The 122,666-nt window shown below is 45.4% G+C and overlaps 2 protein-coding genes across 3 annotated transcripts; one reads left to right on the top strand and one right to left on the bottom strand.

The window, feature by feature from the left end:
• Window positions 1-9,893: 9,893 nt before the first annotated feature.
• Window positions 9,894-40,442, top strand: LOC137327468 (interferon-induced GTP-binding protein Mx3-like). 2 transcript variants are annotated; one of them, XM_067993319.1, is made up of 13 exons: window positions 9,894-10,001; window positions 11,612-11,804; window positions 12,694-12,831; window positions 15,558-15,712; window positions 16,737-16,875; window positions 22,474-22,672; window positions 25,285-25,363; window positions 27,134-27,256; window positions 28,758-28,902; window positions 29,972-30,130; window positions 32,042-32,118; window positions 32,774-32,998; window positions 38,871-40,442. In XM_067993319.1, the coding sequence occupies exons 2-13, from the start codon at window positions 11,615-11,617 to the stop codon at window positions 39,093-39,095; spliced, it is 1,854 nt and encodes a 617-aa protein (XP_067849420.1). In that variant the 5' UTR covers window positions 9,894-10,001; window positions 11,612-11,614; the 3' UTR covers window positions 39,096-40,442. The 2 variants fall into 2 exon arrangements, with proteins under 2 accessions (XP_067849420.1, XP_067849421.1); XM_067993320.1 differs by lacking the exon at window positions 9,894-10,001 and adding an exon at window positions 10,078-10,154.
• Window positions 40,443-43,526: 3,084 nt separating this feature from the next.
• On the bottom strand, window positions 43,527-103,602 carry LOC137327014 (interferon-induced GTP-binding protein Mx3-like). Its single transcript, XM_067992393.1, has 13 exons — window positions 103,541-103,602; window positions 87,169-87,374; window positions 80,797-80,934; window positions 75,703-75,854; window positions 70,286-70,424; window positions 67,503-67,701; window positions 64,663-64,741; window positions 63,652-63,774; window positions 57,761-57,905; window positions 52,514-52,672; window positions 50,249-50,325; window positions 45,720-45,941; window positions 43,527-43,769 (listed from the first exon to the last, which is right to left on the bottom strand). Exons 2-13 carry the CDS (start codon window positions 87,353-87,355, stop codon window positions 43,527-43,529), a joined length of 1,863 nt encoding a protein of 620 aa, XP_067848494.1. The 5' UTR covers window positions 87,356-87,374; window positions 103,541-103,602.
• Window positions 103,603-122,666: the final 19,064 nt, after the last annotated feature.

Genomic DNA, 122,666 nt, shown 5'->3' with positions numbered 1-122,666 from the left:
GGTACTTACCTTTGCTTCCGGCTTTCGCGTTGGAAAGCTGCGCAGCGGGCGGACTGCGCATAGGCTGTCAGCTGGAGGAGCCCTATTTAAAGGGGCAGTCCTCCACTGACTGATGCTGCAGAAAATAGACAAAATTACAGAATGGAGCAGCCCAGGGGGAAGGCTGCTCCCAGGTTTAATGATGCCTCACTCCAGGTCTTATTGGATGGGGTGAGGAGGAGGGGGAGGACAGAGATCTTCTCCCCGGTGTGTGGGAGGAAGTGGCCTGCCTCTGCCACCAAGAAGGCCTGGCTCGAGGTGGCAGAGGAGGTCACCAGCACCACCAACATATCGCGCACCTGCATACAGTGCAGGAGGCGCTGCAATGACATAAGTAGGTCAGCCGAAGTGAGTACACTTGCTCATTCCCCTACACTCCGTCTGCCACATCACCGCCCCCACCCCACATCTCCTTCTGCACTGCCAACACTACTCTGTCACATCACCCCTCACACCCACTCAAACCTCATCCTCATCTTACCTGCACTTACTCACCTCGCCAGTACTCATCCCGCCACTACCACTCAACCCAATCCTCATACAATCTCATGGCTCTATCTCATACTCACCATCTCATGCATCTCTTTCACAGTCAGCCTCACTCAACCTGCCACTACCTGTGCTGCAGCCACAGGGCATGCATCACATATGTGCAGTAGGCAGCGTAAGGCAAACGTGTCGTGAGCATGATGGGGATGCACAAGGGTGTTTGAGGGTTTGTCATGGTTTTTACTTATATTTAATTTCTGACCAACTCACATTACATATTATATTGGCGTCACTACTGCCACGTCTTTGCGAATCTTGTCTGGTTTGTGCAATAATGCCCTCTCCTGAGGATCACTATGAAGACCCACAACTGATGCCACCCATTGTGTCACTGCAGAGTGGGTGTAGGTGTATTTGCAGGGCTCTTTTGTGCAGACGACTGAGAGACGTCGGCGATGTCCCCGGTGGCACCCTGGAAGGATGCGGAGGAGAAGTTGTTGAGGGCAGTGGTGACTTTGACAGCGACAGGTAAGAAGATGGTGCTCGGGCCAGCCAGGAGCAGCTCGGCATGAAGGAGGCTGCAGATGTCCACGACTACATGTCGAGTGACTCTGAGCCTCCGTGTGCACTGCTGCTCAGAGAGGTCCAGGAAGCTGAGCCTCGGTCTGTGGACCCTGTGGCGAGGGTAGTGCCCTCTGCGACACATCTCTCTCTGCGGTTGCCCTCCCTCCTGCTGTGCAGGTGGATGTGTCACAGCACTGTGTTGTGGAGCTCCACGTGTCAGAGGTGAACGGCGTGGCCCGCGAGGCTGGTGATGCTGTTCGTCCTCCGAGGAGGTCATGACCGCAGCTACGGCGGCCCCCATCCGGAAGATATACGTTTGAGGGGGTCCACAAGGTAGGTACATGTGTCTGGACTCCGGGGTAAGTGTGCAAGTTCGTGAATTTTATTGTTAGGAGGAGGGTGGTGGAGGGCAAACTTTGTCCAAAGTGACAGAGTGGCCTCCTGAAATGAGTGAGGGTCTCCCCCCCCAACCTGTCAAATGGACCTTTGCAGCTGCCACAGGCTGATGGCTGCAACACGTCCATTTCAAATGGGAGTGTTTCCCCCAGTACGGGAAACAGTCCCAGTTGACTTGAAAATCCCACCCCTCCTAAAATATCAGGTCAATCAGGTCTGCAAACGACCTGAAGTACCTACTTAATTAGTTTAAGTGGCATCCCGCCGGCTTTAATTGCCAGCGGGAGTCCCACATGCGGGGGCTGTGCGCGCATGTCAGCGCGTCACTGGGGAACCCGGAAGTGGGCGGGTTGGAGCCGGGCTCCGGACCTGCCCCAGGAATCCCCGATTTTCGGAGCCCCCCCGCCACGAACGCACCCGCTCGGGGGTGCAAAAATCGAGCCCGTTGTGTTTCTTTTATCATTTGGTGCTAATTTATCAGAAACCCTAACAATATAAGAGCACACTACTGAAAATTCATCCAGTATTACCGGTAATGTTACTGATTTTAAAGATCTTTTTGAAACATCCATCTGGAGAATTGGAAATATTTTCCCTTACTTTCTCTTGGAGTTGCTATTGTTTTTCCCCACACCGAAATCAGTCAGTGGGCAGAATAGGAAAGGTTCTTGAGTTTAGCTAATGATTAAAATGCACTGAAAACCTTGATAAACCCAATAATTAAAACCTGAACAGCATGAGATACTGAAGTAAGTGGAAAAGTAAGACAACTTTCACTTTAAAATAAGACCGTTAAGGTGTCCTTCATGACGTCGTTACCTCCCTCACGACCTTCAGAAACCCCCTCAAGGATCTCCTCTTTTGTAAGTGCTTTTTTCCCTTCTGACCGACCCTTTATTTCCCCTCTCCGCTCCATGTCCACTCGCTATCCACAGCACTGTAAATTGCTCTTTTATATATAATCAGCACTGTAGCAATGCAAGTTACTGCCATTCCCTACCCCAACAGAACAGAGGCCAAATGGAGCAGGAATTATATTCGGAGTGAAAGAAGACTTGAATGCTGTGGAAGGGCAGACGGAGCAAAGGCGGGTAAATGGAGTTGAGGTGCCGATCATTCATAATCTAATAGAATGGTGGGACAAGCTTGAGGGGATGAATGGCCAAATCCTGTTCCTATGTACTGTGTGCAGCATTAGGTTCCAAACTATAGAAAGGATATTGAGGCTATAGAGAGGGTACAATGCAGATTCACTGGGATTACATAGAAAAAAAAACATAGAAAATAGGAGCAGGAGTAGGCCATTTGGCCCTTTGGGCCTGCTCCGCCATTCAAAATGATCATGGCTGATCATCTAACTCAGTTCCCCGTTCCCGCTTTTTCCCCATATCCCTTGATCCCTTTAGCATTAAGAAATATATCTATCTCCTTCTTGAATACATCTAATGACTTGGCCTCCACTGCCTTCTGTGGTAGAAAATTCCACAGGTTCACCACCCTCTGAGTGAAGAAATTTCTCCTCATCTCGGTTCTAAATGGCATACCCTGTATCCTAAGACAGCGACCCCTGGTTCTGGACTCCCCAGCCATCGGGAACATCCTCCCTGCATCCAGTCTGTCTAGTCCTGTTAGAATTTTATATGTTTCAATGAGATCACCTCTCATTCTTCTAAACTCTAGTGAATATAGACCTAGTCGACCCAATCTCTCCTCATACGTCAGTCCTGCCATCCCAGGAATCAGTCTGGTAAACCTTCATTGCACTCCCTCCATGGCAAGGGCATCCTTCCTCAGATAAGGAGACCGAAACTGCACACAATACTCCAGATGTTGTCTCACCAAGGCCCTGTATAACTGCAGTAAGACACCCCTGCTCTTGTACTCAAATCCTCTTGCAATGAAGGCCAACATACCATTCACCTTCTTAACTGCTTGCTGCACCTGAATGCTTGCTTTCAGCGATTGGTGTACAAGGACACCCAGGTCTCGTTGCACCTCCCCTTTTCCCAATCCATCACCATTCAGATAATAATCTGCCTTTCTGTTTTTACAACCAAAGTGGATAACCTCACATTTATCCACATTATACTGCATCTGCTATGTTCTTGCCCACTCACCCAACTTGTCTAAATCACATTGGAGCCTCTTTGCATCCTCCTCACAGCTCACATTCCACCCCAGCTTTGTGTCATCTGCAAACTTGTAAATGTTGCATTTAGTTCCCTCATCCAAATCATTGATATATATTGTGAATAGCTGGGGCCCAAGCACTGATCCCTGTGGTACCCCACGAGTCACTGCCTGCCACCCGGAAAAAGACCCGTTTATTCCTACTCTCTGTTTCCTGTCTGTCAACCAATTCTCAATCCATGCCAGTATATTCCCCCCAATCCCATGTGCTTTAATTTTGCACATTAACCTCTTGTGTGGGACCTTATCAAAAGCCTTCTGAAAATCCAAATACACTACATCCACTGGTTCTCCCCTATCTATTCTACTAGTTACATCCTCAAAAAACTCCAGTAGATTTGTTAAGCATGATTTCCCTTTCATCAACCCATGCTTACTTTGTTCAATCCCGTTATTGCCTTCCAAGTGTTCTGTTATCACATCTTTTATAACAGACTCTAGTATTTTCCCCACTACTGATGTTAGGCTAACTGGTCTGTAATTCTCTGTTTTTGCTCTCCCTCCTTTTTAAAATAGTGGGGTTACATTTGCCACCCTCCAATCTATAGGAACTGTTCCAGAGTCTATAGAATTTTGGAAGATGATCACCAATGCATCCACTATTTCCAGGGCCACTTCCTTTAATACTCTGGGATGTAGATTATCAGGCCCTGGGGATTTGTCAGCCTTTCGCCCCATTAATTTCCCTAGCACTTTTTTTTACTAATACTGGTTTCCTTCAGTTCCTCCCTCTCACTAGACCCTTGGTTCCCTAACATTTCTGGGAGATTATTTGTGCCCTCCTTTGTGAAGACAGAACCAAAGTATGTGTTTAATTGTTCTTCCATTTCTTTGTTGCCCATTATAATTTCCCCCATTTCTGACTGTAAGGGACCTATGTTTGTCTTCACTAATCTTTTTCTCTTGACATATTTATAGAAGCTTTTACAGTCAGTTTTTATGTTCCCTGCTAGTTTATTCTCATACTCTATTTTTCCCCTCTTAATCAATCTCTTTGTCCTCCTTTGCTGAATTCTGAACTGCTCCAAATCCTCAGGCTTGCCGCTTTTTCTGGCAATTTTATATGTCTCCTCTTTGGATCTAATACTATCCCTAATTTCTTTTGTAAGCCACGGTTGAGCCACCTTTCCTGTTTTATTTTTGCGCCAGACAGGAATGAATAATTGTTGTAATTCCTGCACACATTCTTTAAATATTTGGCACTGCCTATCCACCGTCATCCCTTTTAGTAAAGTTCCCCAATCTATCATAGCCAACTCGCACCTCATACTTTTGCAATTTCCTTTATTTAGATTCGGATTCAACTACTTCACTCTCCATCTTAATGAGGAATTCTATCATGTTATGGTCGCTCTTCCCTAAGGGACCCCGAACAACAAGATTGTTAATTAATCCTTTCTCATTGCACAATACCCATTCTAGGATCGCCTGTTCTCCAGTTGGTTCCTCAACGTAATGGTCTAGAAAACCATCATGTACACACTCCAGGAATTCCTCCCCCACAGTATTATTGCTAATTTGGTTTGACCAATCTATATGTAAATTAAAGTCACCCATGATTATAGTTGTACCCTTCTTGCATACGTCTCTAATTTCCTGTTTAATGCCCTCCCCTTCATCTCCACTACTGTTTGGGGGCCTATAGACAACCCCCACCAACGTTTTCTGCCCCTTGGTGTTTCTTAGCTCCACCCATACAGATTCCACATCATGATTTTCTGAGCCAATATCCTTCCTCACTATTGCATTGATTTCCTCCTTTATTATTATCAACTCTACCCCAACTCCTTTCCCTTTCTGCCTGTCCTTCCTAAATATTGAATACCTCTGGATGTTCAGTTCCCATCCTTGGTCACCCTGCAGCCATGTCTCCGTAATCGCAACTATATCATAACCATTAATATCTATCTGCGCTGTTAATTCATTTAGCTTATTGCGAATACTCTGCGCATTAAGACACAATGCCTTTTTACTTGTCTTTTTAAGATTGCTAGTCACCTTAGTTTTATTTTGCATTGTTTGTTTTTTGCCCTTGTTTTCTCTGTCTTCCACTATTGCTTCTTCCCTTTCTGTCTTTTGTTTCTATCCTTGTTTCCCCCTCCTCTGTCTCCCTGCTCAGGTTCCCATCCCCCTGCCATTCTAGTTTAAACCTTCCCCAACAGCACTAGCAAACACCCCCGCGAGGACATCGGTCCCGGTCCTGCTCGGGTGTAACCCGTCCCGCTTGTACAGGTCCCACCTTCCCCAGAACCGGTCCCAATGTCCCAGGAATCTAAATCCCTCCCTCCTACACCATACCTGCAGCCATGTAGTCATCTGGTCTATTCTCCTGTTCCTATACTCACTAGCAAGTGGCACTGGTGGTAATCCTGAGATCACTACCTTTGAGGTCCTGCTTCTTAATTTATCTCCTAACTCCTTAAATTCACCTTGAGGACCTCATCCCTTTTTTTTAACCTATGTCGTTGTTACCGATATGGACCACGACTACTGGCTGTTCACCCTCCCCCTCCAGAATGCCCTGCAGCCGTTCCGTGACATCCTTGACCCTAGCACCAGGGAGGCAACATACCATCCTGGAGTCACGTTTGCGGCCGCAGAAATGCCTATCTGTTCCCCTTACAATTGAATCCCCTATCACAATAGCCCTGCCACTCTTATTCCTCCCCTCCTGTGCAGCAGAGCCCCCCGAGGTGCCACGAACTTGGCTCTTGCTGCTTTCCCCTGATAAGCCATCTCCCCCAACAGTATCCAAAGCATTATATCTGTTTGAGAGGGAGATGGCCCCAGGGGACTCCTGCTCTACCTGCCTAGTCCTTTTACTCTGCCTGGCGGTCATCCATTTCCTTTCTGCCTGTGTGATCTTTACCTGCGGTGTGACCACCTCACTGGACGTGCTATCCACGATAATCTCAGCATCGCGGATGCTCCAAATTGAATCCACCCGCAGCTCCAGCTCCGAAATGCGGTTAGCCAGTAGCTGCAGCTGGACACACTTCCTGCACACATGGTCGCCAGGGACACCTGTAGTGTCCATGACGTCCCACATAGTGCAGGAGGAGCATATCATGGATGTGAGCTCTACTGCCATGACTTGCCTTAGATTTACACTGCGTTCACCTCTCAGACTCTCTTCCCGCTCCCGGGACTCTCCTTTTACACTGCGCTCACCTCTCAGAACTCTCCTCCCGCTCTCGGGACTCTCCATTTACACTGCACTCACCTCTCGGACTCTCCTCCCGCTCTCGGTCTCTCCTTTTACACTGCGCTCACCTCTCGGACTCTCCTTATATACTGCACTCACCTCTCGGACTCTCCTTTCACACTGCGCTCACCTCTTGGACTCTCCTTCCGCTCTCGGACTCTCCTCTCGCTCTATATAGAGAATTAACTTGCTCTACATAGAGAATTAAATAAAATTTACAGCACAAAAACAAGCCATTCGGCCCAACTGGTCCTTGCCGGTGTTTATGCTCCACACGAGCCTCCTCCCACCCTTCTTTATCTAACCCTATCAGCATAACCTTCTATTCATTTCTCCCTCAGGTGTATACCTGCTGTCTGGTGTGAGGAATTACAAATATGAAGAAAGATTTAATAGATTGGATTTTTTTTTCAACAGAACAATGCAGATTATGCGGAAATACAATAGGAATGTTTAAAACTATGAAACAATGGGTCCGGGTAAATAGGAGAGGACTTTGTTCAGTAGTTGAGGGGTCAAGAACGTAGGGCCAAAGATACAAGATAAAATGTAGGAGATTTAGAACAGAGGACAGGAGAAACTTCTTTACACAGAGAATCCTGAGGCTGTGGAATTTACTTCCAGAGTTAATGGTTGAGGCACTAACTAGGTCAAATATTTAAAATTAAAGTGGATAGGTGGATGACAGAAAATGATGTGAAGGGATATGAAAACAGGGCAGGTGAATGTGATTGGGACTCTTTGCTCGCGTAGAACATAAAGGTCGAATGGTCCGTTTCCATTTTCTAACCTTTATGGATTTCTGCACTGCCCCAGCTGAGATCAACCAACTCAGCACAGACCAAAGATTGAGCTTAGCAACGTTGTGGTCCATATCACCCAGCACCAAACCAGGCAGCATGCACTTACCCACTAACACTGTGGAGAAGTTATGCCTTCTCAATATGTAACCTTCAACTTGAGGAAAGCACTTGTCAAAACAGATAGAGAGAAAAAAAGGACGACACGTTTAAGAGAAGCACTGGAACATTTCAAGATACAAATCATTACATTATGTGTTTACCAACAGAGCAAATAGTCAACAAAATTATAGTTGAATAAAGAGCTGCATACCTGTGTGTACCACTGGACGGGTGCCTGATCGGTCTGGGTAGGGAATAACAAGCTAACACTGAGCTAATTACGTCTGTCTTGTTTGTCTCCACCCATTCAAAGCATTACCAACTAATTTGTGTAAGTTTCCATTCCATTAAAGGGACACAGCCATCATTTGAAAATAACTGGCAAACATTTTTTTTCATTTATTCCTGAATACTTTTCATGATGCACAGATCAAGAAAGATTTATATTGTGCCTTTCACAACCTCAGGACATCCCAAAGCACTTCACAGCCAATGAGGTACTTTTAAAGTGTAGTCACTGTTAATAAGAACATAAGAACATAAGAAATAGGAGCAGGAGTAGGCCAATCGGCCCCTCGAGCCTGCTCCGCCATTCAATAAGATCATGGCTGATCTGATCCTAACCTCAAATCTAAATTCATGTCCAATTTCCTGCCCGCTCCCCGTAACCCCTAATTCCCTTTACTTCTAGGAAACTGTCTATTTCTGTTTTAAATTTATTTAATGATGTAGCTTCCACAGCTTCCTGGGGCAGCAAATTCCACAGACCTACTACCCTCTGAGTGAAGAAGTTTCTCCTCATCTCAGTTTTGAAAGAGCAGCCCCTTATTCTAAGATTATGCCCCCTAGTTCTAGTTTCACCCATCCTTGGCAACATCCTTACCACATCCACCCGATCAAGCCCCTTCACAATCTTATATGTTTCAATAAGATCGCCTCTCATAAATTGTATTCTCATTCATACTGTTGTAATGTAGGAAACGCAGCAGCTAATTTGCGCACAGCAAGGTCCCACAAACAGCAGTGAGATAAATGACCAGATCATCTGCTTTTTTTTAGGCGTTGGTTAAGGGATAAATGTTGGCCAGGACATGGGGGAGAACTCCCCTGTTCTTCTTCGAAATAGTGCAGTGGGATCTTTTACGTCCACCTGAGAGGGCAGACGGGGCTTCGGTTTAACGGAAATCCATCATTGCTTCACGCGCACCTCAGATCGTCGCGACACAAATGACGTACAGCTGCACACAACACGCAGACACCTCTGTGGTATCTCTGCGTGTTGTGCCTATACTTACACATTATCCTCACGGTGGGGCGAATTGCTTTGGTTACTGTGCATAGCACCTTCATAACTATGTTCATGAAGATTTCCTCTGGTTGGTGTTCCTAGCAATATCGTAAACCCGTTCAAGAACACAAGGAGACCCAAGCAATTCATCCTCTCCCATTTAACGTGCAGACACAGTGGGGGTAATTTTGACTTTGGACAATAGCGTAAAATGGGCGGAATTGATTCAGCTGTCAGTTATGCATCTCTCCTTGACTTCAATGGAAATGAAAATCAGGAGAGATGTATAACCGACAGCTGAATTGGTATCACCCGCTTTACACTATCGCCCAAACTCAAAATTAACCCCAGTACTTTAAAATTTTCCTCAAGTTAACGTAGAATCATACAGCACATAAGGAGGCCATTCAGCCCATCCTGCTCCTGCTGGCTCTTTGAAATGAGCTATCCAATTAGTCCCATTCCTCCAATCTTTCCCAACATACCCCTTATATTATTATTCTTCAATCATTAGCACCTTGATCTTTTTTTATCTGCTGAAATGCTATTTGGTTTTCAAAAGATTAAATTCTAATAACAGCTTGCATTTACTGCATTCATCTTTTCATTGCAGCAAACCATTGCAGTTCGATCTGATTGCTTCTCTTTCTGTCTTTGAATACTGGTTTCACGTTTGCTTTCGGAAGACGATTTGAAGGGGGCCATTAACCCTTTGTGGGTCGGATCACACCACAGAGGGTCAGCCGGGGAAATCGGAACTTACTGGGAAACGAAACTACACCGACAAGAAAGGGGTCATGTGATTTCGAGGAAGTGAAAAAGAAAACCGAAACCTAAGAGGGAAGAGAATAGAAAAGCCATTCTCAGAGGAGCTGTTAAATCAGTGCTTGTTTATCTGTTGAGGTCAGAGTGCTGCATCTTGCGTAAGGTAAGTATATAAAGGCATTACTCACTCCTGTTATTTCTGATTGCTCTTTTGTAAGGCCGATTTCCTTCCCCTCGGTCTCTTCTGCCATTCCGATAGAATTATATATCTCAGGACATAGAGGAGGAGCTGGCCGGGAGAGCCAAGCCCTGGAAGGTACCTCAGCCACCGCCAGATGAACGAAACCCTGTCCGTTGTTACAGAAGTTCGAATCCTCTCTAGATTTTAAAAAATACTTATTATTTTCCTTAAACCTATGACTATAACTGAGTTGTGATTATAATATATAGAACTTGGCTTTCATTTTGTAGTGGTAATAATTAGCACATCTCACTTTGAATGGAGGTGATAATGTTGGATATCCTCCAAGTTCTCTGTGTTTATTGTGATTACCCTATTTGCACAATTCAGATGTGTTTCGGATTATATATTTTTTGCTCTCTCTTTGATGTGGGATTGAAAATAATTGTTTTCATATACAAAGTTTGCAAAGACATTACTCTGTCTTCTAATTTAGTGGAGGTGTTAAACCATGTAAATACCAATCATGTTTTATTACGTGTTCACACGACATTTAAAATAGATGGGCTGAGGTCTGTGTTAATTACTGGGTGCAGGAATGTGTTCAGCCTTCAGCTGGTAATATTGCCAATAGTCATTTCTAAATTCATGTTGGCTTCAAGCAGGGAGCTGTTACTCGATCAGCTTCTTCATATTAAAATGTGCTCCACAGAAAACCAGGAAAGTGATCTGAATTGTAAGGCGCCTCCCTTTTCTCAAATCGGAAAATGTTATCGCCGTCTTTTTCCCTGTAACCACCATGTCCTGGCAACCAAATACTAAAATGCCCTTCTTGTCCCATTTGGCACTCTCCCACATTCCCCAGGTGCTTCTCCCTGCCACCCTGATGTGCCCTCTCACGCCCCTCCGATGCTGCTACCTATCATCTCCTTCCCTGATGCCCTCCTTGCTGCCAGTTGTGGCTCTTGCCTGACGACCGTTGCTTCACAGAAGGAGTGGATCATCTAGCCCAGCACTGTGGGCGGAAATTCCTGACCTAGTAACGCCTTTTGCCAGAGCAGGAATTCCTATTATGAGATCAGGAGTTTTTGCTTGCGGCAATCGGCAAGGAGTCCATTCCTGTAACAAAGCAACTGCATCAGGTAGGAGCTCATCTCTTTAACCTATCCATTTGCTCCTGACCCAACTCTACAACCATGCCTCTAGCAACTCCAACCCAAGGATGTACTGGGGTCGCCAACTCCGAGTTGGAGGTATTCCTGGTGGTTTCATCACATGACCTCCCGCATCATACCCGTTTTTTCCCCAATTTTTAGTATTTTTACAACAAAAAAATGAAAGTGTTCAAAGACACTGAATAAACTTTTATTTATTGCCCCTATGATTTTTCTGCCTGGTCGATCGCAACAGTGTCCAGGAGATTTGTGGAGACTCCAGACAATCCTGGAGGGTTGGCAACCCTACTATGGACCCAAGTCCCTCACCACTTTAGATCGATGTCACAGGAGATTGACTGATAGGTTTTGCAAATAATAACTCAAGATATTAAAAAACAATCACTGTATTACCAGACTTTCCTTTTGTTTTCTCAGGCCATGGATGCTGCGCTGTACAATCACTATGAAGAGAAGGTGCGCCCTTGCATTGATCTCATTGACTCGCTGAGAGCATTGGGTGTGGACCAGGACCTGTCTCTTCCGGCCATCGCTGTGATTGGAGACCAGAGCTCTGGGAAAAGCAGTGTCCTTGAGGCTCTGTCGGGGGTTGCACTTCCCAGGGGCAGCGGTAAGAAAGTTCCCAGTACCGACACTCGACACTCCTTTCTAACTCCTTTCTCCCCCTATTTACCCCACCCCCACTATTGCCTCCTTGGGCCAGTGAGCCTCCTTCCGTACAAGTCCAGTCCGATATTGTCGTCGTGGACTTGTTGAATTCCATGAACGCTCACAGATTTTGATCCTTTGCATCAGAAATGAGGCATTGCAGGAAACCTTTGCTTCTTAAAAGGAGCAGATGTTGGGGTCTGGTGGCAAGGAGGAATAGACACTGGCCTTTTCATCTCTGTGGCTTGGGTTCAAATCTAAGCCAGGTTGATGGTATGAAAATCATGCTGGAATGGTCCTCTATTACCCTGAGTTTGAACGGCCTCAATCCAGCTTCTCATGGGCAAAGGCCCACAGATCAAAAACTGCCATGAGTTGGCAACCTCACTCAAGAGATTGCAAAGTAGCTGGAGTGGGAAATAGGAAAAGTAACGCAGTAAGAGGTGGCCTTCTGTGGATGGGGGTGAGGCATCTTTATTAGAGGGGAGTAAGGTTTTAGCTGGTCACCTAAACTGTGCTATGTCTGACCCTGACCTGGGAGTGTTTGACGCTGACACAGGGAACGTGGAAAGTGTTGCTTATCCCATCGCTAACATATCCCACCTTTAATGAGCACAAAATTCACCAGGAAATGCTTTCTAAAGGTAAATTAAAAAAATTAGGTCAGCGATTTCAGTGGGAGCTGTAATGTTGGTTAGTGAGTGTCTATTCCATTCTAGCAGAGGATGTGGGATCTGCCTGACCTACCGCTAACTCCTCTTTAAAGCCTCGAATCGCCACCACCCACCCTCCTTGCCCAATTCTGCTTTTACCATTGAAAGATTGACAGCCATCACCTCCTTATTTGGCAGGTATTGTGACAAGATGTCCTCTGGAACTGAAGCTGAAAAAAGCCAAAAAGGAAAAAATATGGAAGGGACGAATCAGTTACAAGAATTACATGAAAGAACTGTCTGACCCGTCTGAAGTGGATAAAGAGATTGTGAAAGGTGCTGATTTCATTGCCCTAGAGGCCTGGTATTATCTGCATGCCATGTTTTGGGTTGGATGATGGTGAAGTACTTCTGACTTGTTATTTTTTTTAATATGCCGCTACTCATTCTTGTCCGATTTATTTTTCCTCATCGATTTTTCTCTCCACCCCTCTACTCTTGAAGGCGTTGACTCCTTGCTGAGTTACGGTTGCATGGACACGGGGTGCCTTCTGGTACCTCACCCCGTGGTAGCCTTGATAGCAAGTGTTGACAGGCCACTCGACTGCAGGGGCATCACAGCCAAGCCCAATCCTGTTCTAATTTGACGTTCACATTTCCACCAGCCTTCAGAAGTGAGAACTTGGTTGGCTTGTGGCACCCACCATCCCCCCCGCCCCCCCCAACCTTGGGTGGCCAATTTTCTCTGCCCCACCCCTGAAAGTTAGGACTCATGCTGGGGTCTGGTTCCATAGGTACTGGTAATCCTCTGGCACTTTGCTCAAATGATAAACTCACACATTAGTACTAAGACACATGGGGAGGGGGGAAATTGGATAGGGGCCGTTTTTGGGTGTAGGTAGCGTGATGCGCTATTACACCACGTCCAATGACCCCTGCGCAGGCAGGACGCAAGTTTCAGCTCACGTGAGGACTCACCTGCAATCAGCGTTCCATTCCAGGCCTTGCACGTGGAATCAATGCAATTCACACTTTCCACCACCAGGGGGAGCCCCATCTCTTAAAGGGAGGATGTTTCTTAGAAATCTCTTAAAGGTAGCTGGTACCTGTTATTTGCTAAAAATAACAGTCTACTGTCTGCACAGAGTCTGAATGGAGATCAAACATCGCACACGTAAAACGCAGATGCAGGTCCCATCCCTATGTTTACTCACTGATGAATTATATTAAAACATTGAATTGCACTACTAAATCCCACATCCTCCAATCTGCACGCCAGACCTCACCAGTCTGCCAATCTGAGTTTGTACCGGGCCTGCGAGAGTGCATGCACCAAGGTTCTCTGCTGATGCACTAGAGACCTTGGTGCAAGAGGTGGACAGAAGGAGGAACATCCTATATCCGAGAGAGGGGGGGGGGGGGGCGGCAAGATATATCCAAAAGGCAGTGGGAGGCAGCGGGGGACGAAGTCAATGCCAGGCGCACAGCATCATGAACATGGATGCAGTGCAGGAAGAAGTTCAATGCTTTGACATGAGTGGGCAAGGTGAGTGAGGTCAACTGTCAAGTGGTGCCTCATATCAACTGCTCAACGCACTACACCGCCCATCCCCCACATACCAACAAACTCTTTCCATCAGTACTCAACTCTTCCAACCAAATGCATCCTCTCCCCCTTACACATTATCACTGTTGCAAGGCGCCCACCCACAACTCACAAGCCACACACAGGCAGCTATTCAACCATAACAGGCACAACACCCAGACACACGTCCCGCTTTCTTGCAGGAGAAGGTGGCGCATATCAAGAGGCAGCAAGTGGCAGTGGCATTTAGCCCTTCGAGCCTGTTCCACCATTCAACGAGATCATGGTGGACCTGTGACCTAACTCCATATACCCGCCTTAGCCCCATATCCCTTAATACCCTTGGTTCACACAAATCTATTAATCTCAGATTTAACATTCACAATTGAGCTAGTATCAACTGCCGTTTGCAGAAGAACGTTCCAAATGTCTCCCACCCTTTGCGTGTAGAAGCATTTCCTAACTTCACTCCTGCACGTCCTGGCTCTAAATGTTAGGCTATGTCCCCACGTCCTAGTATTGAAGTCTAGGAGACCTCCAAAAACAGTTGTAAATGTCTGTGCAGCCAGAAGCGATAATCCAGCCACTAACCTGTGAAACCTGCATGGTCCCTTTAAATAGAGCTGGTGGGGGTTCCTCCAGGCACTCTAAGACACGTTCAGATGGTCGGGGTTAAGACTGTGTGTTGAGTTGAGCGTTAAGTCCCAAAATGGTGTCTATCACTTTAAATCAGCGTTGCACATTGATTGAAGCCATTTTCTCCCTACTTTACATGATTCCAGCGTTCGTTATCTGCGCCTGCGCTAACTCCTATACCAAGATGGTGTCCGGCACATCTTGGCCCACAAAACAAACGGCCCAATTTAGCGCCCATGGTGTTTAGGAAGGGCAGAGAAAGAAAATGCAGCATGCGGTGGGTGGGGGGGGGGGGGGGGGTAATATTTTGACTTGGGCGGGGACGCAAAACGGGCGGTGTCCCATCTGCCACCCGTTATACATCCCGCCCAATATATTAAGTTCCATTGAAGTCAGAGGGTTTTAGAAGCGATTCCGCCTGTTTTTGTGTCCTCGTCCAAGTCAAATTGCATTCCCTTTGGGGTTTCCCCGGAGGGTGACCGAGTCACCACAGTAAGCCTCTTCCATACCGACCCAGCCACTTGCAGAAGTCTCGAGCGCCGATCACTTATGTATCCTCTCGGGGTACACGACAGCGGCAGATCTGAAGAGGGGGGATAAACAATCAGTGTCTTATACCTGTGTGCTCTGCGGTTCTGTGAGTTTATTTTCAGGATTTCTTTCAGGAATTGTGCAGTGTGATTGATAATTGGGGTAGATCTTGACCTTGTGCGATCTCTCTCGAAGTCAACGGAAATAAAAATTGGGAGAGGTGTAAAACGGCCTGCCGTCTTGCTCCCGCCCGTTTTCCACTATCGCACAAAGTCCAGATCCACCCCATTGAGTTTGGTTTGGTTTACAGCTCAGAACACCATGGCTGGAAAGGACCTTGGAATCAGCTCTGAGCTGATCAGTCTGGAAGTGGAGTCGAGCAATGCCCCCGACCTAACATTAATTGACCTGCCAGGAATTGCAAGAGTTGCAGTTGGTAACCAGCCACAGGATATTGGAGAGCAGGTAATGTAGAATACATCAGTTGGGCTGGCAAACGATCAAAGCCATAATCACAGACACAAAATAATCTTTGAGCACCCAGCTGGCTACCTGAAAACTTTAGTTAGGAAAAAGTAGAAAATAAACCCAAAGAGACAGTCTCTCTCACTCCTGGCCATGGTTCTTCCTCCTCTCTAATCCCTCCTTCTTCTCTCTTGCTTCTGGTTCACCTGTGTGTCTCATTTTTGGTCCCTCTTGTTTGTCTCACTCCCACCCCTCCCTCACTCTTTGTCCCTCTTGTCTGCCTCACTCTTTGTCCCTCTTGTCTGCCTCACTCTTTGTCCCTCTTGTCCGCCTCACTCTTTGTCCCTCTTGTCCGCCTCACTCTTTGTCCCTCTTGTCCGCCTCACTCCTACATCTTTCCCTTGCTTCTTTTTTCTCATGCTTTTCTCACTTCTTGCTCCTGCTCTCCTAAACCTGACCCTGTCTTCTCTTGTGTCCAGCCCTTTCTTGCTCACTCCTAGTTCCAATTTGAAGATCTTGATTACATTTGAGTTCCACTTTTTTCCACAGTGTCAGCCTTGGCTCAGTGGTAGCACTCTTACCTCTGAGTCGGAAGGTTGTGGTTTCAAGTCTTACTCCAGAGACTTGAGCACATAATCCAGCCTGACACTTCAGCGCAGTACTGAGGGAGTGCTGCACTGTTGGAGTTGCTGTCTTTTGAATGAGGTGTTAAACCGAGGCCCCATCTGCCCTCAGATGGATGTAAAAGATCCCATGGCACTATTTTGAAGAAGAGCAGGGGTGCTCTCCCCGGTGTCTTGGCGAACACCTAAAAAAAACAGATTATGTGGTCATTTCTGTTCGTGAGACCTTCCTGTGTGCAAATTGGCTGCTGCATTTCCTACATCACAACAGTGATTACACTTCAAAAGTACTCAGTTGAATGTAATGTGCTTTGGGATGTTGTGAGGTGGTGAAAGGTGCTGGACAAATGCAGGTCTTTTTTTTTTCTTCAATGAATTGATTTTCTTCACAATTCATTCAGATCAAGGAGCTGATCGGTACCTACATTAGAGAAGATAAGACCATTAATCTTGTTGTCATCCCATGTAACGTTGACATAGCGACCACAGAGGCCTTGAAAATGGCTCAGGAAGCAGACCCTTCAGGAGGGAGAACAGTTGGTAAGAAGAAAGCTTCTCACTTCTTTCGGAGGTTTGTTGTGGTAAAAATGCACAAGGCTGATTATTCCGACTATAAATATAAAAATGTATAGAAAATTAGCCTATGCTGCGACCTAAAGGGGTGATAATATTCTTCCCCTTCGCTGCCCTGCTCCATTAGGTTTGTCACCTCTTTGCTCTGGACTTTGGCAGCTGAGTTTTGAGTGGGCTGAGTTTCTAAAATGTAAATCAATACCAAAAGGTTGTTTTTTTTTCAAATTGAAGTTCTTTTTTTGTCTCAGGATGTGGAGGTGTTGGTTAAAGTGTTGAAGATTTTAAAATTCATTTTCATCAGCAGCAAAAACAAACAACAAATCTCAGCCCATGAACTCACTCCCACTCTCACCCCCATCCTGATCTCTGCCCAGTTTCAGACTTTGCAAAAAAGGGCAACTCTGCTTCATCGTCTGTGGTAAAAGTGGCACCAAGTTTCCAGAACTCTACCCGCCCGACTCATTGACATGTTTTATGATGCCCTTCTCTGCATAACTCCTTCCGGTCCGAGTGGTCTGGAAGGTAGCAAATATAACCCCGCTATTCAAGAAGGAAAGGAGGGAGAGAGAAAACAGGGAACTACAGGCCAGTTAACCTGACATCGGTCGTCGGGGAAAATGCTGGAATCCATTATTAAGGAAGTGGTAACAGGGTACTTAGAAAATCATAATATGATTAGGCAGAGTCAACATGGTTTTATGAAAGGGAAATCGTGTTTGACAAATTTATTAGAGTTTTTTGAGGATGTAACTAGCAGGGTAGAAAAAGGGGAACCAGTGGATGTAGTATATTTGAATTTTCAAAAGGCATTCGATAAGGTGCCACATAAAAGGTTGTTACACAAGGTAAGGGCTCACGGGGTTGGGGGTAATATATTAGCATGGATAGAGGATTGGTTAAAGGACAGAAAACAGAGAGTAGGGATAAACAGGTCATTCTCAGGTTGGCAGGCTGTAACTAGTGGGGTGCCGCAAGGATCTGTGCTTGGGCCTCAGCTATTTATAATCTATATTAATGATTTAGATGAAGGGACCGAGTATAATGTATCCCAGTTTGCTGATAATACAAAGCTAGAGAGAGTAAGCTGTGAGGAGGACACAAAGAGTCTGCAAAGGGACATAGACACGTTAAGTGAGTGGGCAAGAAGGTGGCAGATGGAGCATATTGTGGGGAAATGTGAGGTTATTCACTTTGGTAAGAAGAATAGAAAAACAGAATATTTTTTAAACGGTGAGAAACTATTAAATGTTGGTGCACAGAGAGACTTGGGTATCCTCGTACAAGAAACATAAAAAGTTAGTTTGCAGGTGCAGCAGGCAATTAGAAGGAAAATGGTATGTTGGCCTTTATTGCAAGGGGGTTGGAGTACAAGAGTAAGGAAGTCTTGCTGCAATTGTACAGGGCTTTAGTGAGACCTCACCTGGAGTACTGTGTACAGATTTGGTCTCCTTATCTAAGGAAGGATACACTTGCTTTGGAGGCAGTGCAATGAAGGTTCACTAGATTGATTCCTGGGATGAGAGGGTTGTCCTATGAGGAGAGGTTGAGTAGAATGGGCCTATTCTCTCTGGAGTTTATAAGAATGAGAGGTGATCTCATTGAAACATATGAGGTTATTAAGGGGCTTGACAGGGTAGATGCTGAGAGATTGTTTCCCCTGGCTAGAGAGTCTAGAACTAGGGGGCATAGTCACAGGATAAGGGGTCAGCTGTTCGAGACTGAGATGAGGAGGAATTTCTTTACGCAGAAGGTTGTGAATCTTTGGAATTCTCTACCCCAGAGGGCTGTGGATGCTGAGTCATTGAATATATTCAAGGCTGAGATCGATAGACTTTTGGACTCTAAGGGAATCAAGGGATATGGAGATCGGGCGGGAAAGTGGAGTTGAGGTCAAAGATCAGCCATGAGATCTGATTGAATGGCGGAGCAGGCTCGAGGGGCCGTATGGCCAACTCCTGCTCCTATTTCTTATGTTCTTATAATTCTCTCTGCTTAACATTGGTTATGGCTCCATCACTAACAGAGAATTTGGCTGCAGGGTGGAGGGAGGGGGGAGAAAGGAGGCGAGCATACAGACGTAAGTGCTGAGATGAGCTCAGGAACTCCGTTGCTGACCTGGCTAAAGTTCATGGGGTCAGAGGGAGGTCCCTGTTTTACATTGCAGTGGTCAGTGCCCACAGACTGGGTGGGGCGGGAGGAGCTAAGGCATCTGCCAGCTAAAGCGGCTGGCATGTTTGGCTGAAGACCGACCTGCTGTGGGGAGGGAGAAGGTCCCTTCTTGAAAACTATTTGCCAACTTTCCCCGATTGGCCCCCCCTTTCCCCCTTTTGTAGGGGGGCTGCGTGTAAAAACAATTTCAAACAAAGATCCAAGGTCCTCTTTGTCCAGCCACACTCGTAGCCTGGATCCCCAGGTGGGCCCCACTTCCAACATTCAACGGCATTGTATGGCTTGCCTCACCAGGCCTGCCAGCTGCCGATTCTGCCCCTGCCAACTGAGTAGTTGGGGAATCAGGAACACCGACATTCGGAATCTCCACCTCCCACATCTGCCCTTTCTTATGCCACTGCCTTGTAAGGGGTAGGTGGAGGCCTGTATCCAATGTATCTGTGTCCTGTCCTAAATTCCTATGGATATTTGACGCCTTGAAATATTGCACATTTCCTATGACATATATTACTCCGGTTCCTTCGTTATCGCAGGATCAAAATCCTGGAACTCCCTACCCAACAGCATTGTCCGAGTACCTTTAACACATGGACTGCTGCGGTTCAAGAAGAAGGCCCATCACCACCTTCCCAAGGGCAACTAGGGATAGGCATTAAATGCTGGCCTTGCCAGCGATGCCCATATGCTACGAATGAACAAAAAAAAAATCCAACTTTGCTTATGGCTCCCTCTTTAATAGATAAACCATCCAGAACATTCTCTGGAGCATTCTCTGATGTTATGCAAGTTGTTTGTTTATTCCTCTCTCTTAAGGGAGCTCTTGAGCCCCTCTGTTCATCGAATCTAATGGTTTTGGAAACATTCACCCATATTTCTTCCATAGATATCTGTATTAGGGCAATCTAATTAAAAAAACAAGTTATTTAATAGCATGTACCATGTTTATCACAGCAGTGAATTAGCGATTAGACTTCTGCAGAAATAACGGGCCAAATCTTGGTGGAGTGGGGCATCCCTCAGCGTGCGCCTTTCATAGAAGTTTACAACATGGAAACAGGCCCTTCGGCCCAACATGTCCATGTCGCCCAGTTTATACTACTAAGCTAGTCCCAATTGCCTGCACTTGGCCCATATCCCTCTATACGCATCTTACCCATGTAACTGTCCAAATGCTTTTGAAAAGACAAAATTGTACCCGCCTCTACTACTGCCTCTGGCAGCTCGTTCCAGACACTCACCACCCTTTGAGTGAAAAAATTGCCCCTCTGGACCCTTTTGTATCTCTCCCCTCTCACCTTAAATCTATGCCCCCTCGTTATAGACTCCCCTACCTTTGGGAAAAGATTTTGACTATCTACCTGATCTATGCCCCTCATTATTTTATAGACTTCTATAAGATCACCCCTAAACCTCCTACTCTCCAGGGAAAAAAGTCTCAGTTTATCCAACCTCTCCCTATAAGTCAAACCATCAAGTCCCGGTAGCATCCTAGTAAATCTTTTCTGCACTCTTTCTAGTTTAATAATATCCTTTCTATAATAGGGTGACCAGAACTGTACACAGTATTCCAAGTGTGGCCTTCAGCATGAATATAATTTGCGCCGTAACTCGCTTAGAGCGCGAGCTGCTAACAGCGTGGCGAGGGCAACGGGACCAACAGTCTATCTCCTTAACCAATGAGATTTAAAGATTGAGAAAGAAACAGAGGAACGATGGGGAAGAAAAACGGGTGAATTAGAGTCAAATCAGGTACAGAAAGAGAAATAAAGAGAGGGAAAGAAAGGTTGGATTAAGAGAGCGAGATTAAGAAAAAAAAATGAGAAATTTGAAATTTTTAAAAAGAATTTACTACCTGCAAGAACGAGACTCAACACTTTAAATTGTTTTCTTTCTGGGCCGGAGAGGTTGCATTAAAAATGATCACGTCGTTAAGAAGGTACCTGCACTGTTAATAATGAGACCTCACTTTCTGCGGCGAAAGTATGTGTGAAGCAAACAGCAGAGCGGCGTAAATCGACCAGCAAGTTCTGTAGATTTGCACGTCACGGTCTATCTCTTAACCCCCTGAACTTGCTGGCCAATTTGCGCATTAATAACAGAGTGCGTTGTGAATTCACGTTATGTTTCCAGGAAGATTTGGCTTGTTAAGTCAATCACTAGTTTAACATAAATACAGTGTGGGCCAGTTGAGTGCAACACTGTCTTCTTAACTCTGGGGCCTGGATTTGAATCCAGCCCAGACTGAATGGATGAAAGTCATCTTTCCTTGTGCAGGCTGTAAGGAGGATGCAGTTTAAAGATTAAAAAAAAAATATTCCTTTTCTTCATGGGTGGAGGTCACGACCCCAGCTTGGATTCTCCGATGGGCCCCAATTCTGCTGATCAGGGGCACGATATGCCTGGCCTCACCTGGCACGCTGTCAACGATGAAACGTCGGGTACCTCCGAGGGCAGGGAAAGCGGGCACCCTCCAACATATGGAGTCCCCACCACCTCCCACCTGACCTCACACCCTCTTGTGTAGGTGGACCTTGTTAGGGGGCAGGCAGAAGCTTCTCCCCCGGCGGGCCATCCAGGAAACTATGGGGGAAGGCCGGGATCTGGCGTAACCAGGTGCCGCCTAAGTTGCTGTCCTTCTGCCACGTTCCTGCTGGAGTCCGCCAGGAGGGTCCTGGATTTTTGGGCCCAATAGCCTGGAAATGAAACTGCGGCGGCTTAATGCACTGGCATGAAATCACTTTGTCTGCTGTTCTGACAGAAGCACCATCCCATATAAAATAAACAGGAACACCTCAGTTTAAATGGCGGACAGAGTCATTTCACAAAGATGTAAAATTGCGATTGCTAGGCTGCACTGATGGTTTACAACACACAGCCTTCACATTTATTACTCAACGCTAGTTGCCCTTGAGAAGGTGGTGGTAGGCCGCCTTCTTGAACCACTGCAGTCCTTGAGGTGAAAGTACTCCCACAATGCTGTTAGGTAGGGAGTTCCAGGATTTTGGCCCAGTGACAATGAAGGAACGGCCGATATATTTCCAAGACAGGATGGTGTGACTTGGAGGGAAGCTTGGACGTGATGGTGTTCCCATGCGCCTGCTGTCCTTATCATTCCAGGTGTATTTGACCCACGTTTTACCTGACCTAATAATATTTGATATGACACTGGATCCCCATTGTAGAAAAGAATTCCATTTCCCAACTGAAAAAATGAGATTACGTGGAATATTAATGAGTATGGAGAGCACGCAAGAGAGTGAGATTTGACCAGGTGGCCTCATGTAGAGTCAAAACACCTGCACAGACTTGTTGGGCCAAATGGCCTGTTTCTGCACTGTGACCTGTGACTACTGTCTATTACTAAAGCTTTCCCATCATTGACGTTTGAATATGCAGGTATATTAACGAAGCCAGACTTGGTTGACAAGGGGACAGAAGATACCATCCTTAAAATCATGAGGAATGAGGTTGTTGCTTTGAGTAAAGGTTACATGGTTGTTAAGTGCCGTGGACAGCAAGACATTAATGAACAATTGACCTTGGCTGAGGCATTGGAGAGGGAAAAAGCTTTTTTCAAACAGAATGAGCATTTCAGGTAAGGCTTTAGCAGGCCAATCAAAATTGGAACTTTGGTTATTTTGTTGACCTGCGTTTCTCCTCTGTAGTATTTCCTGTTTATGACCATATATGAAAACGTACCATGGCAAGGTATGAAGGCAAGAGTATAAGACTATGGGCCCTTGGAAACCGGGCGGGGGGGGGCAGTTCATACGAGGGCAGTCACACCCCTCTAATCCTGCTGCCTTCCCGTCATGTCCTGAAGTTAACCAGCTCTTTTGAGCAGGCGAGTGGGACTCCCACGGGAAAGCAGTGGGGTCCTCTTTAAATATGCAGATCGGGGCCCGATGACATCGTCAGGATCCGATCGGCAATGTTAGTTGAGCGGGAGGGGGAAAGGGGGGAGCAGTGACGGCCTCCTCATCAGGCCTGACCTGCTGGGACGTGGATCGTTGGCCGGAAGAGGCCGCACAAGGAAGGCCCCAACCCTCCCCTGATTGTGCCCCACGCTATGGCCACCTGCTACCGATTTTACGCTCCCGCTCGCCAGCCAGTTAGTGGATCTGGCCGGGCTCGGGCAGCTCAGAGGGAAGATTTATGGTAATGAGGCCCGACCATCAAGATCGGCTGGGCCTCCATGTCCCTGGTCTCCCTGGGTTTGCCGCCCGCTTCAGGATTCATGCATGCCATACCCACCCCTCCCCCCTCAATTCAAAATCCTACGTGTGAAATGAGAAAAGGTCCATCAACTTATGTAGCCCACTGCTTCTACAGACCAGGAGCAAACTACCCTTACCAGGCGTGATGCAACACCGGCAAAGTGGGATTCCACGTCATAGGGAATGCCACTCTCTCCTGACTTGGTCGCCTAGTTTTGGATAGGCAGAGGCTCCACCCACAACAGACCATCCAGGAGACTCCCAGCGAGGGTCCCACCACCTTTTATGATTAATTTTTACTAAATGTAATAAATAAATGCAAGGTGTCTTCAATATTTAATCAGCCCTGTAGCAACTTGTAGTGCCTTTTCGATTCTTGTCACGTGAGGCAGCCATTTTGTAATCTCCTAGGAGACAACAGGAGCCCCACGTACCAGTTAGCCATTTTCCTTCCTTCATTCAACTGTGACTCATTTTCACAATAAGACACTTTTTTTACTCCGAAACTTGGATTGTCGCTGCACAATGGCAAACATGTATGAGTGACACTTGACATTTTGTTTTTCAAAATTCGGCAGATTCCAGCCTTCCCTCCCAAATACTTTGAAAAGGTTTCTGATGCACTTAAATGCCTGGTCGCTGTTGGGTGATGTCACGCTAAACATTGATTCCGATCAATTAGTAAAAACTCATTAGCATTTTTCATCTCTTTTTCGAGGACCTCACCCCAATGGCCACTTTTTTATACGAGCTGAGGGAATGAGTGTCAGGGGGCTGTTTGACTAGATTGATCCTGTGGCATAAAATTTCAGAGCTGGGCTCACTTTCTGTGCCACGGTGAGATTCGTCCGTGTTGCGGACCTTGGTTCCAGATCTGGCTGCGGCAGTGAACAGATCTCCTTCGAAGCTTCATGACTGAAGTGGGATCTTACCCCCACCCCCACCTGCCATGAGATGGAGGGATTCAGATTTATTAGAAATGCACTGTGGATAGGTGGGCTGGATGGACTGAAGGTCTTCTCTTTCCTGAAACTGTTACTATGTAGAGCTCCTGGGAAAGATCTCGGAAAGTGGGCCTGGGTCTGTAGATCCTGCTGGATGGGTAGTGCTGGTATGGTCTGGCTGTCCTCTGGTGCTCCCTGTTCAATCTGGCTTCCCTCACGGCCTCCTGCAGCACCTCTTCCTCCAGATCATGGGAAGTAGGATTCTCATTGGGACGCCCATTATGCAGCTCTCAGCGCTCAGTAATTTTCTTGAAATGGAATACTTACCAAAGGTAATGTAGAATGTATGGGAAGGCTTCCTGAGTATAAAAGTGAAAAACCTTTTTTGCAATATGTGCAGTGAACCCCAAGATCTGGCCAACAGTTTCCACAATCAATCTAAGTTAAGCAGTGTCCCTCTAACTAAGTACTTTGGCCTTGATGAACAGGTCCTGGTCATCTGCGCTCTTTAAACAGCGATGCACGTTCTCGAGGGTTGAGAAGGTGGAAATCGCATTGGGGGTGACATCACCCCACCTTAACTCACGACATTCGCACCTGGCCGCCACTGTGAGGGCGGGTACTTTGTCAGCCTGCCCTGTAGCTGAACAGAATTTCTGCTGCGTGCTTCTCCAGCAGAACCCTGACGGAAATCGGCCCCGTCAGAAATTCCTGGCACTGCAAAGATGCAAATCTTAATCTACGCCCTTCCCAAAACCCAGGAATTTTGGGGCCCGTGTCTTTAGCCATGATTTGAACTCCGGGCGAGCGTGGGGCTGGTGTGACAGAGGGTCAAACTCTTCCCGGCTCGCCGGCGTGAGGCGTGGCCCATTTTAACTCCCGGGCCTCATAACACCCGATTTTCCTTCCATTTAAATTACAGGCATGGGCTCCCACCAGCCTATTATTCTGCTGTTCACTGGGCCCGGGCGATCTCTCCCCTGAAGAGTCATAAGAATCTATAGTGTGATGTTGATGTGATATGTGCTTTTTTTTTTGTCACTTAGGACCCTCTTGGAAGAAAAAATGGCAACAATTCAGTGCGTGGCTGCCAGACTGACCACGGAACTTGTCGGTCAGATCCGGGTCAGTGACCACTCCCTCTTACAGAATGAGGACCTTTACTTTTGCAGGCACTGATGGTGACTGCAGAACCCAGTGTAATAGAAACACAGAGAAAAGCCAGTGCTAGCTCCACAGCAGAACGATCTTCTCTAATCCTACTTCCCTGCTCCTTCCTTCTTCCCTTTGATATTTTTCTTCATCCACTATTTATCTAATTCCGTATTGCTTATTGTTATTGACCACACTTCAGTCACCAACAGCAATCCATGTTCTAATTAGCATTGTTACGTAGAATTACGTAGAATTTTACAGAACAGAAACAGGCCATTCGGCCCCACAGGTCTATGCCGGTGTTTATGCTCCACATGAGCCTCCTCCCACCTTATTTCATCTAACCCTTCTATTCCTTTCTCCCTCGTGTGTTTATCTAGCTTCCCCTTAAATGCATCTATGCTAGTTGCCTTAACTACTCCTTGTGGTAGCGAGTTCCACATTCTAACCACTGTCTGGGTAAAGAAATTTCTCCTGAATTCCTTATTGGATTTATTAGTGACTGTCTTGCATTGATGGCTCCTAGTTTTGGACTCCCCCACAAGTGGAAACATCTTCTCTACATCTACCCTATCAAACCCTTTAATAATTTTAAAGACCTCTATCAGGCCACCCCTCAATCTTCTCTTTTCTAGAGAAGAGAGCCCCAGCCTGTTCAGTGTTTCCTGATAGTTGTATCCTCTCATTCTAAGTGAAGAAATTCTTTATAACTTCTCTCCCACTAGTACTAATCCTCTGCTTGTCAGGTTTTCTCCGTTGATAGCGCACTCACGTCTGAACCAAAGGGTTGTGGCTTCAAGTCCCACTTTAGGTCTTGGGCACATAATCTAGGTTGACAGGTTAGTGCAGTACTAAGGGAGTGCCGCATTGTCTGAGGTGCCATCTTTCAGATAAGATGTTAAACCAAGACCTGTCTGCCGGCTCAGATGGATACAAGAGATCCCGAGGCACTATTTGAAGAAGAGCAAGAGAGTTCCTCTGGTGTTCTCATTCAGCAACACAAAGGTGCAGGATGAGGAACTCCATTTAGTTCATCTTAACTTATCGATCTAAATGGATAGATCCCTCCATAACATATAGAGTAGTAGAATTGAACTGAAGAAAAATCCAGCTGCATCTAAGTCCAAAGTTTTAATAAAATCTGATAACTTAAAGAGGTTCAATTATCTCGTAAGACTAAAACTATAAGCACATGCCTAGTCCCAGGGTATATATTGTGGCAGGAGCTATGAAGTCAGTGGGAATTTTAGTACCGATGAGGTTGTTCAATGAGGCAGCATACAGCTCTGTACCATTATCTGGTAGGACGACATGTTTGCATTAGTAAGTCCTCTCTTTGTAGGTTGGGCAGGGAGTTGTATCGGCATCTCCCATTAGTCAGCTCAAGCGTGCCATTGGGACCAGGTTGTTTGGCCTAAGGAGGGGAAGGAAATAAGATATATTTTAGAAATAGCGGTGAGGGAGGAGCACAACAGAGTTTTTCAAATATTTCAAATATCCGAACCAATTGGCCACTCCCTCGTCAGGAATATGAAAGAACTGTTAAGGCTCAGGGCATTGACGTCATTTCTTTCCTGAAACAAGGTGAAGTGTCAAGACTGGTAGTTGAAGATGTCAAAAGGGTGAAAAGTTAGAGGAAATAGAAGCAGTTTCTCAATTGGGAGAGAAAAGTATCTCTGCCTGTTTAATGCCCTCTGTTTGCTTAAAGTAACATGCTTTCAATTCCTTTTCTCTTTAAAGAAAACCCTGCCAACTATTGAAAATGAGGTTCGGTGCAAAATTGCTGAAACTGGTAGGGAACTGGAGATGCTGGGATCGGAAGTACCAGCTGATGACGAGGATAAAATTCCTTTCCTCATTGATGTAAGTGCAAGAGCGAGCTCATGAAGGGTTCTTTCTAAAAGGAGGTTTGGCTTCATAACAAAAAGTTTGGGGAAATCTTGGATTGATAGATGTCAGTTTAACTACAGACTCTTCCCTTCACTGTCAATGTTTCAATTAAGCAATCATTGAAAGTTAGTTCTCAAGAGGTGTTCAAAATCATGAAGGGTTTTGATAGAATAAATGAGGAGAAACTGTTTCCAGTGGCAGAAGGGTCGGTAACCAGAGGACACAGATTTAAGGTGATCGGCAAAAGAGCCAGAGGCGACATGAGGAAACATTTTTTCATGTAGCGAGTTGTAATGATCTGGAATGCACTGCCTGAAAGGGTGGTGGAAGCAAATTGAATTGTAATTTTCAAAAGGGAATTTGCAAATACTTGAAGGGAAAAAATTTACAAGGTTAAGGGGAAAAAGCAGAGGAATGGGACTAATTGGATAGCTCTCTCAAAGAGCTGGCACAGGCATAATAGGACGAATGGCCTTCTATGCTGTACCTACGATACTATGATGAGATGGAGTTTGTACAGAATTTTTAATCATAATAAATCCTCTTTTATTTGATACTGGATTGTTGGGAACTATAACAACAATATAACAAACCTTCTTTAGTATGGGGAAGGAGATGTTGGTAATTCTAATAGCGATGATACCACACATAAGTGACAAACTTTTATGTTTTGACACAATTGATAACCTGTAGTGGATGAATGTTTAATGCAACCGTATGGCATTTTAAAAATTTGTTCATGGGATGTGGGCGTCGCTGCCGAGGCCGGCATTTATTGCCCATCCCTAATTGCCCTTGAGAAGGTGGTGGTGAGCCGCCTTCTTGAACCGCAGCAGTCTGTGTGGTGAAGGTTCTCCCACAGTGCTGTTAGGAAGGGAGTTCCAGGATTTTGACTCATCGACGATGAAGGAACGGCGATATATTTCCAAGTCAGAATGGTGTGTGACTTGGAGGGGAACGTGCAGGTGGTGTTGTTCCCATGTACCTGCTGCCCTTGTCCTTCTAGGTGGTAGAGGTCGCGGGTTTGGGAGGTGCTGTCGAAGAAGCCTTGGCGAGTTGCTGCAGTGCATCCTGTGGATGGTACACACTGCAGCCACAGTGCGCCGGTGGTGAAGGGAGTGAATGTTTAGAGTGGTAGATGGGGTGTCAATCAAGCGGGCTGCTTTGTCCTGGATGGTGTCGAGCTTGTTGAGTGTTGTTGGAGCTGCACTCATCCAGGCAAATGGAGAGTATTCCATCACACTCCTGACTTCCTTGTAGATGTGACTATACCTGCTGACACTGGCTGCCTGCACTGGGATATTGTTACTTTCCCCAGAGCTAACAATCTCCATTTTGTCAAGCAGAGAAATATCACCAATTATATTTTTAAAAATCAATGTGTAGAAACGGGAAGTGAAAGATGCTGGCTTGGGTTTAATGGTCACGATACAGTTAAAGACTAACTGAAATGTTATTTTTGCACTAACTCCAGAAAATTAGAGCCTACACTGATGACATCTTCAGTTTAACATCTGGAGAATATTCAAGGGAGTACGATGATGATTTGAAATTATATACAGTGGTGCGAAAGAGTTTTGGGAAGTGGCATGGCCTCCTTGATGAAGATGAGTCCGAGTGTAAGTATTCCAGTTGGTATGGCGAAGACAGCATTAGCATTGTGATTGGGCACTAAGCTTCATCAAGTGAATGAATGCGGTTTATGAAAGATCTTGCATTTATATACTGCCTATCATGTCTTCAGGACTTCTCAAAGTGCTTCATAACCAATGAATTACTTTCGAGGTGTAGGAAAACAATGTGGCCAATTTGTGTTCAACAAGGTCCCACCGACAGCAATGAGATGAATGACCAGATACTCTTCTTTGGTGCTGTTGGTTGACGGATCATCGTTGGCTAGGTCACCAGGAGAACGCTCTGCTTTTCTTCAAATAGCACCATGGGATCTTTTGCTTCCACCTGAGCCAGCAGACGGGACCTCGCTTTAACGTTGCGTCTGAAGGACGCCACCTCTTGACAGTGCAACACTCCCTCAGTACTGCACTGGCGAGTTAGCCTAGATTATGTGCTCAACTCTCAGGAGTAGAGTTTGAGCCCACAACCTTCTGGGTCAGAGGCAAGAGTGCTCCCACTGAGCCAAACTGATGGTTGAAATACTCTGGCCTTTCGTGCATCGTCCTTCCTTTCACCCCACCATCAGTGGCAGTGCCTTCCGACGCCTCAGCCCTTTCTGTGGAGCTCCCTTCAGCTCTTCGCTTATCTCTCCACCTTTTAAAAACCTTCTTGAACCCATCTCTTTGACCAAGCCTTCAGTTACCATGCCTCACCCTCCTCTCTGACTCGGCATCTAATCCCCTCTCTATTCCCATTTGCGAAGCACATGGGATTTTTTTTTTACCTTCAATAAATGCAAGTTGTTGTTGTTATGAGTGAGGAACCAATTTGCTACTGATGAATCTAAAAATATTAGAGCCGAATTTACTGGCCTCCCTCCCCTGAGGAGCACCCATTTTCCTTGGAGCAAAGGTCAGAAAAAAGGAACAGAGGCCTGGCTCACTGTACCTTTAAATAAATAACTTAAACTGCACTGGAAAAAGATAGTATGAAAAACACAAAATGGATCACTGGACTTTGAAATGCAGGCCCACTAGTAAGAATGGTTTTGATCTTTAATTTTTTTTTTTGCAGTCAAAGATATAATGAGAGATAAAGTGTCGGAGTACACTGAGAAATCCCGCGGGAGAGAATTACCTGGATTCACCAATTACAGAATCTTTGAGTCACTAGCCAAGAAACAGATCGTGAATTTGGAGCCTCCATGCCACACAATGTTGAAAGAGATAGCAGGTAACATGTACAATCTACGCTGCACTCTACATCATTAAAAAAACTGCACAATAAAGGAAAAGGAAAGGACTTGCATTTATATAGCGCCTTTCACGACCTCAGGACATTCCAAAGTGCTTCACGACCAATTAAGTACTTTTTGAAGTGTAGTCACTGTTGCAATGTCGGGACATGCAGCAGCCAATTTGCGCACAGTAAGCTCCTACAAACAGCAATGAGATAAATGACCAGATCGTCTGTTCTAGTGATGTTGGTTGGCCAGGAAGCTATGGAGAAGTCCCCTGCTCGTCTTCAAATAGTGCCGTGGGATCTTTTCCGTCCACCTGAGAGGGCAGACAGGGCCTCGGTTTAACGTGTCATCCGAAAGACGGCACGTCTGACAGTGCAGCACTCCCTCAGTACTGCACTGCAGTGTCAGCCTAGATTTTGTGCTCAAGTATCTGGAGTGGGACTTGAACCCACGACCTTCTGACTTGGAGCCGAGAATGGTACCACTGAGCCACAGCGATGAAAATGAGTCTTAGCAAGGGACTGAAAAAGTAGAGGTTATTGTGATTTCTGATCATTCATTGAAAGTTTCTGGCCAATGTGAAGCTGTTATCAAGAAGGCTAGTTAAATAATGGGATTCATCTTGAGCCATTTTGGCTACAGTTCAAACTAAGTTATTTTCACCTTAAATAGAGCATTGGTGGAACCAAGGCGGGTAGATAAAATACAGATCAGCCATGATCTAATTGAATGGCAGAACAGGCTCGAGGGGCTGAATGGCCTACTCCTGTTCCCATGTTCCAGAGTTTGGAGTACCGTCTTTTAAAAGGAGAGTGATCTGGTGGAGAGGGTTTGGACGGAGTTCAGAAGAATGACATTAATCATTCTTGATCTTCGGGTAAGCAATGAAGGGAGCCTCTTTTTGGAGATGGGGAGATGATACAGGACTTCAAAGTACTGAGAGGAATGGATAGCGTAGGTTTAGACCAGCTGTTTAATCCGGGCTGAGAGTGCAGAATTAGAGGAGTGTAATAGTCAATCTTTGAGGAAGATTGAATTTAGAAGGATTTGTTTTAAAATGATAGAGATTTGATAGGGCAGATATAGAGAAAGTATTTCCTCTGATGGGGGAATCCAGAACAAGGGGCACAATCTTAAATTTAGAACTAGACCATTCAGGAGTGAAATCAGGAAGCATTTTTTCACACAAGGGGTATTTGAAATCTGGTAACTCTCTCCCCTAAAAGGCTGTGGATGCTGGGTCAATTGAAATTTTCAGCATCAATAGATTTTTGTTGGGTAAGGGTATCAAGGGATATGGATCACAGGTGGGTAAGTGGAGTTGAGGTAGAGATCAGCCATGATCTAATTGAATGGCGGAACAGGCTCGAGTGGCTGGCCTGTTCCTGTTCCTGTGTTTTGGCAGAATTGTGGGAATGTAGTTTATCGCATTGAAGATTGTCACCTTTAGAAAGGAGTTGGGTAAATATCTGGTTAGGAACAACTGGATTGATGGTTATAACAATAATTACAGCTGGAGATTGGAATCTCTGGAATGTGATGGTTACTGAGCCTCTGCGTCCATGGAAACGGTTTGGCAAGAAAGGGAACTAGTTAAGCACAAATAGTGTTCAGATGTGAGGTTGAGTAAATGTTCTGGAGTTTTACTTGATTCATCTTTGGGTCACAGGGAGGCTTTTCAGGACACTCATTCCTCAGCAGATTAAATGTTGAATGGAGTCCATAATTAGGAAGTTGTATCTTATTTTGGACTTAGTGATGCTACTCCTCTGTAGTTACCTTCCCCTTTAAGCAGCTTGGTAGGACTGCACCCCACTGAGGAACACTTACAAAAGGAAGGCGTTGGAAACATAATAAAAGAAATGGCATCATAATTGATCTATCTCTTGTTTCCCTTACAGACCTGGTCCAGTCGGTGTTTAACAATTTGGCTTTGCAGCATTTTGATGGGTTGCCAAACCTAATGAAAAGCATCAAGGTACTTAGAAGACTGATCTCCTTGTTTCTATATTTGAGGGGAGTGAGAATGAGTGATGCGTCTGGAAAAACGGAGTCAGAATCCATTAGAGGAGAATGAATGTGAATGGAGTATCTTGGAGCAAAAATGACCAAAGGGAAATAAGTCGATCTGATGAGAGCTTCCCCGTTCTGTGCTGATCTAAGTAATGGGGCACTGCAATTGGATTTAGGAAGTGACGTCTCAGGTGCTCCCAGACACCAATTCCTCACAAGGGTCCTGACTCAGTCACAGGACCCTTATTAACATATTTTAATGAAGCCTGTGTTTCAGGCAGTCGTTAGGGACGCCTAAATGAGCGCCCAGACTAATACGGCGTCGGGTGGAATGCTGGCTTGGGACATCATGCTGCAAAATTGGGACCTCATGGCGCCCGTTTCAGACCTGAAAAATGGGTGAAACGCATACCAATTTCTACCTCATTGTGTTTGTGTGCACTGGGGGGGGCGGGGGAGGGAAATATGGAAACAAACATACAATAATTTGTCATCCATGCCTTTTATTTAAAGAGTTTAAAAACATGGCCGTGTCCAGGAATGGAAGAGACCATTGCAAACCATCTGGTCAGTCCTTGTAAAATACTTCTGAACAACACACTGGCTTATGTCCCCCACAGAGCACAATTGACGAAATTCGTCAGATGCAGGAAATGGAAGCAGGGAAGATGCTGAAGACTCTGTTCAAGATGGAGAAAATGGTCTACTGTCAGGACATCATTTACTGCAACAAGCTGAATGAAGTACAGGGCGACTATGAGAGACCAGACCAAGCGAGCCATCAGCTGATTTCTGTCAGTACTGATGTCACCGCAATGTCCATTCATTTAGAGACCTATTACCAGGTGAGTTTCCAAGGACCCGTATGATTCCACGTTTAACGATAAACCAACAATTCTGTTGTATCCAGTGGGCATGGTTGATCGTTTGTGCTGCCCACTCATTTCGTGCTGCACCCATGAAGGGGCTTTAACTACACGTTGTATATCAGGCACTTTCCCAGCATTGAGGGCAATGGAGTCTGGTTTCAACAGAGTCTATAATTGGGAATTTGGTGAGTAAGGGGATTTTTAAGGGTTGATCTTTATCTAAAATTTGACTAAGTTTGGCATGAAGCATTTAACTTAAATTTAATCTTAACTTGCAGTTTTCAGTTAGTGGTAAACAAGCAGCCTGAAGTGGCAGCTGGTCACCTAGTTAATTAGGTGACTGGTTAGAACTGGTAATCTACTGTCAGCTGGGGCTGACTCAGGTGATTGGCATTCTAGCTAGCATAAATTCAGAAGGGTTTTGCTAATGCATGGAGCAGCAGCTATTGACGCATCTGGTTTTGACAGTGTCTATAATTGGGAATTTGGTGAGTGAGTGAGGGGATTCGGTACAGTAAGGGGTGAGGTGAATTTGTTTAGACAGCAGAGCGGAGCGTACCGAGAGTGGGTCACAGCAACAACAAAACCAAACTGTAGTGTGATGTCACAGGTAAGGCAGGTAGGTGGTTGGTGGTGAGTATCTCTTCTGTTTTCTTTCTTAGGACTGTGGGCTCAGTAACTTATAGCATAAAACTAAATTAAAAAAAAAACTAAACTTAATTTAGTTATAGCAAGTAGTATTTTTTAGTGAATCAAGGTCTCTAGTGTAGTTAACATTCTCTAAATTAAGAGTAATTTAAAGAAGTAAACTCCTTAAAGGGAGTAACTAACGAGCTTAATCTAAGGCAAGTCATGGCAGCAGAGCTCGCACCCGTGATATGCTCCTCCTGCACTATGTGGGAAGTCATGGACACTACCGGTGTCCCTGTCGACCATGTGTGCAGGAAGTGTGTCCAGCTGCAGCTACTGGCTAACTGCATTTTGGAGCTGGAGGTGTGGGTGGATTCACTGTGGAGCATCTGCGATGCTGAGATTATTGTGGATAGCACGTTCAGTGAGGTGGTCACACCGCAGGTAAAGATTATGCAGGCAGAAAGGAAATGGGTGACCGCCAGGCAAAGTAAAAGGACTAGGCAGGTAGAGCAGGAGTCCCCTGGGGCCATCTCCCTCTCAAACAGATATTCCGCTTTGGATATTGTTGGGGGAGATGGCTTATCAGGGGAATGCAGCAAGTGCCAAGACCGTGGCACCATGAGTGACTCAGCTGCACAGGAGGGGAGGAAAAAGAATGGAGAGCAATAGTGATAGGGGATTCCATCGTAAGGGGAACAGATAGGCGTTTCTGCGGCCGCAGACGTGACTCAAGGATGGTATGTTGCCTCCCTGGTGCTAGGGTCAAGGATGTCACGGAGCAGCTGCAGGGCATTCTGAAGGGGGAGGGTGAACAGCCAGAGGTCATGGTCCATATCAGTAACAACGACATCGGTAAAAAAATGGGATGAGGTCCTGTAAGCAGAATATAGGGAGTTAGGAAATAAATTAAAAAGTAGGGCCTCTAAGGTAGTAATCTCAGGATTATTCCCAGTGCCACATGCTAGTGAGAGCAGCAATAGCAGAATAGACCAGATGAATGCATGGCTTGAGAGATGGTGTAGGGGGGAGGGTTTAAATTCCTGAGGCATTGGGACCGATTCTGGGAAAGGCGGGACCTGTACAAGCTGGACGGGTTGCACCCAAGCCGGGACCAATATCCTCGCGGGGGCATTTGTTAGTTCTGTTGGGGAGGGTTTAAACTAGTATGGCAGGGGGATGGGAACCAAAGGGCAGGTGCAGATAGGACAAATTCAGACCAGGAAACAGGAAGTAAAAAAGCAGTTAGTGACGTAGTTAGTGACTCAGAAAGGCAAAAGAAGCAAAGGTTAAATAGTGTTCAGCACAGGAATTTGATGGGGTTAAAGGGTATATACTTCAATGCAAGGAGTATTACAAACAAAGCAGATGAGCTAAGGGCACAGATAGACACATGGCAGCATGATATCATTGCTATAATGGAAACCTGGCTTAAAGAGGGGGATAATTGGCAGCTCAATATCCCTGGATATAGAGTTTTCAGGCAGGATAGAGTGGGTGATAAAAAAGGAGGGCGGGTAGCATTATTGGTTAAAGAATCAATTACAGTTGTGAGAAGGGATGATATGCTAAATGGATCATCAATCAAGGCCATATGGGTTGAGCTAAGAAATAAAAAAGGGACAGTCACACTACTAGGAGTGTACTATAGACCCCCGAATAGCGAAAGGGAGATAGAAGAACAAATTTCTGAGTGCAAAAATAAGAGGACAATAATAGTAGGGGACTTCAACTACCCTAACATCAACTGGGATTCAAATAGTGTGAGGGGCAAAAGAGGGCGCAAAATTCTTGATCGGTGTCCAGGAGAACTTTTCTAGCCAGTACGTGATAAGCCCAACAAGAGGGGATGCAATTCTAGATTTAGTCCTGGGAAATGAAGATGGGCAAGTGAGTGAAGTGACAGTGGGTGACTATATTGGGGATAGTGACCACAATTCAGTTAGTTTTAGCATTATTATGGAAAAGGGCAGAGTTAAATCAGGAGTAAACGTTTTAAATTGGGGGAAGGCAAATTTTACAGAACTAAGAGGTGATTTGGCAGAAGTGGACTGGACACAACTACTTGAGGAGAAATCAGTGGCAAGCCAGTGGGAGGCACTAAAAAGTGAAATTCTACTGGTACAATGCAGACATGTCCTCTCAAAGAAAAAGGGTGGCACTGCCAAATTTAGAGCCCACTGGTTGTCCAGAAGTATACGGGGCAAGATAAAGCGGAAAAAGAAAGCTTATGACTGTCACAGAAAACTAAATACTGCAGAAAGCCTAGAGGAGTATAGAAAGTACAGGGATGATGTAAAAAAGGAAATAAGGAAAGCAAAGAGAGGGCATGAAAAAATATTAGCTAGTAAGGTTAAAGAAAACCCAAAGATGTTTTATCAGTACATTAAGAACAAGAGGATAGCTAAGGAAAAGGTGGGACCTATCAGGGATGATAAGGATAACTTGTGTGTCGAAGCAGAGGATGTGGGTAGGGTTTTAAATGAATATTTTGTCTCCATATTCACAAAGGAAAGGGATGATCCGCACGTAGTAATTAAAGAGGAGAGGTGAAATATTGGATAAGGTAAACATAACGAGAGAGGAAGTACTAGAGGGACTGGAATCCTTGAAAATTGATAAGCCACCAGGGCCGGATGGATTGTTTCCTAGGCTATTAAAGGAAGCCAGGGAGAAAATAGCAGATACTCTGAGGATCATTTTCCAATCCTCACTAGATACAGGGGAGGTACCGGAGGACTGGAAGACTGCAAACGTACCATTGTTTAAAAAGGATACGAGGGAAAGGCCGAACAATTATAGGCCAGTTAGTCTTACCTCGGAGGTGGGCAAACTATTAGTTATCCTATCTCTCAGGATTGATTCTGTCACTTGAAAAGGCATGGTTTAATCAGGGATAGTCAGCATGGATTTGTTCAGGGAAGGTCATGCCTTACAAATCTGATTGAATTCTTTGAGGAAGTGACAAGGAGGATTGATGAGGGTAGTGCAGTGGATGTTGTCTATATGGATCTTAGTAAGGCATTTGACAAGGTCCCACATGGCAGACTGGCCAGAAAGGTAAAAGCCCATGAGATACAAGGAAATGTGGCGAATTGGATCCAAAATTGGCTCAGTAACAGGAAACAAAGGGTAAAAGTCGATGGAAGTCTTGGCAAATGGAAATCCGTTTCCAGTGGTGTGCCACAGGCCTCAGTGTTGGGTCCCTTGCTGTTTGTGGTATATATTAATGATTTGGACTTGAATGTAGGAGGCATGATTGGCAAATTTGCAGACGACACAAAAATTGGCCGTGTAGTTGATAGTGAAGAAGATATCAATGGGTTGGTGGAATGGGCGGAAAAGTGGCAAATGGAGTTCGACCCCGAGAAGTGTGAGGTAATGCACTTAGGGAGGGTGAACAGTAAAAGGGAATACGCAGTCAATGGGAATATATTGAGAGGGATAGAGGAAGTGAGAGACCTTGGAGTGCACGTGCACAGGTCCCTGAGGGTGGCAGTACAGGTAGATAAGGTTGTGAAGAAGGCATACGGAATGCTCTCCATTATTAGCCGAGGTATAGAATACAAAAGCAGGGATGTAATGATGGAACTGTATAAAACGCTGGTAAGGCCACAGCTGGAGTATTGTGCGCAGTTCTGGTCACCACATTACAGGAAGGACGTAATTGCTCTGGAGAGAGTGCAGAGAAGATTTACAAGAATGTTGCCAGGGCTTGAAAATTGCAGCTACGAGGAGAGATTGGATAGGCTGGGGTTGTTTTCCTCAGAGCAGAGGTGGCTGAGGGGAGACTTGATTGAGGTGTACAAAATTATGAGGGGCCTAGATAGAGTAGACAGGAAGTACCTGTTTCCCCTAGCGGAGAGTTCAAGAACTAGAGGACATAGATTTAAGCTGATTGGCAGAGGGATTAGAGGGGACATGAGGAAAAACCTTTTTACCCAGAGGGTGGTGGGTGTATGGAATTCGCTGCCCGAATTGGTGGTAGAGGCAGGGACCCTCAACTCTTTTAAAAAGTCCCTGGACCTGCAGCTAAAGTGCTGTAAGCTGCAGCGCTACGGACCGGGTGCTGGAAGGTGGGATTAGAATGGGTACCTGATTGTTCTTCGAGCCGGCGTGGACACAATGGGCCGAATTGGCCCCTACTGTGCTGTAAATTTTCTATGGTTCCATGGAGCACTAGGCAAGAGCAGAGGTGCCCAAAGTTTTAATTTTTTTTAAATGGTGGCCTCCTTTTCAGCCTCCATTCCAAATGTGCAGCTGAATGGTTGCTGAGGAACTCTAGGTGCGTTGCAGCTCCAACACTCAAGAAGCTCGACACCATCCAAGATAAAGCAGCCCGCTTGATTGGCACCCCATCCACCACCCTAAACATTCACTCCCTTCACCACCAGCGCACAGTGTCTGCAGTGTGTACCATCCACAGGATGCACTGCAGCAACTCGCCAAGGCTTCTTCGACAGCACCTCCCAAACCCGCGACCTCTACCACCTAGAAGGACAAGGGCAGCAGGTACATGGGAACAACACCACCTGCACGTTCCCCTCCAAGTCACACACCATCCCGACTTGGAAATATATCGCCGTTCCTTCATCGTCGCTGGGTCAAAATCCTGGAACTCCCTTCCTAACAGCACTGCGGGAGAACCGTCACCACACGGACTGCAGCGGTTCAAGAAGGCGGCTCACCACCACCTTCTCAAGGGCAATTAGGGATGGGCAATAAATGCCGGCCTTGCCAGCGACGCCCACATCCCGTGGATGAATAATAATAAAAAAAGCCACCTAGTTACCATAAAACCTAATGAGCTTAATGTACAGATTGTGCATAGATTCCTGACCCCCACCCCTGGCCCCTTTACACATACCACCCTCAATTTTCCAATTGACCCCCAGCCTCAACAGCTTTTTGGGGGAGAGAGTTCCAGATTTCCACTCCCCTTTGTGTGAAGATGTGCTTCCTGACATCACCCCTGAACAGCCTAGCTCTAATTTTAAGGTTATGCCCCCTTGCTCCGGACTGCCCCACCGGAGGAAATAGTTTCTCTCTATCTACCCTATCGAATCCTTTAATCATCTTAAACAACTCAATTAGATCAGGCCTCACTGACTTACAACTTTAAGCAAAACTAGACCATCCTATACAGCCCGCCCCCCTGCCCCCATCTCTCCGCCCGAGGAGAAGACTGCTTGACGGCGGATTTACTTTTATATTTCAGATTGCTTCCCACCGACTGGCCGACCTAGTCCCTATGGTACTTCGATTCTACCTCCTGCAGGAGTCTGCGGACAAGCTGCAGCGTGAAATGCTGCAACTGCTGCAGGGCAAAGAGCAGGTGGAGGAGCTTCTATTGGAAGAGGAAGACATCTCAGAGAAGCGTAGGTTTCTCCACAGCCGCTTGGACAGACTGAAGAAAGCACGACAGATCTTGACCAGGTGTTAAATAAAACGTCTAGTGACAGATTTAATAAATATTAAGCAAAGCTGATAATTGTTTTTGTGGTGACCAAAGGGACCCTCCCCCCTCCCCCCCCCCCCCCCCCATGTAGAAACCTAATGTGGAAAATATGTCAAAAAGAAAAAAGCATTTGCCATTGTATTCGGTGATTTGCTGAATAGGTGTGTATTGAACATAGGAACAGGAGTAGGCCATTCAGCCCCTCATGCCTATTCCTCCATTCATTTAGATATATGGCTGATCTGTATCTTAACTCCCATCTACCTGCCTTGCTTCCATAACCATAGATTTTTGTTAGGCAAGAGTATCAATCAATCTCACTTCTGAAATTTTCCAATTGACCCCCAGCCTCAACAGCTTTTTGGGGGGAAGAGAGTTCCAGATTTCCACTCCCCTTTGTGTGAAGATGTGCTTCCTGACATCACCCCTGAACCGCCTGGCTCTAATTTTAAGGTTATGCCCCGTTGTTCTGGACTCCCCCCCCCCCCCCCCCCCCCCCCCGCCGCCCCCCCACCAGAGGAAATAGTTTCTCTCTATCTACCCTATCAAATCATTTAATCATCTTAAACAACTCATTAAATCACCCCTTAATCTTCTGTACTCAAGGGACAGCCTCACTACAAGTAGGAGTAGGCTTATGAGTCTGATGATGGATTGAATGGATGGATTCACCGATAGGTGCTCCTGCTGGGTGAGGCTACCCCTCGGCAGCACGGACTCCTAAAATTACCCCTTCGGTCTAAGGAACTTCCCCTTTTAGTCTCCATAATCCTTTTTCCTCCCCATTCTCCCCCCCCACCCCCCCACCAATGCTGTCTTTAAAAGGATAACCTTACGGATATTCCCTGGCAGTACATCATATTTTATTTTGGTATCGCCAATGGTCGTTTCTGGGTGCAAGAAGTACGGGGAGAAGGGATTAAGGCCACTATATTTTAATTTGTTTGGGAGAGCCTGTTGGTGATATGTTTACTTTGTTGTTGGCTGGTACCAGTTCACGAAACAAATAAGCCGACAAAGATAATCCTGCAGAGTTAGCATTTTGTTTTAAGAAGGATTTCACGTACTGGGGCTGTCTCTCCTCTGTAACATAGGAGTTGTGCAGTTCTTGTACTCTGTTGGTCCTTTTCCTGTCATGGTGAAAAGGTCTTATTTAGAGAACTGGAGCGTGTATTCGGTGTGTCTCTGCTCCCAGTCCATAGCCTTGGTAGATGGGAGCACTGATGGGGCTTCACGCTGGCAGTGAAACTTTGCTGTATTACCACTTATGACTAGTGTATGTTATGTGTTCTTATGAGCCTCAGATGGTTCAATAAAAGACTATTTAAATAGTGTGGCCGCCTCTTTTATTCTAATTTTCTTCTGTCAAATCAACAGCTTGCAATTGGTTTCTTCACTCCTTCCCTAAAGGCAACGCCTGAGCCTGGGTAGAATCCCATGATCACCAGTGGCTTCCACTCCCTCACCACCCTCCTCTGAATTGGTATTCTTTAAGTGTGAATGCTAAAGAAAACTTGCATTTATTATAGTGCCTTTGACGACTTCAGAATGTCCCAAAGCGCTTCACAAGCAACGAAATTCTTTTGAAGTGTAGTGACTGTTGTAATGTAAGGGTGTTGACAGGCTATTTAACCATAGAGGCTATCCCAACCAGATCCAATCCCATCCTTAACCCAACGTCTATGCACACATGCACTTTCTGGCAGGGGTGACTGGATAGCTAGCAGGAACGGGGACCCTGGATCATTTCCCCTCCCCCGCCCTGTGGAGAGAGTGCTGTCGAGGACCGGGGTGGGGGTGCGAGCAACTGAGAGTGGGAAGAAGATTGGCGGGAGACGGGGGGGGGGGGGGGGGGCGTCAGAGCGAAAATCAGATTGCTGGCCCTAGCTGTGTCAGGACAAAACCAAAGTTACAGCAGGGACCTGAAGCAGGCGCTAGGCTCTGTATTGCAAATGCAAATGGCCTAAGACGTGCTTCAGGCATGGGTAAAGGAAGCCTCTTGTTTGTCCTTTCCCAACATGGTGGGCGGAAATGTGGGCATGCTTCTTGTCCGTCATTTTGGGGCCTCAGGCGACTGCGCAGCACCTATAAAATGGGCGATAGTTGGCCCAATTTAGCCCCAATAATCTCTTCGTTCCAGGTATCATCGCATGATTGCTGAGAACAGTATATCTCTTCAGTTGTATCTGAAACGGACCTGGAGTCTGTATAACTGCAGTAGTATCTCCTTGCATTGACATTCTGTATTTTAATGTGAAGGCCAACTTCCTATTAACCTTTCTGATCCTTTTTAGCATCAGGACAGCTTTTAATGACGTATCTAACTGGATCCTTAAATCCCTTTGCTCATCCACATCTGCTAGATTGCATCCCTATCTACTATACTTACACCCAAACTGCAAGGCTCATTAAGGCCCTGAAAAATATTTAACCTGAGTAGTGCCCATTTGGAATGGGCATTGAAGCTGAGGCCCTGTTAAACTGTATCTGCCATTGTTCTGCCCTCTTGCTTTATCGTTGTAACATTATTTGCTCTTCACGGTTCATTGTACCTTCTAGCTTAGTATTTTCTGCAAACTTGGGTAAAAAGCTAACTGCGGCTAGGAACGTAGGAACAGGAGTAGGCCATTCAGCCCCTCGAGCCTGTTCTGCTATTCAATTAGATCACGGCTGATCTGTATCTTAATTCCCATCTACCCACCTTGGCTCCGTAACTCTTAATACCCTAACAACAGGAGAGTGGAAGATAAACACAACATAGTGGATAAACACAGCAGGTCCATCAGCGTTTGTAAAGAAAGCAAATGGGTTAATGCCTCAGCCGTAGAAGTGGAAGTTATGGAAGTCCCTTGTTTTCCACAACCCTGTGAAGAGGCTAACTTAACTTCCATTTTAGAGTGTTATAGAGTTATACAGCACGGATAGAGGCCCTTCGGCCCATCGTGTCCACGCCGGCCATCAAGCCCTGTCTACTCTAATCCCATATTCCAGCATTTGGTCCGTAGCCTTGTATGCTATGGCATTTCAAGTGCTCATCCAAATGCTTCTTGAACGTTGTGAGGGTTCCTACCTCCACAACCCTTTCAGGCAGTGAGTTCCAGACTCCAACCACCCTCTGGGTGAAAAAGTTCTTTCTTAAATCCCCTCTAAACCTCCCGCCTTTTACCTTGAATCTATGTCCCCTTGTTATAGAACCCTCAACGAAGGGAAAAAGCTCCTTAGTATCCATCCTATCTATGCCCCTCATAATTTTGTACACCTCAATCATGTCCCCCCTCAGCCTCCTCTGCTCCAAGGAAAGCAAACCCAATCTTCCCAGTCTCTCTTCATAGCTGAAGCGCTCCAGCCCTGGTAACATCCTGGTGAATCTCCTCTGCACCCTCTCCAAAGCGATCACATCCTTCCTGTAGTGTGGCGACCAGAACTGCACACAGTACTCCAGCTGTGGCCTAACCAGTGTTTTATACTGGTTAGGCCACAGCATTGATTTTATGTGCACAACCAAGGTAAGCACTAGTCCGGATATATACTGGACAGTTCAGTTTTTCTGTGGAGCATCGAGAAATTTCTAAAATACAAACTTTACAACAAAAGTCCGATTTTCATGATAGAAGTCCATTTCTCCTCCGCCCTCCGCCCCCCCCCCTTTCTGTCTTATAATGTGCTTCCATTAACTACTAAAACTTTTGATGAATTCTTACCGTCAGCAAAGCAAACACGAGAACTCAAGCCTTGTTCCCACCCTCCGTCCTTCCACCCTGTCTGATCCTTGGACTTACGAGAAAAAGAACCGAGAACAGACCAGCCCCAGTCAATGGGCAGTGAACCCACCCAGGAACATTACATCTCACAATGAGACCAATCATGCAATGCTCCTGAATCAGTGGCTTGAAATAATTCAGAATTAATACGCCATACAAGTACAAAAAAGGTGAATGCTTTTCTTTTATTTCTTTGAAACTATAAGCTGATACAATTGTCTCTCGATTTGTGCATCTATGCACCAAGCATTGATTTAAGTGTTTTCAGTAGATAATTCAATAGCCCACTAACCAGGAGCTTAGTTTGTGAAGCATAGAGACAAAGCAATGTAATTAATAGTGCCACAGTGCAAGTGGTCTCAGTACAATATTACAATTACATGATGCCAATTATAAATCTAATCTTTCAGTACATGGTGCTAAACACTGGGTATCATAAGAAGCATGGAACCAGCTTAATCTCACCGAGGCACTTCTGCACAAACAGTACTTTCCACTAAGCATCATTCTGCCATGTTTGGAAGGGACTGTTAATGTGACTCATGCTTGTAGAACTGCAGTGCAGGAAGGAATCTATACGTTGCAGAGAGAATGGAAAAGGGAAAACATTGGTGAAGAAAATGGGCGAGAAAAAGAAATGCTAAAACGTGCTGTGTCATCGCAGTCTTTCTATTGCTTTAGACATCAGGAGTGTTCTGGCTTTGGTCAATTGCTTCAGGGAGTCTTTGATAGTTTGACGTTTCTTTGCTATTTCGTACTCCTCTTCTAGGAGATCACCATGATCTGCTCCATTGAGAAAAGTTTGAGTCATCTGCAACTTGACCTGGTTTGCAAATTCTTGCAGAAGGTGATATTTTGTCACCATGGGAACTATTTGAACCAATCGATCTATAGCAATCTGAGTATGATAAGAAAATAAATGATTATCACTGGGATGGACCTCACAGCTTAAACTACAGTGGCGTCCTTTTAAGAAAGAACGAAGCATGCAGCTAGTCTGTGTTAGAAGGATTGTTTATGTCAAGCCCTTTTAAGAAAATAGTTACAGATTGAATGCGTGCCTTGCTGTAGTATGGGCTTGCATGTTAAGTAATAAAAGTGTTGTACGGTTATCTGAATACTTTGCATAGGCCAGCAGTAAACGGGTTGACAGGCAACGCTTCATAGCATGTACACTCGGGTCATCAACTTGAAAGGTATGGTGCTCCAGAATTACCTATTTTATACCATTTATAATCTTAAATACCGCTATGAGATTCCCTCTCAGTCACCTTGTTTCAAGGTTGAAGAGCCCAAACCCCTGAAATTAGGAGATTCTACTCCAGCATAGGCATTACCATCGCCGAATCCCCCACCATCAACATCCTGGGGGTCACCATTGACCAGAAACTTAACTGGACCAGCCATATAAATACTGTGGCCACAAGAGCAGGTCAGAGGCCGGGTATTCTGCGGCAAGTGACTCACCTCCTGATTCCCCAAAGCCTTTTCACCATCTACAAGGCACAAGTCAGGCGTGTGATGGAATACTCTCCACTTGCCTGGATGAGTGCAGCTCCAACAACACTCAAGAAGCTCGACACCATCCAAGACAAAGCAGCTCTCTTGATTGGAACCCCATCCACCACCCTAAACATTCACTCCCTTCACCACTGGCGCACAGTGGCTGCAGTGTGTACCATCCACAGGATGCACTGCAGCAACTCGCCAAGGCTTCTTCGACAGCACCTCCCAAACCCGCGACCTCTACCACCTAGAAGGACAAGAGCAACAGGTACATTGGAACAACACCACCTGCACGTTCCCCTCCAAGTCACACACCATCCCGACTTGGAAATATATTGCCGTTCCTTCATCGTCGCTGGGTCAAAATCCTGGAACTCCCTTCCTAACAGCACTGTGGGAGAACCTTCACCACACGGACTGCAGCGGTTCAAGAAGGCGGCTCACCACCACCTTGTCAATTAGGGATGGGCAGTAAATGCCGGCCTTGCCAGCGATGCCCACATCCCATGAACGAATAAAAATAAAATAGAATCTTAAGGCACAGAAGGAGGCCATTCGGCCCATCGTGCCTGTGCCGGCTGTTTGTAAGAGCTATCTAATTAGTCACACTCCCCCGGTCTTTCCCCATAGCCCTACAAATTTTTCCTTTTCAAACATACATCCAGACTCAATCTGAGATTGAGTTTTAATCGTGCAGTTCAAATTTCTCCAGCCTTTCCTCATAACTCAGTCCTTTGACACAAGAGATGTGGATGGTTGATGGCATTGTTTTTACTAGAGCTGGTTGTTTAATAACAGCAATTTAATGCGTACTTAGTTCGAAGACTAAGTGAAGAAAGAGACAGCTTGCATTTGTACAGCGCCTTTCACAACCTCAGGATGTCCCAAAAGCACTTCACAGCCAATGATGTACTTTTGAAGTGTAGTCGTTGTTGTAATGTGGGAAATGCAGCAGCCAATTTGCGCACAGCAAGCTCCCACAAACAGCAACGTGATAATGACCAGATAGATTGAATTTTAGTGATGTTGGTTGAGGGCTAAATATTGGCCAGGACACTGGGGAGAACTCCTGAGGGAGCAGACGGGGTCTCGGTTTAACATCTCATCCGAATGACGGCACCTCTGACAGTACAGCGCTCCCTCAGTATTGCACTGGAGCGTCAGCCTAGATTTTGTGCTCAAGTCTCTGGAGTGGGACTTGAACCCACAACCTTCTGACTCAGAGGCGAGAGTGCTACCACTCAGCCCTAGCTGACACCTTGGTAACGAATAAATAACTGGTGTACGCAGCAGAACCGAAGTATGTAACTATGAAGCGGTAACTATACTTTTGAAAACCTACCTGATAATAGACTTTCAATTGAGTAGCCATTGTCTGGTTTGAATTGCCTGATGATGAATTGATGTCCCCCTGACTGATTTTCTCGTCTCCTGATTGTAGCTTCTTTAGTTTGTGGCTATACATCGCATCTGGTGCATAAACCATGTGCTCCATCTTAAAATGCATCCTCAACATCTGCTCTGCCTCCTGTTCCTGCTTTTGGCGGATTTGGGCAACTAAGGCCTATGAAAAGTACAAAGATGTTTGAAAAATATTTGAGAACATAAAATAATTCATGGCTTACTAAAATGTAAGCTTACACCTTTAGCATCTGGACTACTGTGTTTAGCTCTGGGCACTGCATCTCACAAAGCATATATTGGCCTTGGAGGGGGTGCAGCATAGATTCAACAGAATTATACCGGGACTAAAAGGGTTAAATTATGAGGACAGGTTGCATAGACTTGGCTTGTATTCCCTTGAATATAGAAGATTAAGAGGTGATCTAATTGAGATGTTTAAGATGATTAAAGGATTTGATAGGGTAGTTGGAGAGAAACTATTTCCTCTGGTGGGTGAGTCCAGAACAAGGGGGCATGACCTTAAAATTAGAGCCAGGTCATTCAGGGGTGATGTCAGGAAGCACTTCTTCACACAAAGGGCATGGAAATCTGGAACTCTCTCCCCCAATAAACTGGTGAGGCTGGGGTCAACTGAACATTTCAAAACTGAGATTGATAGATTTTTGTTGGGTAAGGGTATTAAGGCATACGGAACCAAGGCGGGTATATGGAGTTAAGATACAGATCAACCATGATCTAATTGAATGGCGGAACAGGCTCGAGGGACTGAATGGCCTACTCCTGTTCCCAAGTTCCTATGTTCTTCCTTATTTGAATATACTAGCAGGTTGCTCACTGTAGTCTGAAGTACAGTTGCAATGTTTAGTAGCTAACACTGGAGACCTGCTTAACCTGGTCTGTCTCTTCAAGGCCACCACTGCTCAAGTACTCCTTGTGCAGAACTGGCCTTACCGGGCAAAGCCACGTAATTGTAGCTACATTGTGCATTTCTGGCTCTAAACTAGAAGTTACGACAGGGAAACAGGCCAGTCAGCCCACCCAGTCCTTGTCAGCGTTTTCCCTCTATGTGAGGAAATAGTTCTAATCATATTTACCCACCCTGTTCCTATAACCCTTCTACCCCTTTTCCTTCATCCGACTATCCAATTTAATCTTGAATGTTGACATAGTTTCTGCCTCAACCACTAACCTTGGAAATGAAATCGACAGCCTCACATCTCTCTGTGTGAAGAGGTTTCTCCTGCTCTTTGTTCTAAATCTCTTACATCTAATCTTGTATCTATGGCCCCTCGTTCCTGACTCCTTGATTACTGGAAACAGTCTGCTTCTATCTACCCTGTCCCATACTTACATAATCTTAAAACCTTTTATTATATCGCCCTGTAATCTGTGTTGTTCTCACAAAAGTTGACCCAACTTTTTATGTCTTCATATTTGTATTTCCTCATACCAGGCAGCATTCTAGTGAATCTGCATTTCATTATCGCTAAAGCCTCAATCTCTACCTATATAGTGTGGAGCCCAGTACTGCACAACTGAGGTCTTATTAAGGTTTTATATAGGCATGATGTCACACACTTCAAGGTTCTACTTCATCCATTTTTAATACCCATACAGTCAAAACACTGGTTCTCACTAAAGGCTTGATAGGAAGACTGCAACTATTATCACAATTTAGTACCCTTCAGTTTCTTACAAAGGAAACTAATATTGTACTGCACTGTGCAGGAAAATACTTTGTATTGCACAGTAGGGAAACAACAAATGGGCAGGACTGAGTTGAAAACAATCGTTCATTTTTGAGATTTCGATACTCCAACCTCCCTGGATAATGATAAAGGGGGTGGATAGATATCTGGTTAGGTATGGGATTGAAGGTTTGACCATTCATGTGCTGCTGGAACTATGGGAATGTCATCTGCGCAACGCAATTCACTATGTTTGAATAATAGAGCTTCAAGTGTAGATATTTGGCAATTTTGCTTGACTATCTTTGAAGGAGCAAGGAGAAATTTCACGGAATAATTTTCACAGGAGATTTAATCTGCATGTTGGAGTCCATACTAGAACAAATAGTAAAGGGTCTTGCTTGGCCGATCTTGACAGGCTGAATGGCCTTTTCTTGTTCCGCGTCTCCTTACGATCTTACGTTCTTAAGAAAAAGAAGGTAATTTTGCAAGGCTCTGTTCCTGGCACGCAGCCGAGCTATTGGCAAGTGCAGGTCGTAAAACCGGGGCTACAATGCTGTAGCTCTATCTCCATTACATGGCAGGGGAATGGGCACCAGGATGTAGCATTAGAAAAGAGAAACAGGGTGCAGAAAGGATTGGGAGAGACAGGTAGCAATAGAGTAAGAAATAATACAGTATTAGGTGGGATCAGTCTAAGGGAGAATATGTGAAGGTCTAAGATAGGTTTACAGTGCATGTGTGTAAATGCACGAAGTGTGGTAAATAAGGTTGGTGAGCTGCAGGCGCAGCTTTTTGATGAGGTAACAGAGAGGGTCGATGAGGGCAATGCGGTTGATGTTGTGTATATGGACTTTCAAAAGGCATTTGATAAAGTGCCACTTTACAGGCTTGTCAGCAAAATTGAAGCCCATGGAATAAAAGGGGCAGTGGCAGCATGGATATAAAGTTAGCTAAGTGACAGGAAACAGAGAGCAGTGGTGAACAGTTGTTTTTCGGACTGGAGGAAGGTGTACAGTGGTGTACCCCGGGGGTCGGTATTAGGACCACTGCTTTTATTGATATATACTAATGACTTGGACTTGGGTGTACGGGGCACAATTTCAAAATTTGCAGATGGCACAAAACTTGGAAGTGTAGTAAACAGTGAGGAGCATAGTAATAGTCTTCAAGAGGACATAGACAGGCTGGTGGAATGGGCAGACACGTGGCAGATGAAATTTAACGCAGAGAAGTGCGAAGTGATACATTTTGGCAGGAAAAATGAGGAGAGGCAATATAAACTAAATGGTACAATTCTAAAGGGGGTGCAGGAACAGAGGGACCTGGGGGTATATGTGCACAAAAAGTGGCAGGACTGGTTGAGAAAACGGTTAAAAAAGTATATGGGATCCTGGGCTTTATAAATAGAGGTATAGAGTACAAAAGCAGGGAAGTTGTGTTGAAACTTTATAAAACACTGGTTCGGCCACAACTGGAGTATTGTGTCTAATTCTGGGCACCGCACTTTAGGAATGATGTGAAGGCCTTAGAGAGGGTGCAGGAACGATTTACTGGAATGGTTCCAGGGATGAGGGACTTCATTTACGCGGATAGACTGGAGAAGCTGGGGTTGTTCTCCTTAGAGGACAGGAGGTTAAGAGGAGATTTGATAGAGGTGTTCAAAATCATGAAGGATTTAGATAAAGTAAATAAAGAGAAACTGTTCCCATTAGTGGAAGGATCGACAACCAGAGGACACAGATTTAAGGTGATTTGGCAAAAGAACTAAAGGCGTCATGAAGAAAAACTTTTTTAAGCAGCGAGTAGTTATGACCTGGAATGCGCTGCCTGAAAGGGTGGTGGAAGCAGATTCAATTGTGACTTTCAAAAAGGAATTGGATTAATATTTGAAAGGAAAAAAATCTGCAGGGCTATGGGGAAAGAGCGGGGGAATGGGACAGAGGGCATTGCTCTTACAAAGAGCCGTCACGGGCTCGATGGGCCGAATGGCCTCCTTCCGTGCTGTAACCATTCTATGATTCTACGATTACGGCACTTATCGCTAGCAAGGCTCCTTGTCAGAAGTGGAGCCTTGCAAAATAAACCCAAAGAATAGTTGGCACCGCAGGACATAACTGCAGTAATATTCTGTTTCTTAAATAGCTTCAATTGCATGAATTTGATATCCCTCAACAAAGCCATTAGTGCCTAAACCATCCCAACTTTAAAGCACCATTTATAGTGCACAGTAGCGTGAGCAGTCAGAGGGTTCTTGATTATTTGCATAGAGTAGAAAGGCAGTGCAGACATGAGCTCTGTTTGCAGCTTAATCTTCTTCGAACCAATAATATCAGAAAGCACAGAATGAGAAAAGGCCCGAAAAGGCCACTATTTCTCGGGATTATTTCTAGAGATCCCCTCCATCGGGGATTTTTCCAAAGCCCATTTAATTATTTGAAGAAAGGTTCTGGAAAATTCTATTTGTCCTCTTGAGCAAACCTTCAGAATATAAATTAAACCGTGTCTTACATGATTGATTCTTCACCATTTACCTTTCTTACCAATATCATATACTTGGTCTCAGCAACCCAGGACCATTTGATGATTTCATTTATACTAAATAATCTTCAATCCTGTTCTTAACTAGATATTTATCTGTCTATTCTTTTTTTTAAAAAAAAGAGCCAGGAATCTCTGACATTTTGAATAAGAAATTTGTTGTCCTTGGTCTTGATATCTACCAATTACCCATGGTCCCAAAAATTCCATCTTGATGAACAGTCTTTGATACACATACCTTGGTTGCACCCATTAAATTGGGGAAAGCATTAAAATGTTCAAACGCCATTATGACAAACACTGCCTGGACTTTATCTGTGAGAAGAATACAAGAAATAGCTCAATTATATATATTGTTCTAAAACATGATTGTACATAAAATATCTTATGGAGAATTAGGAACACTATGTTGCAGGAACATTAATAAGCATGTAACAGTACTTCAGCAAGAATTAAACACCACAGGGACATTATGGATGGAAATCACGGTCCATACGTGTGCGATTTCCCAATGTGCACTCCTCACACCAGGTGACCTGTTTTCTTTATAGTGGTGTTGGTTGAGTGATAAACGTTGGCCAAGGCACAACCCTCCTGGATTTCCCGGGAGTCTCAAGGATTTAATCACACAGTAGAACTGATCAGTTGAATGGAGTACAGCTTGTTTCTCATTAACCACCAGTGCTAACTATATGTTCCACGATGCACAATTTTAAAAAAAAATTGTTCTTCAGATATGGGCAACGAGTGATTAGATTAAAAGCACTTTATAAATGCAAGTCACTGTGGCAAAATATATTAAATTCCATTTTTATTACATTGTTAAAAGAAGCAAGGGAGAAAATAACGGCGGCTCTGACCATCATTTTCCAATCCTCTCTGGTTACAGGCGTGGTGCCGGAGGACTGGAGGACTGCTAATATTGTACTGTTGTTTAAAAAGGGAGAAAGGGATAGGCTGAATAATTACAGGCCAGTCAGCCTAACCTCAGTGGTGGACAAATTATTGGAAAAAATTCTGAGGGACAGTATTAATCGTCATTTAGAAAGGCACGGATTAATCAAGGACAGTCAGCATGGATTTGTTAAGGGAAGGTTGTGTGTGACTAACCTGATTGAATTTTTTGAGGAGGTAATAATGATGGACGATGAGGGTAGCGCATTTGATGTAGTCTACATGGATTTTAACAAGGCTTTTGACAAGGTTCCACGTGGCAGACTGGTCAGAAAAGTAAAAGCCCACGGGATCCAAGGGAAAGTGGCAAGTTGGATCCAGAATTGGCTCAATGGCAGGAAGCAAAGGGTCAACGGGTGTTTTTGTGACTGGAAGGCTGTTTCCAATGGGGTTCCGCAGGGCTCAGTACTAGGTCCATTGCTTTTTATAGCGTATATCAATGATTTAGACTTAAATGTAGGGGGCATGATTAAGAAGTTTGCAAATGATACAGAAGTTGGCCGTGTGGTTGATAGTGAGGAAGAAAGCTGCAGACTGCAGGAAGATATCAATGGACTGGTCAAGTGGGCAGAAAAGTGGCAAATGGAATTCAATCCAAAGAAATGTGAGGTGATGCATTTGGGAGGGCAAACAAGGCAAGGGAATACACAATAAGTGGTAGGATACTAAGAAGTGTAGAGGAACAGAGGGACCTTGGAGTGCATGTCCACAGATCCCTGAAGGTAGCAGGACTGGTAGATAAGGTGGTTAAGAATGCATATGGGATACTTTCCTTTATTAGCTGAGGCATAGACTATAGGAGCAGGGAGGTTATGCTAGAACTGTATAAAACACTAGAAAGGTCACAGCTTGAGTACTGCGTACAGTTCTGATCACCACGTTACAGGAAAGATGTGATTGCACTGGAGGGTACAGAATAGATTTACAAGGATGTTGCCAGGAGAATTTTAGCTATGAGGAAAGATTGGATAGGCTGGGGCTGTTTTCTTTGGAACAGAGGAGGCTGAGGGGAGATTTAATTGAGGTGTATAAAATTATGAGGGGTTTAGATAGAGTGGATAGGAAGGACCTACTTCCCTTAGCAGAGATGTCAATAACCAGGTGGCATAGATTTAAAGCAATTGGTAGAAGGATTAGAGGGGTGTTGAGGGGAATTTTTTTCACCCAGAGGGTGGTGGGGGTCTGGAACTCACTGCCTGAAAGGGTGGTAGAGGCAGAAACCCTCAACTCATTTAAAAAGAACCTGGATATGTTCTTGAATGCCGTAACCTACAGGGCTACGGACCAAGAGCTGGAAAGTGGGATTAGGCTGGAAAAGTGGGATTAGGCTGGATAGCTCTTTTTCATCCGGCACTGACACAATGGGCTGATTGGCCTCCTTCTGTGCCATAAATTTCTATAATTCTATGATTCTATGGCATCCCACGATTTTTGGAGGCATCACATTTTTCCATGAAAACCGTAAATCAGTGACCTCAGCTCTGACAAACTATTGATTAAACCTTAAGTTCCTTTCCTTACAGTGTGGTACATGTCTTTTGTATTTTACCTGAAAGTTCCTTCAAAATTTGAAGAGAAGGTTCCAGTAACTCCTGAATCTGTTCTCTGACAATAGCTTCAAACACTCGGTACTTTGTGAATTCAGGCAACTCTCTCCCTTTAGAGTATTTTTCATGGTGCCTGACCTTGCGGATTGCTTCTTCACTAACTGTAAACAAACACAAATAAAAACACAGGGTGAGGAAAACTTCAGGTGTTCTAACATTATCTCAGACACTTTGTAAGCTTCATTGCTGTGACTCTCTGGTTCTGACCCAAGACTGACAAAAAATATGGGTAGCTTCATGTAATCGACCTGTGGCCACAAGGAGCTGGGTTGAGACTACTGTACCTGAGATGTTTAAAATTGTATTGTTTTAAATCATAGCAGCGACTTCAGTTACATGGAGAGACTAGAGAAGTTGGGATTGTTCTCCTTACCGCAGAGAAGGTTAAAGGGAGATTTAATAGAGGAGTTCAATATTATGAGTTCGATATTAGAGTAAATAAGGAGAAATTGTTTTCACTGGCAGATGGGTCACAGATTTAAGATAATTGGCAAAAGAAACAGAAGGGAGTTGAGGAGAATTTTTTTTACATAGCGAATTGTTATGATCTGCAGATAGGGTTAGAAGGATATGCAGGTGGAGGGTGGAGCATAAACACCGGCACAGGAACAATTGGGCTAAATTGGCCTGTTTCTGTGCTGTAAATTCTATGTAAGTCTAGGATCTGGAATGCGCTGCCTGAAAGGGTGGTGGAAGCAGATTCAAGAGTAACTTTCAAAAGGAAATTGGATAAATACTTGAAAAGGGAAAATTTGCATGGTTATGGGGAAAGAGCGGGGGAGTGGGACTAATTGGACAGCTCTTTCAAAGTGCCGGCAAGGGCACGATGGGCCGAATGGCCTCCTTCTGTGCTTTATGATTCTATGATTGGAAGAAGACACAGTCGCCTTTACAGTCAGAAGCGATTACTCTGGAATGAAATAAAACCCAGTGCAACAGTGCCTCTAGTACACCGTCACAGGATTAGTTTCACTTTTTGCCCATGAGGAACAAAAGAAAGATCTTGGATTCATAGAGAACCTTTCACGACCTCAGGACGTCCCAAAGCACCTCACAGCCAATGAAGTACTTCTGAAGTCTAGTCACTGTTATGTAAGCAAATGGGGAAAGAAATTGTATTTTGTGTCAGCGTAAATGTTTTAAAAAATTTTAGTGGGTTACTTAAAATAAAACATAGAGAATATAATTGTAATGCCATTAAGAGCAACGTAACAATGATTTATGCTAATTCCACCTACTTTGAATATTCAAAGCACATCAAATAGAAAATAACATTTCATGAAATTCTTAAAGTCATATCACAAATTGATAGATGGATGACACCAAATGTCCTTGTTACACCATTGACTTTTCTGATGACAGCTCACATGGTTCGAGCATGGATAAGTTACACACCCAAGTAATAAAATTCTGTGTTAAAATGCGAGTTATGCACCATGTTGCTATTGCTAGCAATTACAGAAGATCCGTTAAAGTGAATTGTATGATAAGCGGGGCCGGGAGGGGGCGAGTCAGAAAATTATATCGTGTGTCACTGGCCCCTGACACTCAATCCCATCAGATGTTTCTCAGAGCTGAATACAGGTCTCTCATCTAACCTTGACATGCACAGTAGATGTAACATAATATACCTAATAGGATGATACCAGAACTGAGAGGGTACAAGCCTTAGGAAAGACTGAACAGGCTGGGGCTCTTTTCTCCAGAAAAAGGAAGACAGTGAGGTGACCTGATAGAGGTCTTTAGAATGATGAGGGGGTTTGATAGGGTAGACGTAGAGAAGATGTTTCCAGCTGTGGGGGAGTGCAAAACTAAAGGACATAAATATAAGATAGTCACGAATAAATCCAATAAGAAATTCAGGAGAAACTTCTTTACCCAGAGAGAGGTTAGAATGTGGAACTTGCTACCACAAGGAGTAGTTGAGGCGAATAGCATAGATGCATTTAAGGGGCAGCTACATGAGGGAGAAAGGAATAAAAAGATATGCTGATAGGGTTAGATGAAGTAGGGAGGGAGGAGGCTCGTGTGGAGTATAAGCACTGGCATAGACCAGTTGAGCCAAATGGCCTGTTTCTGTGCTTTAAATTCTATGTAAATTAACAACTATTCAACCATATGCATTGGTTTTGTGTGCTTTTGTTGTGTATTGAAATTTATACCATTGCTTCTTTATTTTTCAATTTTTTCTACCTTCCTCTGTAGGAGGAGTGACACTTGATGGGCTAAGGTTCCTTGGGTACTGGGTGCCCTCCTGTACCTCACCCGAGTCTACAACCCTCCGAGACCACTGCGTTCCTCCAATTCTGGCCTCTTGCGTATCCCCGATTTTCATCGCTCCACCAAAGGCAGCCCTGTCTTCAGCTGCCTAAGTCCCAAGCTCTGGAATTCCCCACCTAAACCTCTCCGCCTCTCCACCTCATTTTTCCTCCTCTAAGTCGCTCCTTAAAGCAAGCTTTTTGTCACCTGTCCTAATATCTTTTTATGCGGCTCGGTGTCAAATTTTTTTTGATAACTCTCCTGTGTGACACCTTGCGTTGTTTTACTACGTTAAAGGTGCTATATAAATGTAAGTTGTTGTTTTGTTGTTGTTGTCGTTGTGAGCCTTGACAGTGGAATGGACATTTCCCTGAGTGACGGCTTTGCTGCCCATATATGTCCCCACCCCCACCCCCGCGCCACACACAGTGCTGATCCTGGCAGAAAGATCCCATGGCACTATTTTGAAGAAAAGCAGGGGAGTTCGCCCTGGTGGCCTGGCCAATATTTATCCCTCAACCAATATCACAAAAAAAGCAGATTATCTGGTCATTATTTGATTGCTGTTTGTGGGAGCTTGCTGTGCGCAAATTGGCTGCCGCATTTCCTACATTACAACAGTAACTGCACTTCAAAAGTACTTCACTAGCTGTAAAGCACTTTGGGACGTCCTGAGGTTGTAAAAGGCGCTATATAAATGCAAGTCTTTCTTTCATTTAAGGCAATGGTAGGTAAACAAATTAAAAAGTTAAAAATATGTATGTATCTATTATAAATGGTGTGTGTTTTCAAACATTCCTATGGCATCACTAGGTAATGCTATCAGAGTAACATTCTGTGACTCATTAACTTAACGTGATCCATCAACTGATCTTAAGTTTGTTGTGTGAAATCTGAGTGTGAATCCTAACTTCATACATTGGGTGGCAGTGTAGCAATCAACTCATTCATGAATAGTGGATATCTTGGATAAGGAGTCTCGAGGTGAGTTCTCTAAGTCACTCTGACACAGAAATAACATAAAAAAACACCCAAAGCCAGATGACACACAGCCTAGATTATAAGCTCAAACGTAATGGACCTGATTTTGCTGTAAAAATAATGGTGAGGCTTAACAGCGCTCACCGCTAATTCTGTGCAAACTGAACAGCAACTTCCAGCAAGTGCACCAGCGCAGTTAAACGTGGAAATCGGGAAGTTGCTGGCCGAGATGCCCTGCTCCTCCAAAAACTGCGTGAAAATGGCATCTCGCTGGCTGACTCACTATTCAAATGTATTGAATGGCGTGAAGTTCCTCATAGATATGGACTAAACTCGCTACAAAAAGTTAAGTCAAGTCATTTCAAATCTAAGTTCCCTTTTAATGGCTTGGTAAGTCTTAATTACTCCCAAACAACCTCTCTGGCGCTGAAAATTACCTTTTACATGTGTGGAGTCTCATTCCTTCAGCTTTACTTATTGTTAGACATTTAAAAAAAAAATTAAATAAAACATTTTTTTTTACTTTTTCTTTCTGTCTCTTTTATCTCTGTCTCTTATACTAATCTTTCTTTCCCTCTCTTTATTTCACTTACTGTACCTGATTTAACATTGAATTCACTATTCTAACTTACACTTCCTGGTTCAGATTCTGCGCTGCTCATTAACGATGCTTCAATCTGATTGTTTAAGGAGATGCACAGTTGCTTTCCCTGTTCACACAGGTCCCAGATGCCCTGGTGAGGGTGCTGTGCTGAATGGATCTCTAACTTACAGGAACTTGCCACACAAAAGCCATGGGCAAATGCAAGTCTAACGGATGGCTGGTACTGTCCGTACTGCCGCTCACTGCAAAGTCAGGCCCAATAGAATTCAAACTCATAACCGTCTCACTCAGAGAAAAAATTTAATATTTCTTTCATATCGTCTGGAGTCAGCGATATTCATGACTGTGGGGGAGGGGATCCTTCTGCGAGGGCTGGGCTGGGAGGGAGGTAAATGGCCTCATGCTGCACTGTAGTATGACTGGTGTGTTCAGGGGCTGCCGAATAGAATTTAAAGACATTTATTTTGTAAATCCGCCTTAGCGAGTGCAATCGATTGTCCTGCAGCAGGGAAAGCAGCCCTTTAAAAAATTGAAATCCCGCTCTGCCAGTAGAAGAGCTGCCCAACCTATTACTGAATTTGGGGAGTAGCTCCATGGAAAATCCAGGCCTGAGCGATGGGAGAGCATCCAAGCTGGGCCTAGTCCTGTCCTCACCTAACATTTCCGTATTTTGTACTCACTCATTCTCAAAACGTGGGTATTTGCTGGCATTCATTGCCCATCCCTAACACAACTGAATGGCTTGCTAGGCCACTTCAGAGTCAACCATTTTGCCATAGGACTTGAGTCACATATAGGCCCAGACCAGATAAAGACCAGTCCCTAAAGGACATTAGTGAACCAATTGGGCTTTTATGACAATCCGACAGCTTCACAGTTCACTTTTATTGATACCAGCTCTTTAGTTCCAGATTTTCTTTAAACTGAATTCAAATTCTCAAACTGTTATGGTGGGATTTGAATTTGCATTCTATGGATTCATTAGTCTAGGCCTAGATAGGACTTACTAGTCCAGTAACATAACCACTACACTACTGCATCCAGAATCAAGACTGGACAATTATCATGCTCCAACTGCTGAGATCAGCTAACTCGGCACAGATTGGGACTCGAACCTGGAACTTTCTGGAGTGTGACTTTACCGATTGTGCCGTGGGAGGTGGGGGGAGCTCACTGCAAGTTCCTGATCCAGAATACACAGTTTGGGGTAGGTTCCAAAAGGAAGCCAAACACCTCTCTTGGTACGCCTCATTGGGGGAGGAGGGGCATAGGTTGAAAGAACAGAATGAAAAATATATTTAACAATGGAACAAATGAGAAAGAAAGTAATATAAATAATACTTACGCCTCAATTTCTCTAACTCCAGCTTGTTGTACCATGTTGCAAACGCCACCCGAGCAATGTCACATAACTTCTTATCGTACTGGTATTCCTTCGTGTAATCTCCCATTACTAAATTAATGAGCTCGTCACAGTAAATTAGAATTTTCTGCAATCAAATTACGTTGATATAACAGTTGCAGTGATATATTAAAATGGAGAACACAAGCTGGGAATATCTAAATTATAGCATCTTAGCACAGATGTACTGACCATACTTATAAAACAGGCTTTAGGCCCTTGGATAGTTTAATAAGAGGCCTAACTCCTGATTTAGGACCCAAACAGGAAATTGGTTTGCCAATCAGGATTACCAGTGGTCCTTAAAATGCTCCTCCCGACTCCACATTAAAACCCCGAGCTGATGCCAGTCACTGTTGGCCCCCTTCCTAGGGTTGCCAACCTTCCAGGATTGCCCTGGAGTCTCCAGGAATTGAAAATTAATCTCCAGGACACTGCTGGGAGCAACCCGGGAGAAAAATCAAAGGGGGCATTAAAAAAAATAATTTTCTTTCAACTCTTTTGTTTATTAGTTATAAAAATGTTGGTGATGGGAAAGAAAAGGCTGTTTGACTGACAGTCAAGAATCATCCAATGGGATGATGAAGAGTCTGTTTGCTTTCCAATTGACCTTGGGAAGGCAGGGTGACGTGAGAATGGACATGTTGGGTGACCAATGGGGGACGTGTTGGAGGGAGGAGGTCATGTGATGAAACTTCCAGGAATACATCCAGCCAGAATTGACAACCCTACCCCATCCTGATCCGGGGTTCACCTTAGATCCTCGGCCGTTATCCCAGCCGGTGAATCTTGCTACCCACCCAGCCCCGCAATGGGTGAGCTGCCTACGGGGCTGTGACTGGCGCCCGCAGCTCGCTGGTATTTAATAAACGAGGCGGACGCATCAATTTGCCTCGGTCCTGCCACCGGCCACTTTAGCCGTGTCCCAGCGTGCGCCGCACCTGATTCGGGCGCTACCCGATTTCTAGGCCAGTGGGCTGGTTGGACGCAATGTCACCACAGTGGGAAAATTCAATGTAGACAAACCCACGCAAACAGTGAAAGTTCACCAATGAAATTCACATCACAAGTCAGGAGGCACCAGTGAATTAATAAATTAATAGAGGCCTGGCCACTGACACATCAATATTTTCAAAGAATAGTGGGAGGAGGGAATTAATAAATAAATGGAGAGGTGAGCATTAGTAAATTCAGCTCACAGAGGAGAGGGTACAAACAAATAGTGACATCAATACAACAGCAAATTAATAAATTGATGAAACAGCAGCTTAGGCCTCACCAGAGACATCTGGGGACTTGTGCCAAAATTGGGAGAGCCATCCCTCAGACCAGTCAAGCAACAGCCTGACATAGCCATACTCACAGAATCATAACTGTCAGCCAACGTCCCAGACTCTTCCATCACCATCCCTGGGTATGTCCTGTCCTACCGGCAGGACAGACCCACCATAGGTGGCGGTACAGTGATATACAGTCAGCAGGGAGTGGCTTTGGGAGCCCTCAACATTGACTCCGGACCCCATGAAATCTCATGGCATCAGGTCAAACATGGGCAAGGAAACCTCCTGCTGATTACCACCTACCGTCCGCCTTCAGCTGATGAATCAGTCCTCCTCCATGTTGAGCACCACTTGGAGGAAGCACTGAGGGTAGCAAGGGCACAGAATGTACTCTGGGTGGGGGACTTCAATGTCCATCACCAAGAGTGGCTCGGTAGCACCACTACTGACCGAGCTGGCCGAGTCCTGAAGAACATGGCTCCCAGACTGGGTCTGCGGCAGGTGGTGAGCGAACCAACACGAGGGAAAAACTTACTTGACCTCGTCCTCACCAATCTACCTGTCGTAGATGCATCTGTCCATGACAGTATTGGTAGGAGTGACCACCACACAGTCCTCATGGAGACAAAGTCCCGTCTTTGCACAGAGGACACCATCCAACGTGTTGTGTGGCACTACCACCGTGCTAAATGGGATAGATTCAGAACAGATCTAGCAGCACAAAACTGGGCATCTATGAGGCACTGTGGGCCATCAGCAGCAGCAGATTTGTATTCCAGCACAATCTGTAACCTCATGGCCCGGCATATTCCTCACTCTACCATTACCAACAGGGCAGGGGATCAACCCTGGTTCAATGAGCAGTGTAGAAGAGCATGCCAGGAGCAGCACCAGGCGTACCTAAAAATAAGGTGCCAACTTAGTGAAGCTACAACACAGGACTACATGCATGCTAAACAGCGGAAGCAACATTCTATAGACAGAGCTAAGCGATTCCACAACCAATGGATCAGATCAAACCTCTGCAGTCCTGCCACATCCAGTCGTGAATGGTGGTGGACAATTAAACAACTAACGGGATGAGGAGGCTCTGTAAACATCCCCATCCTCAATGATGGCGGAGTCCAGCATGTGAGTGCAAAAGACAAGGCTGAAGCGTTTGCAACCATTTTCAGCCAGAAGTGCCGAGCGGATGATCCATCTCGGCCTCCTCCCAATATCCCCACCATCACAGAAGCCAGTCTTCAGCCAATTCGATTCACTCCACATGATATCAAGGAACGGCTGAGTGCAATGGATACAACAAAGGCTATGGGCCCCGACATCCTGGCTGTAGTGCTGAAGACTTGTGCTCCAGAACTAGCCGCGCCTCTAGCCAAACTGTTCCAGTACAGCTACAACACTGGCATCTACCCAACAATGTGGAAAATTGCCCAGGTATGTCCTGTCCACAAAAAGCAGGACAAATCCAATCTGGCCAATTACCGCCCCATCAGTCTACTCTCAATCATCAGCAAAGTGATGGAAGGTGTCGTCGACAGTGCTATCAAGCGGCACTTACTCACCAATAACCTGCTCACCGATGCTCAGTTTGGGTTCCGCCAGGACCACTCGGCTCCAGACCTCATTACAGCCTTAGTCTAAACATGGACAAAAGAGCTGAATTCCAGAGGTGAGGTGAGAGTGACTGCCCTTGACATCAAGGCAGCATTTGACCAAGTGTGGCACCAAGGAGCCCTAGTAAAACTGAAGTCAATGGGAATCAGGGGGAAAACTCTCCAGTGGCTGGAGTCATACCTATCACAAAGGAAGATGGTAGTGGTTGTTGGAGGCCAATCATCTCAGCCCCAGGACATTGCTGCAGGAGTTCCTCAGGGCAGTGTCCTAGGCCCAACCATCTTCAGCTGCTTCATCAATGACCTTCGCTCCATCATAAGGTCAGAAAAGGGGATGTTCGCTGATGATTGCACAGTGTTCAGTTCCATTTGCAACCCCTCAGATAATGAAGCAGTCCGAGCCCGCATGCAGCAAGACCTGAACAACATCCTGGCTTGGGCTGATAAGTGGCAAGTAACATTCGCGCCAGACAAGCGCCAGGCAATGACCATCTCCAACAAGAGAGAATCTAACCACCTCCCCTTGACATTCAACGGCATTACCATCGCCAAATCCTCCACCATCAACATCCAGGGGGTCACCATTGACCAGAAACTTAACTGGACCAGCCATATAAATAGTGTGGCTACAAGAGCAGGTCAGAGGCTGGGTATTCTGCAGCGAGTGACTCACCTCCTGATTCCCCAAAGCCTTTCCACCATCCACAAGGCACAAGTCAGGAGTGTGATGGAATACTCTCCACTTGCCTGGATGAGTGCAGCTCCAACAACACTCAAGAATCTCGACACCATCCAGGACAAAGTAGCCAGCTTGATTGGCACCCCATCCACCACCCTAAACATTCACTCCCTCCACCACTGGCGCACAGTGGCTGCAGTGTGTACCATGCAAAGGATGCACTGCAGCAACTCGCCAAGGCTTCTTCGACAGCACCTCCCAAGCCCAAGACCTCTACCACCTAGAAGGACAAGGGCAGCAGGCACATGGGGTTGCAGGACAGTCTGAGGCCCTCAGAAACTGGATAATTTAAACTAATTACATTTACCAGTCACGACTCAGTGGTAGCACTCTCACTTCTGAGTCAGAAGGTCTGGGTTCAAATCCAACTCCAGGGACTTGAGCAAAAAATTGATGCTGACACTCCAGCGTAGTACTGAGGTGGTGCCGCACTGTCGGAGGTGCCGTCTTTCGGATGAGACGTTAAACCAAGGTCCCGTCTGTCCTCTCAGGTGGACATAAAAGATCCCATGGCACTATTCAAAGAAGAGCAGGGGAGCTCTCCCCAATGTCTTCACCAATATTTATCCCTCAACCAACATCTAAAAATAGATTATCTGGTTATTATCACATTGCTGTTGTGGGACCTTTCTGTGCAGTAATGGGCTGCTGCGTTTCCCTATATTACAACAGTGACTACACTTCAAAAGTACTTCATTGGCTGTAAAACGTTTTGCGACGTCTTGAGGTCATGAGAGGCGGTATATAAATGCAAGTCTTTCTTTCATTTAAGAGAATTGTAGTTGAAAAAATAAAAAAGTTAAAAATATATATCTACCTATTATATATTAGAAATGGTGTGTGGTCACAAGCATTCCTATGGCATTATGCCTAAAGGTAGTGCTATCAGAGTGCCATTCTGTGACTCATTAATTTAAGAGGCATGCACCTAACGTTACGTGACCGTCAATCACCGGCATGGACCTGTTGGGCCGAATGGCCTGTTTCTGTTCTGTACATTCTATGTAATCAACTGATCTTACATTTGTTGTGTGAAATCTGGGTGTGAACCCTAACTTCATACACTGGGTGGCAGCGTAGCAGTCAACTGATTTGAAAATGGTGGATGCCTTGGTGAAGGAGACCAAAGGTCAGTCTCCCCGAAACGGAAATAACATTAAAAAAAAACACCCAAAGCCGGGTGACGCACAGTCTAGATTATATGCTCAAACGTAATCCAATTCAAACTCATAACAGTCTCACTCAGAGAAAAACTGAATAAACTGAGCTTGTGCTCCTGGCAAGGAGCTTTGCTGCCAAGAGCGGATACTGGGAATCTGTGCACTGAAAATTCTGCTGGCACCGCTGCCCTCTGTTGTGCCTGAATTCTCAATCGGCGAATTTCCATGCCAGCAGTGTGAACTCGTAAAGTCTACTTCTTGTATCATGCAAGCTCAGCCAATTGTCGTAATAAAGTTCTAGAATTATTATGTACCAGTGTGTGCAAGTTTATTATAAAGGAGACCGTGGTCCTGATTTTAAAAATGGGGGGGGGGTTGTTGGTGTGCACGAGCTCCGAAGCGGGTGGCAAACCCGGGGAGTCCGGGGACCATTAAGATTGTCCGGGTCTGATCTCCATAAATTTTCTCTGACTCCCGTCCGAACCCTGCCAGATCCACCGTCTGGCCGGTTGGTAGGAGCGGGAATTTGAGATTGCAGGAGGCCACAGCCGGGCACCGGTAAGTTCTGTCCCTGGCAGTCAGGTAAGTGGTGAGGAGGATGCTCTGAAATCGCTCAGGGGAGCCCAGGACAAGGGAGGCCCAAGGCTTCCTTGTGGGGCCCAGAGGAACATTTCAAAAATTTACCTGCCTGGGCCTCTTCTGGCCCGCAATCCAACTCCCGGCAGATCTGGAGTGGTGGGGGAGCCGTCACTGCTCCCCCCAACTCAGGCTTCCAGCTAAAATAGCAGATAGGGTCCCAATGATGTCATCGGACCCTGGTCTGCATATTTAAAGACTTCGCCAGCTTAGGTCGGGTGTCCTGCTCGGGACATGGCGGGCAGGCAGCGGGATCGGAGGGGGTAAGTCGCTGCCCTCCTTTTCACGCCCCCCCCCACCAACCTCCCTGGTTTCCGTCAGGTTGGGGGGGGGGAGAGTTAAAATCGAGGCTTGTGTCTCTAGCGGCCGTCAATACCTACAAGGGTGCTCCGTCTTAACTTACTCTGCACAGGGTGAGCGTCTTCGCCTGATCTTCCTCTGGAATATCTCTTCCCAGTTTTTCCAATTGTTTTGTGGTGTCGATGATTTTCTCCCGAAGAGCTTCTTCAATGTTTGGCAGCCAGTTCTTTAAAAAGCAAAATGAATTCAAGAACAATATACACCGAAATAATTGCAATATTGCCGCTGATAGCTAAACCTCGGAACATTTCATGAAGTAAAGAAAATTCCCAGTAATCCACTGAGAAACCCACGGTTAACTGTGTTTCCCCTCCCTCTCTATTACTGATGTGGAGATGCTGGTGATGGACTGGGGTTGACAAATGTAAGGAATCTTATAACACCAGGTTATAGTCCAACTGTTTTATTTGAAAATCACAAGCTTTCGGAGGCTTTCTCCTTCGTCAGGTGAGCGAGTACTCGCTCACCTGACGAAGGAGAAAGCCTCCGAAAGCTTGTGATTTTCAAATAAAACAGTTGGACTATAACCTGGTGTTGTAAGATTCCTTACATCTATTACTGAAGGTGATGATCCTTTTTGGCGTATGTTTCAAAGAGTTCACTGGCAATTCTATTTACCCGCCTTTGCTCCATATCCCTTGATACCCTTAGTTAATATAAATCTGTCGACCTCAGCCTTGAAAATGTCAATTGATCCATTTTTTGGGAGGTGGGGGAGGATTTCTGTTATCCACCACCGTTTGTGTGGAAAAAGTGCTTCGTGATTTCACTCCTGAATGGCCTAGCTCTAATTTCAAGATTGTGCCTCCTTGTTCTGGATTCCTCCAACAGAGGAAATAGCTTCTCTGGATCCACCCTAGCGAGTCCCTTCATCATTTTAAGCACCAGGTGACACCCAATTGTCATCTGATAGGAATTACTACACACGACTATATGATCCATGCCTCTCCGCACTTAAAGATCTCGATTATGTCCCCTCCCTCCCTATTTTGTCCAATGAAAATGAGATTGAAGTAAAAGGTCTTCACCACACAAAGTGACTGTTGTGACTAACCACGATTTGTTGAATGAGCTCAGTGGTGAGTTTGTCAGAAAGATGATTGAAGGATGCCAAACCTTTATCCAGCAGTGGCCTATGGAGACAGAGAGGCACATTTTAATATAATTTTGAACATAAAAGTGAAATTTATTTTGCTCTCTGATTTTATTTCCCTTCTCTTCATTAGGCTTCCCTGTCAAATTTTGTTTGATATTTGCTCTTGTGAGATGTAATGGGACATTTTAAGAATATAGAACATTAGAAATAGGAGCAGGAGTAGGTCATGTGGCTCCTCGTGCCTGCTCCGCCGTTCAACAAGATCATGACTGATCTTTGACCTCAACTCCACTTTCCCGCCCTATTCCCATATCCTTTGATTCCCTTAGTGTCCAAAAATCTATCGATCTCAGACTTGAATATACTCAATGACTGACCATCCACAGCCTTCACGGGTAGAGAATTCCAAAGATTCACAACCCCCTGAGTGAAGAAATCTTTCCTCACCTCAGTCCTAAATGGCCGACCCTTTATCCTGCGACTATGACCCCTAGTTCTGGACTCTCCAGCCAGGGGAAACAGCTTCTCAGCATCTACCCTGTCAAGCCCCCTCAGAATCTTATATGTTACAATGAGATCACCTCTCATTCTTCTAAACTCCAGAGAATATAGGCCCAGTCTACTTAATCTTTCCTCATAGGACAACCCTCTCATCCCAGGAATTAATCTAGTGAACCTTCACTGCACCGCCTCTAAGACAAGTATATCCTTCCTTAGGTATGGAGACCAAAACTGTACACAGTACTCCAGGTGTGGTCTCACCAAACCCTGTACAATTGCAGCAAGACTTCCTTACTCTTGCACGTCAACCACCTTGCAATAAAGGCTAACATATCATTTGCCTTCCTGCATGTTAACTTTCTGTGTTTCGTGTACAAGGACACCCAAATCCCTTTGAACTCCAACATTTAATAGTTTCTCACCTTTTAAAAAATATTCTGTTTTTCTATACTTCCTACCAAAGTGAATAACCTCACATTTCTCCACATTATACTTCATCTGCCACCTTCTCACCCACTCACTTAACCTGTCTATATCCCTTTGCAGCCTCTTTGTGTCCTCCTCACAGTTTACTTTCCCCACCTAGCTTTGTATCATCAGCAAACTTGGATTCATTACACTCAGTTCCCTCATCTAAGTCATTGATATAGATTGTAAATAGCTGAGGCCCAAGCACTGATCCTTGCAGCACCCCACTAGTTACAGCCTGCCAACCTGAAAATGACCCATTGCGAGTGTAAAACTGGCGATAACGGATCAGCCACCTGTCAAAGATCTCTCCTGATTCTCATTTACATTGAAGTGAATGAAAATGAAAATGGGGAGATGTATAACGGGCGGCTGGTCTGATAATGCCCGTTTTACACTATCACCCAAAGTCAAAATTACCCCCCGTGGAATTATTAGAAATATCTGGGATTTGCTTTGCTGCTGAATCATCAAGAATTTTAAAACTTTGATGGTTTAAAGAGACAGAACGTCAAGAAAAAAGGGTGTTTCATTTGTTTTTTTCTCAAAGAGTAGACTTTTGAGGGGGAATTTTAACCCAGCCCAGGTGAATACAGGGTTGGGCATGCAGTTAAAATTGCCAGGGAATAATCACCACCCCACTCCCGCTCAATTCCTGCCGGCTGCCATTTGAATCATGTACTATTTATAGGTGGTCGAGCCGCCAGATGGAGACAGGCGGGCACCTCATAAATACATCCAAATCGGGTCCTATACTGCCATTAGGACCTGATGGCCTTTTAATGGCCTATTGAGCAGGGCACCCCAGTCAGTAAAAGCTGGCGGGGAAGAAGAGGAGGAGGAGTCGTCCTCCAGGCCCCACAAAGTAAGTCTGGGTCTCTGCTTCCATGTGCTCTCCCACCCCCGACCCCTTTGTCACCCATGAACCAGCCCCGATTCTCCCCTCCCCCCACCTCCGTAACTTACCTTGGTGCTGGTGGGCGGGCTCCAGGCCCAGTGATTTTTACCTACTTGAAGCCTGCCAGCTGCCTCTTCCCACCTGCAGCTGACTGGCGGGATGTAAATGAGGCCCAAACGTTAACATCGGTCGAGGCCTCCCACAGAGATTACTGGGTGTGAAGGCCTTTGCCCTCCCCCCCCCCCTTCCCAGCTTCCCACCCGGGAATTAAGATCCACCCTGTGGTGATCGAAATTTGCAAACATTCTGGTCAAAAAAGAAAGCAAAAAAAAAACAGAACATTCTGGAAGTGTTCAGTGGATCAGGAAGTATAAAGGTAGGTTCATCCCAACAAAGAGCCACGCTTGAGTAGGAGAATCGGTATGACAATGTAATAGCTTTGCCTTTGACCTCTGCTCCTTTTGAGTGTGGCTCCCCAATGGGATCACAGGATCGGTGAATTTACCACATGAATCTTGGTCTTTTAGCACTGAGTGACCTGTTGTGCATTTTTGGCACCATCTGTTTTTATTCCATTGAATCTTGATAAAAACACCCATCGAATAATGTAGCAGCAAGATAATGTTCTTTCACCTCTGGGGCCTAGATTTGGATTTAGAATCCAGCAAGTTCCACATTCTAACCACTCTCTGGGTAAAGAAGTTTCTTTTGAATTCCCTATTGGATTTATTAATGACTATCTTATATTTATGGTCCCTAGTTTTGGACCCCTCCGCAAGTGGAAACATCTTCTCTACGTCTAGAAGGCTTCAGTGAACTGTATTTCAGCAAGAGTTGGCACCTTCAAGAGTAGAAGACAGAAAATTGAAAAAATATAATTCAATTCAACTACTAAATAAAAGTCACGTTTGTCCTGAAGGGAAAATAGTACCGGAAAAGTCGACTGCTGTTCAAAAATCGGATTTCTTCCTCCAATGCGGCAGGCATTGTTGTATTTGCATTCAGCTCACTCTGCCCACGACACTTGACAAGCATGTAACCTTTTTTCAGAGGAACAGTTTTATTCTCGATGATTCTGATAATATCTTCTTCTGTGCCTCTGTCAATCAAGTCCGGTTTTGTTAAAACACCTGCAAAGCGAAATGCTGGAGTTTAGCGGCTCAACAAATGGGTATGGATTATCAATTTGATCAGCCACCTCTCCCTGCCAGCTGTAAGGGTCTGACATTAAATAAGTTTACTTGGTGTCAATTCAATTCCCAATGAATGTGGGCCAACTGTACAATACTGCCCTTCACTCAGCGAAATATCGGTACTAAATGATGTGGAGAGACTAGAGAAGCTGGGATTGTTCTCCCTGGAGCAGAGAAGGATAAGGGGAGATTTAATAGAGATGTTCAAAATCATGAAGGGTTTTGATAGAGTAAAATTCCACTGGCAGGAGGGTCGGTAAGCAGAGGACACAGATTTAAGGTAATTGGCAAAAGAACCAGAGGGAAGGAGAGAAAAATTTTCTTACGCAGCGAGTTGTTATGATCCAGAATGCACTGCCTGAACGGGTGGTGGAAGCAGATTCAATAGTAACTTTCAAAAGGGAATTGGATGTATAATTGAAAAGGGAAAATTTGCACGACTATGAGGAAAAAGATGGGGAGCGGGACTAATTGGATAGCTCTTTCAAAGAGCCGGCACAGGCACGATGGGCTGAACGGCCTCCTTCTGTGCTGTATGATTCTATGAAATTGGCAGTCTCGTTCAAAAAGGTGAGCAGGAAATCTTGTGCAAGGCAACGAAACATTTGCACTTGCTGTTCTGAGGTGGAGTTAAGGCATATTGTTGGGGTGGATTACAGGGAATTATACTCTGGTCCTGCTGTACTAAATCTAGGAGTGCTTGCTGTTGACACTTTTCTATCGGAAGATAAACGCATTCTATTCCCCAGCATTGACATTTCTTCAATGCAAGGGTTTTATTTTTTGTTAGTAAGCTCATCATTTTCAACCAACATGGAGAAGCCATTACAAAATAACTTGCAGTCTTGGGATGCGCAGTTAGAACAGTGGAGTTCATACAAGCCAACGTAGAAGACTCACAAAAGCTGGTCAACATCTCCACAAAAGCCGACACGGCCCCTAATAAGGTGACAATGCAAACAAAAAACCTGCAACTCGAATAAAGTGCTGTGGTCAAGGCTACTGCAGGAAACTGCGGTCGCAGGGACGGCAGGTCGAAGACAGGTCTGCAAGATGATAGCCCCAGTTCTCTGACCCCGTGCTCCCTACATGTGTGAATCCCAACTGGATCGTGGAATCACACCTAACACGTTACCTTTCTTTTTTCGTGCATGGGTTTCGAGAATTTTTTTTTACCACTTGTTTCACAGGATTGTCCTGAGGAGTGATTGAGTAGAATGGGCCTATATTCTCTGGAGTTTAAAGGAATGAGAGGTGGTCTCATTAAAACGTATAAAATTCTTAGAGGGCTTGACAGGGTAGATGCTGAGAGGCTGTTTCCCCTGGCTGGAGAGTCTAGAACTAGGGGTCCATAGTCTCAAGATAAGGGGTCGGCCATTTAGGATTGAGATGAAGAAAAAATTCTTCACTCAGAGGGTTGTGAATCTTTGGAATTTTCTACCCCAGAAGGCTGTGGATGCTCAGTCGTTGAGTATATTCAAGGCTGAGATCGATAGATTTTTGGAACACTAAGGGAATCAAGGGATATAAGGATAGGGCGGGAAAGTGGAGTTGAGGTTGAAGATCAGCCGTGATCTTATGGAATGGGGGAGCAGGCTCGAGGGGCCGTATGGCCTACTCCTGCTCCATTTCTTATGGTCTTATATTCATTTATTTTATTTTTGTGTGAAGAATAAAAGCCAATTGCCTTACCAATGACATGTGAAAACAATTGGTCACAATGAGAATGCAGAGGGACATGAACTTGTTGTAACTTAAGTTGCAGGCACATCTGGGACGTGCACTGCACCCATTTTTTTCAGTGGTGAAATGGGTTCAAATCTGACAAATTTAGCAGTGGGACGGCCCGCAATCAATTTGTTTCCGGTGAGTGGAGCAGGTGACAGGCCCGCCCCGCTCAGAACTCTTCGGGTAAGGGGTCATCGACCTCACCTCATTGCCCGCTCCAACCCTCCCTCTCAAGACCTACGTTTAGGCCGCTGCAGGCAAGGCAAGCGGCCCGGCATTTGGCATCTTCAGTGCACGAGCTGCCTGTGGAGGCGCGACAGGGGCCAGCAGTTCGAGCATAAAATGTTGAGGCCCGAGGCCCAAGGCCCAACAGTAACGCTTGCAGTCGGCACTTCAGTGTCATTGTTGAGATTCCACAAATTAAGCCTTCCCATTCCATCAACACAAGCCCAATTATGAGCCTCCGGGCCCGTGCGACCCATGCTTGTGCAGCTCCGAGACTGGGCCCAAAGTCAGGCCCAGGCGAAATTCAGCCCCTCCAATGTCCTATCACTTGTATTGTAGACCTACCCCTCCGGGTAGCTCCCAGGAAAGGCACTGGAGTCAAAGGCAATGGGGGAGTTGGATGCTAGGCTGGGTGAGTTGCAGTACTAGAGGGATGAGATTAATGGGCTGTGTGGCATTTTCCCATTCTTGGCTTTTTCTGATGTCCTTATGTTCAAAACATTTCAGATGCCTAATAAGTTCCTATGCTATGCTTTCATCTGTGTCTCCAAAACTTGTTTTGATTTACCCAGTGTTCTTTCTCCTTCAGGGTCAACTTCCTGCGCCATCTTCAATGCCTCAGTGGTCGCGATGTCCACGGTACATGGGATGACAACCAAAATGATAGTTTCCTTTCTTTGAATGTAGGTTTTGATGAGCTTTTTGGTCTGGAAGATAAATGTTATTTACTGACAGATGTTATAGGGGTAATTTTGCGAGGTGAAGCAGCTGGTACGGAGCCCCACTAGATGAGTGCACAGGGCAGAGGTAAGACTAAAATATTTCTTACGTTCTTATGTAAAATACTGAAGGTCTGATTATGTGATCCACGGTTCCATCCAGCGAGGCTCTACACCGGGAGCAGAGCCTCACAACATTGTCCCTTATATATAGGAATGGATCTTTTATAATGCTCCTCATGGATAAATTGCTTTAAAAAAAATTGAGTACATAAATAAATCATATTGCCCTTGTCTACCGCTCGTCGATATAGAAAGAGTGGAGAGAACCCTTCATGAGGAACTACAGGACTTTGTTCAGATGCAGATCAAAGCACTTTGTGAGCAACCAAGGATGGGTGAAACTAGAACTAGGGGGGCATAATCTTAGAATAAGGGGCTGCTCTTTCAAAACTGAGATGAGGAGAAACTTCTTCACTCAGAGGGTAGTAGGTCTGTGGAATTTGCTGCCCCAGGAAGCTGTGGAAGCTACATCATTAAATAAATTTAAAACAGAAATAGACAGTTTCCTAGATGTGAAGGGAATTAGGGGTTACGGGGAGCGGGCAGGAAATTGGACATGAATTTAGATTTGAGGTTAGGATCAGATCAGCCATGATCTTATTGAATGGCGGAGCAGGCTCGAGGGGCCGATTGGCCTACTCCTGCTCCTATTTCTTATGTTCTTATGTTCTTATAACTGGCCTGTCATGTACAATGGAATGCCAGTGCATAACTAGTTCCAATTGACATTGCTGCTGCCACTGGAATAACAGTGTCTTTGTCTTCAGGTATATGCTGGGGCAAGGAGAGGTAGACGGAGGAGCAATACAGTAAGAAGGAATACATGGCTCGCAGGGGCAAAGGGAATCATATGGTGAGATATAAACACTGCACTTGGTTTTATCCCTTTACACTCAGGAGCACTTCCCTTTCAGATCCCTGGCATATGTACTTAGCGCCACGTTGAACATTAAAGACAGAAGGAGGTTGCCGTTAATAGCAGCATATCCAATAATTACATCTGCGTGGCATCACAAAATCACTACTGCCTCGTCTTGTTCTAAAAGTGTCGTCTAACCATCAGCGTCTGCGAAGGACAACACCTTAAATGGCGCCCATTTTGACTCGGGGCCCGTTTTCGGCGGTGAGTGTTGGAACGTCACCACTGCTCCAGAAATGAAGCCCTGGGCTATTTTAACTCCGGGTGGGAAGTCGGTCGAAAGTGGTGGAAAATCACTTGGCTCAGAGGTTGCCCGGAGACAGCAAGTGTGTTTGCGCGTGGCCATCGCTGTAATATGTTGGTCTGCCCTGATACATGATCCACAGACTGATGTCATCAGCCACAGTTGCAGTGCTTAGCCAGAATCGCCCAGTAAGCACCCATTCTGCACGGATAAAGGTAGATTGGACTATCCTAGGAGGTAGGAGGCATGGCCGCTGCCCAGGAACTGTTCGGGAATAGATGATTTTACATAGAATTACATAGAATTTTACAGCACAGAAACAGGCCGTTCGGCCCAACAGGTCCATGCCAGTGTTTATGCTCCACAAGAGCTTCTTCCCTCCCTTCTTCATCTAATCCGGTCAGCATATTCTATTCCTTTCTCCCTCTTGTGCTTATCTAGCTTACCCTTAAAGGCATCTATGCTATTTGCGTCAACCACTCCATGTGGTAGTGAGTTCCACATTCTCGCCTTCCTCTGGGTAAAGGAGTTTCTCCTGAATCCCCTATTGGATTTATTAGTGTTTAGTTTATATTTATGTCCCTTAGTTTTGGACTTTTCTTTAGGGTCTGGATTGCTGATCATTTAATTTTTTAATGTTCTTACTTATAAGTAATTGCTGAAGATAATAGTGTTTAAAGGCATTTATTGGCTTTCATAGGAATTAAGCCTACCATGATAACTATTATTAATAATAATTACACGTATATTTAAGAGCACACTTACGATAATACCGGAGAATTCACCGCGTTACAGTTCTCGAGCTCGAGAGGATCGGCTGGCCAGGCCTTGTATCTATTCTCACCTTTTATAACTTCCTTTCACTCTGGCTACCTGAGAATCTGCATGTTTCTATATTACCTCATCCAATTAGCTGCAATAACTTCAGTTTTAACCAGATTCACTGCTCACACTTTATCATGGCTTCATCTCGAATAAGCTGTCACTCAAATCATTCAACTGGAGTGAGTTACAGAGGCCCAATACCTTCATATTATCATAGTAGGTACAGCACAGGAGGGGACCATTCGGCCCTTTGTGCCTGTGCCGGCTCTTTGAAAGAGTTATCCAATTAGTCCCATTCCCATGCTCTTTCACTATAGCCCTGTAATTTTTTTCCCTTCAAGTAATTATCTAATTCCTTTTTGAAAGTTACAATTGAACCTGCTTCCACCACCCTTTTAGGCAGCGCATTCCAGATCATTACAACTCGCTGCGTAAAAAAAATGTTTCCTCATGCCGCCTCTGGCTCTTTTGCCAATCACCTTAAATCTGTGTCCTCTGATTACTGACCCTTCTGCCACTGGTAACAGTTTCTCCTTATTTACTCTGTCAAAACCGTTCATGATTTTGAACACCTCTATCAAATCTCCCCTTGACCTTCTCTGCTCTAAAGAGAACAACCCCGGCTTCTCCAGTAATTCCACATAACTGAAGTCCCTCATCCCTGGCACCATTCCAGTAAATCTCTCCTGCATCCTCTCTAATACCTTGACACCCTTCCTAAAGTGTGGTGCCCAGAATTGAACACAATACTCCAGCTGAGGCCTAACCAGTGTTTTATAAAGGTTTAGCGTAACTTCCTTGCTTTTCTACTCTATGGGCTCAATTTTAGGGGGAAATTGAAGCCGGCTCTAACCCGCCGACTTCCGAGTTTCCCAGGGGCCCACCTGTGTGCGCACGGGCGACCCGAAACAGGAAGTCCCGCCGGTAATAACAGCTGACGGGATGACAGTTAAAGAGCCAAATGTACCTCATTGAGGTACTTAAGGCACTTTACCTGTGACAGATTAAGAGGTCGATTTTGCAATGGTGGCGGGTAGGCAATGGCAGGGGGGCGGGGGGTGAGGGGTGGGTGAAGGTGCAAGTGGCAAACCCGCATAAACAAAACTTACCGTTTGCGACGCGATCGCACGGTGATTGCTGATGATTAACGTTCTCTCCGGGTTTCGCATCCGGCAGCCAGCCTGATTGAACATCAGCAATACGAGGGGTGGGGGGAGGAAAGAGAGAGAGGGAGACGTCATCCGGCGCTGGAACGGAAGATCGGGGGGGTGGGGGTGAGAGTGGAAGTTCGGTGGGGGGGAGAGGGGAAGTTTGGTGGGGGGAGAGGGGAAGATCGGGGGGGGAATGGAAGATCGGTGGGGGGAGACGGGAAGATCGGGGAGGGAGAGGAAAAGATTGGGGGGGGGAGAGGGGAAGATCAGGGGTGAGAATGGAAGATCGTGGGGAGAATGGAAGATCGGGGGGAGAGATGAGAAGGTCGGGGAGGGAGAGGAGAAGATTGGGGGGGAGACGGGAAGATTGGGGGGGAGACGGGAAGATTGGGGGGAGAGGGGAAGATCAGGGGTGAGAATGGAAGATCGGGGGAGAGAGGAAGATTGGAGGGTGAGAGAGGAAGATCGGAGGGGGAGACAGGAAGATTGGGGGGAGCAGAGGGAAAGATCGGGCAGAAAAGGGGAAGATCGGGGGAGGGGGAAGATCGGGAGGACATCGGGGGGTGAAGAAGGGGACATCAGGAGGACATCGGGGGGGTGAAGAGGGGGATATCGGGAGGTCATGGGGGGGGTGAAGAAGGGGAGAACAGAGAGGGAGACATCGGACATTGGAGCAGGGTAGAAAGGTAGGTTGATTTTGTGTTTTAACTTCGTGCAATGGTTTCTTATTTAATTTATTTTGTTTCTTTTTGCCTGATCCGGCCCTTCATGCCTGGTTTCACCAGGTGTAAATCAGGAGCGGTGAGCAAGCTGCCCTGGTAAGTTAAAAATCGTTACAATCACTTAGGGCTCAATGCGATTGCGTCGGAAACGGTAAGATTTGTTTATGCGGGTTTGCCACACGCACCTTCACCCACCCCCTGCTCCCTGCTGCCAACCCACCACCATTGCAAAATCGACCCCGATGCCTCCATTAATAAAGCCCAGGATCCCAGATGCTTTTTAACAGCCTTCTCAACTTGTCCTGCCATCTTCAAAGATTTTAGAAAGTGCCCCCCAAGCCCCCAGCTTCAGTTCTCACTTGACCATATTCCTCAACCCTGTTCACGGAGAATTGGCCATTCTGGCTACAACTTCTCGAATGGCTGGCACCATTAACCTGTCAATTGTCTTAAGACTGCACAACCTATGGAGGTTGATACAGTCATCTTACAATGGAAGTCTGTTTTTGCCTCTGTGGAACTCTTATTGGGGACATTTCCCCGTCCCTGCTTTTCATTTCACTGGAAATGAAACAGAAACCACCATTTCCTGCCTCCTAACAGAGACTTACTTAACAGACTAAAGCTAAAAGTTAATATAAAGAATTACCCCTTTCCTTACAAAACCAGGCAGTCACATGCAAGGAAGGTATATACCAGCAGCAAATCCCTTATGATTAAAGGAGGGCATAGTTTGAAAAACGCAAGATATTTTAACAATGAGGTTTTCCGACTAGTTGCAGATGCTGCCTGTAATTTTCTTCCCTGCTCTCCAATGCTTTTACTGCACAGACCCTTGGGTGTTAAGCTAAAACTTAAGTGGACAATGGAGCAAAATCTATTAGCACATAGAGTGATTATGACAGCAGAGTGGTTATGTTACTGGACTAGTAATCCAGTGTAAACATGAGTTCAAATCCCCCCAGATCAGTTTGAGAATTTGATTTCAGTAAAAGTGAGCATGAATCTGTTGGATTGTTGTAAAAACCCAATTGGTTCACTAATGTCGATTGGGAATAGAAATCTGCTGTCCTTACCTGATCTGGCCGATATGTGACTTTGGTCCCACACCAATGTGGTTGATTTTTACCTGCCTTCTGAAGTGGGCCAAGCAAGTCAGTTGTATCAAACTGAAGCATTGTGGGTGCACCTTCACCATATAGACTGCAGCATTTCAAGAAAAAGGCCCACCACCACTTTCTCAGAACAACTAGGGATGGCCATTAAATGCCAGCACTGCCCACATCCCGAGAATTAATAATTTTAAGAACCCTGAGCTCTATTCCCACAAGGCTTGTCTTACCATATCTCCAATGTCCTGGGGTTGGTTCCCGGTGGGAACTCTGATGATTCCAGGCATGTCGATTAATGTCAAGTCAGGGGTGCTGGTTGATTCAATTTGTAAACTGATCAGTTCCGAACTTACACTTATGTCTTCAACAAGGATATCCTGGGCTGGAGGTAAAAAAAGACATGTATGTATCTGTTTCATCATTCTGTCCAATACCTCCTTCATTGTATATAAGTGACCAGACAACATCACATTCTGTTTACTGTAATTACTTTATCCTTTTAAAAAACAATATTTTTTCTCCTCCCATTTTCTTCCCTTAAAAAAAGACTTGCATTTATATGGCGCCTTTCATGACCTCAGGACATCCCAAAGCGCTTTACAGCCAATGAAGTACTTTTTGAAGTGTAGTCACTGTTGTAATGTAGGAAACGTAGCTGCCAATTTGCGCACAGCAAGCTCCCACAAACAGCAATGAGATAATGACCAATTAATCTGTTCTAGTGATGTTTGTTGATTGGCCAGGATACTGGGGAGAACTCCCCTACTCTTCTTCAAAATATGATGTGGAGATGCTGGTGATGGACTGGGGTTGACAAACGTAAGGAATCTTACAACACCAGGTTATAGTCCAACTGTTTTATTTGAAAATCACAAGCTTTCGGAGGCTTTCTCCTTCGTCAGGTGAGTGTGGGATTCGGATTCCATGGACGGTTACCGCATTTATAGTCAGAGAACAATACCTGGTGATTACAGATAATCTTTCCAACTGCCCGTTGTCAAGGCAATCAAAGTGTTCAGACAGAGAGATGTTACCTACAGGACCACCGAATACACAAACGGCCAGAACAAAAGACAGAGAGAGAGAGAGAAACATCTGAAAGGAAGAGAAAGACAGAGAATGACCCGTTGTATTAAAAACAGATAACTTTTATTCGCTGGTGGGGTTACGTGTAGCGTGACATGAACCCAAGATCCCGGTTGAGGCCGTCCTCATGGGTGCGGAACTTGGCTATCAATTTCTGCTCGACGATTTTGCGTTGTCGTGTGTCTCGAAGGCCGCCTTGGAGAACGCTTACCCGAAGATCGGTGGCTGAATGTCCTTCACTGCTGAAGTGTTCCCCGACTGGGAGGGAACCCTCCTGTCTGGCGATTGTTGCGCGGTGTCCGTTCATCCTTTGTCGCAGTGTCTGCATGGTCTCGCCAATGTATCATGCTCCGGGGCATCCTTTCCTGCAACGTATGAGGTAGACAACATTGGCCGAGTCACAGGAGTATGAACCATGTACCTGGTGGGTGGTGTCCTCTCGTGTGATGGTGGTATCTGTGTTGATGATCTGGCATGTCTTGCAAAGGTTGCCGTGGCAGGGTTGTGTGGTGTCGTGGACGCTGTTCTCCTGAAAGCTGGGTAATTTGCTGCAAACGATGGTCTGTTTGAGGTTGGGTGGCTGTTTGAAGGCGAGTAGTGGAGGTGTGGGGATGGCCTTAGCGAGGTGTTCGTCCTCATCGATGACATGTTGAAGGCTGCGGAGAACATGGCGTAGTTTCTCCGCTCCAGGGAATTACTGGACGACGAAGGGTACTCTGTTGGTTGCGTCCCGTGTTAGTCTTCTGAGGAGGTTTATGCGATTTTTCGCTGTGGCCCGTCAGAACTGTCGATCGACGAGTCGAGCGTCATATCCCGTTCTTACGAGGGCGTCTTTCAGCGTCTGTAGGTGTCCATCGCGTTCCTCCTCGTCTGAGCAGATCCTGTGTATTCGCAGGGCCTGTCCATAGGGGATGGCCTCTTTGACGTGGTTAGGGTGGGAGCTGGAAAAGTGGAGCATCGTGAGGTTGTCCGTGGGCTTGCGGTAGAGTGAGGTGCTGAGGTGCCCGTCTTTGATGGAGATTCGTGTGTCCAAGAAAGAAACCGATTCTGAGGAGTAGTCCATGGTGATCTTGATGGTGGGATGGAACTTGTTGATGTTATCGTGTAGTCTCTTCAGTGATTCTTCGCCATGGGTCCATAGGAAGAAAATGTCGTCGATGTATCTGGTGTATAGCGTTGGTTGGAGGTCCTGTGCAGTGACGAAGTCCTGCTCGAACTTGTGCATGAAAATGTTGGTGTATTGGGGTGCGAATTTGGTCCCCATGGCTGTTCCGTGTGTTTGGGTAAAGAACTGGTTGTCGAAGGTGAAGACATTGTGATCCAGGATGAAGCGGATGAGTTGTAGGATGGCGTCTGGAGATTGGCTGTTGTTGGTGTTGAGTACTGAGGCTGTTGCAGCGATGCCGTCATCGTGGGGGATACTGGTGTAGAGTGCCGAGACGTCCATCGTGGTGAGAAGTGTTCCTGGTTCAACTGGTCCGTGGGTGCTGAGTTTTTGTAGGAAGTCTGTAGTGTTGCGACAGAAGCTGGGGGTTCCCTGTACGATGGGTTTCAGGATGCCCTCGATGTATCCAGAGAGGTTCTCACACAGGGTTCCGTTGCCTGATACGATAGGACGTCCAGGTGTGTTGGCTTTGTGTATCTTTGGGAGACAGTAGAAGTCTCCCACGCGGGGAGTACGTGGGATGAGAGCGCGTAGGATGCTTTGAAGGTCTGGATCAAAGGTCTTAAATGCGTCAATGCCAGATTCATCAGCCGCACTCAGAAGACAGTCCAGAATGTCACCCGAGCACAACGCAACGCCATCAACGCTCTCAAGACCAACCGCAACATCGTCATCAAACCAGCGGACAAAGGAGGAGCTATCGTCATACAGAACAGAACGGACTATTGCAAAGAAGCATACCGACAACTGGACAACCAGGAACACTACAGACGGTTACCCGCAGATCCGACCAAAGAACACACCCACCAGCTCAACAAACTGATCAAGACCTTCGATCCAGACCTTCAAAGCATCCTACGCGCTCTCATCCCACGTACTCCCCGTGTGGGAGACTTCTACTGCCTCCCTATGATACACAAAGACAACACACCTGGACGTCCTATCGTATCAGGCAACGGAACCCTGTGTGAGAACCTCTCTCGATACGTCGAGGGCCCATGGCGAAGAATCACTGAAGAGACTACACGATAACATCAACAAGTTCCATCCCACCATCAAGCTCACCATGGACTACTCCTCAGAATCGGTTTCTTTCTTGGACACACGAATCTCCATCAAAGACGGGCACCTCAGCACCTCACTCTACCGCAAGCCCACGGACAACCTCACGATGCTCCACTTTTCCAGCTCCCACCCTAACCACGTCAAAGAGGCCATCCCCTATGGACAGGCCCTGCGAATACACAGGATCTGCTCAGACGAGGAGGAACGCGATGGACACCTACAGACGCTGAAAGACACCCTCGTAAGAACGGGATATGACGCTCGACTCGTCGATCGACAGTTCCGACGGGCCACAGCGAAAAATCGCATAGACCTCCTCAGAAGACTAACACGGAACGCAACCAACAGAGTACCCTTCATCATCCAGTACTTCCCCGGAGCGGAGAAACTACGCCATGTTCTCCGCAGCCTTCAACATGTCATCGATGAGGACGAACACCTCGCTAAGGCCATCCCCACACCTCCACTACTCGCCTTCAAACAGCCACCCAACCTCAAACAGACCATCGTTCGCAGCAAATTACCCAGCTTTCAGGAGAACAGCGTCCACGACACCACACAACCCTACCACGGCAACCTCTGCAAGACATGCCAGATCATCGACACAGATACCACCATCACACGAGAGGACACCACCCACCAGGTACATGGTTCATACTCCTGTGACTCAGCCAACGTTGTCTACCTCATACGTTGCAGGAAAGGATGCCCTGGAGCATGGTACATTGGCGAGACCATGCAGACACTGCGACAAAGGATGAACGGACACCGCGCAACAATCGCCAAACAGGAGGGTTCCCTCCCAGTCGGGGAACACTTCAGCAGTCAAGGACATTCAGCCACCGATCTTCGGGTAAGCGTTCTCCAAGGCGGCCTTCGAGACACACAACAACGCAAAATTGTCGAGCAGAAATTGATAGCCAAGTTCCGCACCCATGAGGACGGCCTCAACCGGGATCTTGGGTTCATGTCACGCTACACGTAACCCCACCAGCGAAAAAAAGTTATCTGTTTTTAATACAACGGGTCATTCTCTGTCTTTCTCTTCCTTTCGGATGTTTCTCTCTCTCTCTCTGTCTTTTGTTCTGGCCGTTTGTGTATTCGGTGGTCCTGTAGGTAACATCTCTCTGTCTGAACACTTTGATTGCCTTGACAACGGGCAGTTGGAAAGATTATCTGTAATCACCAGGTATTGTTCTCTGACTATAAATGCGGTAACCTTCCATGAAATCCGAATCCCACACTCACCTGACGAAGGAGAAAGCCTCCGAAAGCTTGTGATTTTCAAATAAAACAGTTGGACTATAACCTGGTGTTGTAAGATTCCTTGCATTCTTCAAAATAGTGTCATGGGATCTTTTAAGCCCACCTGATGGGGCAGGCAGGGCCTCAGTTTACCATCTCATCCGAGAAACATCACCTCCGACAGTGCAGCACTCCCTCAGTACTACACTGCGAGTGTCAGCCCAGATTTTTGGGCTCAAGTCTCTGGAGTGGTACTTGAACCTGTAATGTTATTGACTCATTGGAGAGCATGCTACTCACTGAGCCATGGCTGACACCCTTACCCTGCCCTTCTGAAGGCAGGGATTCCTGATGGAATACAGCTGCACCTCTCAGTGCCTTACCCGGTGCCCATTCCTCATCTGTGCGCAAATTGGCTGCTGCGTTTCCCTCCATTACATCAGTGACTACACTTCAAAAAGATACTTCATTGGCTTTGAAGCACTTTGGGATGTTCTGAGGATGTAAAAGGCACTTTATAAATGCAAGTCCTTCCTCTCCTTCATTCAGTCACTGTAAATCATTGGCTCTGATGTTATCCTTTACATTCTATAAACACCTCTAACATATCCTCTGTCTCACCATGAGCAACGCCATAGGTGATTTGCTTGTATTTTATAGATTCCTTTTCAGTGCTGACAGGTTGGATTCAGATAAGAAAACCCATTTATCCAAAAAGACCATAATTGCATTAAAACACGACTAATTGTTACACTCCTTGTACCTTTTAGAATTTCTTCTTCCACCTGATTTGAATGATCCAGTGTTTTCACAAAGTTTCTGTAACTTATTCGTCCTTTCCAAGGTTTTCCAACTTCAGCTCTTTTTAGCTTCAACTCAAGAGGGCATCTTGTCACAACACCTGAAGTAAAAATGTAGATTATTGGTTATTAAATTAATCCGTGTAAACTGTTCACTCATTTGCTCTATATTACCACCGCTTGCCTCACAGGTGCAAGGATGTCTGGAGTCTTTCTAGCCTTAAAAGTTACAATAGGAACAATGTCAAGCAACATCATGAGAAATGAGTGAGCTAAAGTGATACAGAAAATATATGGCAACAGATCCCTGGCTGTGTTAATTGAAGGTCAGTACACCGTACGGAGTAAGTTTCATAAAGGACAATACATGGCTGGCAGTGAATTACATACAAGATAGTAGATGTCTGGAAGGTTCATGGAGGATAATCCCAGTCATTGAGGGTTAAAGGGAAAATCCTCCAGTGGCTGGAGTCATACCTGATGCAAAGGAAGGAGAATGTGGTTGTCAGAGACCAGTCATTGCGGTCCCAGGACCTCGCTGCAGCAGATCCTCAATGAAGCATCCTTGGCCCAAACATTGCTTCATTAATGACCTTCCCTCCATCATAAAGTCAGGAGTGGGGCTGTTCACTGACAATTCAGCAGTTTTCAGTTCCATTCACAATTCCTCTGATAATGAAGCAGCCCTTGCCATCCTACAGCAGGTCCCAGATAACATCCAGGCTTGGGGGTGACAAGTGGTAGGTAGTGTTCGCACCATATGAGTGCCAGGTAATAACCATCTCGATCAAGAGAAAGCTCAGCCATATTCCCTTTGAAGTTCAATGGCACCAACATCAGCAAGTCACTCTCCATCAATATCTTTGAGGTCACCACTGGCCAAGAAGCTGAACTGGACCAGTCATAACAACATCATGACTACAAGAGCAGAAGGCGTTGGGCACTCTGCGACGAGCAGCTCACCTCCTGACCACTTAAAGTATCTCCATCATCTACAAGACTCAAGTAAGGAGTGTGATGGAGTACTCACCACAAACTTGACTGGGTGCAGCCTCAACAACAATCAAGAAACTCAACACCACCCAGGACAGAAAAGTCCTTGAACAGTATTCCTGCCACTGGACTCAATATGCATCCCTTCCACCATCAGCGCAATGTGGCTGCATTATGTTCAATCGCAGGATGCATTGCAGAACCTCACCAAGTCTAGTTCAACAGTACCTGGAAGGTAGCAAATGTAACCCAGCTATTCAAGAAGGGAGGGAGAGAGAAAACAGGGAACTACAGGCCGGTTAGCCTGACATCGGTCGTCAGGAAAATGCTGGAATCCATTATTAAGGAAGTGGTAACAGGGAATTTAGAAAATCGTAATATGGTTATGCAGAGTCAACATGGTTTTCCGAAAGGGAAATCGTGTTTGACAAATTTATTTTTTGAGGATGTAACTAGCAGGGTAGATAAAGGGGAACCGGTGGATGTAGTATATTTGGATTTTCAAAAGGCATTCGATAAGGTGCCACATAAAAGGTTGTTACACAAGAAAAGGGCTCATGGGTTTGGGGGCAATATATTAGCATGGATAGAGGATTGGTTAATGGACAGAAAACAGAGAGTAGGGATAAACGGGTCATTCTCAGGTTGGCAAGCTGTAACCAGTGGGGTGCCGCAAGGATCAGTGCTTGGGCCTCAGCTATTTACAATCTATATTAATGACTTAGATGAAGGAACCGAGTATAATGTATCCAGGTTTGCTGACAATACACAGCTAGGTGGGAAAGTAAGCTGTGAGGAGGGCACAAAGAGTCTGCAAAGGGATATAAACATATTAAGTTAGTGGGCAAGAAGGTGGCAGATGGAGTACAATGTGGGGAAAAGTGAAGTTATTCACTTCACAGAATATTTTTTAAATGGTGAGAAACTATTAAATGTTGGTGTTCAGAGAGACTTGGGTGTCCTGGTACAAGAAACATAAAAAGTTAGTATGCAGGTACAGCAGGCAATTAGGAAAGCAAATGGCATGTTGGTCTTTATTGCAAGAGAGTTGGAGTACAAGAGTAAGGAAGTCTTACTACAGTTGTACAGGGCTTTAGTGAGACCTCACCTGAAGTATTGTGTACAGTTTTGGTCTCCTTACCTAAGGAAGGATAAACTTGCCTTAGAAGCGGTGCAACAAAGGTTCACTAGATTGATCCCTGGGATGAGAGGGTTGTCCTATGAGGAGAGGTTGATTAGAATGGGCCCTTACTCTCTGGAGTTTAGAAGAATGAGAGGTGATCTCATTGAAACATATAAGATTATTAGGGGGCTTGACAGGGTAGATGCTGAGAGATTGTTTCTCTTGGCTAGAGAGTCTAGAACTAGAGGGCATAGTCGCAGGATAAGGGGTCGGCCATTCAAGACTGAGATGAGGAGGAATTTCTTCACGCAGAGGGTTGTGAATCTTTGGAATTCTCTACCCCAGAGGGCTGTGGATGCTGAGTCATTGAATATATTCAAGGCTGGGATAGATTTTTGGATTCGGGGAATCAAGGGATATGGGGATCGGACGGGAAAGTGGAGTTAAGGTCGAAGATGAGCCATGATCTGATTGAATGTCGGAGCAGGCTCGAGGGGCCATATGGCCTACTCCTGCTCCTATTTTTTATGTTCTTAAGCACCGGGCTTCCCTGCGACCTCTACCACCAAGAAGGACAAGAACAGCAATATTGTGGAAAAGCCATCACCTCCAAATTCCCCTCAAATTTACACACCACCCTGACATTCATCACTGTTCCTTCATTATCACTGGATCAAAATCCTGGAATTTTCTAGCTAACACCATGGTGGGAGCACGATCACTAGAAGGACTACAGCAGTACAAGCAGAAGATTTGCCACCACCTTCTCAGGGCAGGGATGGGCAGTAAATGTCGGCCTTACCGTTTTTTTTTATTCGTTCATGGGATGTGGGCATCGCTGGCAAAGCCAGCATTTATTGCCCATGCCTAATTGCCCTTGAGAAGGTAGTGGTGAGCCGCCTTCTTGAACCGCTGCAGTCCGTGTGGTGAAGGTTCTCCCACAGTGCTGTTAGGAAGGGAGTTCCAGGATTTTGACCCAGCGACGATGAAGGAACGGTGATATATTTCCAAGTCGGGATGGTGTGTGACTTGAAGGGGAACGTGCAGGTGGTGTTGTTCCCATGTGCCTGCTGCCCTTGTCCTTGTAGGTGGTAGAGGTTGCGGGTTTGGGAGGTGCTGTCGAAGAAGCCTTGGCGAGTTGCTGCATTGCATCCTGTAGATGGTATACTGCAGCCACTGTGCGCCAGTGGTGAAGGGAGTGAATGTTTAGGGTGGTGGATGGGGTATCAATCAAGCGGACTGCTTTGTCCTGGATGGTGTCGAGCTTCTTCAGTGTTGTTGGAGCTGCACTCATCCAGGCAAGTGGAGAGTATTCCATCATACTCCTGACTTGTGCCTTGTGGATGGTGGAAAGGCTTTGGGGAGTCAGGTGAGTCACTCACCACAGAATACCCAGCCTCTGACCTGCTCCTGTAGCCACGGTATTTATGTGGCTGGTCCAGTTAAGTTTCTGGTCAATGGTGACCCCCTGGATGTTGATGGTGGGGGATTTGGCGATGGTAATGTCAAGGGGAGGTGGTTAGACTCTCTCTTGTTGGAGCTGGTCATTGCCTGGCACTTGTCTGGCATGAATGTTACTTGCCACTTATCAGCTCAAGCCTGGATGTTGTCCAGGTCTTGCTGCATGCGGGCACGGATTGCTTCATTATCTGAGGGGTTGTGAATGGAACTGAACACTGTGCAATCATCAGTGAACATCCCTATTTCTGACCTTTTGATAGAGGGAAGGTCATTGATGAAGCAGCTGAAGATGGTTGGGCCAAGGGCATTGCCCGAGGAACTCCTGCAGCAATGTCCTGGGGCTGAGATGATTGATCTACCATCTTCCTTTGTGCTAGGTATGATTCCAGCCACTGGAGAGTTTTCCCCCTGATTCCCATTGACTTCAATTTTACTAGGGCTCCTTGGTGCCACACTCGGTCAAATGCTGCCTTGATGTCAAGGGCAGTCACTCTCACCTCACCTCTGGAATTCAGCTCTTTTGTCCATGTTTGAACCAAGGCTGTAATGATGTCTGGAGCCGAGTGGTCCTGGTGGAATCCAAACTGAGCATCGGTGAGCAGGTCATTGGTAAGTGCAGCTTGATAGCACTGTCGATGATACCTTCCATCACTCTGCTGATGATTGAGAGTAGGCTGATGGAGCGGTAATTGGCCAGATTGGATTTGTCCTGCTTTTTGTGGAGAGGATATTCCTTTTGCATCTTTCCACATTGTCGGGTAGATGCCAGTGTTGTAGCTGTACTGGAACAGCTTGGCTAGAGGCACAGCTAGTTCTGGAGCACAAGTCTTCAGCACTACAGCCGGGATGTTGTCGGGGCCCATAGCCTTTGTTGTATCCAGTACACTCAGCCGTTTCTTGATATCACGTGGAGTGAATCGAATTGGCTGAAGACTGGCTTCTGTGATGGTGGGGATATCGGGAGAGGCCGAGCTGGATCATCCACTCGGCATTTCTGGCTGAAGATGGTTGCAAACGCTTCAGCCCTGTCTTTTGCACTTACGTGCTGGACTCTGCCATCACTGAGGATGGGGATGCTCACAAAGCCTCCTCCTCCTCCCGTTAGTTATTTAATTGTCCACCACCATTCACGACTGGATGTGGCAGGACTGCAGAGCTTTGACCTGATCCGTTGGTTGTGGAATCACTTAGCTCTGTCTATAACATGTTGCTTCCGCTGTTTAGCATGCATGTAGTCCTGAATTGTAGCTTCACCAGGTTGGCACCTCATTTTTAGGTACGCCTGGTGCTGCTCCTGGCATGCTCTTCTACACTGCTCATTGAACCAGGGTTGATCCCCTGCCTTGTTGGTAATGGTAGAGTGGGGAATATGCCAGGCCATGAGGTTACAGATTGTGCTGGAATACAATCCTGCTGCTGCTGATGGCCCACAGCGCCTCATGGATGCTCAGTTTTGAGCTGCTAGATCTGTTCTGAATCTATCCCATTTAGCACGGCCATAGTGCCACACAACATGTTGGATGGTGTCCTCAATGTGAAGACGGGACTTTGTCTCCACAAGGACTGTGCGGTGGTCACTCCTACCAATACTGTCATGGACAGATGCATCTGCGACTGGTAGATTGGTGAGGACGAGGTCAAGTATGTTTCTCCCTCGTGTTGGTTCGCTCACCACCTGCCGCAGGCTCAGTCTGGTAGCTATTTCCTTCAGGACTCGGCCAGCTCGGTCAGTAGTGGTGCTTCCGAGCCACTCTTGGTGATGGACATTGAAGTCCCCCACCCAGAGTACATTCTGTGCTCTTGCTACCCTCAGTGCTTGCAGCTCTGCAGTCCTGCCACATCCAGTTGTGTATGGTGGTGGACAATTAAATAACTAACGGGAGGAGGAGGAGGCTTTGTGAGCATCCCCATCCTCAGTGATGGCAGAGTCCAGCACGTGAGTACAAAAGACAGGGCTGAAGCGTTTGCAACCATCTTCAGCCAGAAATGCCGAGTGGATGATCCAGCACGGCCTTTCCCGATATCCCCACCATCACAGAAGCCAGTCTTCAGCCAATTCGATTCACTCCACGTGATATCAAGAAACGGCTGAGTGTACTGGATACAACAAAGGCTATGGGCCCCGACAACATCCCGGCTGTAGTGCTGAAGACTTGTGCTCCAGAACTAGCTGTGCCTCTAGCCAAGCTGTTCCAGTACAGCTACAACACTGGCATCTACCCGACAATCTGGAAAAATGCAAAAGGAACGTCCTCTCCACAAAAAGCAGGACAAATCCGCCAAGTGGTGCTCAACATTGAGGAGGACTGATTCATTCGCTGAGGGCGGATGGTAGGTGGTAATCAGCAGGAGGTTTCCTTTCTCTTGTTTGACCATGCGATTTCATGGAGCCCGGAGTCAATGTTGAGGACTCCCAGGGCCACTCCCCCCTGACTGTATCTCATGCTACCGCCACCTCTGGTGGGTCTGTCCTGCCAGTGGGACAGGACATACCCAGGGATGGTGATGGAAGTTTCCCATATACGGAGAACAATGAATAAGAAATAGACACCCACGTTACTTGTTGCGTTAACCATGGCCTGGGAGGAGCAAAGCTAACACCATGTGCAAACAGAATGCAAAGGTTCCATTTCCCGGTGGTGATACTCCTCATCTTAAGACACCCTCTCCCGTAACCTCTAAAAGCCCCAGAAATTCTGAAATTGGTAAGGGGAAGATGGATTGGGCAGAGAGAAAATAAGCAGAATATTCTTCTTACCGGTCCCCCTGGGAAGGTTCACCTCAGAGATCATCTCCAGCACAGAGCTTTTCCCCGAGCTCTGGTCTCCAATCACAGTGATGGTTGGTAGAGCAAACTCCTTATCTATACCCATTGATCTCAAGTTGTCAATCACGTCAATATAAGTACGAGCCTTATCCTCATATCGATTGCAAAAGTCAGACATTTTCTCAACAGCAAAGACTCTGTTTAAAAAAAGCACATTTTCCAATTAGTGTGCACAGTGCTAATTGCTCTGAACCAATTTCCAGGAGAAGCACAGGTGTGACTTACCTGTTGGCTTTTGAAACCCACTCGATCAGATATTTCTCATTAAACCGAACCTCTGGTTCTTTGAATAAGCGAGGAGAAGAAGTCTCAGGTTTTTCTTCAAACAAACACTTTTATTTACAGTAAAATCTTTTCCGGCTCAATACTCCCCAGTTCCCACTGCGACTGGTAATAAATAATATATATATATATATATTTGCGTATAAACAATTATTTGGCTTGTGCTTTAGATCAGAAGATCCCAAAATTTCTTGTCAGTGGTTACGCCCAATGGTGTCCCTCCAGCCCTGACCACCCGCCAAGGTTTGCAAGGTCAGTGGGGGGGGCATTTGATTGAGCATGGGCCAGGCGGGGGCAAGTTCCACTTCAGGTGCATCTCTGATACCCGCCTGCCCCGTGCCGATGGAAATTTCAGCCTCCGTTCGGCCTTTGGTTCTCCAGACCTCCCCATCCCCAGTTTCGGCACTGCTCGAATCGGCCACAGAGCAAAGGAGACGATCCGTTAATTTTTTTTTGGTAAAGATTTTTTTTCAAACTTCTTAAGGGGTCCAGGGTGCCTGCCAGATCCTAACCCCACTCTTGGGGCCCACATACACCCTGTAGAGATGGGTACACCTCACCTTACAGGGCATGCCAGCCACCAATTAAATAACACTCTCCTTTGAGGTCAAGGAGTAACAACTGCCAACTTAGAGATGTTCCCCCCCCCCCGCCCCACCCTTTGGTCTGTTATTTCACGTAAGAGGCAGATGGGAGTTCTGCCCCTCTTACAGGTCAAATAGGAAACAGCACTGCTGTTTCCTTATTCCTTCTGCTGGCCTCCCACCAGCGTTACTGCAGGAGACCATTGGAACTCCTGCAGAATTTCTAGTTTTGCCAGTTCCACTGAGGCTGGAATCCCAGTTCCAAATGGGCCTTTTTGGACATTAGCCTTAGTGAATCCAACAGGTCTATAGGGTGTTCCTTATACACGTGGCAAGCCACGTGACACGCCATGTTGGAGTATAAGCATGTTGGTTCGAGCGTGTTGATTGAGCGACAGTACGTGTTTTCAATGTTTCTGACTTGAGATTTCTTTAAAAACTCAAACAGGACAAAAAATACAAAAAATATGAACAGGGAGTAGAAATTAGGCAACGCAGAAGTACTACACGTCTTTGCTGCGATGTAAACAGGTCTTACGCATACGATTCCTAACATTGTTAATAAAGTAGCCCCACAGTGAAGGCGAGCTCTGCACAAATCAACTCCGCTCCCAAGGTAAAGGAGCCACCCTTCTAATTCTGCATTTTCAAAAAAGGTGCTGCCATTTCCTGGCACAGACATGTTGAGTCTGAGTGGAGCTTAGGAGTCAGATTTTTAGCAATATTACCGGATCTGGGGATACCTAGTGACATAGAATTACATAGAATGCACAGCACAGAAACAGGCCATTCAGCCCAACAGGTCCATGCCAGTGTTTATGCTCCACATGAGCCTCCTCCCTCCCTACTTCATCTAACACGATCAGCATATCCTTCTATTCCTTTCTCCCTCATGTGTTTATCTAGCTTCCCCTTAAATGCATTTATGCTATTTACCTCAACTACTCCTTGTGGTAGCGAGTTCAACATTCTCACCACTCTCTGGGTAAAGAAGTTTCTCCTGAATTCCCTATTGATTTATTAGTGACTATCTTATATTTACGGCCCCTAGTTTTGGTCTCCCCAACAAGTGGAAACATCTCTATGTCTACCCTATCAAACCCTTCCATAATCTTAAAGACCTCTATCAGGTCACCCCTCAGTCTTCTCCTTTCTAGAGAAAAGAGCCCCAGCCTGCTCAATCTTTCCTGATAATCGAACTGAGAGGTTAAACCTATCATCCTAGTAAATCTTTTTTGCACCTTCTCCAGTGCCTCTATATCCTTTTTATGATGTGGAGACCAGAACTGTTTGCAGTACTCCAAGTGTGGTCTAACCAAGGATCTACACAAGTTTAACATAACTTCTCTGCTTTTCAATTCTATCCCTCTAGAAATGAACCCCAGTGCTTGTTTTGCCTATTTTATGGCCTTATTAACCTGCGTCGGTTCTTTTAGTGATTTGTGTATCTGTACCACTAGATCCCTCTGCTCTACCCCATTTAGACTGTTATTATCCAAGCAGTATCTGGCCCCCTTATTCTTCCTACCAAAATGTAATACCTCACACTTATCTATATTGAAATTCATTTGCCAATTATACGCCCATTCATAGAGCAAACCCAACGCGACCCTCACCCTACCTGACGTGCAAATTGCGTAAAGCAGTCTGCAGGCCGATCTAAGAATCACGTTCATTTAAAGTTCACTTCAGTTTTGTTGAAAGAGAGAGACTAAACGCAATCTTAGCAACTGTTATTCGTTCTTGACAGTTTGAAAAGAAAAGGCTTTCCTTACCAGCGCTCACGAGCAGGTGTGGGTGTGTGTGTGAGAGAGAGAGGGAGAGAGAGAGGTCCGTTGGGAGCTGTTAAGTGTACATTGAACAACTTTTCCTTTGACTCCACTCACTTCTTCCAAATTAAAGGTGTTGCTATGGGAACCCATATGCGTCCTAGCTATGCCTGCCTTTTCTTGTAAACAATTTTACAACACCAAGTTATAGTCCAGCAATTTTATTTTAAATTCACAAGCTTTCGGAGGCTACCTCCTTCCTCAGGTGAACGATGTGGAACCTGAGGAAGGAGGTAGCCTCCGAAAGCTTGTGAATTTAAAATAAAATTGCTGGACTATAACTTGGTGTTGTAAAATTGTTTACAATTGTCAACCCCAGTCCATCACCGGCATCTCCACATCATGCCTTTTCTTGGGCCATTCTTTGTTCCAGACTCAGGTCAACCTCCCTCACCTCTTTTTCCAGTACATTGTTGACTGTGTTGGTGCTGCTTCCTGCTCTCGCCCAGAGGCTATTTGCAGCATCTTCTTGTTTTATTTGCTTTTGAATGGAGTGGCTAATGTCAGCTAGTTAATCTCACTTTGCCAACTGCTTCATTCTATCTTATTTTCACCTGAACCATGGAACCGGATAGTTCTTTGTTGATTTTGTACTAACCCATTCTTTATATTTATTTTGCAATACTTAACGCCCACAAGAGAAAAATAAATGCTCTCTCTCTCCAGTTTTCTCCCCTCCTCTCCTAAAGTGCTGACCGATAAAAAAATATTCCAGTAAACTAAATCTGTGTTTGTATTGAGGCCAGTTCCTAAAGCCTGGGTCTTGTTCAACCCCGATGTAAACCTGCCAGACTCACTCGGCGCTAAATTGGGCCGTGTAGCACCTGTTGTTTCGATGCTACACAGCCTCTCCGGCATCCAAGATGGTGTCTTGGATGCGCACGCACGTTTCCTGCGTGATGTGCGCCAGATGCCATCTTGGTATGGGAGTTAGCGCAGGCGCAGATAACGAACGCTGGAATCATGTAAAGCGGGGAGAAAATGGCTTCAATCAGTGTGCAACGCTGATTTAAAGTGATAGACACCACTTTGGGACTTAACACTCAACTCAACGCAGTCTTAACCCCGACCACCTGAACGTGTCTTAGAGTGCCTGGAGGACGACCCACCAGCGCTATTTAAAGGGACCATGCAGGATTTACAGGTTAGTGGCTGGATTATTGCTTCTGGTTGCTGAGACATTTGTGACTGTTTTTGGAAGTCTCCGATACCTGAATACTAGGACACGAGGACATAGCCTAACATTCAGAGCCAGGACGTGCAGGAGTGAAGTTAGGAAATGCTTCTACAGGCAAAGGGTGGGAGAAGTTTGGAACGCTCTTCTGCAAACGGCAGTTGATGCTAGCTCACTTGTGAATGTTAAATCTGAGATTGATAGATTTCTGTGAACCAAGGGTATTAAGGGAAATGGGGCTAAGCCGGGTATATGGAGTTAGATCACAGGTCCACCATGATCTCATTGAATAGCAGAACAGACTCGAGGGGCTAAATGCCACTGCCACTTGCTGCTTCCTGATATGAGCCACCTTTTCCTGCAAAAAAGCGGGACGAGTGTCTTGGTGATGTGCCTGTCATGGTTGAATATCTGCCAGTGTGTGTGGCCTGTGAGTTGTGGCTGTGCGGCTTGCAACAGTGGTAATGTGTAAGGGTGAGAGGAAGCATTTGATTGGAAGAGTTGAGTACTGATGGAAAGAGTTTGTTGGTATGTGGGTGATGGGGGGGGGTGTAGTGTGTGGAGCAGTGGATGCAGCTAGTGGTGTAGTTGATAGGAGAGCCACTTGACAGTTGACCTCACTCACCTTGACCACTCATGTCAAAGCATTGAACTTCTTCCTGCACTGCATCCATGTTCATGATGCTATGCACCTGGCATTGATTTCATCACCTGCTGCCTCCCACTGCCTTTTGGGTATATGTCTGGAGGGCCTCTTGCTCCCCTCCACCTCCCCCCCCTCCCCCCGTGGATATAGGATGCCCCTCCTTCTGTCCACCTCTTGCACCAAGGCCTCTAGTGCATCAGCAGAGAACCTTGGTGCATGCACTCTCGCAGGCCCGGTGCAAACTCAGATCGGCAAATTGGTGATGTCTGGCATGCAGAATGGAGGATGTGGGATTTAGTAGTGCACAAACTTTATTCAGTGTTTTGACAAAACTCATCAGTGCATCTGTGTTTTACGTGTGCACTGTCTGATCTCCATTCAGACTCTGTGCAGACAGCAGACTGTTATTTTCAGCAAATAATACGTACCAACTACCTTTAAGAGATTTCTAAGACACATCCTCCCTTTAAGAGATTGCGCTCCCCCTGGTGGCGGAAAGTGCCAATTGCACTGATTCCACATGCAAGGCCTGGAATGGAACACTGATTGCAGGTGAGTCCTCTGACCGGCCGAAACTTGCGTCCTGCCTGTGCAGGGGTCATTGGACGTGGGGTAATAATGCATCACGCTACCTACGCCCAAAAATAGGCGCCTTCCAATTTTTTCCCCCACTAAGCCTTAAGGAATCCAACAGGTCTGTACTGCAGTTGCTGCAGGCTGCACGAGACCTGTGTTTTAGGAAACAGTGATGCAAACGCTCCACTGACACCAATATAAAAACAGGTCTTGCAGTGACTGAGAATTGGTAGCACTCACCTTAATTGGTAATGTGTCCAATACAGATTCCTTTTCCTTAAATAAATAAGTGCATGTATATTTAGAAATTCTGACGATCGATCAGAAAAGAGGGTGAGTTGGAGGGTCCACCTTACTGCCAGAGATATTGAAAAATAATTTTTATTCCTTGCTCTGTTGCACAGAGAAATTTGGGGCAGTTGGAGGGCTTCAGTAATCAGTAAAGGCAAAATGAGCAACGTGAAGATCGTAGAGAGCTCAGAGCACAAAATGAAGATGGCACAATTAGCAGCGTAATCATATACAAAGAAAAAGTTTCAAACACAGCTAAAACCATTTTCAAAACACTTTCCCATTAAGGTACCGCCCCTGAGAAAGTGATCATTGGAAAGAATTATGCACTCAGGAAAAATATCACAGCAATTAAAAATGCATAAGAAATTGTGTAATACAGAAGCATTGTATAACTTGATAAATAAATAAACTATCAAGAGAAACAGGACTTGTGACTGGAAATTGGTAGCACTCACCTTATTGGCCAATGCCTCCAATACAGATTCCTTTTCCTTAAACAGATGAATCTTTTTCTGATATACTCTGGTCTGTCGTTAGCTGTCTAGTAAAATAGATGGCTCACTCACTTTGCCAAGAGAAGTCCTACACTCCTTTATATTATCCTTGTGTGCAGTGTTACACTCTATTCAAATTTGCGATGGTCTAGTTCCATTGATAGATTATTTTTATTGGCAAATAAATTGTCATTACAGTGCAGTCAAGTTTCACCAAGGAAAGTTTTTCTGGCAAGAAAAATTGCAAAGTGTCGGACTACACTGCACAGATCAACTGCAGGACATTAAACCCCCCACGTTTTTGGAGACATCAGCAGAATTGCTGCTGGCTGAAGTGAGGATGAGGTGGGAAACCCTGTTTGATACAGAAGGAAAAGGCTGCCCAGGGGAATTGCTCAGGCACAGTGCAAGGAGATGGCCGTATCAGTAAGGGCCATATTCACGCTCCATCGCATGGCAACTCAGTGCCGTAAGAAGTTTAATGACTGTACCAGGTCAGGCAAGAAGAGTCAGCCACACCTTTCAAGAATGGACTATACTAAACCTATCTGCCACTGACAGCCACCTTCCAACAAATGAAAATCGGACGGTTTCTCTATTAAAGAAATAAAGAAAGACTTGCCTTTCACAACCTCAGGGCGTCCCAAAGCACTTTACAGCCAGTGAAGTATTTTTGAAATGTAGTCTCTGTTGTAATGTAGGAAACGCGGGAGCCAATTTGTGCACAGCAAGCTCCCACAAACAGCAATATGATAATGACCAGGTAATCTGTTTTGGTGATGTTGGTTGAGGGATAAATGTTGGCCAGGACACCAGGAGAACTCCCCTGCTCTTCTCCAAAATAGTGTCATGTGATCTTTTACATTACCCCGATAGGGCAGACAGTTTAATATCTCATCCAAAAGACGGCACCTCCGACAGTGCAGCCTAGGTTACGTGCTGAAGTCTCTGGAATGGGAACTTGAACCCACGACATCTTGACTCCGAGGCAAAAGCACTACTAACTGAGCCACGGCCGACACCTAACATTGTGCGGCAGATCCATGAGACCAGTTTAATGCCAGAGTGAAAAGCTGAAAATCTATCCCACAATCTTTGGGTTGCTAGTCCAGTAACTACACTGTAGTTGGTTACTCCATAATAAATCTTCTTTCAATTTAATTTTCAGCATCAATAATCTATATTGGGCAGGATCATTGTTGGTTAAACTTTCCTGTCACATTTTTTGTGGACTTGGCGGAGATATTCTACCGTTGCGCCAAACGGGCATGATATTTATGGCATCCACACAATGTGGCAGTCAGGGAGGAGGTTTGCCTGAACTGTTTTCAGGTTTGGGCCTCATTAATATTTTTCTGGTGAGTCATGGGTGCCAAGCAGGCAGTCCGTTGGTGGCTCACCAGTTTCCTGCAGTGGAAGGCCAGTTGACTGTGGCACAGGTATGGCCTGTTTAGAGGGAGAGTGGATGCTGGGGTTGGGAATGGGAGGGGAGGGGAGGGGGCGATCAAGAACAGGCCGGCAGCAAGCTGCAAGTTTTTTTGTGGGGCCTGGCGCCTCCTGGCCGCACAAAAGAAAAACTACCTTTTATGGAGAGGCTTCCAGAGGTCCTTTTAAAGGCCGTCGGTCACATACCTCAGTACCTGGAGAAAGTGGGACTAGCATGCGCCATTCACGCCCTGCCCATATCTCCACGGTAACGGCAAAGAGGGTCCTACAGCAGGCGTAAGACCCTGATTTGTATATTGAAATAGCCTCCCAACCTGTTTTGGGCAAGAGTGTTGGGCAGCCATTTAAAGGCAGATGGGTGCACGAAGTCCCCCCTGTTTCTCAAACAAGAAACAGGTGGCCGACAGTTGTCAACCCCCCCGATGTTTCAGTAACTGGGATATATTGGTAGAAGTGAGCGTAATTACTGGATACTGGAGTGGACCTTGTTACTTGTTTATGTGTTCAGTGGCTTTATTCAATATTCAGATATTTAATTTACGAGCCGTGTTATTTTCCATGGGTTGTTTTCCTTTTTTTGGGGGGGTGAAGGGGCAATGCTGTCCATGAGCTGTGCAGAATTCTGAAGTCGCAACGGTTATGACTCCGAGTTTGGTTTTTCGGTTAGACGCTGGTATGTGTTGGTGAAGAAGGCATTTCATGTACAGCACAAGCACAAGCAACCTGCAGCTGTCCACATTTCAACAAGAAACACATTAACACAATGCATTAGACAATTGTTTACTCCTAAAAGCAAGTCAGAAGATTCAAACTCTTGTTGTAGGAGAAAAACATTTTGTTTTAGCTCCCTAGGCTTGCAGCTGGCTGGTATTCCCAACTGGCATAGAGGGTAAGCTGCAGTGTCAGCTGTGGCTCAGTGGGTAGCATTCTTACCTGCTGAGATAGAAGGTTGTAGGTTCAAATCCCACTCTAGAGACAAAAATCTAGGCTGATACTGCAGTACTGCACTGTCCCCATCCTACAGTAGAGTCTACTATTGGGCCAAGACTCCACTGGGACTGTGTAGATGGTTGTGTGTATAACAACCACCCCATGTTAAAAGAATCCACACACAGGCATCTTCTACCAAGTCATCCTTGACCCTGAGGGACTGCCAGAGAAAGCAAGTGGCATTTGATGATTTTCACTCTCAGGATTAATGCCAATTATATGTTCTTTAAATAATCCTGAAAAAAGGGGAAAATTTACAATTGGAATCCTAGCTGCAATCCTTGTACATAAAGCAAGACTGTTCATATGAAGAATATTTCTCATTTATTTTGTAGAACTCACTGCACTCCAACCAATTCGCTAGCTATAGCTAACAACAACTTGCATTTGTATAGCGCCTTTAATGTTGTAAAATGTCCCAAGGCGCTTCACAGGAGTGTTTTCAAAGAAAATTTGACACCGAGCCACATAAGGAGATATTAGGACAGGTGATCAAAAGCTTGGTCAAAGAGGCCGATTTTAAGGAGCATCTTAAAGGAGGGGAGAGGTGGAGAGAGGTAGAGAGGTTTAGGGAGAGAATTCCAGAACTTAGGTCCTAAGCAGCTGAAGGCACGGCCGCCAATGGTGGAGCGATAAAACTCGGGGATGCGCAAGAGGTCAGAATGGAGGAGCGCGGAGATCTCGGAGGGTTGTAGGGCTGGAGGAGGTTACTGAGATAGGTAGGGGGGCGAGGCCATGGAGGGATTTGAAAACAAGGATGAGAATTCTAAAATCGAGGTGTTGCCGAGCCAGGAGCCAGTGTAGATCAGTGAGCGCAGGGGTGATGGATGAATGGTGTTTGGTGCGAGTTAGGATACGGGCAGCAGAGTTTTGGATGAGCTCAAGTTCATCTAAATCAGCAGCTATCCCCATCTCCTTTAAGACCCTCCTTAAAACCAACTTCTTTGTCCAAGGTTTTTGGTCTTGCCACCTAGTCTGTCCTTTATTGACTCGATGTCTGTTTTCCTTAGTGGCTGGAGAGTCTAGAATGAGGGGGCGTAAGGGTAATTTAAAATTAGCTCAATTGCTAATTTTAAATCTGAGATAGATAGCTTTTTGCCAACCAAAGGTATTAAGGGATATGGGCCAAAGGCAGGTATATGGAGTTAGATCACAGATCAGCCATGATCTTATCAAATGGCGGAGCGGACTCGAGGGGCTGAATGGCCTACTCCTGTTCCTATGTTTCTATGTTCGGCCATTTAGAACTAAGATGAGGAGGAATTTCTTCACTCAAAGGGTTGTGAATCTTTGGAATTCTCTACCCTAAAGGGCTGTGGTTGCTCAGTCGTTGAGTATATTAAAAGCTGAGATAGATAAATTATTGGACACTAAGAGAATCAAGGGATCTGGGGATCGGGCGGGGAAGTGGAGTTGAGGTCGAAGATCAGCCATGATCTTATTGAATGGTGGAGCAGGCTCGAAGGGCCGTATGGCCTACTCCTGCTCCTATTTCTTATCTTATGCCTCCGTGCAGCACTTTGAGATGTTTTTCTACATGAAAGACGCTAATATAAATGCAAGTTGTCGTCCAACATCAAAATCTCAATTAGCCAGTCTTTTCTCCCGCTAACAATCAAACATCTTCTTCACTCAAAATTATTCTGGAAACACAAGGACTACTGCAGGTCTTCAAGGACACTTAATTTCAAGGGACAATGCACCCCCACATCTCATCTTCATTGGGTTGCATGCAGCCATATGGGGGCAAGTGTCCATGTCCCTCATAAGACATAAGACAAAAGAAGACATAATAAATGGAAGCAGGAGTAGGCCATTTGGCCCTTCGACCTGCTCCGCCATTCAATAAAATCATGGCTGATCTTTGACCTCAACTCCACTTTCCTGCCTGATCTCCATATCCCTCAAATGCCCTTTCCTCCAAAAGAAAAGATTGCCTGCAACCAGTGAACGCCCTTAAAGAGGAGGTGCTGCACACCATGGACAGGCAGACAGGCAAACCTGTTGGAGGCATGGTGGCAATGGAAGGTTGGTCGAAGCTGGGAAATGCTCATCATAGGTAGTCTTAGCTTTATGCGCTTTCTGAAATTGCCACAATGCCCTTATACACAGCCGTTATTTCTTCAAGAGGAAATGTCACTGTCTGGGCAGCCAGACATGCTCCTCCATGTTCACATAAAAAGGGGTGCCTTACAGGGAGGTGCCAATCATGACTATGACCAGGCAGATATTTTCACTGGGAAATTTGCTGCCAGTTCCAACAGCCTCAATTGCCGCCACTTCCTGACCAACTGTGTCATGGCATTTCACTTGGGTTAAGCATCAGCACAGAGACACCCACCTGGCAACAAGTAGCTATTGAGTCAGAAGGATTTTCACCGGGTGAGGCACTGAGCATTAGTGAACCTGAGGAGCCTTGGAGGGGAAAAGTGGGTGAGTGCGGTTCCTTCAAGGAAGTGGGAGTGGGCGGGGGGGGGGGGAAGGAAGGGTGGAATTGCTGCCCTTGACTAAGGGGCCTATGTACTCGGATCTTAGGGGTCCAGTATTCAAAAGAGTTATGATTAGCCAGTGTCAATCTCACGTGCAGGCAGTGGAGATGGTTTCCAGGCATATGGTTGAGATGCTGGACAAGTGGGAGGAGTCCATTACCCACATCTGAAACACATTGCAGGAAATTCCCTATGACCTGCAGAACACCCAGGAGGCTGAGACTCATTTCTTTGGCATCAAGATGCCAGAAACAGCTTCTAGGAGCATTGGGGGCTTCTGGAGTGGAATCAATAGATGCCTTGAAGGTTAGTCTGAACACAACACTTGCACACAAGAGCTTGTTGGGATTATGCTATCTGTAGTGACAACAACCAGTAGCACTTTTGAGCCTGGGCAGAATATCAGTGGGCTGCAAGAAGTAGTCACATGAGTCACTGTCTCTCTGAGAAATGACGTGAGCCTGCTGCCTTAAGGCCCCCACTAATGCCTTCACGACGAAGGCCTGGCACCCTTTGACACTGCAAGAGAAAGGCTGCCAGAAGCTTGCCCCTCTGGTACAGCGGCTTCTTTGAGATGAGAGTCACAGTAGGCCTCTAAGGCTCCAGGAGGACCATCTCACCCACCCGTTGTTCAACCTCATCTCACACAGGGAGCACCTCGTAGGAATAGTAAATCAGGAGCATGAGCAAGTAATTTAAGAAAGAAAGAACTTGCGTTTATATAGCGCCTTTCATGACCTCAGGACGTCCCAAAATGCTTCACAGCCAATGAAGTACTTTTGAAGTGTAGTCACTATTGTAATGTAGGAAAGTCAGCTGGCACAAAGTGTTAAGGAATGTTATAGATGGGGGGTTTTGAGTTTTTGGCACATTTAGAGAACATGTTGTTCTGTAAAATAAATACAGCTTGTCCGCATAAAGTTCTGAGTTCATTTCTACACATGTTTTCTTTCTTTGGGAGTTCGGATGACTACATGGGAAATGTAGACTTCTCTCTTACAATGTAGACTTCTGTTGGCAATGAGTGACTTTGTAAGGGTGTGGGGTGAGAACCAGAAGGCGTGAAGTGACTTTATTTGATGAGTCAGCCTGTATTTTTTTGAAAGCACAGGTGTATTTTTTGTGCCCTCTTTTGTCAGGCTTCTACTTGACTTGTCTCATGACCACACCTTCCTCTGCACCTCCCTTATGTTGAGGGAAGGAAGGTCCTTCCACATCCTCACTCTAACCCTTACCCTGACCCTAACTTCTTCATCAATGACCTTCCCTCCATCATAAAGTCAGAAATGGGGATGTTCGCTGATGATTGCACAGTGTTCAGTTCCATTCGCAACCCCTCAAATAATGAAGCAGTCCGTACCCGCATGCAGCAAGACCTGGACAACATCCAGGCTTGGGCTGATAAGTGAAAAGTAACATTTGCGCCAGACAAGTGCCAGGCAATGACCATCTCCAACAGAAGAGAGTCTAACCACTGCCCCTTGACATTCAACGGCATTACCATCGTCGAATCCCCCACCATCAACATCCTGGGGGTCACCATTGACCAGAAACTTAACTGGACCAGCCATATAAATACTGTGGCTACAACAGCAGGTCAGAGGCTGGGTATTCTGTGGTGAGTGACCCACCTCCTGATTCCCCAAAGGCTTTCCACCATCTACAAGGCACAAGTCAGGAGTGTGATGGAATACTCTCCACTTGCCTGGATGAGTGCAGCTCCAACAACACTCAAGAAGCTCAACACCATCCAGGACAAAGCAGCTTGATTGGTACTCCATCCACCACCCTAAACATTCACTCCCTTCACCATTGTGGCTGCAGTCTGTACCATCCACAGGATGCACTGCAGCAACTCGCCAAGGCTTCTTCGACAGCACCTCCCAAACCCGTGACCTCTACCACCTAGAAGGACGAGGGCAGCAGGCACATGGGAACAACAGCACCTGCACGTTCCCCTCCAAGTCACACACCATCCCGACTTGGAAATATATCGCCGTTCCTTCATCGTCGCTGGGTCAAAATCGTGGAACTCCCTACCTAACAGCACTGTGGGAGAACCTTCACCACACGGACTGCAGCGGTTCAAGAAGGCGGCTCACCACCACCTTGTCAAGGGCAATTAGGGATGGGCAATAAATGCCGGCCTCACCAGCGACGCCCACATCCCATGAATGAATAATAACCCTCTTCATCATGATGATGATGATTTGAACCTATGTTCAAAGTGCTGCTCAGCACCTGGGACATGGATTTCGCAATGGGGTTCCCTCTATTTTTATGCTATGAGGAGGAGAAGGATGAGGATGTGGAAGAGAATAGATTGGAATCAATCATCACAGAAATTTTTTGTCTGATTACATTCCTGTGAAGTGCCTTGGGACATTTTCTTATGTTAATAATATAATTGCAAATTGTTGTTGGTGGGGCAACCGGTCTGTTTCTGTGTTGCAATTTCAATGTTATTCTTTGCATATAATTCCATGTTGTGACACATTGCCGTCATTTGCACCTCATTTCAAGTTGCACACCTATTACATAGAATGAGCAACACAGACACAGGCCATTCAGTCCTACAGGTCCAAGCCTGTGTTTATGCTGCTCACGAGCCTCCTCCCTCCCTACCTCATCTAACCCAATCAGCAGATCCTTCTATTGCTTTCTCCCTCATGTGTTTATCTAGCTTCCCCTTAAATGAATCTATACTATTCGTCTCAACTACTCCGTGTGGTAGCAAGTTCCACATTCTAACCTCTCTCCGGGTAAAGAAGTTTCTCCTGAATTCCCTATTGGATTTATTAGTGACTATCTTATATTTATGGCCCCTAGTTTTGGACTCCCCCACAAGTGGAAACATCTTCTCTACATCTACCCTATCAAACCCTTTCATAATTTTAAAGACCTCTATCAGGTCTCCCCTCAATCTTCTCTTTTCTAGAGAAAAGAGCCCCAGCCTGTTCAATCTTTCCTGATAGGTATAACCTCTCAGTTCTGGTATCATCCCAGTAAATCTTTTTTTGCACCTTTTTATAATATGGATACCAGAATTGTGCACAGGTCATTTATTTCAAAAAGACCAGAACTGTTCACAGTACTGCAAGTGTGGTCTAACCAAGGTTCTATACAAGTCCTCTAGAAATGAGCCCCAGTTTGGTAATTTTATGGCCTTATTAACCCGCGTCGCTACTTTTAGTGATTTGTGTATCTGTACCCCCAGATCCCTCTGCTCCTCGACTCCATTTAGACTCTTGTTATCCAAGCAGTATGAGGCCCCCTTATTTCTTCCTACCAAAAAGTAATACCTCACACTTGTCTCTACTGAAACTCATTTGCCAATTACATGCCCATTCTGCTAGTTTATTAATGTCTTCCTGTATTTTGTCATAGTCCTCCTCAGTAATAACTACACCCCCAATTTGGTGGTGTCCTCAAATTTTGAAATTGTTTATGTTACTGGTGAACAACAGTGGTCCCAGCACCAATCCTTGTGGAACACCACTTCCTACCTTTTGCCAGTCTCAGTAACTACCTTTAACTCCTACTCTCTGTTTTCTGTTTTGTAGCCAGCTTGCTATACATTCTGCTACTTGTCCCCTGACTCCACATGCTCTGACCTTAGTCATGAGTCTACCATGTGGTACCTTATCGAAGGCCTTTTGAAAATCCAAATATATTACATCTACTACATTACCCTTGTCTACCCTTTCTGTTACTTCTTCAAAGAATTCAATAAGGCTGGTCAAGCATAACCAGAAACCTGCAATATTTAGTTGCCAGTCCTGTTCTTTATGTAGCCATGTTTCAGTTATTCCTACATCTGGTTTCTTGCTACGGATTATTGCCTCCAGTTCCCCCGTTTTATTTTGGACGCTGTGTACATTGCTCTACAGGCAGTTTAATTCATCTTTAATAGTTGTTCCTTTTACTTTATTTTTAACAGTCCTTTTATACTTCTGTTTTATAACTGTATTTGTTCCTTGACCATTTATGTTCTCTTTATTCCTTACCCTGGTCTGACCTTTACACTCATCTCCTGTTTCTTTTATCATTAAGCTTTTGTTATTGCTACTAAATCCCTCCACCCATCTTGCTAGTTTAAAGCCTTATCTACCGCCCTATTTATCCTTTCCACTAGGACTCTGGTCCCACTCCAGTTCGGGTGGAGCCTGTCCCAGTGGTACAGCTCCTTCCTGTCCCAGTACCGCTGCCAGTGTCCCATGAAATGGAACCCCTCCTTCCCACACCACTCCTTCAGCCACGCATTCACCTTTCTGATCTGCCTATCCCTACGCCAATTAGCATGTGACTCGGGTAGTAAATCTGAGATTACCACCCGTGAGGTCCTGCTTTTTAATTTAGTTCCTGGCTACTGATATTCCTTTAGCAGAACCTCTTCCTTGTTCTTCCTTATGTCATTGGTGCCGACATGGACCATGACAACTGGATCCTCCCCCTCCCTTTCCAAGTTCCTCTCCAGTAGCTCCGAGATGTCCTTTACTCTTGCACCAGGTAGGCAACGCACCCTCCTGGACTCGGTCATGACTGCAGAGGACCTTATCTATCCCCCTGATTGTAGAATCCCCTATGGCTACAACCTTTCTATTTCGATCCTCCCTCCACCTCCCTTGGACTGCCTCATGCTCCACGGTGCCATGGTTAGCATTCTGGGCATCATCCCTGCAGCTTTCATCCTTATCCTCACAGGTATCAAATACGTCGTACCTGTTGGATAGGACCAGTGTCCGTGGGACCTCCTGCTCTACCTTCCCCTCCCTTGTGTGTCGGACTGTCTCTGACTCGCACTCCAGCTCAAAGACTCTGAGCCAGAGTGTCTCAAGCCAGAGAGATTTACTGCAGATTTTGGCAATCCTGGACAGTCTCGCTGTCCACAAACTCCCACATTTTCAGTCCCAACACAGCCTATACTACAATTTCTAGTTGTATTTATTTAATCAGTAGTTTATTTCTAGGACTAATAGAATCACTTGTGATCTAGATTATATTTAGCAAACGGATTCAGCTTGATTTCAAAATAATTAGTAATTACTTAGACTTTTAAAAAAAATGTATTTTTTTAAATTTAAGTTTTAAAAGTTGATAGATTAGTTTATAGTCCCTTGGTTTAAGTCACTTAGCACCACCTTCCCCTTCTGCAACTAATTCCCACAATTACCAAATTCCCTGTTGAAAGCCCTCGACTCTGTTAGCAATTCACTGCGTTAGACGTTCACTCTCTACCTTTACCAAGCTCTGTGCTTTTGCAAAGATCCGTGTACTACAGGCCTTTCTGATGCACCCTAGTTACAATTGGTTAGTTAACTTCTAGCCTCAATAATTAATACCTAGTCAGGAACCTATTTACAGCTGATTGTCTGTTAACTATTAACTCCGACTGACTTGCAGCTTTTTAAAGTTAGTAACTAAGTTTAAACAAAGTTAAATTTCAGTTTGATAAAATTAAAACGCACTTACTACTTACTAGTGAATTCCCACACTCACCAAATTCCCAGTTGAAGGTCCTCACTCTGTTAGCACTTCACTCCGTTAAAGGTTCACTCTTTGGGGGTGATTTTAAACCCCAAGAACGGGTGGGTTGGGGGCGGGTGGGAGTTGAAAACAGTTGTTTTTTTGGGTCACAACCGCAAAATTTTCAGACTTTGCGTTCCCAGTGGGAAGCCTGTACTTTTCCGCGCTGATGTTAAGCCCGGGAATAAAGCCGGGTTGCGGTCACACTCTGTGCTTTTGCAAAGATTCTTGTACTACATACCTTTCTGACACACCCTAGTTACAATTGGTTAGTCAACCTCCAGCCACAAAAATTAATACCTAGTCAGGAACCAGTTATGGCTGATTGACTATTAACTATTAACTGCCACTGACTTGCAGCTTTTTAAAGTTAGTAACTAAGTTAAATTTCAGTTCGATAAAAATAAAACACACTTACTACTTATGTTTAGGAGAACATATTGAATGCCCAACATCACTTGCAGGGGAAATCTCTGAAAGGGCAGCAGGTGGCAGAAGGCTGGCAGAACCGCTCCTGCCTGATATACCACCCCTGCGCAACTGGAGTTTTGCTGGGTAGCCAGCATGACTCTGGAGGAAAATCTGCCTTGAGATATTTATTTAACCTTTGAAATGGATGGCTGTCCCTGTTCCCCATTCCCATTAGCCTCCCTCTCTTTAGGTCTTCGCAGAGTGAGAGAGAAATCAGCCAGGCTGCTTGCTCCTGATCGCTATCCAGTGAACCCCTGCTGGGGGCTCTCGACATGGGAGTCCTCCCTCGCACCATTGGAGATATGGGGTGGAGAGTACTGCACTGAGCAGTTGCCACAAGCTGGCTGCTGAGCCGTTTTACGGATACCCAGGATGTTTGCAATTTCTGCGGCCTGGAGGCATCCTGTCTTCATGTTTACACTGAGTGTGAGAGGTTGCAGCCTCTATTTCAATATTTAAAAGGGCTGCTCCTCGGGTTTTGGTTGCACTTCAGTCCCATGCTCCTGATCTTTGGCCATCCGGTGAGGAGGCGGGGGGGGGGGGGGGGGGGGGGAGGGGATGTCGGAGGACGTCCTCCTGGGTCTGCTCCTGGGATTGACCAAGGTGGCCATCTACAGGTCCAGGCTAGACACGGCCCATGGGGGCGGTCGCTCTGACCGCCTGCCCCTCATCCGCGATATTCTCCGCGCCCGGATGGCCCTGGAGAGGAAGCACACGGTATCTGTCAGTACACTTGAGGCATTCTGCGACCGGTGGGCACCACAGGGACTGGAGTGCAACATCGACACCAATAATAAAATTATGATTTAATTTGGTTTTGTTTGATTTATTATCGATCAGTCAAGATGATATGGGTTAAAGCCCAGTGTCGTCGGTGGAGGGGCACGTTTGTGGCTAACCCCCCCCCCCTCCCCCCCACCCCTTTTTAAGGGGCTTTTAAAAAAAAAACCCTGCTGGAAAAATGTTCTTGGCAGACATTGGTTGACAACAGAGTTGGGCTCACCTGTGAGGCCTTTCACAGTTGAAAGCCTGCCAAAGCTCATTGCCTAGACTCGAACTTGCCCAGTTGCTTCAGGAGAGGGGGAGAGACACTGAGAAAAAAATATTCATTACTGTGCCCTGTAGCTAATTACAAAAATCACCACTCACTTTCCTTGTGTGTTGGAGTCATTTAATTGCTTAATGTGACTGCAGGCTCTGAATGTTTCCATTACATCTCTGTACTTCCTTTGTGATTTACTGGAAATCATATGACTCTTTCCTTTCTCACAGGCTAAGAACAGTCATGACCACAGTCCTGATTCCACTAAACCACAGCCCATTTTCCTTTGCACCGCCTATATCCTGGGGCATCTTAATCACAGGAAATTAACTCGTTTATTGATAGGTATGTAGTTATCTGAAATCCTACTTTGGAAAGATAAAAAGTTTATTAAAAATTAAACTGGAAATAGAAGAATCATAGAATCATAGAATTGCTGCAGAACAGAAGGAGGCCATTCAGCCCATCGAGCCTGTGCCGGCTCTTTGTAAGAGCAATCCAGTTAGTCCCATTCTCCCACTTTTTCCCTGTAGCCCTGCAAGTTTTTTCCTTTCAAGTATTTATCTAATTCCTTTTTGAAAGCCAAGATTGAACCTGCTTCCACCGCCCTTTCAGGCAGCACATTCCAGATCATAACAACTCACTGCATAAAAAAGCTTTTCCTCATGTGAAGGGTTCTCAAAATTCCCACATTTTTCATATCATCAACAAGGATATGACTTTTGGACTTTTATGGCAGAGGACCCAACTGCTGGGTTAAGTGTAGAACCCTGCAGACAGAAGGCTAGGCCCATGAGGGCCTGGGACTGGACATGCCCGGGCTTGTTGGATGCAGTGTGGATTGTTGCCTGAAACCAGACAACGAGAGGAGACAGAATACGCAATCAACCCAGAGAAAGACTTCATCTTACACGAAACTAAAGCCCATCAAAACCTTGCATAAATAATCGCTACTAACTACTAAAGCAGGAAGGTAGCAATCAATGCAATTATGCAAACCCATCAATACTTCACATATACAATGGCTTTCAGTTCAAGACTAGTTACGGGGACAGGAAGCCAACGATAAACATTATGTGGGCCCATTATAAACAACGAGACAACAATCACCTGAAGAAGCCCACCATAATCAGACAAAGAACTAACCTTGATTTGGATTCAGATGAGAAATTCGAAAAACAGTATAACTGGGCCACCAGTTACAAAGGGGGAGCAGTTTTGGAGCAGGTTTTAAGTAGTTTTGGAGCAGGTTTTAAGCAGTTATGGAGCAGGTTTTAAGCAGTTTTTGGAGCAGGTTTTAAGCAGAGGTTGTAAGCAGGTGTTAAGCGTTTGAAGCAGAGTTTAAGCAGGGAGAGTAGCTGTGCCAAGCGGAGGAAGGAGATCCGGAGGTTCGCAGGCCCGCAGGCAACATCATGGCGAGGGGCACGGCGTGGCAGGCTCAACCGAAGACAACAAGGCCGCAACCGCAGCCCTCCACGAAGATCGCCCACCCACAACTGCGCCTTACCGCATCAGCGGACTCCACCCAACTGAAGAACCTTCGCAGATTCCACAGACCAGGACCACGTGGGGACGGCAGGCCCCAGAGGACACAAAGAGCGTACCCCAAAACTGCAACCGGCTTACCTGGCTGGATTTCAAACTGTCAAGGAACCCTGGTTGGTGAGCATGATCCCTGACCTCTCCTAGTTCAATTTAGTTAGGTTTTGGGGGTGGGACAAGGGTAAGGGGATTAGTAGCGTGATTTTCCCTCGTTATGCCGTGTGTTCCCCATTCTTAACTAAGTGTACTTTGTATGTCTGTATAATCTCAGTGTAATCCTAATGTTATAAGTTCATTTGTGACTTCAATAAACCCAGTTTTTTTTTCTTGCACCAAAACCAGTTGTCGGCTGCACTTTATCACAACCCCCAAATAAGTCCAAGGTCTAGAACCCAGGGAGTGGGAGCGATTCGGACCGCTCAGAAGTCAGAGGCGAAGCTGACACACACCACCACCCCCTGCACATGTCGCCTTTGGTTCTCTTGCCAATCACCTTAAATCTGTGTCCTCTGGTTCTCGACCCTTCTGCCAATGGGAACAGTTTCTCTTTATTTACTTTATCTAAACTCTTCATGATTTTGAACACTTCTATCAAATCTCCTCCAAACCTTCTCTGCTCTAAAGAGAACAACTCCAGCTTCTTCATCTATCCACATAACTGAAGTCCATCATACCTGGAGCCATTCTAGTAAATCTTTTCTGCACTCTCTCTAAGGCCTTTACATCCTTCCTAACGTGCGGTGCCCAGAATTGGACACAATACTCCAGTTGTGGCCGAACCAGTATTTCAACATAACCTCCTTGCTTTTGTACTCTATGGCTCTATTTATAAAGCCCAGGATCCCGTATGCTTTTTTAACCACTTTCTCAACCTATCCTGCCACCTTCAAAGATTTGTGCATATATACAGCCAGGCCTCTCTGTTCCTGCACACCCTTCAGAATTGCACCATTTAGTTTATATTGCTTCTCCTCGTTGTTCCTGCCAAAATGTATCACTTTGCACTTCTCTGCATTAAATGTCCGCTCATTCCACCAGCCTGTTTATGTCCTCTTATAAGACCATAAGAGACCATATGAGATACGAGCAGGAGTAGGCCATTCGGCCCCTCGAGCATGCTCCGCCATGCAATAAGATCATGGCTGATCTGATTTTTACCTCAACTCCACTTTCCTGCCTTTTCCCCATATCCATTGACTCCCTTGCTGATCAAAAATTTGTCTAACTCAGCCTTGAATGTATTCAATGACTCAGCCTCCACAGCTTTTTGGGGTAAAGAATTCCAAAGATTCACCACCCTCTGGGAGAAGAAATTCCTCCTTATTTCCGTCTTAAACGGGCGACCCCTTATTCTGAGACTATGTCCCCTAGTTTTAGATTCCCCCATGAGGGGTAACATCCTCTCAGCATCTACCCTATTGAGTTCCCTCAGAATCTTATATGTTTCAATAAGATCTCCTCTCATTCTTCTAAACTCCAATGAGTATAGACCCAACCTGTTCAATCTTTCCTCATAAGACAACCCTTCCATACCCAGAATCACCTAGTGAACCTTCTGTGAACGGCCTCCAATGCAAGTATGTCCTTCCTTAAATAAGGGCACCAGAACTGTACGCAGTACTCCAGGTTTGGTCTTTCTAGTACCCTGTACAGTTGTAGCATGACTTCCCTGCTTTTATACTCCATCCCCCTAGAAATAAAGGCCAATATTCCGTTTGCCTTCCGGATTCCTGCTGCATCTGTATGTTGACCTTTTGAGTTTCATGTACGAGGACACCCAGATCCCTCTGTACCGCAGCATTTTGTAGTATTTCTCGATTCAAATAATATTTTGCTTTTTTATTTTTCCTCCCAAAGTGAATAACTTCACATTTTCCCTCATTATATTCCATCTGCCAAATTTTTGCCCATTCGCTTAACCTGTCAACATCCCTTTGTAGACACTTTGTGTCCTCATCGCACCTTGCTTTTCCACCTATCTTTTATCATCAGCAAATTTGGCCACAAGACACTCTGTTCCTTCATCCAAGTCATTGATATATATTGTAAATAGTTGAGGTCCCAGCACTGAGCCCTGCGGCACCCCACTAGTTACAGATTGACATTTTGAAAATGACCCTTTTATCCCGACTCTTTGTTTTCTGTTAGTTAGCCAATCCTCTATCCATGCCAGTATATTACCCCCAACACCATGAGCTCTTATCTTGTGCAGTAATCTTTTATGTGGCACCTTATCGAATGCCTTTTGGAAATCCAAATATACTGCATCCATTGGTTCCCCTTTATCCGTCCTGCCCGTTACTTCCTCAAAGAACTTTGATAAATTTGTCAGACATGATTTCCCCTTCATAAAACCATGTTGACTCTCCTTGATTGTATTATGAGTCTCCAAATGTCCTGCTACTACTTCCTTAATAATGGATCCTAGCATTTTCCCAATGACAGATATTAGGCTAACTGGTCTATAGTTACCTGCTTTCTGTCTCACTCCCTTCTTGAATAGGGGTGTTACGTTTGCGGTTTTCCAATCCGCTGGGATCTTTTCAGAATCTAGTGAATTCTGGAAGATTACAACCAACGCATCCACTATCTCTGCAGCCACTTCCTTTAAGACCCTCAGATGCAAGCCATCAGGTCCAGGGGACTTGTCAGCCTTTAGACCCATTAGTTTACCTAGTACTTTTTCTCTAGTGATAGCGATTGTTTTTAGTTCCTCCCTCCCCTTTGCCCCTTGATTTTCTACTATTATGTTATTAATGTCTTCTACTGTGAAGACAGATACAAAATATCTGTTCAATTCCTCTGCCATTTCCTTGTTTTCCATTATTATTTCCCTAGTCTCATCCTCTAAGGGACCAATGTTTACTTTAGCTACCCTCTTCCTTTTTATATACTCGTAGAAGCTTTTACTGTCAGTTTTTATATTTCTTGCTAGTTTACTCTCATAATTTATTTTCTCCCTCTTTATTATTCTTTTAGTCATCCTTTGCTGGTTTTAAAGTTTTCCCAATCGTCGGGCTTACCAGTAATCTTTGCCATGGTGTATGCTTTTTCTTTTAACCTGATACCATCCTTGACTCTTGAAGTATATTACTATCCTCCTCACTGTTTACTACACTTCCAAGCTTTGTATCATCAGCAAATTTTGAAATTGTGCCCTGTACACCCAAGTCCAAGTCATTAATATATATCGAAAAGGCAGTGGTCCTAGTACTGACCCCTGGGGAACACCACTGTATACCTTCCTCCAGTCCGAAAAACAACCGTTCACCACTAATCTCTGTTTCCTGTCACTTAGCCAATTTCATATCCATGCTGCTACTGCTGCTTTTATTCCATGGGCTTCAATTTTGCTGGCAAGCCTATTATGTGGCACTTTATGACACACCTTTTGAAAGTCCATTTACACAACATCAACCGCATTGCCCTTGTCAACCCTCTCAGTTACCTCATCAAAAAGCTCAATCAAGTTAGTTAAACACGATTTGCCTTTAGCTAATCCATGCTGGTTTTCCTTTATTAATCCACACTTGTCCAAGTGACTATTGATTTTGTTCTGGTTTATAATTTCTAAAAGCTTCCCCACCACTGAGGTTAAACTGACTGGCCTTTAGTTACCCAGTTTAATCCTTACACCCTTTTTTGAACAAGGGTGTAACATTTGCAATTCTCCAGTCCTCTGGCAACACCCTCATATCTAAGGAGGATTGGAAGATTATGACCAGCACCTCTGCACCCTTACTCCCCTCAGCAACCTAGGATGCATCCCATCTGGACTGGGTGGCTTATCGACTTTAAGTACAGCTAGCATTTCTAGTACCTCCTCTTTATCAATTTTTAGCCCATCCAGTATCTCAGCTGCCTCCCCTTTTACTGTGACTTTGGCAGCATCTTCTTCCTTGGTAAAGACTGACGCAAAATACTCATTTAGTACCTCAGCCATGCCCTCTGCCTCCATGCTAGGTCGCCTTTTTGGTCCCCAGTCAGCCCCACCCCTCCTCTTACTACCCGTTTACTATTTATATGCTTATAGAAGACTTTTGGATTCCCTTTTATGTTAGTTGCCAGTGTAAGAATTAACCCAATAACAGATATAATTTAGCATAATTATAATCAATAGTAAAAGTAGAATGAAATATACTATGACTCTATGTTTCTATAAATGTAAACTGTACTGTGTATTAATATAGTATGAACCATATAACGTGTATTCAATAAGAAAGTGCTGGTGGGCCGAGAAGGGTGCATGATGGTTACTATAGTCAACTTTGCAGTTAAAACTAACAGAATGCTGACAACATTAAAGTGGGAATTAAGAGATCTTGGGGAAATCACAGGCGCTAAGGGAAGATGTGCTGGAATAGCATAGTGTCTAAAAGACATGTAGATAAAGGGACTGAAGGTTAAATAAATCAAGGAGTCACACAGGCTCAGGCCTCTCGATCTCGAGCCCCCGCATGCGAGTGAATAGAAGTCTGTTTATACAAAAGGTTCTGTGAAGGCTGGCAATGCAAACTCTAAGATAAGGTACCGTTAAGTCTGTAACAACAAGGCACGGTTGGTACCAGGAGTTATGCTTGGGATGTAACTTCTGAAGGTTGAGAGACCTGGTAATAGTAAGGCTGAGAGATGTGGATGTGATGGTGAACTGCCACATAGACTGAAAAAGGGTATAAGAAGAGACCTCTAAAGCTGAGGAAGGCACGTAAGATTCTGGCAAGGAAGAAGAGAACTCTTCTGTCAACAGAACACAGCCAGAGAGAGAGAGAGAGAGACAGAGAGAGAGAGAGAGAGACAGAGAGAGAGAGACACAGAGAGAGAGAGAGAGAGAGAGAGACCGCGCCGCAGTCACTTGGAGGGATAGAGAGAGAGAGAGAGACAGACAGAGAGAGAGAGAGAGAGACAGAGAGAGAGAGACAGAGAGAGAGAGACCGCGCCACAGTCACTTGGAGGGATAGAGAGAGAGAGAGAGAGAGACAGAGAGAGAGAGAGAGAGAGACAGAGAGAGAGAGACAGAGAGAGAGAGACTGCGCCGCAGTCACTTGGAGGGATAGAGAGAGAGAGACAGAGAGAGAGAGAGAGAGAGAGAGAGACAGAGAGAGAGAGAGACAGAGAGAGACAGAGAGAGAGAGAGAGAGACAGAGAGAGACAGAGACAGAGAGAGAGAGACAGAGAGAGAGAGAGAGACAGAGAGAGAGAGACCACGCCGCAGTCACTTGGAGGGATAGAGAGAGACAGAGAGAGAGAGAGAGAGACAGAGAGAGAGAGACCGAGACCACCGCAGTCACTTGGAGGGATACTTCCAAGGTTTCAAGGAACAGACTGTGACTATTTCTCTTTGTTAAGTATCATCTTTTTGTACTAATTGTGATGTGCTTAATAAATCTGTTTTGCCTTTAACCATAATACCAGTACCATGGTGGTCTTGTTGTTGTCACGAACCAGTCCTTGGATTGGACTAGATTATAATCCTGAAAGTAAGGGTTTAAATCCTACAATTGGCGACCACGAAGGGACTATTTCTGACGACAGCCAAAACCTGATGTTATTGGATATAAGGCAACGGACAAGAGGGTTATCGCTTGATCACCGGTAAATCCTTTTGGATGGTTAGTAATAACTAACGGATAGTGGCTCTCTAAAGTACACCAAGATGCCGAACGGGGATCTTTGGAAGGAGTATAGTACCCGGATAGAGAGAAAGTGTAGCGGGACCGATGGACAGGTCTTATAGAAACATAGAAACATAGAAAATAGGAGGAAGAGTAGGCCATTCGGCCCTTTGGGCCTGCTCCGCCATTCAAAATGATCATGGCTGATTGTCTAACTCAGTACCCTGTTCCTGCTTTTTCCCCATATCCCTTGATCTCTTTAGCATTAAGAAATATATCTATCTCTTTCTTGAATATATCTAATGACTTGGCCTCCTCTGCCTTCTGTGGTAGAGAATTCCACAGGTTCACCACGCTCTGAGTGAAGAAATTTCTCCTCATCTCAGTTCTAAATGGCCCCGTATCCTGAGATTCTGACCCCTGGTTCTGGTCTCCCCAGCCATCGGGAACATCCTCCCTGTATCTAGTGTATCTAGTCCTGTTAGAATTTTATATGTTTCGATGAGATCACCTCTCATTCTTCTAAACTCTAGTGAATATAGGCCTAGTCGACCCAATCTCTCCTCATATGTCAGTCCTACCATCCCAGGAATCAGTCTGGTAAACCTTCGTTGCACTCCCTCCATGGCAAGGACATTCTTCCTCAGATAAGGAGACCAAAACTGCACACAATACTCCAGATGTGGTCTCACCAAGCCCTGTATAACTGCAGTAAGACATCCCTGCTTCTGTACTCAAATCCTCTTAAAATGAAAGCCAACATACCATTCGCCTTCCTAACTGCTTGCTGCACCTGAATGCTCACTTTCAGCGACTGGTGTACAAGGACACCCAGGTCTCATTGCCTTTTCCCAATCTATCACCATTCAGATAATAATCTGCCTTTCTGTTTTTACAACCAAAGTGGATAACCTCACATTTATCCACGTTATACTGCATCTGCCATGTTCTTGCCCACTCACCCAACTTGTCTAAATCACATTGGAGCCTCTTTGCATCCTCCTCACAGCTCACATTCCACCCCAGCTTTGTGTCATCTGCAAACTTGGAAATGTTACATTTAGGTCCCTCATCCAAATCATTGATATATATTGTGAATAGCTGGGGCCCAAGCACTGATCCCTGCGGTACCCCATTAGTCACTGCCTGCCACCCGGAAAAAGACCCGTTTATTCCTACTCTCTGTTTCCTGTCTGTCAACCAATTCTCAATCCATGCCTGTATATTCCTCCCAATCCCATGTGCTTTAATTTTGCACATTAAGCTCTTGTGTGGGACCTTATCAAAAGCCTTCTGAAAATCCAAATACACCACATCCACTGGTTCTCCCCTATCTATTCTACTAGTTACATCCTTAAAAAACTCCAGTAGATTTGTTAAGCATGATTTCCCTTTCATAAACCCATGCTGACTTTGTCCAATCCCGTTAATGTCTTCCAAGTGTCCTGTTATCACATCTTTTATAATAGACTCTAGTATTTTCCCCACTACTGATGTTAGGCTAACTGGTCTGATTGTTAGAATGCCTAGGTAAAGGCCCGGAAGTTACGTTGAAGGATGCCGTGGCGGTCATTGAACAGAGAGTTACTGATAAAAAATGGAGGCGGGATAGGGCGATCCGCTTGATCACTTATGCAGCCTCGTATCGCGTGGAACGAGATCGAGACATCACCCTGGTACAGGATGATCAATTAAAACGGCAGCAGAAAGAACTTGCTGAGAAAGATAGTCAGATTGACGGTCTAAAATACCAAGTTGCATCAGCAGCTGCAATCATGCAACATCAAAGTGTTAATGCTGTACATGCTGGATCAGCATTACATAATTTAGAAGAAACACGATGCCAGTTAGAAAAACAACTGAGTGTGCAACATGCAGTGGTAGCAGCAGTGACCCTGGGGGACCCTGACGTGGATTATGGTCAAGAAAGAAATGAGTATAGTGAGAACTTATATCCCCCTCTGCCGCCCCTCCCTGCACTAGATTCCCCTGCCCCATGTGAACCATGAGGAGAAACCGGTTTCCATCGCCCAAATTGAGGGAAAAGTCCCTGGCGAAGACAAGGCCCCACTTGATTCCCCAAGTGCAGAAAACCCGACGAGCATTATTATCAGAACTCGGGTAGTCCCCAATGCACCAGGTGCAGCACCAGCAGCTGGAGGAGCAAATCCTCCACCAGGGAAACCCTGGGCAGGTGCATACCAACGGTCTCACCCCTTAGATTATTCCAAACTACAAGCATGTGTCCAACAATTAGGACCAATTAGTCCACAAACATGCCCCCTAGAATTAAGACAGCGTCTGCCGACGTTTCGGAATTACCACCCCAATTTTGAAGACAGTGATATGAGGAATGTTATTTTATCCGCTCTCACTTCGGACTTGGGAGGTAGCCTTCCTTTTATTGTCTTTAACCAAGCTACTCCCCTAAACAAGAAAGCTTTTAAACATGGAAGTAAAAACAAGCCTGGTAAATGGGCTTTCCCACATGAGATTTGAAATCAGTTTAGAATTAGGTTAAGTAGGAAAAATTGGAGATTGAAAATGGAGTGCAGAGATGAAGGATAAATGATTTAAAAAGGGAGGGATAATAAGCTGCAGAATGTGTTCTTTTGTTTTCAGTGTACTGTCTCTTTAAAAAGCCTGTCCTTATTGTGAGTGTTTTCTGTTGGTGTTGCGGGCCACGCCCACTTCTTACTGCATGTTAGGTGTTTTCCTCTTTTGTGTAATGTATCTGTTTTGTCTTGTATTTATTTCTGAGATTGCTGAATTAAAATTGGAGTTATTGAGGTTAAGTGACCTATTAAATTCTGGTTCTTATAAAATGTGAGCGGGTCAAATTCCAGACATGGGATCTTCACAGAAAAATTGGCATTTTGAATTTCTTAAATATCGAGTGATTTGAAGTTTAAGTTGTGTTGAGTATTGGTGAGAGTGAATTGATGTGTAAGGAATTAATGTGTATAACTGTAAATCGAAGAAAGACATCTTGTTATCTAGTACAGGGCATCAATTTTGATAATTTTGGGATGAATCTTGGTTGTACTAAAATGTGAAAGCTGTTAGCTCTGACAGCACAGCCCTTTTTATCTTGTGATTGGCTGTAATTTGAAAAAAAAGTGACCCAAAAACGAGACAGATAAAAAAGGATATCTGGTATCCCCTTGATAGGAAAAGCAGGAAACCTGGAACAGCTCGGAGAGTTGGTTACGATCATACCCACGAAAAGTATGTGAAAAAAACAATGAATTGGAAAGCTCTAGTTGTGTTATGGCGAGGACAGCAAATTATAAAACTTAAGAAACAATTAGAAATTGAGGGGGACCTCAACAAAAAGTTGATCACAACAATCTGGAAATACTGGACTAACTAAAGACTAAAATGAACAAAGGGAAATGCTATTTCCCGGTACAAATGTCTTTTTAAAAAGAATTTATGTGAAAGCCACATTGACGTATGCTGCATCCGATATCCGGCTCCGTCGTTTTGTTTCTGCAAAAAATAAAGTTAACCGCTTCCAAGCGCACCGACATCTGTTTTCAATTCAATAATTGACAAAATGAGATTTAATTGTAAAAGAAAAGATGAGGTGCAGCTTTAAAGAATTACAAGTTCCAGTTGCAGGATGGTCTCTGATTATAAATTAAATTGAATTTCTTCGAAGCACTTTGTGCTATTGTGATTTATTCCTCCCCCACCTCTTAAGGTTTTGACAAGCAAGAAGTAACTAACCTTTATTTCTGTATTGCTGAAGTTAAGTATTTGGACTGTGCAATTTTTTTAAGAAGTTGGTCGGACACCTTTGGAGTCACAGCTTTCTGAAAGTTTTATTGTCTCTTGATAGAAAACAATGTTTTTTGGGAATTTCAAAGGGAGACACCCCCTTTCTTCAGGGATGCCTGGTGAGGACCCCGGAACCCTCCTCACCTGAGGGCATTAATGAAATCAAAAACATTTTTCTTAATGTGGTTACATCTTGAAAACACAGAGAGAAGGGCTTGGAATTGGAAATTCCAGTCGGTAGTCCTACGTACATCTGTGTGTGGGAGAGACAGGGTTTATTTCAGACAGGCTGCGAGCTCCAGAGAGAGAGAGAGAGAGGGAGGGACGAGGCAGTCTCTCTCTCTCTCCTGTTTTGTTTCCTGGATTTGATTCGGGTAAAGGGATTATTTCTTTGGACAAAAGAAATAATAAATGATGATTTGACAAATTAACTCCTTGGGCTGTCAAGAAGAGCCGCAATGGATTTTCTGTGTTCCGTTTTAAACAGGTGACCATGTGAGTGTTGATGGTGCAGGATTACCAAGAGTAGCTCTTTAACATAAAATGGCTTTACAAAGTTACGGTGCAACCTTTGCTGGAAACATTTGGTGCAGGAAATGATCCAGTGATGTTAGAAATTTAAGACCTTAGCTGCGTCATCGGCAGATATCAAGGGCTCGAATTTCGCACCCCCGAGCGGGTGCGTTCCTGGTGGGGGGGCTCCGAAAATCAGGGATTCCCGGGGCGGGTCCAGAGCCCGGCTCCAACCCGCCCACTTCCGGGTTCCCCAGTGATGCGCTTACATGCGCGCGCAGCCCCCACATGTGGGACTCCCGCCGGCAATTAAAGCTGGCGGGATGCCACTTAAAGTAATTAACTAGGTACTTCGGGTCGTTTACAGACCTGATTGAGCTGATATTTTAGGAGGGGTGGGATTTTCAAGTCAACTGGGACTGTTTCCCGTACTGGGTGAAACACTCTCAGTTGAAATGTACGTGTTGCAGCCATCAGCCTGTGGCAGCTGCAAAGGTCCATTTGACAGGTCGGGGGGGAGACCCTCACTCATTGCAGGAGGCCACTCTGTCACTTTGGACAAAGTTTGGCCTCCACCACCCTCCTCCTAACAATAAAATTCACAAACTTGCACACTTACCCCGGTGTCCAGACACATGTACCTACCTCGCGGACCCCCTCAAATGTATATCTTCCGGATGGGGGCCACCGTAGCTGCGGTCATGAGCTCCTCGGAGGACGAACAGCATCACCAGCCTCACCGTCCACGCCGTCCACATCTGGCACGTGGCGCTCCACAACACAATGCTGTGACACATCCACCTGCACAGCAGAAGAGAGAGATGCGTCGCAGAAGGCACTACCCTCGCCACAGGGTCTACAGACCGAGGCTCAGCTTCCTGGACCTCTCTGAACAGCAGTGCTCACGGAGGCTCAGAGTCACTCGACATGTAGTCGTGGACATCTGCAGCCTCCTTCATGCTGCTCTCGGCTGGCCTGAGCACCATCTTCTTACCTGTCGCTGTCAAAGTCACCACTGCCCTCAACAACTTCTCATTCGCATCCTTCGAGGGTGCCACCGGGGACATCGCTGACGTCTCTCTGTCGTCTGCACAAAAGAGCCCTGCAAATATACCTACACCCACTCTGCAGTGACACAATGGGTGGCATCAGTTGTGGGTCTTCATAGTGATCCTCAGGAAAGGGCATTATTGCACAAACCAGACAAGATTCGCAAAGACGTGGCAGTAGTGGTGACAATATAATATGTAATGTGAGTTGATCAGAAATTCAATATAAGTAAAAACCATGACAAACCCTCAAACACCCTTGTGCATCCCCTTCATGCTCACGACACGTTTGCCTTACACTTCCTACTGCACATATGTGATGCATGCCCTGTGGCTGCAGCACATGTAGTGGCAGGTTGAGTGAGGCTGACCATGAAAGGGATGCATGAGAGGGTGAGTATGAGATAGAGCCATGAGATTGTATGAGGATTGGGTTGAGTGGTAGTGGTGGGATGAGTACTGGCGAGGTGAGTAAGTGCAGGTAAGATGAGGATGAGGTTTGAGTGGGTGTGAGGAGTGATGTGACAGAGTAGTGTTGGCAGTGCAGAAGGAGATGTGGGGTGGGGGCGGTGATGTGGCAGATTTGAGTGTAGGGGAATGAGTAAGTGTACTCACTTCGGCTGACCTACTTAGGTCATTGAAGCGCCTCCTGCACTGTATGCAGGTGGGCGATATGTTGGTGGTGCTGGTGACCTTCTCTGCCATCTCGAGCCAGGCCTTCTTGGCGGCAGAGGCAGGCCGCTTCCTCCCGCCCGCCGGGGAGAAGATCTCTGTCCTCCCCCTCCTCCTCACCCCATCCAATAAGACCTGGAGTGAGGCATCATTAAACCTGGGAGCAGCCTTCCCCCCATGCTGTAATATTGCCTATTTTCTGCAGCATCAGTCAGTGGAGGACTGCCCCTTTAAATAGGGCTCCTCCAGCTGACAGCCTATGCTGCACATGCGCAGTCCGCCCGCTGCGCAGCTTTCCAGCGCGAAACCCGGAAGCAAAGTTAAGTACCTTCAATCAAGCTGTGATTGCGTGCGGAGCACCCCGATTTCACTGGGCGCGTTACCCATGTGCCCAGTCGACCCCCCCGCCCCCCCCCCCCGCTGCCGACCCACCACCCTCCTAATATCGGGTCCCAAATGTCACAGCATGGTGATATTATTTCAATAATTCCAAATGACATAGAGAAGGAAAAGCAATCATCAGCCTTGATCCAATCTGCTTTTCTTCTTTTGAAAACATTTTGATTTGTTTTGTTTTAACCCATTTATTGTCTTCCGAGACAGAGTGCTCGAGGTGGGGAGATATGGCAGTTACATCCAAAAGTAATTATGAGCACTTCGTCTCTATTATAAAACCACAAAGCCAGGACATAATTTGTTTCTGAAATTGGAATCGATAAGAAAAATTTATCTGAGTTGCTATTCAAGCACTTGAGAAGGGAAAATTTACCTGTAATTTAAGGGGATAATCAAATTATATTTTAAAATAAAAGAAGTCCAGTCTAAATGGTTCCTATCCAATGCTGTGCATCAAGGAAGAATTCTTTTCGGGAGGGAATAAAATTGTACATTGACAAGTCCTGTCAGTCCAACAATACTGCTCTCGAATTGGGATAACTGTGAAATGATGGAAGGGACTCGGGCACAATATAGCGGAATATGTTAGGAAATGAAAAGCGGTTCGCGAAGAATTTAAGTAAAATAAACAAATAAAATGTGTTGGGGTATTGGACCTGACTGTAAATATTGTAAAGTTCCTCCAGGGCTCATGATTGGTAATATAATGGATTATGTAAAATTGGATGAGAGGAAGCGATTGAGAATTAAAGTAAAGATACAGAGAAATTACACACCACCCAATGGGAATTTCTCTAAAGTCACTGACCTGGGCATGATTGACCAAAAAAAATCAATCTGGTATAAATATACAATCTAGTGAAAGTCAGGAAAGTGTAGTTGAGAATAGTGAATTGATAACTTTCTCTTGGAGATATTTGTGTCCTTGCCTATAATGAACAATGAGAAAGCTACATTCAATAGCCTGGCCACTACCCTGACATCGGGACCATGCAGGGGGAGATAAGCAAAGAACTCCAGACACCCCTGATCTTTTTGATAAGATAACCTGAAAGCCTAAGAATGGCTACAGTGGACATAAAAGATACAAATGGATGTTGCCATCATCTGAAACGGAGACCAGGATGAAGAACATGATTACAAAGGCCTACGGCCTGGTGAGCTGGTGGAACCACTCTTTAAACAAACCAGTTGCTTTTACAGGATTGAATCTTACTGGACATATGACGTGTACCATGGAAAACACAATCAGAAATACCATGAGGATAAAGAGACTGGCCAGCAGGAAGGTAATATCCAAGAACATTACCCATGATATGTTGCTAGTATGCGGAAATACATGAAGAAGACGCACTGAGGAACGGGTCTCAGACAGGCTCAGTTACTTGACAACAGAACGACATAAAATGGTTAATGTGGCCCAGGAGAGTGAGAAAACCTTTTAAGCAAGGCACTGACACATGGTCCATGGAGAAACCGACTAATTATTGAAACAATCAGGAAACACTGGTACCAATCAGAAGGACTGAAATTAAAGTAAAGAGGGACATAGTAATTTGGATTTCCAAAATTCAGGGTTAGGTTCCCTTCAGTTAACAATGAAATTGGGAGAAACATTACTTAGAAAATATCCACACGATGGATATTAGTTAAAGGAGAGCTGGAGAATCTTTTAAGTCCATGATTTTTTTTTCGGTATTATAATACACTGTGGGTTTCTGTATTAACCAAATGAAACTTAGAAGTAATATATATATATATATATATATATAGGATTAGACAAGACCAAGAACAAGGTGAAAATTGACCCAGAGTGGTTTCATTCAGGTTCAAAAGGTTGGAGATGTAAGATTATGGTTTAAATCTAAACCTTGTCAATGAAGATGCAGAATTATGTAAAATCAGGAGTTTGATCAAAGTTCAACGGATCAAGCACGAATGCCACAAGGTAGGGAGCCAGAAGTTGTTGGGACTAGAAGTAGGAATTCCTAGTTTCCTATACATGTTATCTGAAACAATTAGTGCAACAGACAAAAGACCAATTACGGGGGATAAGAACCCAAGACCTAATAGAGAGGAGCAAAAAATGGGAATCTAAAATATATCCGCATGCAGTATGAGGGATCAGCATAAATGCCTCACCCTCAAGGTAGGGAATTGTAAGAATTAACCTAATAACAGATATAATTTAGTATAATTATAATCAATAGTAGAAATAGAATTGTTTCTTAACTCTAACCAAATAGATTCTCTCCTTGAATCCTCCAGGACATCCTCTCTCTCCAGCACTGCAATATTCCCTTAATCAATACTGCCACCCCACCTCCTTTCTTTCCTTTCCTATCTTTCCTGAACACCTTATATCCAGGAATATTTAGTACCCAATCCTGTCCTTTTTTTGAGCCAGGCCTCTGTTATCGCCACTACATCATATTCCCACGTGGCTATTTGTGCCTTCAGCTCACCAGCCTTATTTACCACACTTTGTGCGTTTATACACATGCACTCTAAACCTATCTTAGACCTTCTCATATTCTCTATGATTGCAATACATCAAAAGAATGTAGAAGGTAATGTTAGGCTATTGTTATATAATTTAACTCTTTAAAGACCTCCTCTGGCAAGATAGGCCTGTATTATCCTTCAAATTACACCTCTTTCAAGGTGGATTTCATGGAATCGTAGAATCTTACAGCACAGAAGGGGGCCATTCAGCCCATCGTGCCTGTGCTGGCTCTTTGAAAGAGTTATCCAATTAGTCCCACTCTTCTGCTCTTTTCCCCATAGCCCTGCAAATGTTTCTTTTTCAAGTATTTATCCAATTCCCTCTTGAAAGTTACTATTGAATCTGCTTCCACCGCCCTTTCAGGCAGTGCATTCCGGATCATAACAACTCGCTGCGTAAAAAAAAGTCTCTTCATCCCCCCCCCCTGTTTGTTTTTGCCAATTATCTTAAATCTGTGTCCTTTGGTTACTGACCCGTCTGACATTGGAAATAGTTTCTCCCTATTTAGTCCATCAAAACCCCTCATAATTTTGAACACCTCTATTAAATCTCCCCTTTATCTCTCTAATTTAAGGAGAACAATCCCATCTTCTCTAGTCTTTCCACATCACTGATTTGGAGCACTAAGCAGAGTAAAGTGGGTTCTTAGAGGCACCGAAATTATCCTCCAAAAAAGTGATAGTCCCCTTTAACATCTCCTGGGATTCCAAACTACCTCATGTAAATGGGGTCAAGGGGAAGTCCTGTGAAAGTGTGGTGTTCAGGCTGCCCCTCATGGCACCTATTGTAACAGTGGTGCCTGCCATTCTGGAAACCACCAATGTCCTTCGAAGCTGTTCCCTTACTCTGCAGAAATCTCTCGGGTTGTTAGAGTCTGCGGGGTGCTGTGCAGGCTGTGGGAATCTTCTTGCAGTGTGTTGCAATTGTGGGTAGTGGACTTCTCTCATTTGCCCATCTCAAACATATGCATGGAAACCACTGCCTGCACGTGAGATCGATGCTGCCTAATAATGGCTATGCTGAAGGCTGGGCCTCTGAGGTCCAGGACTTCTTCACTGCACAGGACCTCCAACCAACGCTATACACCAGATACATCGACGACATTTTCTTTCTATGGACCCACGGCGAGGAATCACTAAAGAGACTACACGATAACATCAACAAGTTCCATCCCACCATCAAGCTCACCATGGACTACTCCTCAGAATCAGTTTCTTTCTTGGACACACGAATCTCCATCAAAGACGGGCACCTCAGCACCTCACTCTACCGCAAGCCCACGGACAACCTCACGATGCTCCACTTTTCCAGCTTCCACCCTAACCACGTCAAAGAGGCCATCCCCTATGCACAGGCCGTGCGAATACACAGGGTCTGCTCAGACGAGGAGGAACGCGATGGACACCTACAGACGCTGAAAGATGCCCTAGTAAGAACGGGATATGACGCTTGACTCATCGATCGACAGTTCCGACGGGCCACAGCGAAAAATCGCATAGACCTCCTCAGAAGA

The sequence above is a fragment of the Heptranchias perlo genome, chromosome 11 (assembly GCF_035084215.1).
Source record: "Heptranchias perlo isolate sHepPer1 chromosome 11, sHepPer1.hap1, whole genome shotgun sequence".
NCBI lineage: Eukaryota > Metazoa > Chordata > Chondrichthyes > Hexanchiformes > Hexanchidae > Heptranchias > Heptranchias perlo.
The sequence above is the reverse complement of the archived record's forward strand: the minus strand, read 5'-3'. Positions and strand labels throughout refer to the sequence as shown.

What these genes read in the sequence shown, in the direction of transcription:
- LOC137327468 (XM_067993319.1), top strand. Translation starts at nt 11,615, where the DNA reads ATGGATGCTGCGCTGTACAATCACTATGAAGAGAAGGTGCGCCCTTGC. An exon ending in TGCACTTCCCAGGGGCAGCG is followed by an intron (nt 11,805 to 12,693) that starts GTAAGAAAGTTC and finishes CTTATTTGGCAG; the next exon opens with GTATTGTGACAAGATGTCCT. An exon ending in TTCAGGAGGGAGAACAGTTG is followed by an intron (nt 16,876 to 22,473) that starts GTAAGAAGAAAG and finishes TTGAATATGCAG; the next exon opens with GTATATTAACGAAGCCAGAC.
- LOC137327014 (XM_067992393.1), bottom strand. Translation starts at nt 87,355, where the DNA reads ATGTCTGACTTTTGCAATCGATATGAGGATAAGGCTCGTACTTATATT. An exon ending in AACAGCAGTCGACTTTTCCG is followed by an intron (nt 64,742 to 67,502) that starts GTACTATTTTCC and finishes CTGTCTCCATAG; the next exon opens with GCCACTGCTGGATAAAGGTT. An exon ending in ATTTAATGGGTGCAACCAAG is followed by an intron (nt 45,942 to 50,248) that starts GTATGTGTATCA and finishes TACTTTTCATAG; the next exon opens with GCCTTAGTTGCCCAAATCCG.